Below are 113,025 nucleotides of genomic sequence, written 5' to 3'. Positions count from 1 at the left end.
ACAATATTTTTCAAAAAAAAATGCATTTGGACTGAAAAAATATTTTTGAAATCCAGTTGAATACCCAACCGTAATATAATATAATAAGACATTAAAATTGAAACAGAAGCACTAAAACAACCTTTATAATAGTTAATGCAAAGAAAAAAAATTATTCTCCTCCTAATATACATTTGTGATAAGTACATACTTGGTTAATAGTAGTCTAAGGCCTCTAGCTAGTTATTAGATATAGACATAAGTAGTTATTTAAATTAATTAATTAGTTTTGTATTCAATGATATAAATTATAATAATAAATTGGAGAAACTTTTAGTTTTATATAGACATGTGAATCATCAATTAAACCAACCTTAGCTTATACAAAAACCATTTTTCATTATTTTTGTCTAGAACCATTTAGAAAAAGACACTTAAAACGTCTTTTTTTAAATATTTTTTAATAATTAAAATTTAATAAATATAATTGATTAAATCATATTATTTTTGTTAAAATTAGATCAATTTAATTAATTTGACCAAAAAATCAATGAACTATTCTTTAAACCGATCTAAATTAATATTTTTTATAAAAATAATTACAATATCTTTATTATAAAAAATAACTAAAATACTCTTGTTATATATATATATATATATATATATATATATATATATTAAAAATCCTAAATCCTAATCTTTCTTTTCTCTCTTAGTCGTCATATAGTTAAGATTTATAGAAATCTTTTAATTATTTTCTATATAATAAAGTTATTGTAGTCATTTTTTATAAAAAATTATTAATTTAGATCAGTTTAAGATTTGATTTACTAATTTTTCGACTAAATTAATTTATCTAATTTAATTTTCACAAAAATAATATAATTTATCTATGTATTAAATTTTAATTACTAAAAAACATTTTTAAAAAAAACGTTTTAAGTATAGCTCCCTTTCTTCCATAGAAATACTTAGAAGAATAATATATACTATCAAATAATAATGGGGGTGGCGTCTACGTGTGTGAGAAGATAGGATTGAGCAGATGAGATAAAATAAAACTTGAGCCTTTGAAGAGAAATGAATGAGATCAAGGAAAATAATGTATCACTTTAGTGAAACCCTTTGCACATTCTTATTATTATTATTCTCTCTTAAGTCTTTGTCATAATTAACATTTGTTCATTGTCACATTAATTCATGTGTTCACAAAATTCATATATAAAATAATAATTATTATATTAAAAAAATACCTAGAGATAGAACATGATCTTTCACCAAATTTATGGAATTTTTCTTAGCTTGTAGAATTAGTTTAATGTTTCTTTTTCCTCATAACGCCTAGCTTGTACATGTGTACATAAGGTGTCCTCACATTCACACATACCATTCATTTCTATCTCTTGGCCTATATTTCAAAATTTTAAAGCATATGTATATTAAAAATACTATTTATTCTTTAAATTTTAATTTTTAAAAATTTATTATTATTTAATTAATTTAAATATTTATTTTTATGTATCAATTATTTAAAAAATAAAAAATATTACTTGTTTTTTACTTTTTTTTAAATTAAATAAAAAATAACATTTAAAAAATATCTAATTATATATACTGTATATATATACATGGAAAGAATCTTTTTATGAATAATAAGTTATTTATGTAATAAACGTAGTTTTGATAGTTCTAGAAAGTGGGAAGATTTTTTAGTTCTATTATTAACTAATTATTTTATGTTTTTCTTTTTCTCTTTTTTTTTTTTTTTCATATTATGTGCATCATGATGTGAATTGTGGTTTCCTATTTAAAATATAGAAAATGTTTAGTAACAAAAAAAATCAACAAAAAATAGTCATAATTTGTCTTATTTAGTATTTATTAATTATTGTGACAATTAATTAATATTAAATAAGACAAGTTTTGACTATTTTTTTTTTATCTACCTAACATTACCCGTAAATAAAATCGAGTATAATTTGAATTGTCTGAGTTCTAACCTATTTGGACTATGTTAATTATTTTTTATTATTTCCATAAGAATATTCTTACAACAATGTAAGAATTTGTGCTTTAGATGAGAGTCTGTTAAGAGTAGATAACCAACTTTTCAAAACTATATATATATACATCACCGAATGGAATAATTAATAATATATATAACTCTTGAATAGAATAATCTTCCACCTATTCTTTTTTTTTTTTTTTTCAGTTTTAATTACATTTCTCATTTTTGCGGTTTATACGTCATCATAGTGTAAGAACAGGGATTATGCATTAAAGAAAATTATAATTTTATTCAGTTTAATATTATTGATTGTTTTTTATATTTTTTTTAAAAGGCTTACTCTGGAAAAAAAGTCACAACATACTATTTTGATTTGGAAATATGTGTACGAGTATAGATGATGACAATACTTTCATTCAAGACAAAACCATAAAATTTGGGAAGGGAGATTTTGATAAGATAAAGTTAAATAAATAAACCTTACTCTTTAATTATTTCTACCTAACAAAAACATGCGAATATATGATGATATATGCATGCATTTTTTTTAGTTTGTTTATCAATTAATTAGATTATTATTATACATAAATGTATGCAAGAAGATAGCATAATTAAAATCTTGAAGTTCTGATGAATTAGATTTGTGTGTGTAACATGGAGTTAATTAAACCCTAATTAAATACTAGCTAGGCTCTTATAATTAAAATTTATCAATAATATTATTATTGTAGGGTTTTCATTAGAGTAAAAGGGCAAAAATTAAAAACAGAAAAAGGAAAAGCAAGAACAAAAAATCCTAAACGAAATTTATCCTCTGAAACAAATGAAAGGTAATAACTATAGTTTTAACTAATGAAAGAGTAAACTTTTAAATTGAAAAAACATTTCTATAGGAGTAAATAATCATATGCTATTTTGTACATAAATTTCCAAGTATTGTTTATTACTTTTATTTTTATCTGTGGTTAATTAGGAACATGTAAATAATTTACTTTTATTAATAATGTTTATTTTTAGCTTATTCTCCTTTTTTTTTTAAATTAACAACAATGCTAGGAATCAAGAGGGTATCAACAAAAAATTAGCTAAATACCTCTAGGTGAATTCAAAACATCTACGTGAATGGTGTTTATGCTAGGTATTATGATGTTTCTTTTACTAAGTATCAGAATGTTTCTTTTTTGTACTAAATGGATGTTCTTTTATATATTTTATAAATTTTTTTATATACTAAGAATCGGAATTGTTGGAAGTTCCGTGATCTCCACTCCTATTTTTCCAACGTATCATTCAGAATTTTAATTTAGAATGAGAAGCAATTAATATCAAATATTATAAATTAAAAATAAATAAAATTAATTAAATATAATTATAAATTAGTTAAATTGTTTACTTTTTGACTGATCACTTCTTGATTTCATATATTTTTTTTAAATTAAATACACAATTGAATACAGTAATTTCCATAGTGGACAATGCTATTATTATATAGGCTATAAACTAGAAAGTTTAGTTTGACGGAAAAAATAAATAAAAAATAGTTACAAATATTCACATGATTACAATATAATAGAGACATTATCACCTTGAAAGCCGACTTTGGTTTGAATTTTAGAGGATGCATGAAAAAGTGAGTAAATTCTTGATCCAAGAGAAGCAAAGGTTGCATGATGAAAAAGAAAGAGAAATAATGGGAGAGAGTAAAGAATGAACGGGTGAAGAATGAAGATGGTTCCAAAAATGGAAAGAATAAAAGAAAAAGAAAAGTAAATATGTAAAACCATGCTTTGAGGACAAGAAGCTAATAATCAATTAATTATATATTATAGGTCCCCGCCTTATTTAATGAAATCACACAAAAAACAACTACCCTAGCTTGGAGCCTTGGACGCTCTAACTAGCTATGCTTTTATTTTCTTAGCTTTGATTTCAAATTTAAGGAAGCTCACAAATGTAAGAATGATGGCCAAATTAAATAATGAATGGTTGTGATATTTGAAAGGAAGAGGATAGAAGAAGAAAACATATGAGGTGTATATTGAAAATTTGTTGTTAAATTAGTTATTATATATTTATATATTTATTTTATATAATTTTAATATTTATTTGCATTTTAATATATATTATATATACAAATAACTAATTTAATGATAATTTTTTATTTATTGTAAAAGAAATTAGAAATGATGTATAATTTAGTATATATCACGACTATATATGTCTGTGTAATGTAATATAATAAAAAAAATTGGAGGGCATTAATTTTTAATATTTTATATTATTATTTGATCAGTATAAATATTAAATTATCTTTAATAAATAAATTTTACTAATGTATATGTATAAACTTTAAAAAAATGTGGGTGCAAATAAATTACATTAATTTATGTGTGCACATTTTAATATAAATATATGTACAAATTATATATTTTTATATGTAAAATCTCTATAAAGATAAATATAAATTATTATTAAATACTAAAAAAAAAGGTAATATTTGTTAATGATATAAGATTGCTCGTATAATAAAAGAAACAAATAAAAATAATAAAAGGCATCACTTCATTTAAACTCCGTTTGAAGAAAAGATTGTGATGGGCATGAGTGCATAGTGTGCAAATGCAATTGCTAAAGTAATACACAAAATCTCATCAATCACTTTTATGCTTTATCCTTGTCTGCTTTTTTTCTCTTATGAAAATCCCCACATAATGCATGTGATGAGTTGTGGCCAATGCCAATTTTACACACCCTAACAAAACTACAATTCAATGCAAATATTGATTTGTTTCTTCAACTCATTAACATAAATAGAAGTAACCCATCCTAAACTAAAGTACCTTTTTAGACAAGATTAAATTCTCCTTGTTATAGTTCTTGGATTACACATCATCATCATATGAAAATTAAAAGAAAAAGTGCAGTGGAATCATCCACCTTGGCTAAAGGTAGAAGAGGTAGTGATCTTTGTTTTGATGGACCAATCTTATTGTGATTGCAACAATCCTAGTTATAACATGAACTCTATCTATTGTTCTTGTTTTGTTAGTACACTTTTAAAGGAACAAATATGATTGGTCCTCCACCAATTGGAAGAATAAAAGGGAACAATTTTGTTACAAACCTTTGCATATTGCTTTCTTGTTGGTTGGTGACTGTTATCATTGTATATGTGTGTCCATAAAATTGCTTAATTTTAACAAAGTTTGTTCCCTTCTTGAAATATTATTATTATTATAAAATTTAATTATATTACAATTATTGCATCAACAACCCTATATATGTAAAGTCCCCCACCAATGCAAACTAAGTTCAACATCTGAATAAAGTTTATTCTCAATAATAATGGGGCTAGCTAGAGATATATATGCATGGGACACATGCAATTGCATAAATAATAAGTTGTGACTTCTATTCTCTGACCTATATATTATATCTTTATCTTTATGTTCACATCATATTATTCCCTCCTATGAGTATATTCATCAGCTTAACACAAAATCAAATCATGCATGGGCATTTCAAAAAGTTGATGAACAATTTTAGTTTGACTTCATCACTCAAATAATTGATATAGTTATACAATTATTAATGTGTTTTAGTTTTAAAGATAATCTCTATCAAAGGGATACGTGTAAATTGTATAATAAATTAAAGAAAGTCATTTATACTTATAGTCTCAATTTCTATACAAAATATTAGGAGTTGACTTTAGTTTATATATATTATTTATCAAACTTACCATATGTGCATTCAATTGGAGATTTTTTTTTTTTTAATTTGTCAATAAGTTATATGGCTGAATTTTTATGTTAAAATATTTATAATTTTCTATAGCAAGATTTCCTTTCATAGCTTTACGCTAATTCTATTTATTACACATATTTGAATTATTTTAAAAATAGAAAGTATAGCACAAGGCCACAACCTTTTTTATTTTTTGTTTTTGTACGTTGATTTTATGTACTTATTTCATGAAAAAATGTCTGAAATCACAACATATTAATAAAAATATTATTTCTAGACTTTTTTTTTTTTAATTTGAAGTGTAAAGAAGAAGAAATGAATATATCAAGTCCTAGCTAATAACTTGTCATCCACAAGTAATTAATATTACTAACTTGTTCATTTCTTTTACTAATATGTTTAAGTAAGTGTAAATGGTTCAAATCTTATTTTATATATATAATAATTATTATATATACAAACTAATAAATAAAATTTTAGTTCACGATAAATTAGTCATTATATTGTCGAATTAAAAAATGCATTGGGAAGGAAAAAAATATATGCATGGAAAACTCATAGTTTAAATCTGTTCCAATTGTAATTAATGGCCAAAAGAGTTGCTTCAGCTGAAAAAGAACTTTGAACGCTTTGCATCGGTATTAAGCAACTACTCTTTTTTTTTTTTTTTTTTATTGTTTTATACATAAGCAACCTTTACTTTATAAAGACCTTTTGTCTATCATAAAGACTAGAAGAAAACCCTAAACATTCTTTGAAAGAAAAAGAAAACCAGAGTGATGCATTTAATTAAGGGAAATACTAGTTTACAACATTTTTAGTGAAAAAAATAGGAGTTAACTAGTGTTGTCTACTTGTCTTAAATGTACAGAAAAATATTAGCCACCTAATATTTTTTAAATTAGAGTTGACAATTTTTTAAGTCTTAAGATAAATTAATGGAGACCACTTTAATAAAGACATTAAAAATATCTTTTTTTAAAGATGTTTATGTGTCATTTTATTATTGAACATCTTTATTAAGCCGGTTAATAAATTATTTTTTAATAAACCAGAACAAAATCGGTTTATTATAACAACAATAATAAACCCAATTATTTGCATTATAATTATTAGACCCGATTTAATCCGATCGAATTACACAATCTAAATCGAATATCTTTAAACTTTTTGATAAAAAGACAAATACATCTCTGATTTTTTATTTTGTAGACATTTGAATCCATAAAAATTTTAAAATACAATTAGATCCCAAAAAAAAATGAATTTATTGTTATTATTATAAAAAAAATAGTTTTATTCTAATTTGTTAAAAAATTAAAAAATAACCAGTTTATTAATATGTCCAATAATAATGCGACACGTCTTTAAAAAAGACGTTTTACACGTCTTTATAAAAGCACCCCTAAACTGATATAGTTATTGTTAAAAGGAATAACTAATTCTTTTTTATTGGGAGAACTTCCATTCGAGGTAAAAAATTAGCAATGACATGTTTTTGTATTTGAGGCGAGATTTGAATTTTCATCACTTAGTTAAGGGATTTTTATTTACTGATTTAGTGAGCTTATTATTATTATTATTATTATTATTATTATTATTATTATTATTATTATTCACCGTTGCACAAGATATTTTTTTTTGTGATTGCATTGGGTCAAAGAACAAAAAATGGAATGATGGAGAGAACCTACAACATTTTTTGGTATTGATTCAGAACTTTTTTGTGGTTTTGGTATTGCTACAAATTCAGAATCTATTGTGTTGAGCCCAATCCTTTAATACACTGGGAGTTTGTGGGCTTCAGGAAAGGCCAGCATCTTTTCGAAGGAAATAGTTTTGTTACCCCAAAACTTCTGCCCCGAAAACTGAAGCTCTAAGAAAGGCTATCTTTCGTCCAACAAAAACTGAAGGGGCTGAAATTTGTCTTCGAAATTAAAATTTTATTAGTAAATACGATATTGAGTTTTGGTTCTCAAATATTATTTAAAACTTATATTATATTATTTTTAATAATTTTAAGATACGTATGTTAAGTGTTTACCGATAATTTTGATTTTGCGCTTTTATTTTTTGGGATGCTACGGTAAAGATGTCATTTTCATCTTTTTGTAAAGACGTTTTTTATTTTGTGGTTGTTATTGATTTAAAAGTGTATCACTAAAAGTGTTGCTTAAAGAGAAAGTGTTACCCTTAATTGTTAACTTGGCTCTGATACCAATTTTTCAATTTCGACTTTTCTTTTAATTTCTTTTTCGAAATTTTTATTAACTCTTCATATTTTGCTTTGAATAAGTTTATAATTTGTATAGATTTAATTGGTGGTGCTTTATTTAAAGGATTTTGATAAAAATAATTTGCAAATTCATAATCTAAAGTATTGACAATTTCTACTATTTCTCTTGTATTTGTTATATGATCATTTATTACTAGTCCTTGATGTATATTTAAAATTCTGATTTCATATTTATAGATTTTCAATTCTGTTTTAATTTCTATCATAATTATAATATTCTTTTTTGCATGGATTATTGTATATAAAATCTTTTATCTGTTTGTCTTTTTCTTTAATATAATTTCTCAAATCCTCAAAAACTTCTTTTATTTCTACACTTTCTCTTGTTTCTAAATATCTTTCTAATTTTTCAACTTCATTCTCCATTTTTTCTTTTAACAGCTTTAATTCTTTTAAGTCATAATATGGTTTTTCAGGCATTTATAAATTTTTTAAGTTTAATTCCAACTTGTTTATATTTATTCTTATTTCTATCCTTTTTATTATAAGATCATCAATTTCGATCTGAAGATTATTGAATTCCCTTTTATACTCCTCTATTTTACTTTTTAATTTTTTCGCCCTTTTCCTTTTTATTTTATTTTCTGGTTTTGCAATCTTTTTATACTTCATTATTTATTTTAGAATTTCTGCAAACTCTATCATCGATTCATCACTATTTTCTAGAGATTCTATTAATTTTTCTAGCTCTTCAACTTCTCTTTTCAACTTGTCATAGATTATTTTTAGAGCTTCAAATGCTCTTTGATTTATTTCAGAAAACTGTAAATAATTCAAACGATTTTCTCTTTCAAAGAGCTCTTGTTTCTTGTCTTGATAAGTTACATATATTTCTTCTTTATTTATTATCATAATTTAGTATTTAGGGTTTCATTTAATTTTTCAACCTTTTTTTGTTAATTCTTTTATTTCATAATTTTCTTCTTTAATCTTTAGCTTAGATAAACTTAAAGGGCTATTAATTTTAGATTCTCTTATTTGAAAATTCGATGAAACCAATTTTCCTGATGGTTCTTTTAATAATAGAACTGGATTTTCACTAGCTTTATATGTTGGTATTTCTGTTTTTACAATTTTCTGAAATAATTCATCGACATAAATTCTTTCTCTGTTTTTAAATATTATATTATGATGGCTATTTGTTAAAGCATAATTTATTGCATATGTAATTGAAAATAGTTCATCATCTTGTTCCATTAGATTCTTTCTGTGAAATTTATAAGCCAAACTTATAGATCTTCCAAAATTTTCAGTTGATAAAGGTATAGCGTATCCAAGATGGGCGTTGAATTTAACATTTACGTTTGCCAAGTTTTCATGAACAATTCTAATTATTTGATCTATTGGGTCATCAGTAATTCTTTTGTCACAGATTGCTAAGCTTATTGGTGAATTAATTCCTTTCATATATGTAGATTTGATTAAGACTTGTATCGTACTAATATAAATCCATCCAATTTTAGATCTTTTTTGTTGATCCTTAATTTTCTCAATCTGTTTACTCAATTTTTCATCATTTATCAAAGCTATTTCAAGTTCTCCATTGGCAGATTTTATCTTTATAGGGACTTCAAGTTGAATTTTTCCATAGTATATTATATTTTTTCTATTAAAGACTTCTTTTAAAAGATTTTGTTTATTAAAATTTTCATTTGATTTGAGATTTAATTCTGTTTTTAGAACAGCCTGTTTTTCATTATCTAATAAAGCAGTTAATCTATAATAATCAAATTCTTCTGTTAATTCTAAACTTTCTAAATAATTCATAACAAAAGGACTAGGATGAAGATGTACCTTTCTGGAGAAAAGCTTTCTCTATTTAGTATATTTTACATAAGGTATTTTTATCTCCAGAGGGGAGATTGTAGATACTAACTCCAGATGGGAGTTTAGAACTATTTTTCCCTAAGGGAATTCTTTGTCAGACTACAGAATCGCTTCGGCAGCTTCCTCCTTACTCTCCTAGCATATGAGTACTCTTAACCTCCTGCTTTCTGTTTTCTGGTGCCTTCTACAATTGTCTAAGCAACCTATTTATAATAGTTGGGTCTGATGGACAATTCCCATCCTTACCCTTCTTATGACGTCATTGCTTACGTCATTGTTTGTTATCTTGCACCAGCTACATTATTGGTGCTTTATGACCTAAGCACTTACGTCATTATGCAATAATGTTGAGAGATGCTTCAGATGCACTGTCCTCTTCTTTTATCATGTGGGCTTCAGATGCACTGTCCTCTTCTTTTACCATGTGGGTTGATTCTGTTTTATTATTGCTTTCTTCAGATATTTCTGAGGCACATAGCTGGCACTTGTGGTCTTCTCTATCTTTTATCAAATAGCAGAGATTTCTCTTTATCCCTTCAGGGAGCTTTTCTAAAAGTCCAGATAAATTGTAGAATGCTGATTCAAATTCCACCAAGAGTCTCATCTCTCTTTCTTCAATTTCATTTCTTTTACTAGACACAAGGAGGGTATTTCTACTTTTATAATTAATCCTTGTGTGAGACTCTTTCGTTATTTTTTGAGTTCTTTCAAAGACCCTTGCTAATGTGCTGGCTAGCCTTCCTTTATGACTGTAAATTGTTAAATCTTGAATTTGGTCAATTGGTGGAAAATTTCCTGGGAAGACGGACATGAATATTACTTGGTGTGCTGGAACCAAACATTCTTCTTCTTCATTAAAAATAGGTTTACTGTTTGTAAATTTTAGGGATATATCCCTTGGATTTACATTGTCAATCATATTTTTAAATCTCTTTACTGCATCAACAAATCCTGCAGGAAACTCACTAATAATTTTTAGATCATTAAAAATTAAAATTGTATCAATTAATCCATACTGGAAGAACTGATAAGTGTCAGATGGGAAAACATCTGAAAAGATAACCAGCTTTGTTAGCTGTTCTTTGGCAATAGGATAATATTCTAAAATTGCCCTTTTTTCTTCAGTCCAATTCAGGACTATATTAAGGGTTTCTCTGAGATTTGATCTACAGACCCTTTTCTTTTCCTTGATTTCAGCCCTTGTAGGAATGTTTCTTATTATTCCTGTTCTCTGGGTTTGAATTGGAGCTTTATCTGCTCTTTTTAGGGTTTGCTTTGGATGAAGAGCTTCATATTCCCTGAAGGATTCTTTTGCCTCTTCTAGTGTTAAAAATCCTCCTTTATAAATTATCCTTGATTGATGTGTGAATGGTGCTACTTTTTCCCAGGCATCATATACTCCTTTCATGAGGCCATTATAAATTACATAATATTTTTTATCCTGGGTGGATTTTTTAATAATTTCAGCAATTGTTATATTTTCTGAAATTTTTTCTTCACCTGATTTGTGCACCATGCTTAGCTGGCTGAACTCTGATGGTTTCGCTTGTTGTGTTGATTTCATTGCTTGAATAGCCTTCTTGAGAGATTGGATCTGTGTTCTTATTTGCTGACAATACTTGCATTTTTCGAGCTCTTGCTCATATTTTTGAATTTCTTGATCTAATGCGTTGTAGACGAACTCCATTCTCTTGTTAATGTATCTGCAATAACATTTTTGTCACCCTTAATATATTCAATTTTTATTGGATATTGTAACAAAAATAATTGTCATCTTACCAATCGTCCATGATTATAATCAACTTTTAAATTATATCGTATGATACCTGTTAGGTAACTTGAATCTGTCCTTAATGTAAATTCTCTGGGTAGTAAATCAATTTTCCATTTCTTAAGAGATTTAATTGCTGCTAGAGTTTCCTTTTCATGAGTGGTATATCTCTATTCTGTTGGAGTAAAAGTCCCTGAAATATACCTCCAAAGTAATTTCTTTGGGGAATCTTTAGAATCTAGTGATTCTTTTTCTTGTTCCAAACTTTTTATAGGTTTCTTAGCTTTTAGACATCCTGACCAGGTTATGTCTGAAGCATCTGTTTCCACTATTAAGTAGTCGTTTTCTTCTGGAATATAAAGTTCTGGAAGTTTTTCACATAATTCTTTAACTCTTTGAATTTGCATACTATCTTTTTCTTCCCATTTTCATTCTTTTTTAGTACTTATTTTTGGAAATAAGCTTTTAGTGTATTCTGTTATATTCTTTAAAAATCATTGATCAGAAATATAATTTATACACCCTAAAAATCTTTGTAATTATTTTCTATCTTCTATTTTATTAGGAAATAAATTTACCTTTTCTAAAATATTTGGTTGAAGTTTTAGCTTTCCATGAGTGGATAGAATTAATCCAAGAAACTCTATTTCTTGTTTTGCTATTCTTGCTTTCTTTTTGCTAAGAACTAATCCTTTTTCTTTACATCTTTCTAAAACTATTAATAATTTTTGAAGATGATCTTCTTTATCCTGTTTTGTAAAAATTAGTATATCATCAATGTATACTAAAACAAATTCATTTAATTCTTTTAGATTTTCTTCCATAAATCTTTGATAAATACCTAGGGCTTGTTTTAATCCGAATGGTAATACATTCCATTCATAGAGCAACACACTTGTTGATTCTTTTGTTGGGCAAGTAAAAGCAGTTAATTTCTTTGTTTCTTCGTCTAAACGAAGTTGCCAATATCCTGATTTTGCATCAAGAGATGAAAACCAAGTTGCTTCTTTGATTTTTTCTAAAATAGAATCTTTTCTTGAAAGTTTATGAGCATCACCAATAGTTGCTTCATTCATCTTCTTATAATTAATTACCATTCTTTGTTTTCCCCTTTTAATTTCATTATTGTTTTCGACATAAAAGGCTGGAGCCGCATGAGGACTTTTACTTAATCTTATAATTCCTTTTTTCAAAAGATCTTTACATTCTAATGAGAACTCTTCTTTATCTCTTGCGGAATAAGGAATTTTATTTGGAACATTTATCTCTTTTGTAGGATCTTTTAATTTAATGCTTACTAATTCTTTATTTGTATTTTTAATATCTAAAGGATTTTCAGCACAAATTTCATCCAAAAGTTCTTCTATCTTTATTTCAAGATTATTTTTTTGGAATATTTATCTGAAAGTATAAATTTAAATAACATGTTTCTAATATAGAAAATATTTTAAAATTTAAGAACTTATCTATAGTAGTAGTTGGTATTTTTATACGTTTTGATTTTTGATTTATTGAAGAATCGTGTGGAGCTTTTAAAACTATATATGTTAATTCTTGAATGAATGGATGATATAGCTTTAAAAAGTTATTTCCTATGATAAAATCCATTCCAGAATCTAACATATAAATAGATGGAACAATGAACTTATAATTTTGAATAAAAATTTCAGTCATTTCTGCTTTTTGGTCAATTTTATGTATTGATTTGTCAGCTATTCTAACTCTTAATGGTTTCTTTAATTTTTTCCAATCAAATTTTATATTTGTACTAGCAAAGCATTGTGTTGCTCCAGTATCTATGAAAGCATTTATAAATTTTTCTATTATTTTTATAGTAATAAATGTGGCATTATTACTCAGTCTCTGAGTCTGTTTCTGAGACATATTCAAAAATATAGTCTAAGTTATCATCAGATTCTTCTAATAGTTCCATGAAACAAGACTTAGCAATTTCTATTTGTTTGGTAAGATCTTTTTTATCCCTCTTTTTTGGACATTCATTTGCATAGTGTCCTTCTTCTTAGCAATACCAACACTTACAATTTTCTTTTTTATTTGGGCAATAGTCATTTTTTTGTCTTTTATTTTTATTGTTATTTCTCTTTCTAAAATACCTCTTTTTTCTCCAGTTTGGATAGTATTTTCTTTTTCTAAATTGATATTTTCTTTTTCTTTGAAAATTTTTATTAAGACCATATTTTTGGGGTATCTCTTCATTATCCTGACAGCAAATTCTAATTATATTTGCAAATCTTTTTTGAGTCGCTTCTTGCATACACCGTTCTTTTATTTCCTCTCTTATTGCAGAGGTTGCTCCACCAAAATTATTTTCAATTGTCCCTCTATTTATTTCTCTTATAAATCTTCCCATTATAAATTCATTAGCAGGATATGGAAGTTTTGTTATATACATACTAAGATAATGGTCTTTATCTTCTTCTTTTAATTTATAATAATGTATTCTATATTCACATATATAAGACTCCACATTACATAAATCATATATCTGAATATTAGCTAAATGGTTTTTTGCTTCTTGATATTCTTTATTATAGACTTCTTGTCTATGATCTATAATATTTTTTACAAAAAATTCTTTATATAGAATCATCATTATATGTAATATCTTATCATAAGCTGTTGTTTTTATTGCTAATTCTTCTATTATTTGGTTTTCTATTGATATCATATAATCTCTTATAGTTCCTTTAGTATGAAACCATATGTAATTCCAAATATCTCTTCCAGACAATTCACTAAGTTTTGGATTAGTAAAGGCTTCTAATAAGAAGGAATTCAACCAGTTTTCGAAAATTTCTTTTTCATTCTTTTTACAGTCTAAATCGAGCATTCTTTCTCCTTCCATTTCCTGGATTTTAGGAACGTATTTTGATGGTATTTTTGTATATTTTGAATCTTTATTTATAAACTCTTTTTTAAAAGCATAATTATCAAAACCTGTTTCCATTTAAATTGAGATTGATTATTCTTAGATGTTCCAGCTTTATTTTTTACTTGTATTGGAATTGCTGGTTCTTCGTCACTTGAATAATCTAGGATGTGTTCTTCATTTTCTATATTTTCAGAATTTACTAATTCTTATTCTATTTGAAATCCCTGTTCCATAATATTATTTTCTTGAGCCATTTTTAATTGTTTAAAAAGCATTGTAACTTCTTCTAATTTTTCTTCAATATTCATAATTTCAATGGTGGTTTTACTTTTAAATCTGTTATGTTGATTATATTTTGAAATTTTTCTTCTTTGGGATTCTCTTTTTCCTTATTTCTTTGAAATTTTATGGATACTAATATTTCTTCAAGCATATCTACTATAAAATTTAATTGTGGGTTAAAAGTATGATAAAGACGTGGAAAATCATTTCCATGGTAATATTTTTTAGAAATTCCTTGTGAAAAATAAGTTTTTTCAAGTTTTTGAAGTCCTTCAATAAAACTTATAGTAAAATAAAGATTTTGAGAAAAATAATTTTGTATTGATTTTAAGAATTCGGTGTCATTACGGTTAATATTAGTTAAAATCATTAATTTTTGATCTATTAATTTTGATAATTTAATTATTTCTTCTCTTAAATATTCTAATTTACTTTTTTCCATTAGGTGACGCTTTTCTTTGTGAAAAATTATGGTTTTAAGTAAAAAGTGTGGCTTTAGAATGTATAATTTAAATTTTACCACGTAGGCGTCTTTACCATAAAGTTATTTTTGGCATCTTTATTTAAGTGGTGCCTTTATTTTTTAGCTCCGCTGTCACTGACTGTGTTTAACGCGCAAGGCAAGAGTGGCCGAAGCTCACACCAGATTCTCTTCAATGGAGGCCAGGATCTCATCCTCTCTTGGCCTCCCTTCTCCTAATCCCAATCCCCACCGCCACCCCACTGATTTCCCCTCCATCCTCAATCACTTCGCCGCCACCGCTACAAACCCTCCTTTCGCTTCTACCACCGCCACCGCCACTGCCACATACCCCACCGCTCACAGCCCACAATGGATCCGGCCCACTTCAAAGCCCGCCCCAAAGCCCCAAACTTTGCTCAAAAACCTCACCGTCGTCGAGCGTGCACTAATCGGCGCAGCCGGTGGCGGAATCGCCGGCGCCTTCACCTACGTCTGCCTCCACCCGCTCGACACAATCAAGACCAAGATGCAGACCAAAGGAGCATCCCAACTTTACAAGAATGCCATTGACGCGGTCGTGAAGACCTTCCAGCAAAAGGGTATTCTCGGATTCTACAGTGGCGTATCTGCGGTTATTGTTGGATCCACCGCTTCTTCTGCAGTGTCTTTCGGAACCTGCGAGTTCGGTAAGTCATTTCTATCCAAAATTGAAGGGTTCCCTTCTCCGTTGATTCCACCGAGTGCTGGTGCAATGGGAAATATTATGTCTTCTGCTATAATGGTACCTAAGGAATTGATTACTCAGAGAATGCAAGCTGGTGCAAAGGGAAGATCTTGGCAGGTTTTGGTGAAGATTTTAGAAAAGGATGGGTTTTTAGGGTTATATGCTGGTTACTCAGCTACATTGCTGAGGAATTTACCTGCTGGGGTTTTGAGTTATTCATCATTTGAGTACTTGAAAGCTGCGGTTTTGAACACTACTAAGAAGTCTCACTTGGAACCTGTTCAGAGTGTGCTTTGCGGCGCACTTGCCGGCGCAATTTCGGCTTCGATAACCACTCCTTTGGATGTGGTGAAGACAAGGCTGATGACTCAGGTTCATGGAGATGCTGTGAACAAGGCTGCTGCTGTTGTGTACGGCGGGGTTTCGGCAACGGTGAAGCTGATATTAAAGGAGGAAGGGTGGGTTGGACTTACCCGTGGAATGGGGCTTAGAGTTCTTCATAGTGCTTGCTTTTCGGCATTGGGTTACTTTGCATTTGAAACTGCTAGGCTCACTATACTGCAACAATATCTGAGGCAAAAGGAGTTGAGTGAAGTGCCTGCTTCTCCTAGCTGAGGCTCATGAGTTTATTGCCTCATTACCGGTATTTCAGATTCTCTTTGGTTCTCTCTTGCTTAGTTTTGCTTGTTAAGATATTGGTTACCCCTGTTTTGTTTGATATATGTGCAATTGACATAAGTAGTTGCTTCAGTTAAATACATTAGGAAGTTAGTTATCCTGTGGCTAAATGCTAGCATAGTTAATATGGTGCTTCAAGCATGTTTTTATCATGAACTCATGATACCTCACTAAGCTATATGCAAGAAATTTGTTGTAATACTTTCAATTTGAAATGATCTTGCCAATTTTGAAATTAAGTAAGATGATAAATTTAATAGAATAAAAATAATATTTTGGATAAGAACAAAGAAAAAAAAAAACAGATTTTTTTGAGCAAACTAGGATAAAATAATATAATTTAGTACAATAAATAAAATACACACATTCAAGCCATTTTGAAAAAGTTAAGATTTAAAAGATGTGAGAGACAGAAGTTAAAACCAACTACTACTAACTAGTAGTAAATTTTATTCCTAGATTAAATCAACCACTCATGTAAAGCTGTGACCATCTTTATTTATTTTGATTTCATTTTTGTTATAATTATGGATGAGTTAAACTTTAATTTTATGCAATAGCTATATTTAAATCTATGTGATTAGAAATAATCATATTACGTGTATACAAAAATAGAATTAGGATCCTCTAAAATAAAAAAATTGATAAAGTAGTAAAGTAAAAAATTAATTACTATTAATTTTATAACTTTTATAAAATGTATGTCTTAATTTAAAAGTGATTAATTTCTCACTTTATTATTTTACCAATTTTTTCATTTTAGAGGATTTTTATTCAAAAAAAAAAAGCACTAATCGGTTATAATGTATAAAAATGATGTATTTGATATTTCAAAAAGTTTTATTATACTATTATAAACAAAATTAATTATTTTACTATCACATATTTAATTATTCTAATAATTAATTATTTAGTTAAAAAAATATCTAAATATATTAGACAATTGAAATCTATGTGTTCAATTTTCAAAAATCGAGATGTGGCCAATTAATTTAAATAAAAGAAATCCGTGAGGAAATCGGAAATCCAATATTCTATAACCGAAACCATAGCCTACTGCGTCTGCATTCTATCTCCCAGCCATCTAACAAACAAATAAATCCTTTCTTCTCTGTGTTCAGTTCATATTGTTGATGATGGAGTCGGCGGAAACAGGAGCATGCCTGTGGATGGTGACAGACCAAAAAATCTTTGGCATCCGCATTGAGAAGTTAGAAAAATTGGGGAAGAATGAGGTTAGGGATTGGAAATCCCATCTTGAGCCGGCTCCCTTTGATTTCCAGTTGGAGCTTCCAGAGCCCGGCATGTTGTATCCCTTTATCTTCCACTCGAAACTTTTCTTACTCGATGGTCCAACCGATTCTGGCACCAAGATCTGCCAAATCTCCTATGTCGGCGGCAACAAGTTGGACACATCTGAGGCGGGCGCAATCCCTCCGCTACCGACCGACCTTATCTGTTACATGGCAAACATTCAAGATGACGTTTACTTGGCGGGGTATCGTAAGACACCGGAAGGAATGGAGACGGGGTTATGGGTTTTAAGTTCCCTTTCCGGGGAATGGGATTCCTTGTCTATTCCTCCAACCGTGCTCCCTGATTTTGGTCGTTCTTGCCCTCTCTGTTTCGTGCTGGATGATAAGCTCTTCTTTCATTGCCGGTCCGCACCAAGCATTGACTATGCCTACGACCCCCTAACTCTCAGGTGGGAAAAACCGGAGCGCGCATTTTCTTCTTCTGATCGTCAGTTTCACGAACCCCTTGTGCTGGTGTCGTCCCTTGGGGATGTAGACAATTGCAGGGTGGTGCTGACATGGGACTTGAGGAGGCTTCCCTCCGGAGAACATGTGCAATATGACATACACGCTTTGCTGGTGGATAATAAAGATTATTGCGTTCGCGGCCATCAATTCCTTGATGAGTTGTGTAAGGCGATTCAGCCATCCTACTTTGATACTCTGTCCACAGGAATGAACGCTGTTGACCTTGGCAACAGCAAAGTATGCATTATCATCGGTGGTCTCGCAGAAGGCATTCCATCCCTTTGCATTTTAGTAGTTGAATTAGGGTTGGTGGAAGGGGAGGAGCAAAGGTTCTTATCTGTGCGTGTACTCGTGAATCAAGTCTACGATACGATGCCTTACTTAGAGTTAGAGGACAACCGTCTTGAAGTGCTCAACACCTCCTTTATTTTCTCGCTCAGCAAGGGAATGCCTCGCAAACATCCTTACTCCCAAGGTAATGTTGCTTTTGTCACCATGCTTCTTGTTATTTTGTAAGAGTTACCATTAGATTATATCTATCAACAACATTGTTAGGGATTTGGTGAATAAATTTTCTTTATTTTTTAAAATATTGTTATTCTTAAGACCTGAGAACAAAACCTTAGTAGAACAAAAACTATTATATATTTGCTATTATTATAGAGAAAGGTGGATTAAGAGGCACATTTAGTTTAAACTAATATTTTTACCAGTAATAACATTACGGGAATATAGATTTTTTAAAATTATGGTTCACTTTATTCTGACAGTATAGATTATGCATGGCATGAAAGATTTATAAAATCAAGTTACTTTTATAAAAAAAAGTCATAGATTAACAAAAATCTCTGACTAAGAAGACCAAAGTATATGTAGATAAAAAAATCAAATAATAAGATTTTTAGTTATGATTTTGATATGGAAAAGTTTAATTTTTTTATTAATAATTAATTTTAACATTCATTATCTAAAATTTAAAATAATTTAACTTGTATACTTTTACATTTAATTAGGTGTTAAGTCTATTGCACAAATAAAAATAATTAATTTTTATACTTACTATTTAAAATTAATATTTTTTCTCTCTATGTATATAAAAATATAATTAGATATTAGCATAAAAAAATTATACTAATAGTTATAAAATTAACTCATCTATAATTTCTTTTTAAAACAATTGAATCTTGATTTTAACTTTTAATTATAACATTTCTCTCCAAATTATATGTAATAAATATTTGAAAGAAAAAAGATAAAAATATATATTAAAAATATAAGCGGTAAAAATTTAAAACTAAATAAAAAACTAAAAAAATATGTATATAATAATAATAGTAATATTTTTTATATAAATTATATTATTTTGTTAATTTTGTTTTCTGTAGAACAGAAAGATAGAAAAAATAGAGAATGAGCGAAAAGAGAGAGAAAAATAAAGATGAAGAATGAGAGTGAGAGTTTGTTAATTTTAGAAGAAAAATTTTATTTTAATTGTAAAAAAAATACTGGATGACATATTTTAATTTGTCAAATTATTAATATAAAATATAAATTATATATAGAGTAAAAATGGTAGAGAGAAATAGAAAAATGGAGAGAAGTAGATGAGAGAATTTAGGAAGGGAGTTTATTAATTTTGAAACAAATATTTTTTCTCAATTTTAATAAGAGAGTGTTATGTGACACATTTGATTATTAAATTAGATGATAATAAATAATACATAATATAGGTATATTTCAATTTCAATTTTAATATTTTAATTTTAATGCAATTAAAAAATGTCATGTTGAACATTTTGATTGGAAATTAGTAATTAGTCATTGATATTGATAATGATATATAAAATAGATAGAGTGGTTGAAGGAAAGAGAGAAATAGAGAAAGGAAGAGGGAGGATGAGAGAACTCTTTAATTTTGGAGGGAAATATTTGATTTGAATTGCAATGAGAGAGTGACATGTGGTACATTTTGGTTGTAAAATTAGTAAGGAGAATTCCTTAATTTTAGAGGTGTTCGTTAGTCTGGGTGTCGAACGGGTCGGATGAGCGGAGATGGTGTAAGAGATGAAGGGAATCTGGATCCTGGATTGATGGTGAATGGGTGTATCTCCCGGGCTGGCATCTTGGGATGGATGGTTGGAGCCTCGCGACCTCCCGAGCTGTTGTGGTGTAAAGGGGGAGCCACCTGCAAAAAGGACTCCAACGCCCAAATCAGAATCCGTACAGATGGCAGTAAAAGTGGAGTGTAGTGAAGTACCTCGGGGAGGGGTAGGGCCCTCCCCCTATATACCCTGTACTTAGGGCGGTCCCACAGGAGCAGACCCGCCTTCCAGGAAGTTTCCTTGCCCTCAGCTGTCAGGTGCCCAGCTGGAGGGGTGGAGGGGTCGAGTCGGACTCCTGGCCTGGGTGTGATGTGCCCGTCGGGTCGGCGAACCGGTTCGAGACATTGTGCCAGCTGGGCTGGGCCGGAATAGTGCCCCCAACGCGTCAGTTATGGTCGTGAACGCCGTTGTTGGCGAGTTCGGATCTCTCTTATTGTGTTGTCGCTTGGTCGGACGTTCGTGATCAGGCCGTGCCTTCTACGCGCGCATGGGCTTCGTCGTCTCAGGCGAACGTCATTTGTCGCCTCGTTTCCTGCTCTGAGCATTTAATGCTCTTGATAACTGATTTGAAACCTGGGTGAAATTTCCTTTCTGCCCTTGCCTTTCGCGCTTCTAGGCGTTAGTTATTGTTCAGTTCTCTTTGCTTTAGCGTTTCAGTTTCTCACTTCACTGTCACAAACTTCACATTTCCTTCTGCATTCTCTGAAGCTCTTCATTTGCGTTCGTCCTTGATTTAGCAAAACTTCCTCAAGATTTCGCTGCTCCTTTCAATCATCATCACCATTCTGGTATGTTTCTTCTTTCTTTCCTGTTTTCCCAGTTTTGCCTCATGGCTATGCTGCTTGAAACTCTTTCCCTGTTTGGACTTGCTTGGATTGAGTGTTGGATTTGCATGTTTGAGTTGTGACCGTGTTAGGTAGATGTTAGGGGGTTGCCATTTAGGTTCCTGATTTTTGGTCTTTACTTAGCTTATAGATTTAGCCCTAGCTTGACTGTAGATATGCTCATTGTAGCATTTAGCATTCGTTCCTGTTTTCCTGACATGCCGGCCTTATAGTCTGACCTTGACTAGTGCCCTCACTGTAGGTATGACGCAATTTCCCCTCCCAAGACCCCCTGTTGATAGATATACCTGGGTCACCTCGGATGTGAAGGGTACGCCTTCACAAATAACACTAGAGGAGCTCACGGAGTTCCATCTTCGCGACCAACTGTGTGGGGGTGGTGACGAGGAGGGACCTATGAAGTGTTCGTCCCTGCCGACCACGAACGTATTTGCTAGCTTAACCTTAACCCCCCCGGATTGCCGACTGGATTTGGGTGTATAAAGCGATGTTCACCGTCTTGGGGGTTCGCATCCCCTTCTCTCTTTTTCAGATGGCCCTTTTAAACCGGTGCGACGTGGCTCCGTCGCAGTTGCATCCAAATAGTTGGGCCGTTATCCGTTGCTTCGAAATGGCTTGTTAATATCTCGAGCTGCCGGCCTCCGTCGAGGTATTTTTGTGGCTGTTTGTCTTGACAAACCCTTCAAAGGAGGGTAGGCATAAAAAGGGGTTCATGTCTTTCCGGGCTGCTCAGAGTAGACGGATCTTTGGGACATTTGAAGATTCGTTTCACGGTTTTAAGGATAAGTTTTTCAAGGTCCAGCTTGCCGAGGGTCATCACCCTTTTTGGCTAACTTTGGAGGGGGAGAGACGGATTCCGACCTATTGGAGTTTCGGGGCCGGGTCCAATGCCTTCACTAAAGTGACGTATAAAGGCTTGACCCAATGAGACAATAATGTAGCCGACGTGTTGTTGGCAATATTCAATAAAAATAATATCAACCCCCATCTTTTGATGGGTGATTGGGAGACGGGTAGAGGCTATGTGGGTAAGTTGTCGGTTGCTTCTAGTGTTGCCCCTCTGTCCCCCGCTTTTATATATATATATATGTATCCCGGGCTAACGACTTGTTGTGTGTCGCAGTAAGTATGGCCGCCGAACACACTGGACTTGAAGATTTGATGTCTCAGTTCCTCCCTGGTCATAGTGAGGATAGCTCTGCCACCCAGTCTGCCGAGCAACCGTCCTCCCCCAATGCCGAGGTGCACTCAGCTCCTCCTCCCCCACCACCGAAATCTACCGGCCCAATCGTCACCACTGGTCCGAGCAGCAGTGGAGTGGGGCCTCCTGAGGTCGAGCCGGCTGGAGAGGGTGCCGATGTCGCTATAGTCAACAACCCTCGTAAGCGGAAGCCGACCTCTAGTCCTGAGAGGTCGCTTACCGTAATGGAGAAGAATTTTGACGCCGGGGGCTTCATTGACACTCAGCTTATGCCTGGTACTGACGAATTCTTCCATGACAGGGACCTTGGAGCTCAGGCTCAGTGGATCTACCGATGCATGTTAAGGGCTGCGACTATTGTCAGGAGAGCTGAGCCTATTCTGACTCAAGCTGGGACGTTGGATGGGAAGTATCGCCAATCCGTTCAGGAGGTTGAGAGCTTGAGATCGGAGGTCAAGGTCTTGAGAGAGAAGTTAGCTAACTCGGAGGGAAAGGTGAAGACCTCCGACGAAGCGGTCGCCCGTCTTACCGAGCGGGAGATGACCTTGGAGTCTCAGCTCAACTTCGCTCGTGGCGAGACTTCTGCAGCCCAGGCCAAGGTTACTGCTCTGGAGGCCAAGCTTGAAGAGGTCGAGAAGTCGGCCAAGAGCGCTAAGGATGAAGTCGCCGGGCTGATGGGAGAGGTTGCCGGTTTGAAGAAGAAGAATAAGGACACAGTGAAGAAGGCAAGGGAAGTGATCAATGGGACCGAGGAGGCGATTAAGGCCCAGGTCAAGCTGCTTTCTCCCGACTTTGACATTTCTGCAATTGGGGCTTTCAAAACTATTCGGGATGGTCAGATTGTGGACATCCCGAGAAAATGATGTAATTTTACTTATTCGTTATTTTGAACTATGTAATAGTTTGTGTGGATCTCTTGAACTCTTGTGTAATTTCCTTAACTGATTTATCGTTTTGCTTATTGGTAATTGGTGACTTGAATTATTATTATATTATCCATGCTTAGAATGATGGCGGTGGGAAATGGGTGGGACAGGTAGAGACTCTCAATCAATAGTGGACCTGCAAGCAAAGCAGGACCAGTTATTAGTACGTACATGGTGATGCAGATGCTTTAATTTGCTCCAATTTCGTAATGTTAACGAAGCTATGCCGCGTGGTGGATTCTTAATATACTTATTACACAAAAAATACAACTTTTGGAAATTTTTTTCTGAATTCTTAATTCCCACTCTTGTGGATAAGTTGTGTAGTAAGTAGGCGCATACCATGTGATTGCAGCAGACTATGCTCCTGTGGTGATTTGTTCGATCATTCTTCTTGGAGCGTGTTAAATAAATATTCCAGTAATAATAAGACAGTTAACGTGAATATTTTTCTTGCGAGAACTTGATGCAATGCCGCTCTATAAGAAATTGCGCTTCCACTCGTTTTGTTTTGTTACTTTTGATGGCAAAAGTTGTTACAAAATTTTGCATCCCACATCTAGATTTATTGTTTGTGTTATTTCTAAATCTAGATGAATGGATAATAGTTAACAAAGATCATAGCAAAATTTGACAGAGGATGTTATTTTTGGTGTGCAGATTAAGTGTTATATGAAGCAGTTGTTGTCAATTTTCAAGAAAGTTCATTGCTTTGTCAAAACCTATTGGAACAGGGCCTTCTAACAAGTTGCCACCAAGATCAAGGGTGTGAAGATTGGTTAGTTGTGAAGTTGAAAATCCAGTGGAATATGTTTGATGATGTGAATAGGTTAGCGGAGAGACGAAGATCAACAAGAGAAGATGAAGAATTCACAATGGAAGTAAATGACACGAGAAAAGTTGTATCCATAAGACTGGAATTTGACAAATCAAGCTCTTCAAGGTTGGAGCCAAAGTTAAAATTGGCTTGAAATATTGATGAAGTGAGATTGTTATAGGAAAGGTCAAGGATCACTAGAGAAGGAAAGTAGCACTAATGCATACACACATTTCAGAACGTAATTGAGAAGATGATAGAGAATTTTATGTAATGTTCTCTAAGCTTGCTCTCTTGGGAAACTCTAAGCCCAATATTCATTTATATATTTGAATAAAGTGTATGTATTCTACTTCTTTAATATCACTTTTATTGAGTTAATACTCTTTCGCTTATTGATTTTGAAATTAAGTAAGATGATAAATTTAATAAAAAAAAAATATTTTGGATAAGAACAAAGAACAAAAAAAAAAAAAAACAGATTTTCTTGACTAAATTAGGATAAAATAATATAATTTAGTACAATAAATAAAATACACACATTGGAGCCATTTTGAAAAAATTAAGATTTAAAATATGTGAGAGATAGAAGTTAAAACCAACTACTACTAGCTAGTAGTAAATTTTATTCCTAGATGAAATCAACCACTCATGTAAAGCTGTGACCTCTTTATTTATTTTGATTTCATTTTTGTTATAATTATGGATGAGATAAACTTTAATTTTATGCAATACCTATATATAAATCTATGTGATTAGAAAAAAATCATATTACATTTATAAAAAAATAGAATTAGGATCCTCTAAAGTAAGAAAGTTGATAAAGTGGTAAACTAAAAAGTTAATCACTATTAATTTTATAACTTTTATAAAATATGTATCTTATTGTCTTAATTTAAGAGTGATTAACTTCTCACTTTATTATTTTACCAACTTTTTTACTTGAGAGGATCTTTATCCAAAACAAAATAAGCACTAATTGGTTATAATATATAAAAATTATGTATTTGACATAGGGCTGGAGGTGAGTCAAGCCAGTTCATGAGCCAGCTCGAGCTCGACTTGTTAAGAGCTCGATAAGCTAAGCTCGTGAGTTGGTGAGCCAAGCTTGAGCCTGAAATTAAGCTCATAAATTAAATGAGTGGAGCTTGAGCTTGGATAAGCTCAGCTCATTAACTCGTGAGCTGGCTCGATTATATATATATTATAAGAATCTTAATTATTTAATATTTATATTTATTTTTTACATATAATTTTAATATAGGACATAAATAAAAAATTTATAATTTATTGATAGATAAACAATATATAAAATTGATCTTTTTAAATATTTTTAAAAATATATAAGTTATAATTTATTGATATAAAATTATAGATTATTTATCTATGTTTCTCTTATTTGAGGCAGCTCGTGAGCTCGAGTCAGCTCGTGAGCTTTTGGTGAGCCGAGCTTGAGTTTAAGAAATAAGCTCGATTGTTAATGAGTCGAGTCGAGTCGTGAGCCAAGCTCAATTTTTCTGAGCCGAGCTTGAGCTTGATCTAGCTCGGCTCACCTCCAGCCCTAATTTGACATTTCAAAAAGTTTTATTATACTATAAACAAATTTGATTATTTTACTATCACATATTTGATTATTCTAATAGCTAATTGTTTAGTTAAAAAAATATGTAAATATATTGGACAATTGAAATCTATGTGTTCAATTTTCAAAAATCGAGATGTGGCCAATTAATTTAAATAAAAGAAATCCGTGAGGAAATCGGAAATCCAATATTCTATAACCGAAACCATAGCCTACTGCGTCTGCATTCTATCTCCCAGCCATCTAACAAACAAATAAATCCTTTCTTCTCTGTGTTCAGTTCATATTGTTGATGATGGAGTCGGCGGAAACAGGAGCATGCCTGTGGATGGTGACAGACCAAAAAATCTTTGGCATCCGCATTGAGAAGTTAGAAAAATTGGGGAAGAATGAGGTTCGGGATTGGAAATCCCATCTTGAGCCGGCTCCCTTTGATTTCCATTTGGAGCTTCCAGAGCCCAGCATGTCGTATCCCTTTATCTTCCACTCGAAACTTTTCTTACTCGATGGTCCAACCGATTCTGGCACCAAGATCTACCAAATCTCCTATGTCGGCGGCGACACGTTGGGCATTTCTGAGGCAGCAGTGCCGGGCGCAATCCCTCCGCTACCGACCGGCGACCCCTTTTACATGGCAAACATTCAAGATGACGTTTACTTAGTGGGGTATCGTAAGACACCGGTAGGAATGGAGACGGGGTTATGGGTTCTAAGTTCCCGTTCCCGTTCCGGGAAATGGGATTCCTTGTCTATTCCTCCAACCGTGCTCCCTGATCTTGGTCGTTCTTGCCCTCTCTGTTTCGTGCTGAATGATAAGCTCTTCTTTCATTGCTGGTCCGCACCACCCATTTACTATGCCTACGACCCCCGAACTCTCACGTGGGGAAAACCGGAGCGCGCATTTTCTTCTTCTGATCGTCAGTTTCACGGACCCCTTGTGCTGGTGTCGTCCCTTGGGGATGTAGACAATTGCAGGGTGGTGCTGACATGGGACTTGAGGAGGCTTCCCTGCGAAGATGGTGTGAAATATGACATACACGCTTTGCTGGTGGATAATGAAGATGATTGCGTTCGTGGGCATCAATTCCTTGATGAGTTGTGTAAGGCGATTCAGCCATCCTACTTTGATAGTACGTCCATAGGAATGAACGCTGTTGACCTTGGCAACAGCAAAGTATGCATTATCATGGGTGGTCTCGCAGAAGGCATTCCATCCTTTTCCATTTTAGTAGTTGAATTAGGGTTGGTACAAGAGGACAAGCAGCAAAGGTTCTTATCTGTGCGTGTACTGGTGAATCAAGTCTACGATACGATGCCTTACTTAGAGGACGACCGTCTTGAAGTGCTCTACAACTCCTTTATTTTCTCGCTCAGCAAGGGAATCCATACTCCCAAGGTATAATGTTGCTTATTGTTAGGGATTTGGTGAATAAATTTTCTTTATTTTTTAAAAAATTGTTATTCTTAAGACCTGAGAACAAAACCCTAGTAGAACAAAAGTATTTACTATCTTGACTATTATATATTTGCTATTATTATAGAAAAAGGTGGATTAAGAGGCACATTTAGTTTAAATAATTGCAGTCTTGGGTTTTGTATTGAGCTTGACATATTATGTTACAGATTGCATGTCTCCAAGGAAAGAGTCCAAGCTAGCTAGTGGGACGAATCCAAGCAACCAACAACAGCTTTCCAACAAGAATGACTAACTTCAACTTCTTCATGTATGCTTTATTTTATTATTCTGTGCTTTGCTATGATTACTTCTTTTTCATTGGCGATCAGATTTTGAATATTGATGTGTTTATTCCGCTATTAAATCAAGTTAGACATGTTAGTAGGATTTCAATGTTCATATATTATGTACTTTTTTAGGTTATAATCTTTTTCATTCACAAAATTGAGAAAATATAAGTTTTAGTCCAAGAGAATAGGTGAATCAATAAGAGCATATGAGTCAAGAGGAATAAGTGATGTATCTATTTAACTTGTGGCTTATTCCTCTTTCTCTTTTTTACTCTTTTTTTTTTTTGATATTTTAATATTCATTTATATAGTTGAATAAAGTGTATGTATTCTAGTTCTTTAATATCACTTTTATTGTGTTAATATTCTTTCACTTATTGAACCCAAAAAAAAAAAAAAAAACTCTCTTGAGCAAAGTAGGATAAAATAATATAATTTAGTTCAATAAATAAAATACACACATTCAACCCATTTTGAAAAAGTCACAAAAAAAAAGCCATTTTGAAAAATATTGAGATTTAAAATATGAGAGAGAGAGAAAATGTGTTAAATCAACTACTACTAGCTAGTAGTAAATTTTATTCCTAGATTAAATCAGCCACTGATGTAAAGCCATCTTTATTTATTTTGATTTCATTTTTGTTATAATTATGGATATGAGTTCAACTTTAATTTTATGCAATACCTATATATAAATCTATGTGATTAGAAAAAATCATATTAAGTGTATAAAAAAATAGAATTTAGATCTTCTAAGGTAAGAAAGTTGATAAAATGGTAAAATTAAAGGTTAATCACTATTGATTTTATAATTTCTATAAAATGTGTGTTTTATTATCTTAATTTAAGAGGGATTAATTTCTCATTTTATCATTTTACTAACTTTTTCACTTTAAAAGATATTGATAAATAAAAATAAACACTAATCAGTTATAATGTATAAAAATATGTATTTGATATCTCAAAAAAATTTTATTATACTATTATAAACAAATTTAATTTTTTTACCGTTACATATTTGATTAATCTAATAGCTAATTATTTAATTTTATATATATATATATATATATATATATATATATATATATATATATTTCAATTGATTTAATAACTGAATTTCAGTATATACGTAATATTTTTGGATTAGAAAATATTTTTAAACAATAATTTTTATTATCAATACAACAAAAAATCCTAATAATAATAATATGAGTATTGAATTTTTTCATTTTACGGTATTACTTAATTCTATTTAATAAGTTATTGCATGTACAACAACATAAGGTAAAATTCAAACTCCTATTATTTCATAAAATAAATTAGTGAGCTAACTATTAGACTAATCTAAATTGATATGGATATTGAATATTGATAATGTCATATAACCAATTTGAGTTAATTCAGTAGTCAATTTATTCGTCCTTTTAAACAAATTTTAAGGGTTTGAATTTTATTTTGTACATGTAGTAATTTATTAATTAATAATAAACCTTTAAATAAAGTTCAAATGTAAAAAATTAGTTATAGACATGTCGAGTTAAAAATATAATAGTACAACTAAAAAAATATGATTCTACTATACCGTTATAAAAGATGTCATTTGAAAATTATTACTTTACCCTTAGCTTTTTTTTTTTGGTGTACTACTTTACCCTTAGCTAATTAGCTTTCATCTCTGGGTTATATATTATTTTGAGGAAATACAGGATCCAATTGAACAAAAATGACTTTATTAAAATTTATACAATACAATGATAACCATAAAAAATCCAATGGTTTATTAAATGTACATATTATTTTTGAAAAAATGGACCCTCCACTTGAATAAAAATGACTTTATTATTAGAAATTATACAATACAATGATAACCATAGAAAAAAGCAAATAATCCAATGGTTTAGTAAATGTACATACACGATTAGTCGTTATCTCTTATATATATTAGCGAATAAAGCAAATGAGAGAGTGATACGAGAATAATAATGCGCACATACACGATCCATTAATTTCTCTTTGAAAAATTATTTAGGTTCATATATCGTGTTAAGACTTAAGACTTGGAATTTGAAGTCTTTCTAGCACTTTCACACACTTAAGTATGCATACAAATCACGTTTGACTAATTAAATATATGGTCTATATATATTTGCATAAATAAATAATTTTGAAAATATAAAATATTTGACAATGTGTAGTCATAATAATTAATAAAACTATCATTTGCTAAATACTTTTGAGCTCGAACAGCGATTTCAATTATTACAAGAGAATAAATCAAACCGAGCTAATAAAATATATATTATATTAGTTCCTATATTCAATCTTACATGTAATCATAATTATATCTTATTTTTGGGTATATTAATATAACTATCTATTTAAAAAATACTGGAATAGGTTGAAATCACTACAAGAAAACAGTTCTATTGCCACGCTTTTAAAGCGTGGCAAAAAACTGAAAAAGTGTGGCGATAATTTTTCGCCACGTTTTTTGAGTTACCGCCACGCTTTTTTAGATCTATCACCACGCTTTTTTTTTGCCACGTTTTTTATAAATTGTCACATTTAAAAGCGTGGCCGTAGATGGGAGATATGGCCACGCTTTTAAAGCGTAGCAATAGAGGGAGATACGACCGTGGTAATAGAGAGATACGGCCACGCTTTAAAAGTGTAGCTGTAGGGTTAGATACGGCCACACTTTAAAAACGTGGCAATAGGGTTAGATACGGCCACCCTTTTAAAGCGTGGCAATAACAAGAGATACGGCCATTAAATCACAAAGCTCATTATCATTGCTGTCATGTTGAAAAAGAAATTCTACTGAAATTCACATATCAAATACCCAACACATTCAGAATTGTATCAAAGTTAATATTAATTATTAAGAGCTAAATCCAAAATAAACCGTCTTACACCAGTAATCAAATCATTCCATTAGTAGTATCTTTTTATGATCTATTGTACCATAACCAAAATAATCATTTTAGAGACATCAATTGAAACCTAAAAGGTTGTCAAGAACTATACAATGGCATAGGAAACTTGAACAATACTAAACTAGTAATACAAGGTGTATTCCGAAACGATCAAGGAGTATAAAATCAATCAGCCTAAGTACGTTCACCACGGATGCGGCGAACAAGCTGAATGTATTTAGGCATTATGGTGACCTCTTGGCATGGATGGCACATAAGTTGGTGTCTTCAAACAAACCAACCAAGTAGACTTCAGCCGCTTCGTGGAAAGCATGGACAGCATGGCTCTCACTACAAAAAAATGGATATAAAATGGCATCAACATAATGGCGGTTTTATAAAACCGCCGTTATATTCATAACTTCAGGCGGTTTATGCAGCTGCCATAATTTACTCATAGAAAGCGGTAGTGTTTTGGTGTTTTTGGCGGATTTTGGCGGATTTAAATGCCATTACCTGCTCTGCTTCACTGATATAAAAACACTTTTATTTCACTAATAAACATGGTGCTATTCAATGGAACTTCTATCGCAATGTGAGAACCAAGAAGAAACTGCAGCATGAGATCTGCGATTTCATCCACAACGCTCTCCTCTGGCGGCAATGTCCTTGTTGCTGCCTTGGAAGGAGCGCTCTTCTTTGATTAGGTTTATTGGCTTCGATTTGAGGGTTCGTTGCGTCGTCGCTCATCTCCTCCTCACCACAAGTAACGCCATCATTGTTGTCCTCGGTGGAGCTTCTGCTATCTGGTTTTGTGCATTTTAGTTGATCCTGAATTTTCTTAATTCTAATTTGCTAACCAAATTTTATATAACAAATGTGAAAATTAAGTAAAAAAATTAAACTCTTTCATTTAAAAATAATAACTAAAAAACTTATTATTTAATTTTGTTTAAGACTCTGTTCTTCTTAACCGATGGGGACTTTTGTCCCTTACGACCATTTTATAAAAGTAGTTTAATCTTATAAATTTTTTGTGTCATAATCTATAATATCAAGATCGATATAATTTTAAAAGATTTATATTCCCGTATTAGTATTACGGATAAAAATACTAGTTAAGCCTCTAATATTAAGTTATCTTATAAGACCACTTGCCCGTGTATAATGAAATTCAGATCAGTTACAAAAAAGAAGAACACAAAACACAGCACTATCATATGTTTAAACATGAGAGGACTTATATTCTCACAAATATTAGGGATATCTTTTATGTTGTATTTTTTTATAATTTAATTTTGATATATTGTTAATATAAAACAATTTTACATATATATTTGATTAAATAATGTCATGTTAACAAAAATAATTAATTTTTATATTGATAGCATGAATAATTATTTAAAAAAATACATGTAATTGAACGATTGCATAAAGCTTTTACACCATCAACGTATCGATTTCTTTTTAAAAAAATTCAATGGATTACTAAAATTATGTTGATTTTAGCACTACTTTGTTGGTTTGGGTGTATATCATTGTTTGCTTGTGGCGTGGAATCATCCTCATAGATTTTGGTGGGGATAATGGACTTGCCGAAAAATAAAATTTATTGATTTTAGTTATTATTTAGTTATTAATTCAATTTTTTTAATTTAGTAATTCAAAACATACTTTATCTCACATTTTTAAACATTAATAATTAATTAATAACCAAAAACAATAAATTTTTGATAGCCCTCTAATATTTCTCAATCGAAAATGTTTGATAATCAAAGAAAATCAGGCAAAAACAGTCATAACTTGTCTTATTTAGCATTCATTAATTGTTGCGACAATTAATTAATGCTAAATAAGGCAAGTTTTGACTGTTTATTTTGTCTACCTAACATTACCCTATCTCTTTCATGGTTTGTTAGTGCGTCAATTGAGAGGTTTCACAATTTGAATGTGTATAGTGGAATGAATAGGATGTATTATATTGATGTTTTTGGAAGAACTACTAAGTAGAAATTACTTCTAGAGATATATTTATGGCTTTTAATGTTAAAAGTTTAATATATAATCTTATATCTTAATAAATATTTTAATTTATTATTTTATTTATGTATAATTTGATAATTTTAGAATTTAAAATAACTTCATCAAACACTATTCTTTTTGCTTATATTATAATTGTTAAAAGCAACTTTACATTATTTTATATATCAAACATAACTGAACTAATAATTTTTGAAGTATAAACAATACTAAATCAGCGGTAGTGTTTTGCTTAGCTTGAGCGTTTAGAGTGTTTAATCTACAAAAAAAAAAAAAAAAGGGCTTATAGTTAGGTTTTCTTGATCAAACCTTTCATCAAAATTGTGAAGAAGTCAAATCTTTAATTAACTATAACCTTTTTGTTGATTGAAATTTTTTTGAAGAAAAAAAAATCCTAGAGATACAAGGTATGAGTAATACTAGATAACTAAATTTTTTCGGTTAATATCAATCAATAAATTTTAAAAATTGTTTTATTTATCTTATATTTTAAATTTTAAATCATAAATTTTTAATCTTAAATTCTAAATTATGAATATAAACTCTAAAATTGTCTAACTAAAAGTTAGTTCTTTATATTTTGTTATGAAATAATAATTACAACGCTTAAGAATGTTGTAGAATTTTTACAAAAATTTAATAGCAATAATTATCTAATCACAATTTCCTGCTTACAAGGAATAATTGATGGTACATACATCACGTTGTTCTGATGAAAGCTAAATTCAAAAAAAAATTACTCATAGTTTAGATATTTTACACCATAATCCAAAATAGATATACTTGAAAATCCATTACATAATGAAATTATAGAACACCATAATAGTAAGTATTTAAAGAAAGTGATCTACAACCCATCAACTTCAATTACAAACCAAATATCTCAGTGCAAACACCTATAGTTATAGCAACCAATGATTTGTCCCTCATCTCAGTCTCAGTGTTGAGCATCTCTGCATAAGAATATAATTTATATTTTAGACATTAACTTGGAGCAAAAGAAAACAAAAAATTACAGAGTAAAAGCTATTATTTTCCTGTTATATGTAAGGAAACATTTTTTGATGGATTAGTTTAAAGATAGAAATTACTTTGTACCTTGCAATCTTTGAGTCACTTGTGAAATTTTGCTACATATACTGCCACTGTCACATATATGTAGTCTGCCACTTTGTTCAAGAATCTGAGATAAGCAATTCTCCAAGACCTCCAAAACAACAATGGCCCTAAAAGGCCCCAGAATCCAGTGAAAAATCCAAAGCCTAAGCTCATGTGTAATGCTTCATAAAAGTCTGAATTGTCATCTGCATCATCATGTGTTGTTGGTTCTTCAGGCTTTACTTCTGGCATGTCTCCAGGACAAGTTTTGTTAAGTTGTGTACCACAAAGATTAGGATTTCCTTCAAAGCTAGAAGCATCAAAGGTATCCATGTGTCTTCCAGGTGGGATTCTTCCATAAAGAGAGTTGTTTGACAACTCTAACACGCCTAGACTATCAATCTGGGAAAGACTTGAAGGGATTGTGCCAGATATATGATTTCTTGATAAGTCTAAGGATTCTAGTGAAGTTATGTTCCCTATTTCAGAAGGAATTTCTCCACTCAAATTGTTTCTTGAAAGATTCAAAGAAACTAACCCAACCAAGTACACAATCTCATTTGGGATTTCACCAGTAAAATGATTGCTGGAGAGGTCAATGCTACTAAGACGCAACTCTGGATCCTTAAATCCACATTTAACACCTTTCCACGTTACTGTTATGTTAAATGTATATCTAGAAATATATACACCATAAAGCACATAATAATAAGTATTGTTGTACCTATATATGAGACTTGCGGTTTCAGTTGAGTTGATGCTCTTCTTGGACATTGCAGTGAAATTCTTTAAGCATGTTGGAATTTCATTTGATAAGTTATTTCTTGAAAGATCCAACAGTTGAATTTTCTTCAGGTAACAGAGATGCTTAGAAAGATTTCCAGAGAAACTATTTCCTGACATGCTCAAAACTATCAATTGGTGTAGACTCTCACCGATCCAAGAGGGTATTGGACCTGACAGCAAATTTTCACTGACATCCAACAAAAATAAAGTGGTGCAGTTCTTCAAACTAGAAGGTAGTTTGCCAATGAATCCATTGCTTCGTAAAACCAAAGCTTCCAATTTGACAAGGGAGCCCATGGATGGTGGAATCTTCCCTGTCAAGTTATTATTACTTAGATCAAGAAACAATAGCAAGCTTAAAGATTTCCAACAATCAGGCAATGAACCCTTCAATTGATTGTTTGATAAATCTAGAGTGCCCAATTTGCTACCAATGTTGTTCTCTTGACACAACAGAGATGATACATTTGAAAATTTGTTTCTAGAGAGAATCAACCAAGAAGAATATAGCAAAAACGATGGAATTACACCCTCGAATTGATTTGAACTCAAATCTGTAGATCCTCCGTTTGGGAGCCTTAGTGATAAATTTGGAATAGCACCTGTAAAATTATTGTGAGACATATTCAAATAATACTCAAGAAATTGAACCTTATACCAAAACCATTCCGGCACAGAGCCATGAATCCCCGCATTAGAAATATCCAGATAAGATAAGTAATTTTGAGTGTGTAGCCAACTTGGAAAGTTAGGACCCAACTTGCAAGATGCTAGACTCAAAGATATTAACTGAAAAGGAGGAATCCAGCCAGGGAAAAACTTTATGGATATTGAGTTGTGAGACAAGAACAAGTATTTTAATTTGGAAAAGCCTTTGAGATGTGATTCAGTGATTTCACCCTTCAAAGAATTCCCTTCTAGGGACATAGCTTCCAACTCAGATAACAATCCGATGCTTTTAGGTATCACACCATTGATTCGATTGTAGGACAAGTCTAGCTCCTGAAATATGTGTCTGTTGCACCATGAAGAATTTTGAATGAATCTTGAAAAGTCCCCACTCAAGTTGTTATATGACAAGTATAGTGACTGTAGTGTGCAAATGTTTCCAAAGAAATGGGGAATCTCTCCTTGCAGATTGTTATGAGAGAGATCGAGATATTCAAGAGATTTCATTGCTTTGTCAAAACCTAGTGGAACAGGACCTTCTAACAAGTTGTAACCAAGAGAAAGGGTGTGAAGATTGGCTGTGAAGTTGAAAATCCAGTGGAATATATTTGACGATGTCAACAGGTTAAAGGAGAGATGAAGCCTAACAAGAGAAGATGAAGAATTCACAATGGAAGTAGATGACACCAGAAAACTTATATCCATAAGACTGCAATTTGACAAATCAAGCATTTCAAGGTTGGAGCCTAAGTTGAAATTTCCTTGAAACACTAATGAAGTGAGATTATTATAAGAAAGGTCAAGGCTCACTAGAGAAGGAAAGTTTGGGTAATGAGATTGTGACAAAACAATACTATTTTGTGAAAGATAAAGCTCCCGAAGGTTAGCGCTGAAGTTGGACAACAATTGAAATGTGGATGATGTCAATAAATTGTCAGAGAAATCAAGGATGGTAAGGGAAGTAGTGGAAGAATAATTAGAATGAATATCAAATAAAAATTGAACATCATTATCAGAAAGACTACAATCCGACAACCTCAGCTCTGTTAAGTTTGGAATATGCTTACGAATCATTTGAAGCCACTGGTGAGAGTTGCCAAGACTCATTGACGTGAGGTCAAGAGTATTTAAAAAGGAGAGATTAGACACCCATTCTGCACCTTTACTTTCGAGAACAAAGTCACCGTGGAGCTTGAGAGTTTGCAGCAATGGAAGATCACCACTTTGAAAAGGGATTGCTCCTGAAAGTTCACTATTCCCTTGAAGACAGAGATATTGTAGTTGTCCCAAGTGTTTGAGTTGATATGGGATAACTCCATCAACATAATTGTAGCTCAGATCCATATACTGTAAATATGTAAGCTTGCCTAGTTGAGGAGGGATTTCTCCACCAAAATCATTATCACTGATATCAAGGTATTGCAGTTGAGACAAATTCCCTAGTTGATAAGGAATACTCCCAGCAAAATCAGCATCTGAGATATTGAGATATTTTAACTTGGAAAACAAGCCAATATGTTCTGAGATATAACTGTTAACAAAATCATTGTAACTGAGATCTAAATGTTGAAGATATTGCAAGTCAATCAAGGTGGAGATATTGGCTTGACCAGATAAATGATGTGAATATGATCCACGGAGATGAAGGCGGAGTACATGACCAGTTTGGTTGCGGCATGTAATTCCCTGCCATTTGCAACAATCATCGCCCCTCCATGTTGACAGCATGCCCCAAGGATCATCTATGCTTTGTTTGAAGCGGAGGAGTGCTTGCCTCTCATTCTCTAAGCATGTGACTTCCCCATGGATTAATCCTGCATCATACAACATAATAAGCACCACTAATAATGCATAATCCCATTTCAAAAAGTAATTGCTCATCATTTCTAGTTTCTTCCAAATAAGAATATAGAGAATTTTGTGTAATGTTCTCGATGGGGAACTCCGAGACCCAATATTCATATATATAGTGGGATAAAGTGTATGTATTCAAAATATCTGTTTGCATCTTCTAGTTCTTTAATATCACTTTTAATTACTCCATTTTTTTTATTACTGATCGAGGAATTATTAAGTAAGGTGATATATTTAATAAAAATAAAAATGATATTTTGGGTAAGAAGCAAGAACAAGGAACAAATTCAAAAGAAAAATAATAGATTTTTTAGAGCTAGGATAAAATAATATAATTTAGTAAAATAAATAAAATACATATATTCAAGCCATTTTACAAAAGTAAGATTCAAAATATGTGATCGACAGAAAGTAAATCAAAACTACTACTAGATAGTAGTAAATTTTATTACTAAAATAATTCTTACCCTACTATAAATTGTGCCCGTCTTTGCTTAGTTTTTATTTCATTTTTCTTATAATAATATGACTTAAATTATGCAATATATATATACACCTGATACGTATATATACAAATCTATATGTTTTTGTAAAGAAATTGAGGCATTTAATTTTATGAGTCTTTTCAAATTTTCACTCATTTTTTTCTTCTTCTTCTGTGATTTGAACCCATGAGCATTGATTTTGAGTTTATACTAAAAATCTGTCAATCTTAACTAATATTATGGTGATCGCTAAAGCATCTCCAATGCTAATTTCAATTTTAATTTCATTTTGAATATTTATAAAATTATTTGTCATAAATAGTAATTTAAAATTAAAAATAAAACTTGTCTCTCCAATGTTTAGTTTTAATTTAATTAGAATTTTATGTTTTTTAATTATTTTATTAATATAATTATACGAATAATAAAATTTTATTATTTTTTCATTAAGATGATGCTGTATTAATCAGTTTCATTTCATCGTCAACTCCAATATAAATTTTAATTTTAAATTAATTCACTTATTGAAAATCAAAAGTGATACTCTAAAAATATTTCATTAGAGATGCTTTTATATTATTATACATTAATTATTTTTAGGTAATATTAGAGGATCAACAATTTTAGTGGAAAAAAAATAAAGAACTGGGTAGTGTTGATTCAAATGTAAGACAAAAAAAAAAGAGAGAATACCAATTATCACCTAACCTTTCTCTTATTTTTAAACTATTAACATAAATTTAAAAAATTAGAATTAATAAGCATGTGTGTTTAATCTATCCACTAAATATAAAAAAAAAATTAAATTAGACATTGATATTTAATCAAATATTGTCAAAATATTATATTATTATTACTACTATAAGAAAATTAAACATCAATTGAAAATTACTAGCTACTTGTCTTCATCTTTAGGTAACATCACGGGCTAAGAAAATGTAAGCTTCTTTTGAAGGAGGACTTTAGACTTTATATAATGATGATAAGATGACTTTATAATATGCGTGTGTGATTCATTTATATTTCGATCTTCTATGTTTTTGCTCTAAATTATTTATGTCAATATTTTCTCAAATAATTTTTTCTATAGTACCAATTTTTATGTCGCATTCTCGCTCTTAAATCATTTTCTCTTTTCTACTATTTTGTCTTTCAGTTCCCACATATTCTCTTTTTTATACATATACATGGAACAAAGAAAAAATAATACATATATGATATATCACTTTTTTTTATATAATTTGATAGAAATAATAAATCACCTTAATTAAAATAGAAAGTAGAACCTAGTGCAAAGACTTAAAAAGATTGATTCTTAGTGCTTTCTCACAAAAGAATATCTATCAAACACACAGTGAAGACTCCTTTGTAATATAGTCAATATATAACTAGGTTTCTAAAAAATTATACCAGGAGTCTTAGGGCCAGCAAATTTTGTAATTTATAGTCATTAATTAGTTATTGTTAATATTTTTAATGGTGTGAGATTACATCTAATAATATAAAATTACTCACTATTTTTTGCTGGTTAAGTGTTGACTAAATTTTAATAAAAATACTGATCTTCTAGACTTTTTCAAATTATATTATATAATATATATGGACATTATTCATTCTTATTTCTTATATATGTTTTCTATCCCATTTGTTACGTTAGAAAATTATGTAGATAAGTAATGACAAATTAGAATGTTGAACCCTTAATTTGGTGTGAAGACTTGGAATAATTTTTAATCAATTATGTGTATGTGGTGAAGCTAAATCCCCTTGTCTTTGTAATGTCAATCTCATTAGTCATTTTAGTTAGGCTTTTCTAGATAATTATTATCTATGTAGTATATGGACTTATTAATTTGTTATTATTATTTTTCGTATTTCTAATAATACATTTAATCTGAATTGAAAAGTTGAGTCTTGCATTGTGGAGGACTTGGAATTGTCAATGATTAGTGATTTATTGTGTAACAGTTTAGACTAGTTTATAAATAAGCGTGTGAATCAACTTAATTTTATACAATTAATTTTCAGAATTGAGGTGATATTAATATATATGATTTAAGTTTTGGTAGTTTTTATTTCAAAAATGAATATATAGAAACAATTTATTTATATTATTTTTTGTTTATATTTTTTGCACATCTTATTTTTATGATACAAAATATATTTTTTATTTTTTATTAGTTACTATTAATACCACAAATAAAAATATGAAAATAATATTGTAAAATTCCTACAATACTCTTATTATTTTTTTCCCAAATCTAACCCTAATTTCAAAATTAACTCACACTTTTAACTCTCACCTCACACGCTACACAGATACACACACAGGAGAAGCAGAGAGAGTGAGGATCGGGAAGAAGAAGAGAGGGGAGGAAGGGACGGCGCCGGCGGGCTGGGAGCCGCCGTCGCCGTTGTTGTCGTGGATCAGGAAGAGAGAGGGAGAAGGAGCTTGAAACAAGAAATGGGAGGAGAAAGGAAGAAGCACGAGGTGGTGCTGTCCCGCCGTCGCTCCTAGAGACCGTCCCTACCGCAGCCGGAGCTTCCACTGCCATCGTCGAGGACTCCATCACCGCCACAAAAAGCCACCGCATGTGAAAGAGAAAAACGCGACACAGAACAGAGGGAGGGAATGACATCTTGTCGTGGCCGCGCCTTGTTGCTGCCGCTAGAAAAGGAGCTTCGTCGTCGCCGTCACGGCTGTGGATATGGGGCTTCGAAGAGAGAGAGAGAGGAGCTCGCTGAGGAGAGAGAAAGACAATGGCCAGAGAGAGGAGAGTCTTGCAAGGAGAGGGGAGCTGGTACGCCTCCATCGTTGCTACAGGCTGCGCCACCGCGCCTCTGGTCACCGGGAACCGTGCTGATATCGTCGGAAGCTACTGTTGGAAACTTTGCAAGTTTGTCCTAGCTTAGCTTTGCTTATGCCTGTTCTGTCCTTGCCGGTGGGGGGTCACCGGAGCTGCTGATGCTCCATCCTCTTATTTCCTTTGGTAAGACTAAACTTATTCTGCCTTGTCTTGCCATAAAGCTCTATTATTGACTCTGTCCTATCATGTTTGCTGTCCCTTTTTGTCTTTGCTTAGTTTAAACCACTGTAGGCTATTAGATTCGCGCCATTATTACTGTGGTTGTTCTATGTTATTGATACTAGGGCTATTGTTGAAGTTGCTGCAGTGAGGAATCAAAGTTGTTGCTACTACCTTGGTCCAAATTTCGTGCTCTTTCATTCCATTCTACTTCAACCTTCCTCACCTTTTATCTTGGCACTCTAGTTTGGTTTCTTCGGTCCCTTGGGACCAATTTGTGAGTAGGCTTTACATTTATAATTGTTTGATTGTGCATCTATAATTATTTTGACATATATCTATTATGATCTTTGAATTATACTCACTGTATTTGTCTAGAACGGTTTTAAATTGATTAGAATAATTGATTTATTAAAATTGAATAATTCATTTTGATGAAGTTTATACTTTCGGAACTATACATGAGACCATATATATTTTTGATGAAGTTTTGCATTATTTTAAATTATTTGATCTTACTTGAATATTTGTTTTTGAGACCATATATATTTTTGTTGAAATTTTACATTATTATAAAATATTTGAATTTACTTGAATATCTGTTTTTGAAGCATTGAAATATTTGTTGGTATTCACTTAGTTTAAAGATTGTGAAATATATTTGAAATGTGTTATGATTGAAAAAAGTATGATTGGAAAGGGTTCTGATGAGAAAGTATAATATGATTTGATTTGATTCAATACCTTATATATTTGAAAGATCAAATATTTGTTGTATTTGAAATTATATGTTTTGAATTGGTTTGGGAGGCTCGTATTAGAAAACCGTAGTTAACAGCTGTTATGACGTTAACTTAGATGCATCTAACTCAGACTCCAGCTAGCAGGGGTGTTGCCAGCCTAACGTGTAGGCCACACGTTAGATCTGTTATTCTGTTAGGACACACAAGAGGAAAGGGCTACCCATAGAGGTGGAGCCGCCCAAGTGTGGACTTTTGATTTGATTTCTGTATGAGAATTCTCTTATTGATTCACTTATTTATATAAATTATTATCTTCTAACTAAAATTATGTTTATATGGTCTCATGTGAATTATAGATATACTATTTAGTCACTGGGTTGCAAAATTCACTCCGTTTTTCTAAAAATAATTTTCAGGAATAAATATTTGATTATGTGAGCCTTTCTATTCAAGAGTAATGATCTGCAATGGATATCTATTCGTTGTTGAGTTCTTACACGTCATCTGCTCCATATGTCACAGGCAGGATCTACTCATATTTATTTTATTTTTTGTTTGTTAAAAATATGTAATTTTCTTATTCAACTTATATTTGAGTCAGTTAGGCTTGCTTGGAGATTATTTTTCTGAGCGCTGATCATGACTTATTTTAGGCCGTGATAAATATACTAAAAAATAATGTATATATTATATATCATTTGTATTCTTTGTGAGCCGTGAATATATGATTGAAAAGTTTGTTAGACTAATTTATAAATTAACGTAAATCATATAATTTTGATCAAAACTGAGGTGATGCTAATATGATTTAAATGTGGGTAGCTTTTATTTCAAAAGTAAATATATAAAAATAATTTATTTGTACTATATATTTTTATTTATATTTTTTTGCACATCTTATTTTTATGATATGAAATATAACTTTTTTAATTTTTATTGATTACTTGAATACCAAAAATAAGAATATAAAAATAATATACTAAAAAAATAATGCATACATAATTACTATTCCTCGTGAATATATGATTGAAAATTTTGTTTGGATGATAATATAGCAAATATGTATTTCTTTCTCTTTCTTTGATATTGACCAATACCACTAGTGTTATCCGATCCCTTTGTTAAATTCTATTCGCAATCCTTAGCTTGTTAATGAAGTACAGTGATAGTTTGTAAATGGTGTTGGTGTTGTTATTACTACATTATTGTTACATTAATTCATGATATATACATCACTAGACAATGTGGAATTTTGTAATAATTATTCATTTTTAGTGATCTTTCTACTTTTGTATATATGGAAGTATAATTATATTTATAAGATTGATTTAATGAATGATGTAAATTACTCCATACAAACTGGTCTTCTTGTTCTAGAACCATTGTAATTCATTGATATTGTGTCAATTTTATTAAAAGAGAAAATATTGGAGCCAATGAACTAAAATCCCTGAAGACCATACCATATTGCTAGCATTCATGTAAACCAAACAGTTTTTTGACACAGTTTCTCTTGAATTTAACTTCTTTAAACCATGAAACTAATCCTTTCTTGTGTCTTTTTATGGAATATTTCTAACTATTTACAAAATTAAATTATGTATTTGGTTGATACTTGGTACATGAATTTTGAAAATACTAATCCTAAGGATCAAAATTCGTTAATGGAGATTAAATATTATATTAATTTATTAAAATATTCTAATGACTTTAACTCAGAAATTAGCAATTTCTATTATAAGTTTAATAAAATCAGTTTTTTTTTTTCTGCAATTCTTTATATCAATCACAATTGTCAAATAAAATTATAATTACTAACATAAGTGTCAAAAGTGATCGAATATTATTATTGGTCAGAAAAATGGGTTGGACATTTTAGGTATGATAGAACATTACGAGGGTTAATAGTCAAATTAATTTTTAGAAGATAAGATATTTTTTAAATTTATTTTTTTTGAAAATTTTGTTCAATCAAATTAGTCTTTTAAATATTGCGAATTAATTATATTTATCCTCCAGTCACTCTATTAAGTATTAGCAATTTTTTTCAAAGATTGATGTTGTAAAATATTAATTGATAATATATATAATATCTGATATGTCTAATTAGATCGTGACCAAATATGTTTAGGAAAATTTATTAATAATCCGTGTAATAATAAGTGTAATAACCCGTGTCATGCACGTGATAAGATTGAAATTATAATGTTAAGTTGTTTTGTTAAAATTAAGTTGAATTATAATAATTTGATTAATAAAAAATAACATGTTGTTATGTATTGTTCGTTTTTTCTTAATCTAGTGTATGTTAAGTGTATCAACTCTAAAGAAGTTATTAATCGGTTTTAGTAATCTATTTTTTTCAATAAATCAGACATATATACTCAACTAGTATTTTTACCTGTGATTACATTACGGGAATATAAATCTTTTAAAATTATGTCGGTTTATCCTGATATTATAGATTATAGTACAAAAAAATTTATAAAATTAAACTACTTTTACAAAAAAAATCATAGAAGACAAAAGTCTCCGTCGATTAAGAAGACCAGGATCTCCATAGATAAAAAATCAAACAATAAAATTTTTAGTGATTATTTTTATGTGAAAGAGTTTGATTTATTACTAATAATTAATTTTAATATTCGTTATCTAAAATTTGAAATGATTTAACTTGTATACTTTTGATTAGGTGTTAAGTCGATTGCACAAATAGAAATAATTAATTTTTATATTTGTTATTTAAAAATAATATTTTTTTCTATGTATATAAAAATATAATTAAATATTAGCATGAAAAAAATTGTATTGATAGTTATAAAATTAACTCAAAATTAATTTTTTTAAATAATTGAATCTTGATTTTAACTTTTAATCGTAACATTAGTATTCTCTCTAAATTATATTTAATAAATATTTAAAAGAAGAAAAATAAAAATATAAATTAGAAAGATAAACAGTAAAAATTTAAAACTAAATAAAAAAATAAACAAATATGTATATAATAATAATATTTTTTATTTGAATTATATTATTTTGTTAATTTTATTTTTTGTAGAACAAAAAGATAGAAAAAATAGAGAATGAGAAAAAAGAGAGAGAAAAATAAAGATAAAGACTGAGAAAGGGATTTTATTAATTTTGAAAAAAAATTATTTTAATTATAATAAAAAATATCTGATGACACATTTTGATTTGTCAAATTACTAATATAAAATATAAATTACAAATTATATATAGAATGGCAAGAGTAGAGAGAAATAGAAGAAGGGAGAGAGATAAATGAGAGAATTTAAGAAATGAGTTTATTAATTTTGGAAGGAAATATTTTTTTCTCAATTTGAATAAAAGAATGTCATGTCACCCAAGCGTACCGGTCTACAGGTGCTCTCGCGATAGGAATCCTCGCGACGAGACGTTGGCCCATACCTACAGTGGAGGCACCACCCAGAGTCAATCTATGAGGTCGGGAAATTGAGACTAACACCAGATGCTACAGTTTGCCTATCTACAGTTAAACAAAGTCCAAATCTATAGTCAAGTGAAGGTTAAAAGCCTAAGAACCAAAAAACCTAACATAGTAACCCCCTAATATCTACCTAACATTGACACAATTCAAGCATGCAACCTATCAAACACACAATACAGGCACGAAACAGAACTAAGAAGAAGCAGTATATGCACGAAATAAAATTAAGAAGCAAGAAGGAAAGGGAAAACTTACCGAAAGGATGATCGAAAGGAATTGGAAAATCTCGAGTAGAGTGGACGAAACAAGAGCGATTCGGAGTGAAGAACTTCAGAGTGTGAGAAGAGGAAATGGAGAATATGTGATAATAATAAGGGAAATGGAAACTGAAACGCAAAAGGCAAGAGAAAACTGACTAGTAACGGACGCCTGAGAGCGCGAAAGGCAGGGACAAAACGGACATTTCGTCCAAGGTTCAAATCAACAATTAAGAGCATTTAATGTTTGGTGCGAAGAATGAGGTGACAAAGGGTGTTCCGATCCTTCGAGGCGAACATGCCCACTCGCGCGTAGGGGGCACGCCCTATCACGAGCGGCCGACTAAGCGACGATTCAACCAAAGATGACTGAGAATGCGCCAACAACGACGCTTGCAACTCTAGCTGGCGTGTTGGGGGCACTGTTCCGACCCGGCCCATATGGCGCGTTGCTCCGATCCGGGCGGCCGACCTGGTGAAAAGCGTGAACCCGAACCAAAGGGAACGTCCGGACCTATCCTCTCCTCCAGCAAGGCATGTGACAGTTGGGGAGGGAAATTTCTTGGAAGGCAGGTCTGTCCCTGTGGGACCCGCCCTAGGAGCAGAGTATATAAGGGGAGGGCCCTACCCCTCCCCATGGTATGTCACTATCCCTTCATCTTTACTGCCATCTGTACGGACTCTGTCTTGGACATCGGAGTCTCTTTTGCAGGTACCCCCTCCTCTCTTCACCTCAACTGCTCGGGAGGTCGCACAGCTCTTCCACTCACCCTCCAGAGTCAGACCAGGAGTCCCAATCACGTTCTAGCATCTCGGATCTCAATTTTCCCATCCTCTTTACACGCATTCGATATACCCGACCCGTTCGACAACCGACCAGACGAACATATTGTTTTGTACATCTTATTTTTATGATACGAAATATATTTTTTTTTTATTAATTACTATTAATACCACAAATAAAAATATAAAAATAATGTACTAAAAAATAATGCATATATATTTTTATTCCTCGTGATTTTTAATAATGCATATATATTTCTATCAAACACACAGTGAAGAAGACTCCTTTGTAATATAGTCAATATAGCTAGGTATCTAAAAAATTATATTATATTATATAAAATATATGGACATTATTCATTCTTATTTCTTATATATGTTTTCTACCCCATTTGATACGTTAGAAAATTATGTAGATAAGTAATGACAAATTAGAATGTTGAATTCTTAATTTGGTGTGAAGACTTGGAATAATTGTTAATCAATTATGTGTATGTGGTGAAGCTAAATCCCCTTGTCTTTGTAATGTCAGTCTCATTAGTCATTTTAGTTAGGCTTTTCTAGAAAATTATTATCTATGTAGTATATGGACTTATTAATTTGTTATTATTATTTTTCATATTTCTAATAATACATTTAATCTGAATTGAAAAGTTGAGTCTTGCATTGTGGAGGACTTGGAATTGTCAATGATTAGTGATTTATTGTGTAACAGTTTAGACTAGTTTATAAATAAGCGTGTGAATCAACTTAATTTTATACAATTAATTTTCAGAATTGAGGTGATATTAATATATATGATTTAAGTTTTGGTAGTTTTTATTTCAAAAATGAATATATAGAAACAATTTATTTATATTATTTTTTGTTTATATTTTTTGCACATCTTATTTTTATGATACAAAATATATTTTATATTTTTTATTAATTACTATTAATACCACAAATAAAAATATAAAAATAATATACTAAAAAATAATGTATATACTATATATCATTTGTATTCCTCGTGAGTCGTAAATATATGATTGAAAAGTTTGTTACACTAATTTATAAATTAGCGTATGAATTATATGATTTTGATCAAAACTTTAGGTGATGCTAATATGATTTAAATGTGGGTAGCTTTTATTTCAAAAATAAATATATAAAAATAATTTATTTGTACTATATATTTTTATTTATATTTTTTTGCACATCTTATTTTTATGATATGAAATATAACCTTTTTAATTTTTATTGATTACTTGAATACCAAAAATAAAAATATAAAAATAATATACTAAAAAAATAATGCATACATAATTACTATTCCTCATGAATATATGATTGAAAATTTTGTTTGGATGATAATAGCATCTTCTAGCAAATATGTATTTCTTTCTCTTTCTTTGATATTGACCACTAGTGTTATCCCTTTGTTAAATTCTATTCGCAATCCTTGTTAATGAAGTACAATGATAGTTTGTATATGGTGTTGGTGTTGTTATTACTACATTATTGATACTTTAATTCATGAAATATACATCACTAGACAATGTGGAATTTTGTAATAATTATTCATTTTTAAAGTGATCTTTCTACTTTTGTATATATGGAAGTATAATTATATTTATAAGATTGATTTAATGAATGATGTGAATTACTCCATACAAACTGGTCCTGTTCTAGAACCATTGTAATTCATTGATATTGTGTCAATTTTATTACAATCCCTGAACACCATACCATATTGCTAGCATTCATGTAAACCAAACAGTTTTTTGCCACAGTTTCTCTTGAATTTAACTTCTTTAAACCATGAAACTAATCCTTTCTTGTGTCTTTTTATGGAATATTTCTAACTATTTACAAAATTAAATTATGTATTTGGTTGATACTTGGTACATGAATTTTGAAAATACTAATCCTAAGGATCAAAATTCGTTAATGGAGATTAAATATTATATTAATTTATTAAAATATTCTAATGACTTTAACTCAGAAATTAGCAATTTCTATTATAAGTTTAATAAAACCAGTTTTTTTTTTTCCTGCAATTCTTTATATCAATCACAATTGTCAACTAAAATTATAATTACTAACATAAGTGTAAAAGTGATCGAATATTATTATTGGTCAGAAAAATGGGTTGGACATTTTAGGTATGATGGAACATTATCAGGGTTAATAGTCAAATTAATTTTTAGAAGATAAGATGTTTTTTAAATTTATCTTTTTTGAAAATTTTGTTCAATTAAATTGTTCTTTCAAATATTACGAATTAATCATATTTATCCTCCAGTCACTCTATTAACAATTTTTTTTCAAAAATTGATATTGTAAAACGTTAATTGATAATATATATAATATCTGATATGTCTAATTAGATCATGACCAAATATGTTTATAAAAATTCATTAATTTAGTCATTTTTTTCAATTACAAAAATTCTATTCCCAATATAACATAGTGACTAAATTGATAGATTTTGTAAATATATTTAGTTAACATTCAATTGAACATATTATGTGTCATATATACTATAAGTTAATATTTCACATCATCAATCATTGATGAAAATTATGAGTGGAGTAACTAAAAGACATATATGATTAATTCGTAATTTTCAAATGACCAATTTAATTAAAAAAATATTTTAAAAAAAATTTAAAAAATAACTTATCTTCTAAAAACTAAAATGACTATTAGTCCAATATTATTATTATTATTTGTCAAAAGAATGGACTGAACATTTTGGGTATGAATATGATAGAGCATTAATATATTTTTGGGCTGGATACATTAATTTTCTTTTTTGGACTAAGATACATTAATTTAAAGATGCTTTAGAATCCCTATACTATGTCGAACTCGAAGTGCATTATAAAGGCCCAACACATGCAAACCATAACTCTCATTAACTTTCTTTATACACTTCCACTTGCCCAATGTGGTGACGTGGATATTGTTGGGACTCTGGGTTTAAAAAACAACATATATAGTGAGTTACTGACTTGTTTGTTAGTTAAAAATCCAGTTGAAGTGTCTAATTTAATTTGTATCTATTATATTTTTCTGCTTTAGATATATGCCCAACATGTACTTATTTACTTTGGTTGGTTGGTTTTGTTTTGCACACTTTTGATGTTGCTCTTAATGAATTTCAATTCCATATGTATAGCATAAAATGGTTTAATCTATTTACTTAAAATAATAAAATATTTATTATTTTAATTAATTTCATATTATTATTTCGTATGGATTAAATAAATAAAAGAGTATTATTAATTTATTATACAAAACAAAAATTAAACTGCATTATTTGCTTAGAGAAAATATCTAAGGAAATATTCAACGAGTTGAAATGTTTAAACCTAGGTAAATCTTGAAATGAAATTAAATTTTGTGTTCAATAACTGTAAATCTTTTTTCTAAATATATAAACATTAAATTATATATTAGACTTTGACTAATAATATGTAATTCAAGTATCTAATTTAAAGCTTAACTATGAATGTTGATAATATATCAAAATTAAATTTTAAAAAGATATTCTATATATTCTTATTTCCTATAATTCAACAGAAAATAATTTAAAAAACAAGACAATCAATAAATCAACAAAATAATATTTTAATCAACTTTAAATTTGTTATTTTATTATCTGTAAATATCTTATATAAATTTAAAGATAAATAAGATATTATTTTATCTCTAACTATTATCATTAGAGGAGAGATTTGATCCTGATGGCTGATTGGACAAACTAATATATCTCTTTTTTTTTGTCAAACAATATTTTCTAAAATTAGGAAACTTATAAATAATATGATATATCAAGGAATAAGGAATAATCACTGTTTCTTAATACCTATCTTTTTGGTAGTCGCAGTCGGTGACCGAAAAAGTGTCAAAAACCTTTTGGCTTCCTACTCAAAACAGTGACCCCACTTCAGTCGCAGAAGCTCTTCTTCCAGAATGAATCCCTTCTATTCTGATTTTACTCCTCAATATCCTTATTCTCCTCTAAACAACTATGCATGGAACATTCATCGACAACCCACCGTGAGTGTTTTTTTTTCTTTAATGTTTGTTAAGTAATGTCGAATTTAATTTCTCTTTCTCTACTTATATAATTTTTGCCTGAAGTGAATTTTGGGTCACGGTCGAGTATGAATTAGGTTTCAAGGGATATGAATTTCTCTTTTGATTTGAGATTATTTCTTAATGTATTGTTTCTGTTGTTCTTTCATTAGATTTAGCATTGTACTTTACTTTCTGATTCTGGTACAATTAGTGAATGTTAACAGTTAACGGATTCTTTTTGGTGTGTGAGTTAGTAACCTAGGCATATGTATTCTGAGTTTAGAGATCATGATATAAATTATTAAACATTGATGATTTGTTTATAAAATGGTAATAAAATATAGTAATTTAGATTCGCTGTGGCCCTTCACAACTACATTACTAAACAGTAGAATTATGATAGCAATTGTGTTGTGCATGCTGAGTTTGGTTGATACTTAATGAAAGTTTGAATGCTGTGTTTGAAGTTAGATGCATGTCTGTTGTTATACTGGTTCGTTTTTGTTTGGTTTTTCAAAATAATTTAGGCCTAATTGGTGTTTTGTTGTTGAATCTGACACTTTCCATTGAATATTGCACTAGAATGTTGCCATTGTATCAATGTAGCATCATGTTTGAAATTTTGTTTGCAGACTGAGAGATATCGAAATCAAATTAACTATGGCTGGCAAAATATGCTTCATGGAGGTTTAAATCACAGCCATTTTAATTTCGGTGATCCAACCCCTCCGTATGGTTTGGGTTTTCCAAATGATGGTGCTCCTGCTGCTAACTTCTTACTGCACCAAACTGCTAGACAAATTAATCCTTTTGTGGCCCCAAGCTTCCAAGATGATGATGTCAGAGCTGCTAGCTTCTCACAGCACCAAATTGGGAGACGGATTAATCGCTTTGCAACCTCACCAGCACGGCCAACTAATCGTGTTGCAAGTCCTCGAGCGCGGCCAACTAATCGTGTTGCAAGTCCACGAGCGCGTCCAGCTAATCCCATTGTAGCTCCCCGAGCAAGACCATTCTGTGAAATTTGTGGGGTTTGGTTGAGTAGTTCCAAAAACATAGAAGAACATAATAAAGGAAGGAACCATCAGAATATGTTGAAAGAACATAAGCATACGTTGAAAAGACATGAGAAGTCCGAGGAACTTAGAGGTATAAGAAGACGAGAGAGGGAGCATGTGCCAAATGCCCTTGGGAATATAGTAGATCGGTCTAAGACAGTTCGGAAATCCGAGAGAAGAATTTCTGTTGAAAGGCAGCACAAAGATTACCTGGGAAAATTCATGGCGGAGACTTCTACTGTTACAGCTGAAAATGCTGAAGGGGAATGTAGGGATAAATCTGTAACCAGGGTTTATGACTCCAAGAGGAAAATCGGAGGAGTTAATGAAGGCAATGATGAGAACAAGATTAAGAGGATAAGAAGGACTATCGAAGCATCAAAACATGAAGGGGAATTGAGGGATAACTCTGTTGCAGAGGGCTGTGATTCAAAGCCAAAACCTGAGGGAGAAGTGAGGCACAACTCTGCTGCAGAGGGTCATGATTCCAAGCTGAAGATTGGGGGAACTAGGGGAGTTAATGGCAAGAAAATTAAGCGGAGAAGAAGGGTCATCAAATCATCAAAATCTGACACCAATGCTCCATCAAATTGTGCAAATGCAGAGTCTACCCCTCAAGTACCTACAGGGGCACCACCAGAGCAGCCTATGCCACTGCAGGTACTCTTACCAGTACCAGCAGTGGGATCAAATTCTGAACCACAAATTCAACCTCTTGTACTAGCTAATTCAGAGGCCAATGTAAATGACAAGAGTCCCATTTCTACTGATGAAACAAATGTTCAATTGCCATCATCAATGTCAATGGAGTTCAATGCTCCTGTAAATTCTAGCATTAACAATGAAATTTTAGATGGAAGTTGCAAAGTTGAAGAAAAGATGGGAGTACTTGACATCATTCCTATGTCAATTTATGTGGAGTCTACAGTCCAAGTACCTTCAGCAGTACCACCACAGAAGCCTGCACCATTATTGGAACTCTCACCATTACCTCCGGAGCGATTAAACTCTGAACCACTAATTCAACCTTTTGTACAAGTTGAAGCGGAACAGCAAGCATCCAAAGACAATGTACATAATGAGAATCAAAATCCTACGCATCATGAAACAAATGTTTATCTTCCATCATCAATCTCAATGGAATTTGATGCTCCTGCAGATTCTAGTACCAATACTGAAATTTCAAATGAAAATTTCATAGCCAAAGAAAATATGGAAGTCACCACCAAATTAAACATAGCATCAGTTCAGGTTTGTTTTGTAATATGCAATCCATTTATTAAATATTAAAAATTTGATTTTAGATGTTACCTAAATCTGTGATTAGGTTGCTGGAGTGGAAAAAAATGTGTGGATTTGTCTTCAATCAATTAGTCTATAGATCATGAGATATACATTTTGAAACTGTTCACCTTGTTAAATAAATTTCCTGCAATTTTGTATATTTTATTTGCATATTTCTATTATAGTATTTTATGGAAGAAAATTTGTTTGTTACATTTTCTACTTTATTGAATCATTCAAAGTTATTCCAGGAAAATATTTGTTTTGTATGCGGCGATCGAGGCTTTGAAGAGGCATTGGTTTATTGCTACAAGTGTCAAATATGGGCACGACATAGGTACTTGTTATTTACCTTTTCTGTTTGCTTTGTTTTGATGTAGCTGCAACAAATTTGCATCATGATAATTGAGTGTAATTGCCGCACACTTCTTTATTACTATATTCCTAATGGTCTTAGACTTTTTCAATTTTTCTTTTCAGGTATTGTTTAGACGGACCTGTGATATTCACCGAGCAAGTTATATGGTTTTGTGAGGATTGTAAACCAACGGTAGAAACATGTGATTCTCAAAATTTAGAAGATACAATCCAAACCAGGATGGAAAAAACCAATTTCACAAAGCAAATAGGGGAGAAAAACGAGTTTATGAAAGTGTGTCAACCTGCTCTGAAAACGGTTGAAAACACTCATGTCGCTGATCTTAATCTTGTAGAATTAAAAGATCATGTTGTAGCACAACCTGTTAATGATCCAATTTGGAGGTAAGAAATTTATTTTTCTAATTTTTTCTATAACTAGTGGATTTTCTAGCTTCTATAGTGATGCATTATCTAAAATTGAAATTTCTGGCTAATAGAGGAAGTCTTCACGTCGACAACAAAAGTATCAATTCCATCATCACTTCCATCAATGGACTTTTCGCACATTTGTCCGATCTAGCTTGCTCCCTTGTTAGTGAGGAAACAAGACGTTTTCCAGAGAAGCTTTCCCTGGACTTGTTTCAAAGACGTGCAGTGTGGCCAAGTCGCTTCTTGAAGTATGAGATAGATCAGAACAGCATTGCACTTTATTTATTTCCTGATGAAAGGTGGATTTTCTACACAAACCAACATGTTCTTACTCTGCTTACAACTTGTATTCTTATTACCAAATCTTACAACATGCTTGTACAGATGTGAAAGGGACTATGACATGTTAGTTGATGACATTATTCGCTCTGACCTTGCCATGAGAGCTGTGCTTGAACATGTAGAGCTCCTAGTTTTTCCTTCCACCGTGCTTCCGAGAGAATACCGGAGTGAGTTTTCTACCTTCTAGCTCAACTGTGCAGATCATATACTAGTATTATTTGCAAAACAAAATAAGTTATGTATTAATTTTTAATTAATCATGCAGGATTTAAAGCAAAGTACTACTTGTGGGGAGTCTTCAAAGCAAAGAAAACTTAAATCTAATACAACAAAGTGATGTGGTGTGTATAGAGATCAGGCCTTAAACACTGCAAAACATAGTTCATAGAATAGTTGAGAAAGAGTGCTTCTTCTAACACACTTTAGTTTTTTTGGCTTATAAGTTAATAAGTTATAAGTTATAACCATGATCTAATCATGCATGTGATATAATCTGTACAGTTAGTCTTCAAGCTTATTTAAAAACGTAGCAGGTGTAATATGTATGTTTATTTATTTATTCTGTTTATTTTGATGTTAGAAATCTTGTGAAGTTGGTATTAGTGCTATTAAAATATAAAGTGCATGATTTCGGTGCAATTAAAATAAGGTGACCTTAAAATAATTGTGAAGTGCTAGTTAAAACATATAATTTTTTAATACAGCTAAAATATTAGGGGAGGAAAATGATGCTGCACTCTATCCCCTAGAAGGTGACCAAGGAATATTTTCATATCTTATTAACTATTGTTGTTTTGTTTTAACGAATTATTAAAACTGTTCTTAAGTTTGCTAATTTAATGTTAACAATTTCGCATCTAATATAAAGGACTCGTATATTTTTTGTGGGTTGTTATTATTATTATTTTTATTTTTAGTCAATGGTTAATAACTTCCGAATTGAATATGTCGCATACATATCACTATTAAGAATTGAATTCGAAAATGATGTGTTAGTGACTTAACAAAAAAATAATAATAAACTGCAATTATTATTGATAGAAAATCTCTTTTTTAGTCCAAGTGTTTTGAGTGAAAAAAGAAAGGACTGCACGTAGAATCTATAAGTACTTAAGTAGTGTAGAAAAAAAAAATGGTGACATTGAAAGGGATTTTGTCTCTCATATCTTTTGGAAGCATCAAAGGGGAAGAAACGTGAAAGAATTTGATTGTGTTTTGTTCCAAAATTAATTACTAAATATGAGATATATATTGAAAATAATATATAAATATATGATGATTAATTTTATATATATTATATATAATCATAATTTTAAATTATGAATTATTTATGCACTAAAAATTTAGATGAATGAAAAAAAAGGTATATTATTCGTCATCTAAGATCACTTTAAATTATTTAAACTTTATAAATGTTTGAAATTTGGTTCTTTCGTATTAATCTATTCTTAATATATAAAAGTAGATGAATAAGTTTACCCAAATTACTTTTAAGATATTTTTCTCCTTCTACTAATGCTATGTCAGCAACATCGTTTATTTGGCAAAACTTTAGAATCAACCACTCAATTTTTGACAAATCAACTATTATTTTCAAATCAGCAAAAAATAAAATATACAAAAAAATATATAAGTAATAGAAATATACAAATTAGGCTATAAAATTACCAATGACAATGATTAGAAATTAATAGTGTCCAACCAAATTTGTAACCTACAAGAATCCATATTCCTATATTTATTATATTTTATCGTTATAAACAATACAATAAATTTATAACCCCAATAATTAATTTATTAATTTCTATAAATAACTCATTAAATGTAATAAACATCCATATTACAAATGTCATAATAATCTATTAATCATAATAAATTTTACCTTACAAATATTCAAATTTCATACTATTTGAACTACTTATATAAGTCTCTTATCATTATTTTTTTAAATAACATCAAATTTAGCACAAAAAAAATTTATTTTCATACTACACAACATCTCAAACTTACTCAATGGAGTATCATTCTTTAGACAATATCACCAAACAAACAGACAATTGGTTTATCAAAGTTTGCATGGTTCGTTTATGGGAAACATTAACACCTACAAATGAAGAAGAGTTTCTTTACTTAGAAATGATTATATTAGATGAAAAGGTACAAAACAAATATATTTATTGTATTTTTAAATTGAACATTTTCTAACACTATTTTGAATTTTGAACACTTGAGACATTGTCTGGCAGAGTAGGTCAAAAAAAATATTAACAGGTAATTTCACTTTATACTATTTCAATTATTCTTCTTAAAAATAACTTATTTAAAAAAAATCTACATATTTTTGTTCTTTTTATTGTAGATGTTATTGATAAACTGCATGCACATTAAGAAATTAAGGAAAAAAACCATACAAAATTAAAACAATACAATATAAAATGCATACAATTCAACAATTCATAAAGAACATGTCCTTACAAGAATTTACGACAGAAAGAATAAAGCAACAATTCTAACAATAACCAATAAAGAAAAAGGAGGACGAGCGCCACATAAGAAGACTAAGTCCATCAACCAAAACAAATGCAAAAATTAAACCACCAAATAAAAATGTTACTTTGGGGAATGAATTCTCTCAATTGTTAAAAAAATTGAAAATGTAAAGTGTGATCTCTGACCTTTCATTGTTCTTTCTCTCTCATATTTATTCTTGATCTCACTTATAAAATTAATGGAGAGATTACATTTCATTCTCTCAATTATTAAAAAAATTGAGAAGATCTATTTCCATTACTTTATACAACTCCAACATCCAAATATTTTATATTACAAATTATTTTAAACAAAACACATTTTAAATTTAACTTTAGTTTACACATATTTAATTTAATTCTATAAAATATAATTATTTTAATATTTATTATATACTATTATTAATTTATCGATGAGCGGACCTCATTCTAGTTAAATATTAATCTTACTAAACTTATTAAGATGATTTAATTTCTATCTAATTGTTGTAAAATGTGAAATTGACTTTGAAATTCTTGACATGTTTGTTTCATATATATTAACACAGCATGTAACTTCTTAAGGCTCATCTTATTAGATAAGTGTTAGATGTTCGAATACTTCTTTAAATATCGTGCAACAAAAATAGTATAATAAAGAAAGTGTATATGTATCTCTTAAAACTTGTCAGATGAAACCAATATCTTCTTTATGAGATGGACATACATTCATCATTTAAGCTAAGGCTGTTCGTGCATGCTAGAAGTCTAGAATTGAATACGAAAAATAATTAAATATCATTACAAAATGAAAAAGTATGAGGAGCCAATGAAATATTTGTACAATATGTATAATGGAGGTTTATGAAGTATTAGAGATATAACCATTAATGTTACTTTTTGCCATTAGCTGAAGTTTTTGAGATGAGTAGTATCATAACATTGTACAAATATTCCATTATCTCCCTAGCGGAATCCTTAAAAAATATTTGAAGGTTTCCTATTCATCACGATACTAAAGTATCGTTTTGACGTTTTTGGTAGCCATGATGATATTAGGCCTTACTAGTTACTACTATTATCATTATTAGACACACAAGTAAATTAGGAAAATATTAGAACATCAGTATTTTTAGTAGAAAACTTTTTAAAAATAATTTCATAATGCACTAAGACATCTCTCATGAAGAATGAGAATAGTCAAGATTAAAATATAAATTTATATACAATTATTTTTATATAAATTTAATATTTTAAGATTATTAAATAATTTGATAAATTTAATTAAATTATTATTTAAAATTATTAATTATTAATTTTACATAAAAATAAATATACATAAATTTTTATCCAAGAATAAAAACTTCACCGGTTGCAAGAATAAAAATATCATCTAACATTATATATACAAAGAAAAACATGAATATATCACTTCATTCTAAACAGAATATATATGTATTATATATAAATCACGTGTCTAGCGTGTCAGATATATATATGTATATATCATCAGGGATGGATTCACATAATCACATATGATCGTATAGGAGTAATCGTCTCCATTGAATTTTAGACAAAAAAGTAATAAGTATTAAAGTATATGTATGTGTGTATATATTATCCCCGCTTTCATAATGTGTTTGCCCTCATACAAATTTTATTTTAAGTATGTTTTATGGTATATAAAAATAGAAAAGTTTAGGGTCAGCATTTTTATTGAAATTTAGTCAATATTTAACTATAAATAAAAATTGAGTAATCCTATATTATTAGATATCTTCTCACATTATTAAAAATATTGATAATGACTAATTGATGATTACACATTACAAATTCTGCTAGTCCCCTAACACTATTAATCACATTTATAAAATATATATTAAAATACTTTTTTGTTAAAAATGAGTTGTGACTTTGGTTAATTAATTTTTTATGTGCAAATAATATTTTTTATTTTATTTATGTGTAAAAAAAATGTTATTAAATATCAACACAATAGAAAAGATTATTATGTTATATAAATTTAATCCATTATCTAGTTATATATTTAACTATATATAGGAGGGGGCAAATTTTCTAATAAATGTCTAGTTCTATATAAAAATCAAAACAAGATATACTAATTTTCAATTGATCAATCAATCCTATGAAATATTAAAATAAAAAAATCGAAAAGGTTTAAACAATATTTATGTTATGTGGTATATGCAAGCAAGATGTATTGGGGTCACTTAAAATTTAATAATATTTTATTAACATAATATTATTATGTTAGCAATTTCTGTTGGGCTTTATCCTTTTTTTAGGTTCATTGAGGTTCTTATTGGTTGGAATTTTCCGTTCTCAACCCATGACCAATATGAGCTCGAAGTTTCCTTAGTAACTCGTAGAACTTCTTCGCAATGGCTCCATTTCATCAAGTTGCTCCCTGATCTAAAAAAATATACTTGATTTGTGCCTATTGTCCGTATCTAAAAGATCTTGTTCTTTTGAACATAAAAAAAGGGATAGGTGCAGAGACTCAATGGAAGCTGTTCTAACAAATGGAGTTGACGACCTTTCCTTTCGCGTGAGGAAAGGAATCCTTCTGTACAAATGAAATTCTCGAAAGGCTATACAGAAATATGTATATAGAAATCAACCTCAAGTTCAACGCGGTAAATGCATAAAAAGGAGTCAAATTTTAGGGGACGGTGCTGCTACAATTTGCGGCGAACTTGCTAGATTATGAAAACAAAATAATAATAATTTAATTAACTAATTATTCAAAATAAAGCTTAAATTCTCAAAATATAAATAAGACTAGTAATTAGTATTTAATAGTTTTTCTTAAAATTTAATTGATATAATATATATTTAATCGATACATATTATGTAATGTTTTTAAAATATTAAAATGAAAAAAATACTTTTAAATTAATATAATTTTTAATATGTTAATTAAATTATTAAAAATATAACTAATATACTTTAAATTTTGAATATCTAAATATACATATTATTTTTTTATTATTTTTGAATATTATTTTTATCTCCACTATTAAAATTTTTTGAATCTGTATATACCATGAACCATGAATCTGAAATCATATATATATTAAGGGTCACCATACTTTCCACTTTCCAATCTAATATAAGACAACCACCATACTTTTCAACTTAATATAAGACAACCATTAGCTCCTACACACTAAATCAGAATTATGAAACAATAATTAAGACATAATCCTAATAATAATACTATTGTTTTCGTTTTCTTACTACGATCTTCCACACCGTCATATCCATTAATACATTGTGTGTTACATAATCACCGCTTGTTTGGCCAAGAAAGGAACGTATTATTGTCTTGTTTCTTTTGTGTTTTTCAATAAATCCATGCATCTGTATTTCATTATCAAACAACAGTTTCACACAATAAAGAACTTTTCGTTCTTACGATGAGACAAACACTTCAAGTTTAGTTTCTTAAGTTAATTGTCTCGGGTTGCGTGGTGATCCAACCGCTTTCATTTTTTTTATTTGAATACAAATTAAAATAACAAATAACTAAGAATCTAAGATAATAAAATAGCTTTGTTGTGGTTTTCAGTTTGATAAGCATATGAGTCACTGGTTAGTATGATCTATGATAAAAATTTAGCTGTAGTCAACTTTACGTAAAATTGATAATTAAAAATAATTAAATAATTTAATTAATTTGACTAAATTTTTATTTAATAACTTTTAATTATTAATTTAATTTATATAAAATTGACTATACTGTAACACTGAGTTTTTACTCTGATCTATATATACTTTTTTATCCGAGTAATATTTTCTGCCAATTGATCGCTGACAACCAATAAGATGGAACACTAAATATAAAAAAAGTAGTATTATACTATTATTCAACTATTAGAATAATGTAATGTGAACTAATTTGGATTGGTCGAGTGTGGTCAACTCACTCCTGGAAAACCAAAAAAATAAAGAGTAATTTAATGTTGTCACACATTTATGGCAACTAATACCGATATATATATATATATATATATATATATATATATATATACTATTGTTTTTTCTTTTTGGTTTTATTTCTCATTTTAACTATTAGAAATATGGTGTTAAATTCATAAATAAAATTGTTGGACAAATCAAAAATCTATATATAATTTAGAATAAATAATTAAATTAGTTTTCGATAATTAATTCTTTAAATTAGTTTTTAAATTTTTTAATCAAATTCGTTTTTTAAAGATTTTAAGTTAGTCATTTTAATAATGTTAGAGAACCAAGAGGGTACTAGCAAAAAATCAGGTAAATATCTTTGGGTGAATCTAAAACTTCTATGTAAATGGTGCTTATGCTAGGCATTAGGATGTTTCTTCTACTAAGTATCAGAATATTTTTTTTCATACTAAATAGATGTTCTTTTATATATTTTATAAATTTTTTTATATACTAAGAATCAAGATTGTTGGAAGTTCTGTGATCTCTACTCCTATTTCTCTAACATATCATTCAGAATTTTAATTTGGGGTGAGAAGCAATTAATATCAAATATTATAAATTAAAAATAAATAAAATTAATTAAATATAATTATAAATTAGTTAAGTTGTTTACTTTTTGGCGGATCATCTTTTGGTTCCATATACTTTTTCTAGTCCTTTTAATCTTTTCATCACTTTCATTAAATTGGATTAAATCAATTTCAAATTAAAAAATTTCAATGCTTCAAGTTCTCTCCTCAATTAAGTTTTGATTTGATCTAATTTTATAAATTTATCGGACTAATAGTCAATTAAGACTCTTATGTATGTTATAGTATCACTTAACATGCAACACTAATAAATTTTGGCACTGTTAACAAAGAAAATAACAGAAGAATTAATACGATTAGATTAAAATTTTTTAAAGACAGATTAATTTAAAAAACGAAAAAAATTTTCAAGATATTATTTGTGTACATACACCATTCAGTATTTCATTGGGCCTGGGGTCATTACTTTGGAGTTATTATATTATTACAATTATGTTAGCTATATATAAAAAATTAATAATAAAATCAACTATTCATATAAAATATATGTTAAAATATAAAAAAATATTAAAAATAAATTAACAATATCTATATCTATATACAAATACATAATAATTAATTTAGTTGCTAATTTTTTTACTTCTACAAACATTTTTTTATTCTTATATATTTCTATTCATATGAATATATCTTTATATAAAAATTCTCGCTAAGATATAAACAAAAGTTTAATTAAATAGTGAAACACATCAATCTATTTAATAATTCTTAACTATTATTTTTATACAAAGATATTTGTATACAAGGAGCTATATTACTATTATTAAGTTAGTTTTTTTGTTTACACAACCGAAATATCTACTGTTAAAATCTGTGACTTTTTTTCTTGGGTTAATTTAAATTTCAATGATTGAAAGAACTGGTCCAAAATTTTAAATGTTGATGTTTGGCTGAAATTAAAGCAATGGGAGACATAATTTTATGGTGGAGTACCTATAGTGTATAGATATATAAAAATATTATTTATACACTAAAATTAATCACTATATATCTGAGTATAAATACATATATTATTTAGCTTATTTTTAACGTGTATTTTGTATTTCACCACGTATTTTATATTAGTGGCTAATTTTTGTGAATAATTTTAGTGTACACATAGAATAGTCGATATATATACACTAGGCAAAGATCTGTAATATTTATTATTGAAAAGGTCCTTGCAGAAAACTCAGAGAAGTGATGAAGTTTTCTTCTTCTTGATGAACCAATTATTAGATGCTTAGCTTGTTGCTCATCCTGAAGATAAATCAAACCTTGAGACTTGAGTCACAAAGCTGCTTAATAAATTAAACAGGTAAATAAGTTCTTGTTGCTTCATCATCTATCATTGTCTTTCTTAGCACTTAATTAATTATTTTCTTCACAAACTATATATATAAGTATTATTCTCATCATTGCTTTTCTTAATTATGTCTTTCTCATATCATCACTATATATATATATATAACCTTAATTTTAATAAAAAGAAATCTACTCTCTTTACTCTCCTCCCTTAAAATCAGTTTCTATGAAGCTGGAAGTGGTTCCCACTTCAGAGAATAATGATTCAATCATTCATACTCCCTCCACAGGATTGCAAAAGCTTTTAAACAATTTACTAAATATGGTAGTGCTGATGCTTTTGATGGGAGTAGTTGCTCTCAAATATTTAATTTTCCATTCATCAGGCATATCATATCTTTGTTGTAATAATGTTGGTATCCTTGTCTCCACTTTAATCATTTTTTATTATAAAGTTTGAGGTGTTTTAGCCTCTCAGGAAAAAATAAAATAAAATAAAATAAAATAAAAAGTTGATATGCTAAGTATTTAATAGTTCATAGCAAAAATTTTTAATTGTTTCATTTATTTAATTATTTTTCACTCTAAGATAGTACTTCATAAGAATTTCAGTTAAGATGCTATGTATATCAAGAAGTTATTAAAGTGAATTATGGCCTTACAGATTGAGAGCTTCTCCTCAGTTTCTCAAGAAAATGAGTCAACCAATGAACCAAGTTAACTTTTTGAAATTATGTAAGCAATTAATGAAACTAATGAATAGAAATTTTTTATAATGAGTCATTTAATACTGTATTTATTTCAAAGTTTGTTCATTTATGTTACATCATAGAACCGTTGACTTTATCTGCTTACTGAATGTATGTTTTTGTAACAGAATTTAAGCAGAAAAAGAAAATTTACAAAGAAAATGGATGATTTTTGGAGCCTGATTTGTATGGACTATGATTGTTCCAAGGCCAGAGAAAATCCTTTCTGTAATGATTTCAAGTTCTTGCAAGATCATTCCAAATGCATCAACAATTTGTTGATCATTTGCTTTGATATCTTGCTGCTGATCATGCTGTCATTCACTATGATCAAGAGGACTTCATCAACTCCATTTCATGGCCAAACGCGAGCCGAAAGATACTCAAATTTGCAGCTAGTTTCTGCCACAAGCAATGGAGTTCTTGGCTTGGTGCATTCATGCTTAGGAATTTGGATTTTGGAGGAGATGATAAGAAAAAACCACACTGCATTGCCTCTTAATTGGTGGTTGGTAGAATTCTTTCAAGGAATCACATGGCTTTTAGCATCCTTCACAGTATTAAGTCTTCGGCTTAAACATTATCCGGTAACATCATTGCGCCTTTTCGCTGTTCTTCTACTTTTAGCTTCTGGCATACTATGTGCTTTGTCCTTGTTCTATGCAATTAGCAGCAGAGGACTCTCCCTGAAGATAGCTCTAGATGTTCTATCTTTTCCAGCATCAATCTTAGTACTGTTATGCACATTCAAAGTATGTCATCGCGACGAAAAATGGAAGGAAAAGGATGAAAGCCTTTATGCTCCTTTGAATGGACAGTTGAATGAAACTGATTCTGTTGGTGATATAGTCACACCATTCGCGAAAGCTGGATTCTTCAGCAGGATGACATTTTGGTGGTTGAATCCATTGATGAAAAAAGGTAAAGAGAAAACACTTGAGGATGAGGATATCCCAAAGCTGCGCGAGCCGGATCGAGCAGAAAGTTGCTATTCTGTGTTTATAGAACAACTTAACAAACAGAAACAAAAAGAACCAACACTGCAGCCATCAGTATTTTGGACTATAATGTCCTGCCACTGGAGAGAGATTTGGATTTCAGGATTCTTTGCATTTATTAAGGTAGTTACTCTGTCTTGTGGTCCCCTGCTTTTGAATGCATTTATATTGGTTGCTGAGGGTAATGAAAGTTTCAAATATGAAGGTTATGTGTTGGCCATTTCACTTTTCTTTGCAAAGATCATAGAATCCTTGTCTCAAAGGCAATGGTATTTTCGATGTAGACTCGTTGGTATGAAGGTTAGATCACTTCTCACTGCAGCCATCTATAAGAAACAATTGAAGCTATCCAATGCTGCTAGATTGGAGCATTCTGGTGGTGAGATAATGAATTATGTGACTGTTGATGCATATAGGATTGGAGAATTTCCATTTTGGTTTCATCAGATGTGGACAACAAGCTTCCAAATATGCATTGCTTTGGTGATTCTTGTCCGAGCCATTGGACTCGCGACAATAGCCTCAATGGTAGTAATAATTCTCACTGTACTTTGCAATGCTCCATTGGCAAAGCTACAGCAGAAGTTTCAAAGCAAACTCATGGTGGCACAAGATGAGAGATTGAAGGCTAATTCTGAGGCTCTTGTGAATATGAAAGTTCTGAAGCTATATGCATGGGAGAAACATTTTAAGAAGGCTATTGAAGGCTTAAGGAATGTGGAACTTGAAATGTTATCAGCAGTGCAATCAAGAAAGGCCTACAACATCTTTCTCTTTTGGTCTTCGCCTATTCTGGTGTCCGCGGCTTCCTTTGCTGCATGCTACTTCTTGGAGATTCCTTTGCATGCAAACAATGTTTTCACTTTTGTGGCAACACTGCGCCTTGTGCAAGAGCCAATCACATCCATCCCAGATGTTATTGGAGTGGTTATTCAATCGAAAGTTGCATTCGCTCGAATTGGGAAGTTTCTTGAGGCATCTGAATTGCAGAATGCAAATTGCAGGAAGAGTTGTGTTGATGATAACCTCAGAGGCTCAATTTCAATCAAGTCTGCTGATTTTTCATGGGAAGATAATGTGTCAAAACCAACACTTAGAAACATAAATTTGGAGGTTAGGCATGGACAAAAGGTAGCAATTTGTGGAGAAGTTGGATCAGGAAAATCAACTCTCTTAGCAACAATTCTTGGAGAAGTTCCAAATACAAAGGGAACTGTAAGCTTTCATAAACCTTTCATATTCCTAGAATACACTCTTAAAACCTTGTTATGCTCCAAATTAGTATAAACTATCACATAAATTTAACTCACTATGGTAAGTTTCTTGAATTGCAGATTGAAGTTTATGGGAGTTTTGCATATGTTTCTCAAACAGCATGGATACAGTCAGGTACAATAAGGGAAAATATTTTGTTTGGAGCAGATTTGGATCCACAAAGATATGAAGAGACGCTTTATAGATCTTCACTGATAAAGGATCTTGAGTTGTTTCCCTATGGAGATCTTACCGAAATAGGCGAGAGGGGAGTTAACCTGAGTGGAGGTCAGAAGCAGCGAATTCAGCTCGCTCGTGCGCTTTATCAGAATGCTGATATATATCTCTTGGATGATCCATTCAGTGCTGTTGATGCTCACACAGCCACAAATTTGTTTAAGGTAATGACATCTTAATCTCCTTCAAAGAGTGCACTTAATTATATCTACAATGTTGTTCTCTACTGAGAGATTGCTTCGGAACTTGGCAGGAATATATCATGGAAGGACTTGCAGGGAAGACTGTGTTACTTGTGACTCATCAAGTTGACTTCCTACCAGCTTTTGATTCTGTTATGGTAATTTCTTTCATCTTAATGCACTGCTATCAATATTCATGTTAATATATTTCAATAAGAAACAATGAAATCATGCTTGTTTTTAATGATCTTTAACTCTAACTTTCTTTTCCTTAAAAGTTGATGTTAGATGGGGAAATTCTACAAGCTGCTCCTTATCATCATCTATTGGAATCAAGCCGAGAATTCCAAGAACTCGTCGAGGCTCACAAGAAGACTGCTGGTTCTGACCATCAAGTTGACACTCCTTCTGCCAAGAGAGATTCAACTTCTGGCAGAGAGATTAAGCAAGATTTCTTGGAGAAGAAGTTACAAGCTTCAAACGAAAATAAATTGATTAAGCAAGAAGAAAGAGAGATAGGAGACACAGGCTTGAAGCCTTACATTCAGTATCTGAATCAGATGAAGGGATACATATACTTTGCTGCCACTACTCTTTGTCACATTTTATTTGTAGCTGGCCAAATAATTCAAAACTCATGGATGGCTGCTAATGTGGACAACCCTCATATCAAAACTCTGAAATTGATCTTAGTCTACTTGTTGATCGGAGTTGTTTCGATCGTTTTCATGTTAATCAGAACTTTTCTTATAGCTGCTTTAGGTCTTCTATCATCAAAACATCTATTTTCACAGTTGATGAACTCCCTTTTCCGCGCACCGATGTCTTTTTATGACTCCACACCTTTGGGAAGGATACTTAGCAGGGTAAGCATATAAAACAACATTCTCTATTGGATTTTTTCTTTCATTCAATGAAATGTAATGTGGAAGTTTTAGTACTCTGACTAATATTTTATTGTGTAGGTATCTGCAGATATGAGCATTGTGGATCTTGATATACCATTTTACCTTGCATATACTGTGGGGGGTACTACAAATTTTTATTCTAATCTTGCAGTTTTATCATTTGTGAGTTGGCAAGTCTTGTTTGTTGCCATACCACTGGTTTTTGCTGCGATTCAATTGCAGGTGATGAACAAATTCTTCTTTTTACAGCCTGTTCTTCATGGAATTTAGAAGATTATTTTGATGGAAAGTTAACATGCTAAGTACTTTTGTTGTTTTCATTTTTTAAACAGAAATACTACTTTGCTACTGCAAAAGCATTGATGAGGTTGAATGGCACAACAAAATCATTTGTAGCCAATCATGTAGCTGAAACTAATGCTGGAGCTGTGACAATAAGAGCCTTTAAGGAGGAAGATCGCTTTTTCAAGAAGAATCTTGATCTGATTGATGTCAATGCTAGTCCATTCTTCCATAGTTTCACTTCAAATGAATGGTTGATCCAACGGTTAGAAACAATCAGTGCTGTTGTTCTATCTGCTGCAGCACTTTGCATGGTTGTGCTTCCACCCGAGACTTTCCCTGCCGGTGAGGCTTCAGATATTCATAGTTTGTCATACATAACTTTATTGTTCACAAAATATCTTATTGTAGAAGTTTCTTAATTTAAATGTCCATTGTTGCAGGATTTATTGGCATGGCACTCTCTTATGGCCTTTCACTGAACAATTCCCTAGTATTTTCAATTCAATTTCAATGCACTCTAGCAAATTATATAGTATCTGTAGAGAGGATAAATCAATATATGTATATACCAAGTGAGGCCCCAGAAGTTATAGAAGGAAATCGCCCTCCGGTTAATTGGCCAGTTGCAGGCAAAGTAGAAATTAGTAACTTGCAGGTAACTGAAACTTCATATTAAATTATGAAGCATAATGTTGAGAAAGTTATTGGTTTATTCATTTCAAAACAGATAAGATACAGGGCTAATGGACCACTTGTACTCCATGGAATTACATGCACATTTGAAGGAGGACACAAGATTGGTATTGTTGGCAGGACAGGAAGTGGGAAGTCCACTCTTATTAGTGCTTTATTTCGCCTTGTCGAGCCGGCCGGTGGAAGGATTGTAATGGATGGCATAGACATATCCTCGATCGGCCTTCATGATTTGAGGTCACATTTAGGTGTTATACCTCAGGATCCTACTCTTTTTAATGGAACAGTTAGATATAATTTGGACCCTTTGTCTCAACATTCTGATGAAGAGATATGGGAGGTATAATATAGCAGTCACATTCTGTTTATGTCAAAATTTGGTGTCTTCTGGTGTGAACTAATCCTTAACTTTATGTTAAGGTTCTTGGAAAGTGTCAGTTGCGAGAAGCCGTGCAAGAAAAAGAAAAGGGCTTAGACTCCTCAGGTAGAGTTTCTTATTTCGTGTTGTTACTTAAGCTGCAAGAAATTCTTTCCTAGTTAGTACTAATGACTAGTAACAAAATGTTACACAGTTGTTGAAGATGGATCGAATTGGAGTATGGGACAAAGGCAGTTATTCTGTCTAGGCCGCGCCCTTTTGAGGCGAAGTAGGATATTGGTGCTCGATGAAGCAACCGCATCAATTGATAATGCAACAGATCTTATTTTGCAGAAAACAATTAGAACAGAATTTGCAGATTGTACAGTGATCACAGTAGCACACAGGATACCAACTGTGATGGATTGCACCAAGGTTCTCTCCATAAGTGATGGTAAGTTGAATCATTTTTTTATTATCATTTAGTAGTGTTTGATTCTAACTAATGGAGATGTTTGATTGTATTATCAGGAAAATTGGTAGAGTATGATGAGCCAAAGAAGTTAATGAAGAGAGAAGGGTCATTGTTTGGGAAGCTTGTGAAGGAATACTGGTCTCATTTTCAGTCTGCAGAATCTCATTGATGATAATAAGAATGAACCTTTTACGAAATCAATTTTGTCTCATCATTTGGTAAATGAGTGAGAAATAAACCAATAAAGTTCAAGTCTACGAGGAGGATGGATTTGGATCCTCTAAATTTTGAATTTTACTTTAGAGGGTAAAGTGTGATCTCTCATTCTTGAATAATTTCTCTCTCATATTTTCTCTTGGTTCTACCTATGAAATAAATAGTAAGAGATCGTACTTTACTCTTTAAAGTGAAAATTCAAAATTTAAAGGATCCAAATTCGATCACATATTCTTGAACTATATATTGAAATATTTCGATCTAGATGGCTCATGTTCTTGGTATTTGGCAATGAAGTTATTATTTTATGTTAAATGTACAACTCTTATTTATGAACAACTTTGAAATGTACTTATGAAAAATCTAAACAACCCATTTATAAGCCATAAAGTCTTACAAGCCTCACATGACAATAAACAAGAACCTGTCCATTTTTTTTTTTGGGGCAAGTAGCCAAGTACAGATCTTTTTTTAATGTCTTCATATAACAAAAATGATACTAATAAAAATATATTATTTCAATTCCAATAATCTCACAAGTGATATCATTACACAACACATTTTATGAGACATGCATGATGCATATGAACTATGACTATCTCCAATGGACCATCCAAGTTAAATAGAAATTTAAGCACAGAAGTAATAGTAGTTGTTAATTATCATCAATCCAATAACTAGTAGTAGTAGATGTACACTTTAAATTGCTAACTATTAATTATTAGATATACAATTGAAAAGTACTCATGTTCGTGTTGGATAACTAACCAGCTGCTTTGAAAAATGGAGGGTAAAAGTGCTCTCAACTGAATCACGTGACCTGCACGTGGAGCTGAAAACACCAGATAGCAAATTGCCCCAAAACAGGATAACAAATCTTCTGCTCTGTTCAAACTTGCTGCTCATTTCATTTCTCTATTTCAGCTTTCTCCCCCACCTTAAAAGTTCAACACTTTTCTTTTTCTTTTATCACGATTTTCGAATTAATTTTATTTTTTCTGTCCAGTTCTATCCGAATTCATCACACAATACCCAAATCATCACTGGAAAAAAAAAAAAGGAAAAAACACAAAAATGTCAACCATTACATCCTCAACATTCACAAACTACAATGTTCCTCCGTCTTCAATCTCTTCAAGTTCAACTCAATTTCCAATCTTTCACCTAACCCATTTCCCAAAACACCTTCAATGTCCCAACCCACTTTCCATCTCGTCCAGAAAACCCATCGCCACAACCACCCAAATTTTCTGCAAGTCACCAGAAGCAGAAGAGTTGTCACCAAAAGAAGATGATGAGTGGCTTCAGAAGCTTCCAGAGAAGAACAAGCCTCTCTACTCACATAGCTTGCCTTGCATTGAGGCTTGGCTCAAGAGCCTTGGATTCTACCAGAGCAAGGATGATAGAGCTGTTTGGCTGATTCAAAAAGCTGATTGGCATGCTCATCTCTATTTAGATGTCACTGATCTCTACATAAGGTTGGGTTTTTCTTTTTCTATTGTTCTTATTATTATTTAAAAAATGTGAATTTTTGTGCTTTTGGTTATTGCACTCTTGGTGTTTGAGTTTATGCTTGTGTGTGTTGAATGTGCACAAGGTGCTATCCACTTTGTGTGGTTTAGAATTGGTAGATGGAATGTGGAGGCTGGATACTTTAGTTGGAAAGTTGTGAAGGGTTTGACTTAAATTGAGTTTTTTAAAGCAAAAAAATATATTTTTAATGTTTGTTATGTCTGTTGATTGTTGAATTTTCTGTCCAACTTGCTAGAAGCTAGCAAGCCAATGCAGTGTTATGTTCCCCTGCATTGCTGCAATGGCATCTGTGAGATCAAATTAGGATAGGGTAGATACTAGATACTTAAATTGGTCCTTTGATTCCTTTTAGACATATATGTTACATCAAGTTGGTGAAATCAAAGAATGGTTAAGATTTCACAATGAATCTTTAATCACTTTCTGGTGGCAGTTTGTTCTTTACTATTGTATGTTCTGAGACACAAAATAGAGGGGCTGTTTTTTTGTTCTTATTTTATTTTACCATGTTACTTTTGGATTGAAAATGGGGCATCCTACTGATATGTACTTGTGAATTCAATCTAAAAACTATTATTGAACATGCTTAGTACTTGAAGAAAAATATGTACTAAACAAAATACTTATTTTAGAAGTAAATATCCTGAATGAATTGTTGGTTTTCTATTAAGTTGAAGTTGACATACTTGCTAACTATTCATTGAGTAATCTCATTGCAATTTGTAAAGGCTCGTGATGGATTTTCCCTTGCAACAAAGTAAATGTTTTATTGTTAATAGAGATTGAAGAGTTTATTATATCTGTGTAGGTATTTGAAGAGTGGACCTGGGAATCTGGATAAGGATGTGGAGAGGAGGTTTAGTTATGCTCTGAGCAGAGAAGACATTGAGAATGCTGTACTTGGAGGACCATAATACCCCTTTTACCCTCTCTCTATCTGCCAAATATATAATGGCTTGATTTCTTGTTGGAAATAGTTAGTGCATTAATTAATATGTCAAATGTTTAGGTTTCATGTTAGAATCCCTTCTATTGAAAGGGTTCAGAAAAGTGTCTTATAATAGGATGACGTTTTGATAAATATTTGAAATGAGAGAATCTGTATGGTGACTTTTTCTATCACTCTCAGTGTTCGGGGTGTGATTTAGATCAATTTTGTGTCAAAAAATTATTCAATTCAAACATTAATTTTATTTGCGATGTAGTATGGATTGAAAAGCTTTTTAGATAATCTGATCCAATTTTAAGCGGTTTATATTGGATTTGATTAGATTTGCGATTTTGAAAATTAAAAAATACATACAAATTCTAACATCAAATCTTAAATAACTAAAAATAACATAACGAAAAATATCTTGAAAAATCAATAATAATATAATAATAGAAATAAAACTATAAATTAGTTAAAATAAATAAATAAATTTTATTTTAAATATATAAAATATTCACTAAATAATAATAATACATTAATAAAATAAAATATATAATAAGTAAAATTTTAAATACAATAATAAAATAATATTATTATACACATTGTATGTTTTAAATTTAATTGGATTGGTTTTAAAAAATAAATTTAAAATTCGATCTGATCCATGTAGTTTGCCAAAAATAAAATTCAAAATTGAATCTAAATTAATGCGATTTTAAAAATGGCCAATTTTAATAATAATAATAATAATAATAATAATAATAATAATATCAAATTCGAACAAATTAAATTAAAAACCTTTCTCTACCCCATCATAAATATAGAAGAGTGACAATCATCGAAGTCATCATATAGTTACATGAAAAATAAATACTACTTTTTTTAAAAGCTCCCCATAAACCCCAGAAGACACCAACTTTAGAAAGATATCACACATGCATGCAAAGTGACTTATTATTCTCTCATTTTCTTGAAGCTTTTGCAAACGGTGAAAAGTCATATACAGATATTTTGACATGAAGTTGACAACTAAAAATTATTAGATCATTTTATAAATTTAATTAAATTATAATCTAAAAATTTTTAATTATCAATTTCAAGTAAAAATAATAGTAAGTTTTCACCTTTGCAAATATAATGTAGAAGCTTCAAACATCAGCCCTAAGTGAAGCAGATTTAGGCACATAACGACGGTTCAAAATGGAAAACAGGCCTTCATATATTCCATCTCCAATTGCTTTCACTAACTTCAACGCAGATCTCATCATCAAGCTACCCTTAATCTTCTCACTGAAGTTGGTTTGAACATCATAGTATCTGCTCCAAAGCATAACCCCTCCATAGTTTGAACCTTTTCTTATGTACGGAAGAATCTCATCCGCCACAACCTCAGCAGCTACGAACCCACTTCCGGCGGCACGAGGCGCCGCCGGAAGCCCCAAAAGGACAGTGTTATTCGGCAAAACCGACGATGTCCACGTGTCCCAATACTCGAAAAGTTTCTTAGGGTTTCCATTTGAGTATTGGCATGGAGGGTTGTTATAGAATTGAACCCAAATATAATCAAATAATCCAGTTTTGATTGCTTTATCGAGGTAGTGATCTGGGTACGGACATTGCGGCGCCGCAGATAGGTAAATTCTTTTCTCCTTTGTGGAGAATGCATTGATGGCTTTGACTAAGTCATCGTAGAAAAGATTTGACCCTTCTTCGATGTCAAAGTCAATGCCATCTAATGCCACGCTTCCCAGTGGTCCGTGTTGGCCACTGAGGAAGCTTTCAAAAAGATAGAGCGCAACTTCCCTCGCGTCTTGCGGCGAGGAGAGAGAGTAGTGTCCGATGCCGCCGCCGAGGGAGAGGAACACCTTGATGTTTTGGCTCTGGCAGTAGTGGATTTGTGGGGCTAGTTTGGTGCAGGGGCTCCAATCGCCGCAGTGGCCGGCGAAGTTCCATTTCGGAGTTCGGCCACTGCCAAAGACGGTAAGAAATGCGAGGATTACGATTTTGTAGTTGTTTGTGGCGCATGCTTGTTGTAAGGTGCCTTCTTTGCCGTTTTGGCCCCAGTAGATGGCGATACCGGGGCCGGAGCTGCTGCTGGTGGTGGTGGAAGAGAGCATGGAGAGAGCAATGAAGAGGAGGGACAGTGGTGGTGGTTTTGAAGCCATGCATGGAGCTTTAATTTGTTGTGTGTTGAGTTGGATTAAGGTCCAAATATATGTTTCAATTAGAACTAAATGCATGTTAAAAATAAATTTATAAATTTATTAAACTAATAATTTAATAATAAATAAAAAACTTTAAATAAATATATGAGATATAAATAAAAATTATAATAGTGGAAAGAGATAACTTTTTCATTTATTTGTTTATTAATGGTTTCAATTCTACCTCTTTAATTTGGTGAAGGGGTTTGAAATTCATCCAATATATAATTGTTTTCGGACATGAGAAGAAATCGTTAGAATTTGAAGAGTAATTTAGTAAACAATATATATCTTTTACAATCAGTTAGAAATAGGCTCATTTTTTTTGATATGAGAAGCATGTGTGTTGTGCGTTGTCGTGGAGAATGTAGATACTAGATATGGATGTGAGACAGCTTTTTCTCAAAATAAGGGATGAAGAAATCGGATCATCTAATTTCTTTATAAAAAAGTTAAGCCTACTAATCGAACAATTCGATTAGTGCGCAAGAGAAAATTTAAATTTTGGTGAAGGTAATCGGATTTCTGATTTGTGTTTAAAAAATTAAAATAATTTGGGATATACAAATCGGATGGTCCAATTTTCACTCCAAACACTACAATTGCGTAAAGTACCTATACATTCCATAACTACGTCTTACACTATGTCCCCTTTCACATCTAAATTAAAAAGTGTTAGAAATACAATAAAATCAGTAACCAAAATAAAATATATATATTAAAATATAAAATATATATTTATATTACCCAGTCATACAAGTTGCCTCCTATATCACCACTATACATTGATTGATTCCTAGTTCTTAACTAAGTCATCCATAGCTTAATCAACCATGGCAACCAAAGACCAACCTCAAACAATGTCTCTCAGCTTTTTAAACTCCATTTAAAGGTTTGTCGTCGACCAATAGGTTACTGTATACACAATGTAGGATTTAAACTTACGACACTTGCTTAAACAGACCAATGAACTAATCATTAGGTTTGTCGTCGACCAATAGGTTACTGTATATACAAGGTAGGATTTAAACTTACGATACTTGCTTAAACAGACTAATAAACTAATCACTAGGCCAACCAACTTGGTTAGTTTATCAGTGTTCTTATTTGGTCATGTACAATACAAATGTTAAATCCATTTACAAAGCTGCACTTGGAATAGTCCTCCAATTTGATTTTTTTTTAAACTCTTCTTGAACAGCGGCAATATCTTCTTCTTTCATATAATTGAATAATGTAAAACTTCGTAAGAAAAACTAGTTCAAATGGTTAATTTCATGTAATAGTTTAGTTATATTTTGCTTTGTTTTCATTTACTTTACTGTTCTTTAAAAACACTGACATCTTTAACTTTGAGAAATTGGAGTTATCCTTGTTTCTTTTTTTGAGTATGTGCAATATAGATAAAAATGACTTGTATATAGTTTATTTTAGTAAAATAAGGTTATACAAATTTTTTATACTATTTTCATGATTCAATAATAAGTTAAATTCAGTTTGATTTTGTGTATTTCATGAAGGATCAGTCTCAAATAAAAGATAAATAACAGGAAGCAAATTGGTATTTACTCTTTTTTTTTTTTAATTCTCATCATTCAAGCTTGAAAGTTGAAACCTCTAATTATGAATCTAATATAAATATAAACCCTACCCCTTCTTCCGTGTCACTGAATTTGTGGACTTACTAAATGATTCAAAAGTGATTAACTCTTATAAAAATATAAACAAATTAAGATGATGACATATAAAGTACTAATGTATATTCAAAGGCCTTGATGGCCTATGCCTTATTTCAAAATTTTCACCCAAATTTCAAGAACATATACAGAAGTTTGTTCATGATAAACTGAAAAACATAAAATGAATAAACAAATTATAAAAGAAAAAGTAAAGACTGGCATCAATGTGCAAAGTGTTAAATAAGATGATATGGTAGTGTATAGTTCCTAAAGACTGAAACTGAAACTGAAATCAGTTACCACTCTCTATTATTGTGATCTTATGATCTTACACTTTTCGAACTTGGATATTGTGTGTGGTTTGGGACCTCCATATAGGTTGCCTACCACTTTGTACAAGTGCTACTTCTTCTCCTTCTTTCACCATTCCTTGATTCTGCACACATAAATCATCATATAGGCTAAATTAGGAGCAGCAAGACTTAATAATAATCCCTTTAAAAGGATTAAAAATAGAGTTTAATTTTCATGCAATGACAGTGTAAAACTCGTGCAATCACAACTGTTCTCTTGGATGACCATTCACACAGTCAATGTAAAAAAAGATAGTTATTTCTGCTAATGTGGCGTTATGTGATTGGATGCACACGTAAAACGGTTTTACATTGACAGTGCATCAAAATTAAATTCTTAAAAAATATGTCGCTAAATGTAATGAAATCTGCATAAGGTTCATGGTTTATCGCATACATGAAGAGAAGTGCTAGTTTATCATGTTAAGAAGGGATTCATGAAGGTTTCAAAATCATTTCATGCCACTAGTTATCATCTTATATTACATGTTATAGTAAAAGTGCTTTAATTTAAACCCTTTACCTTCAACAAATCCAAGGCTCTTCGGAAGGTCGCTTCAGAATCATCGCAAAATCCCATGTATATAGGGCAGACTCCTTGATACAGTGCCAATCTCTGTTGTACTCGTTTACTGCACAACAAGCAAAATTCAAAATTAGGTAGATAATAAATCTGTTACAGAATAATATCACATATATGCAAAATTATTCTTATTTTGCAAATAAAAATACTACGTGTGCTTAAAAAATCTGTCACTATGTGTTTGTGTATGAATACATGTATTGTTTAATTCATTTTCAACGTGTATTTTGTATTCCAACATGTATTCTATACAAGTGGCTGATTTTTTGTGTACACGTAACATAGTTGCTTTCAAATACGTCAACAAAACTAAGGAAAGAAATCAACTGCCATGACATTTAATACAGCTCAAGACAATTGCTAGAGGACCATGAAATTCGTAACACCTCACAAGGCCATCACATAATCAGTTTCATAAGATACTATGCAGGAAAACTGTTAATTTTTGAACAAAAAAGATCCACAGATGTTATAAAAGAGAACTTACTCATCAGTAAAGGCGAATATGGTCCCAGAAGGTCGATAGTGGCTCAATAGGATGCCCATGAAACCCGTTCTCGTAAAAACGACGGTTGCGGTGCCCAGGGTGTTAGACATCATGGTTGCATGGTATGCAAACATCTCACTCATGTGGTTCTACATGGATCCAAAGAAGGGGCAAAGAAAAAAAAAAAAGAAAAAAGAAAAACATAATACACATATCAATGCCAAGAATCAACTGGGAGGGCAATGAATGCATAAAGTAGTCAAGGATACAAAATATATCAACTTCAAACCTTGAACACTTGACCGATATTAGGCGGCATTTGACCCCCTGGTATAGTAGCCTCTGTACGTAATGCAACTGTGTGCATTACTTTCACAGCTTTTAGCGGATACCTGTGTTATAAGAAAAACAAATATATAAATATAAAGTACATCATTTTCTAAGAATCAGCCTATTCCTCTGCTTCCATATAAAATTGGAACATTACTGGTAAAGCTCACTTTATCTTCAAGGCCTCTTATATGCCGCTACAAAAATTCGGCGGCTCAAGATTAGTACTACTCAAGCATGCAATATTCAAAACTATTTACTTACTTTCCGTGGGCAGTTTCTCCAGACAGCATTATTGCATCAGAACCTTCTCGAACAGCAATTGCTATGTCCGATACTTCCGCTCTGGTTGGTGTTGGGTGAACAATCATGCTTTCCAGCATATTTGTGGCCACAATAACAGCTTTTCCCATGCTACGGCACAAGTTGATTATCTCTTCCTACATTTACAAGCATTATGGAATTTAAGATGAGCTTAACTTGATTTCCAGTAAATGATGCCAATTGCTCACATTATCTTTATGTAACAGTTTGTTTACCTGCAAAAGTGGAACCTCTTCAATAGGAAGCTCAGCACCAAGATCTCCTCTGGCAACCATAGCCTGAAAAGGAAGGAATCAGGTAAATGTAAACACACAGAAGTACTCCACAAAACACATTCAAAAAAAGTGGAGAAGAATATGCATTTACAATATATGCTAAATCAACCACAGAACCTAGCAGCAAGTGTTAAGAGTAATTCAAGGATTAGGTTAAGCACCCCGTCAGACGCAGTGATAATGGAATGCAAGTTTGGTATAGAGTCTGCACTTTCAATTTTTACGATGACATGTATATCAGTTCCAGAGTCTGCAGTATTGAATGGAAACTTTATCATTCTTATGATTCAAATATGCACCAAACAACTCGATATGATATATATCTTATAAATGTTTTACTTTTCAAATAATTCTTCAGTTCATGCACAACTTCAGCACTCTTAACAAAGGAGACAGCATAGAAATCAACTTGGTTATCCACTCCGAATTTGATATCATCCCAATCCTTCTCTGCAGTAAATAAATGAGAAGATTATTTCCATTGAAATCACTATATTCTCAATCATCACCATGTACCCAAATACAAAAAGACACTAATTGGAAAATCATCAAGAATATGATTACTCATCTAAAGTCTCACCAGTGATGGAAGGAAGTGTTGCACTTTTTCCTCTAACATTTAAATGCCTTCTTGACTTGAGCTCTCCTCCGTCAACAACTTCACATTTAACGGAATCTTCTGTCTTAGATTTTACCATCAACGACATCATACCACCTGGGTCATCATTACATATTTAGTCAAAAATTCATCAAAGCCATCGTATAATTAACCTATAAAGGGGTCACGAAAATAAACCACCTCAACATAATATTTACATGCTTTAGGATAAGTAATTTCTGTCAAATAGTAGACCCCATACCATCAACAAGAAGCATGTCCCCAGGTTCCACATCATTGACGAAATCATCATAGTTCACACTAACACACTCTGCAGTTCCAACACCTCTTTGGATAGTAAAAGTGAATTCCTGTCCAGTTGATAGCATGATTGGTTGTGGCAGATCCCCACTCCTCACCTCAGGACCCTGAAAATAAAGAAAAAAGATATTAACATATGACACTGCACATAATTCAATACAGAAAAGGAATGTTAAAAACATAGGCTAACGATAGTAACACTATTTGCACAAAAATTTTAATACATTAATCATAATAAGAAGAAATGCTTTCATGAAGTATAACATACCTTAGTATCAAGCATAATTGCAATTACATTGTCCTTTGCTTGTGCATTATATTCTTTAACCAAGTCAATAACTTTCTGATGTGAAGCATGGTCTCCATGAGACATATTGAGGCGAGCGACATTCATGCCGGCCTCAGCCAGCTTCCAGATCATTTCCTTGGTATTGGTGGAAGGACCAATAGTACAAACTATCTTCGTCTTGCGCCTAAACGTGGGCTTCGACCACATTCCATTCGAAGCATCAAGAAGTTGCGGCACACCACGCAATTGCTCCTCAATCTAATCACCAAAACACACCATGTTAAAGTTTTCAGATAGTTCTAAAGATGCACCAACAAAGATTTAACAATATTGTGCACATCTCTTCTGAGATTTAGTTTACACATGATGTAAACACAGCTGAGAGCCAGCTAGCAAATCTCATAATTTCAAATACACTCAGCATGCAAACTACTCAATGCTCAAATCTCAATTAAAAAAACGAGATTCATTTTTCCACAAACATAACTCTATTGTTAAGGGTCACAACCATTTCCATTTTCCATAATTTTCAACATATGGGGTCCTATTCAAAATCTCAAATTCCAATATTTTCCCATCACTTTTTAGCAACAAAAAGAAACTCTAATAAAAGGGTAGCAAGAGAGAGAGAAGAAAAGAAGGAACCTTTGGATCATCTTCAGCGGAGACAGGGATAACTTCAACAGATGCAGATTTCCTCGCATTGATCCTGCAGCTTCTGAATGCATCTTGGGGGCACTTGTTGATCCCATTTGATGAGAAAACCTTGGAGGAAAAAGTTGGAGGCTTTAAGAGATTACGCGCCCTTTCATTTGCAGATCCTGAAGTGGGGCACAAAAGGGTGCTCTGAATGGATCGTGTTGTTGCCACAATCTGAGCCATTGAGAGAGAGAGAGAGAGAGAGAGAGAGAGAGAGAGAGAGAGAGAGAGAGAATGCGTTGATGTTATGAATAGAAGAAGAAGAAGAAGAGTGAGAAGTTTAAGAAGGTGGTGAGCAGATGTTGGAAAAATCAAAGCCAAATTTGACGGAGAATCTCAGAAGAAAGAGGTAGTTGGAGCTTTGGGTTTTGAGAGAGACCTCGTTCGTATCGAACACAAACGAATGGAAGTGTCAAAGTGTCCCTTCAACGTTGCTGCCGTTGCTTGTATGTTTGCCTAACATGTCTCAGCTTTAAAGCGATGTCGTTTTCGTGCATGCATTTCTTTTTTTTTTTTTAACTAACGTTTCGACGATACTATGGGCCACAATTTGGGCCTATGAGTTTAGTTGAAGTCAGAAAAGTGATAGCCCAATAATGAGATGCTTCTATTTTTATTGAAAGCATCAGGACTCTTCTTTTGGTCAGGAGAGCATCAGGGCTTTATTTCCTTTTAAAGATTCATGGGCCTATAGATGATGCCATTGGGAGGTTTTTCCAGTGGCCCAAATGGTTGTCCAAACAAACAAATTTGTGGCCCAAACTTTTCCATTTGTATGATTTAACAATTCACTATATTGCAAGTACCAAAAAATATATTCACTATTTTTCCTTGACAAAAAAAAAAAAAAAACAATTCACTATATTGACCCAAAAAAATTTCACTATCAATTTGATAATTCTATTTTTAACTTTTTGTGGACAGAATAAAATTATGTTACACTATCATTGTATATATATATATATGATGACAATATCTAACAATCAAAGTTGTAAAATATTCTTTATGATATCTACCAAAAAAATCTCTATAAAAAACTGTATTCAGTAAGAAGCTTCCAATTGGCAAATATTTTAGTAGATTTTGGTGATTTAAAGCTTGCATATATTTCATGGGATATATAATTTTTTATGTGTGCAGTGGGACATATTTTTAAGTGTCGGCTGAGCAAAATAATTTTTTTATATATTTTTTTTATTTTTTATTTTTGATATAACAGCATGATCGAACTAATTAACAATGTTCAAACTACTGTCAAAGCATTCATCATCAATATAATTAAGCACATAATAATGGGTAATGTTAAATAGACAAAAAAAAATCAGAACTTGTCTTATTTAGCATTAATTAATGGTCGCAACAATTAATGAATGCTAAATAAGGTAAGTTATGACTGTTTTTTGCTGATTTTCTTTGGTTACCAAACATTTCCGTAAATAATATACTCACAATTATTCTTTGAGAATAGTACATGGTATATATATGCCTTTCATGTTTTTCATAGTTGTATAACTTTTTGGCTCATACATATAGAGGAATTGAAGATGTTATATACATATGCATTTGATGATGAAGATATATGTATAAATAATTTGCATAATTATTATGATGAAAAGATCACGTCATATTGATATATAACTTTCAAATGGTGATTGGTGTTGTTCTTTCTATTTAGTCCTGAAATGCTAGTTGCCTAGTTCTTCCTACTACACCAATAAGCAGGGGTTGTTTTCTTGATTTGTTCCACCATGGATATATATGGGATGAGATTCTTTTCCATGAACTTTTCTTCTTCTATCACTAAAAAAGTATTCTTAGCTTTTATGGTATGTGATATACTACTAGTAGTATGCTTACTAGTTAGTTTGGCAGTGTTTTTGTCTCAACACTTTTAACATTTATTTTAAGTGATATTGTAAAATTTGATTTTTTATTATACACATGTTAAATGAGACTAAAAAAATATAATTTAAATTTATTGAGTGATTCATTCATCATGTTTAACTTTTGAATTACGTCCAAACGTTTAGGCTGCGTTTGTTTCCGAGAACAGGACAGGACAAGACACTGAGAACAGGATAGAACAAGACACTGATGAAGAGACACAAAATTTTGTGTTCTTATATTCTATTTGGTGATAAATTAGAACAAATTATGAAAATTCAATTTATTCTCATTTTTTTTCATTCAAAAAATTTGAGATGAAAAATATAATAATAAAAAATATAATTATGAAAAATTAACAAAAATAATGAAAGAAAAAATAAAAAATAAGTTGTGTCTCTCGATAGTGTCTCCATGTCATTCTTGTCAGGATGGACACAAAATACACTAATTCAGTGTCTCTGAATACATTGTCTTTGTCCATGTCTTCTCCGCCAAACACAATTTTGTGTCTCTGTGTTCCTGTCTCAGTGTCCTGTCTCTGTAAACAAACGCAGCCCTAGTTATATATGTAGTCATTTATTGGTCAACAATAAGTATTTAAATAGAATGATTAATCATTAGTCTGTCACATTAAATATTAATATTACAAGTGTAAGTAGTGTATAAAGTTAATCTCACATGAAAAAAAATATGAAAGAGTAAGTAATTTATAAAATGAGAAACTTATTAATTTATTATATTAAAATTTCGAGTTAGATATAGTGTTTTTTTCATTTGGTCTTTTTTCAAAAGTTTTGATGGCTCATATGTGCTGTGTGAGTTAGAAAAAATATGAAAAATTAATATTATATAATAAAAATTATACTTGATTCTTTTTCAAACGTTTTGGTGGCTCATATGTGGTGGATGAGTTAGAAAAAATGTGAGAAATTAATATTATATAGTAAAAATTATACTTAAAAATATTGAGAAAATAAATTGAGAGAATCAATATGCTTTTTCTTAAAGTTGTTGTACAGGCTAGCTAGGAACCATGTTGCCAATAATGTTGTTGCATATATAGTTGCCAGAATGCTTGGTTTTTACATTTCTAGTATCTAGATACTATGAAATAATTAACAATAATAGTCTAGCTATTCCTATCTATTGCATCAACTCTAATAATGTCTTGTGTCAATTGAGTTTCCTTGAATGAGTTTCAAATTTCATATGTATATGTAAAACTACCAAACGACATTTCATTCACCAAAAATATAAAAGATTTAAAATTCATGAGACTAATTCTTAATTATATCCACTGATAGAGTGATATAACAAAGAAATTACAAAAAATATATATATACATTAGTTGTTGCTAGTTTAGCTTTGTGGATGACATAAAATTAAAGAAGTATTTGACAACCACCATATATAGGGTAATACTACTCAATTTATAAAACAAACAAAATTTTTGTTTCACAAATATTTTTCTTTCGAAAATTTTTATGATGTCTAACTTATTGGTATCTAAATTGTCTAAAAATTAAGAGAGACTATAGTAAATTTTAACTTTTATTTTTATATCAAATAGTTAAAAAATCACGCACTATAAAAAATACCTTTTTTTTATTAAAATATCGTATAGATAAGAGTTAAGAGTAACAGTTTATTAATAGCTCATAAAAATATCTAAAAATGCGTTTGGTTTGGTTTGTTTATACTTTTTATTTTTAATATTTTATGAATAAAAATAATAATTTTTTTTTTACAAAATTATAAAAACAAAAAATAATAGAACAATAAAAACATAAATTAACCGTACCTTAATATTTTATCAAAAATATATATTCTAACATTTATTATTTGTTACCCAACTTCGATAGAAATGAAAATCCAACATATACTACACGCCAAATGTAGACAAAATTACAAGATAAATATAGTTCAGGAGTTCTATGGTCTGAAATCTGAAATATGAAAAACCTGAAAAGTGAACAATTAATTGAAGACATATATGTAACAACAATTTAAACTGCACAGAATATTATAGGACTCTGACATATATTATAATCCTCACTTTCATGACCCTGCAATGAAAACTTTTTTGTACAATACAAACAGCTCTATGATGAGCTAGCTGGCATTCATTCTCTACTCTCAGTGACAAGTTTATCTAATTATCTAAAACTGTATATGATGGATTTTATTCATGAAAATTTCTTCAAAATATTTGTTACAATTTTTTTAAAATTGTTAGTTCATAAATTAAAATAAATCTGTGAATCTTCCAATATATTTAAAATTTGGAAACTTCTCACTATTAAAACTTTGATTTAGTTTTGATACATTGACATTGTAAAAAGATTTACATAATCATAAAATCAAATTTATATATTTAGATAACTTTTTAAATGAAATTTTATAATTAATTACTTTAAACGACGCTTTTTAATTTGTATATGAAAGTCTAGCTGGTATTGTACTCGGTTATGGGAAGGAGGGGGGCTTCACATTGGTGTGGTGTCAAGGTGGAATGGAAATCGGACCGTGCGATTTTATAACCTATTTCATAAAAAAATTACACACTACTAAAAACACGGAGGGTCCGATTACCACCTTCCGAAAATTCAAAATTTCACCAGTTCCAAATCGGACTCTCCGATTTGTGGAGCCAAATTTGAAATTCAATGAACTCGCACGGTCCGAGTTTTAGGATCTGACACTAACAAAAAATCTACCCCACAGATTGATTTGGTACCCCATGACTTCATATCTGGAGAAGACACGCACACGCCTTCCATATAAAAAAAATTGAGCCTTTAAACGATATATAATATACAATTAATTATTTAAATAAAATATGTCAGTACATAAAAATTAAATTCTTAAATTTTTTTTTTTGGATAAAATTTATTTATCATTATTAGCTGTTGGTAATTTTTTTTTATTTTTTATTTTTTGCCATAGTTAAGGTTGAATTGTACTTACATGAATGGTGTAAGGTTGCTATCAGAATTAGACCACATTAATGAGTGTTGGATTTAGCAGCCAATACTTATTGTCTTAAATGGGACATAGAAGAGGGGACCAATTGGTTTCAAGTCACTCTGCTATCCTGGCTTGAAGGCTTTTGTCCTCAAAACCTTTGTTCATGTCTACTTCTTTATCCGACATCCCTAGGGACCCTTGTCTCCTTTCTTTTTAAATTAATAAAATAATAAAAATTCTTGAGTTGTTTTTCAAAACTAAATAGTTCATCTTCAGCCTGAAAATGACATATATAGTTTACTTAATTTTCTTCACTAACATTTTAAACTATAGATTGCTAAGAGATTTCTATATGCATCACCACAAAAGGCTTGTGGTGGATGGAAAAGCCTGAGATTATTTCCTTCCCATGAAAACCTCTTGATATTTTTTTTTCCTCTTTTTCTCTAATATTTCATATTTATGTTGACCTTAATTCTAGAGTAATTGTAATTATTAAGTAATTTATCCATTTCTGTCTGTTTCTATGAAAAAAACAATGAAAATTCAGATGCAGTTAATTTCATGTAAAGTTGATAGTTGAAAGTTGTTAGATAACAATTTAGTCAAAACCTGTCAAACTATTTAACTCTCAAATTAATTTCACATCAAGTTAACTGTACCTAAATTTTTAGAGAAGATATTCATTGTATTTATGACTTATGATATTTGGTCTTTGAGCATTTTGTAATTGGTTTCCAATTCATACTTGTATAGTTGTATGTTTGTATTTGGGTAAATAAATATAAATTTACATATTAATTTGATTAAAAAATACTAATAACTTAGAGATAGTTACCCACTAGATGCATAACTACTAATTCAATATGTGAGTACTTAATTACTAAAAAGTATGTAAATATTCATACAATTGCTTGAATAGTTTGTATTTTTAATTTTACAAATAAGCCTCTAATTTTTTTAATTTAAAGACATATAAATTTTTGACTAATTGAAAATATAAAATTATTCTTGATCTTTTAAAAATACGAAATATTTAAGTTCTTTCGTTTAAAATATATAAAAACAAATTAGTTTATGAAGAGACTTATATGTATTATATTTTAAAAAATAAAAAATATTTTATATTTTTAGTTAATCAATTTATTTATCTTCGAAATAAAAAATCAAGGACATATTTATTGTTTTTTTTAAAGACATTCAATGTAGAAGATAATTTCTAGATATGTTTAAGTATGTTGTGTCTTGTATAAGACTCTATTAGGAAAAATAATAATTTAAAATATAAATAAAAAATGCATGACTCTACATACCTATGGAATACCAACACCACTTTTTATGTTTCTTGAAACAATAATATTGTCTAGAGTATCTCATGCATATAATAATGATCCAATAAAATATACAAATCAAAATCATTTGGGTTACATGCAAATAATAATAGTAATAATAAATGTGGTATAATGGGATATTTAATTTTATCCTTTGTGTTCAACTTGTGGTGCAGCAGTTAGAATGTGATCATCAAAGTGATGAAATCACCCTTCCTATTAAATGGTCATATCAATCCAAATCCAAATATTAAACAAAACCCAACACAACAAGAAGACAACAACCAAACATAGAATCATAAGAAAAAAAAAATTAACTCAAACTAAAATTTAGAAAAATAAATAATCCACCACATAGAGATATTGTTTTGGAAACAATGGTTTATATATAACAACAAAGTTTTTGAGGATTTGAACTAATTATTTTGTTGACTATTCAGCTCATGAGATTACAAAGATTCCCCTTGCTTACTTTTGATCTAGCTAGTGAACAAAGGCTTATTAAAAGCAACATTCCAAATTAAAGCAGAGGACTAATTTTGTTTAATTTTTTTTCTTTTAGATTCTTAATGTACCTACCTAAACATGAATTGCATGCATGAACCTCCTCTTGCCTTTTTTCACTAGTTAATAATAAGGGTAAAGTATATTTTTTGTCCCTGAAATTTGACAAAAATTTTAAAAATACCTTTAAGTTTTATTTTGTTTCAATTTTGTCTCAAAAATTTTTGATTTGCATCAAATATACCCATAACGGCTAATTTTTAAAAAAATTTAAGATCAATTCAACAACAATTTTATAAGAACAACCTTCAACATAAGCAAATTAAATATAATTTTCATGCATTGTTATTAGATTGGTCTTAAATTTTTTGAAAATTTAGCCGTTTAGGGTATGTTTGATGCAAATTGAAAATTTCTCGGACAAAATTGAAACAAAATAAAACTTAGGGGTATTTTTAAAATTTTTGCCAAACTTCAAGCACAAAAAGTATACTTTACCCTAATAATAATTATAAAAATTTAATTTTCATATATTATTAATAAAAAAAATTACGTAAAAAACCTAATTATATTACCATATCAATAAAAGTAACAAAATTTTAAGTTCGAACTTAAAAATCATCTAAAATTTTTTATTCTCAGTGCATCAAAATTATACTCTAGTTATAGTTATAATGTGATATCATAAACTATTTCAAGTTCTAGAACCCAACCAACTCCTCCTTTTAGTAAAAAAATAAAAAAAATTTAAAGCAGCAAATGATTAAAAAGAAAAAGGTGAGGTTAACTAGTGATGCAACAAGACATTATGGACCTATAGTGAGGGCTCACATTTTTCTGTTTCTTTTCTTCTTTTTCTGAATTCCAATTATTAAATTTCATTGTCTCTTGCCAGACAGCCACATACCCAATTGTTGGAGAGAGATTACATAACATAACATATCATATCTCAAAGCTATATATATACATATAAGTTTATAACATATATATATATGTTCACATCTTCAAACATATGCTACATAAGAGAATTAAGCTTGAGATTTTTCAATTAATTTGAGTTATTAGAATTTAGAAGAAGCTATGGAAAGTTCACATTCACATTCTTCACAACCTCTTTCTATTGAAAGCTTCTCTTATAGTTGGTTAGTGAACCTTAAACCTTCACTAGAGAGCTTAGATAGTTCATTGAGAACTTCTCTTGATGCTTATTATTCTGATGAAGCTTCTTCATTCATTGAGATGGATCCAAGAATGCCACCTTCAAAGAGATTCTTCCCAAAGAACAGCAACAGCAACTGCTCTCAAGATTTCAAGTTTGATTTCCCAACTTCTTCACAATCACAAAGTGATGCAGATCAATTGTTTTCCAATGGCTACCTCATGCCTCTCTTTGTTCAATCATTGAAGATGGAAGAATATGATGATCATGGGGTCCTAGATTCCAATCTTCCAAGCCTAAATTCCTCTTCGAATGCGTCGAATGGCACGGCTGCGCCTTCTTCTTCGGCTCATTCGAGATGTCCTTCATTGAAAAGGTGCAGAACATTATCAAGGAGGATAATTCAAAAGTATCTGAATTTCTTAAGGCCCTTGTGTAGAAAACTGAGGGGTCAGAATCACAGCAAGACTAGTTCGAATTCGAGCACTGAGAAAGTTGTTAAGAGGAGTCAATCAGTGAAGAATAGGGGATACTATTCTGAAGCATCTCCTAGAATCAGTGTTGCTTATTCTGCAGATGATTGGAGAAAGTCTTGTGATTCTGAGAGCTCAATTTATGAAGCAGTTCTTCATTGCAAGAGATCAATTGGTATGTTAATTCATCAATTCAGAACAAGCTTTTTGTTTTCCCTTGAATTTGATAGCATTATGTTCATTTCTAACTTTGAAACTTGTTTTTTTTATTGCAGAAAGAAGAAGCTAATGATGCTGCAAGTTGGAAGAATTTGAAGATAGAAAATCAAATAGGAAAAGGAAAAAGAATTTAGGTGAAGAAATTATTCAAGGCCAGAATTCAGCAGCCACTCATTTTCTCTGTTTCTATCTTCCTCTGCTTGGAGAAGGATAATGGAATTTCATAAAAAAAATAAATATGTGGTTGGTGAGGCATAATTTTCAAGAAAAAAAGAAAAGAAAAGAGAAAGAGTACAATTTTGTTTGTTTATCTTGTTAATATGGGGGAGAAAATTAAAACACTTTTTACTTCAGTTGAGAAATTTTCTTCAACTGATGTTGGAATTAGAAAATTGTGTGCTAAATGCCAAAATGAATCAGTATGTATATATATTATAATGCTGATAATTTCATTAATATTATCCTTTGCCTATAGCTACTTTGTTCTTCTTCTTTTTTTTCCCTTCTTAAAAGTGTTGATTGATTGATTCAAGTGATTGAAGACAGTTTTGATGAGCAAGTTTGAAATTTTAGAAAGCTTTTTGCAAATTTTAAGGTAATGATGAATGAACAACACTAAAGGAGACATATATAGAATGATAACAAATTAAATATGCAGAACACTAGCTAGATTATTGTCTCTGGATTTATGTAACATAAACCATAATTAAGTACTCTAATGATGTACAAATGAGTGAGAATTTAGTGCATTGTTAACTTCCAATTGTTATTTAGAAGAGTGTTAGTTAGTTTATACAGGACTAGTTAAATTAAGGGTAAAGTATATTTTTTGTTTCTGAAGTTTGACAAACGTTTCAAAAATACCCCTAAGTTTTATTTTGTTTCAATTTTGTCCCAAAAATTTTCGATTTTTATCAAATATACTTTCGACAGCTAAATTTTCAAAAAATTTAAGATCAATTTAACAATAATGCATGAAAATTATGCTTGATTTGCTTGTGTTGAGTGTTGTTCTTATGAAATTGTTGTTGAATTTGTCTTAAATTTTTTAAAAAATTAGGCGTCAGGGGTATATTTGATGCAAATCGAAAACTTTTGAGACAAAATTGAAACAAAATAAAATTTAGGAGTAATTTTAAAATTTTTATTCAATTTCAGGGATAAAAAATATACTCTACCCTTAAATTAAAATGCAACATAAACATAGATAATCAGTTATCAAATTAATTATTATATATTTATAAATATATATTATTTAATATATATTAATACGAATAATTAATTTAATAGCTTAATTTTTTATTTACATAAAACATTGTCGTATATATATGTTTTTGTTTGTGATAATAATTACAAAGTTTAGTATTTGTGACACTATGTTACCCTTTATTGAACAAATTGGGCATTGTAACTAGCCAAGTCACATGCCAAAAGTTGAACCATTTTTTCACTGACAAGTATGAAGGATATTATTAAATGAATGAAAAAGTATATGTAGTTCTGTGACTTCTGTCTATCATTGTATCATATGTTGCTATACTATGATTTGACATGCCGAGAATGTTTTTGTTCCATGATAATTAAATTCATTTTAATGCTAACATTAATAATTAGAAATATCTGTTGAATATTTCAATTAATAACTTGATTGTCATTATCATTTATTTAATAAACCTTAGCTTCTAATTTGAAGGTCATTAAGAACCATATATATCTTCATCGATAATATTAAAGAGACAAAAAAAATCAAAATTTATTTTTAGTTAATTTGTTTTTATTATTAAATATTTCACATCCTTATTATGGTGATGATGACTATAAAGTATGAATTCTTCAATTATTATGTGATTAAACAAATTAAAGGTAATTATGCCTGAATTTAGCTTGATTAAAGAAATCAATGATGCATGTGAGTGATCCCTTATTTGGATATTATCCAATTAAGGAATAAGGAGTCTCATCAATCTTTGTCTGCCAGTTACACTCCCTTTTAAATTGTTCTCTCTAGAAGGGAAAGTAGATAGCTACTACTAGCAATGAAAATTAAACCTTAGACATTTAATTTTATAGAAAAAAATTCAAATGAACTAGATGTATCTATATTTTAATAAGTTTAATTATTAATCTCAATTATAAAAAATATATAAAATATATATTAATTAAAATTAATTATTAAAATTACTGAAATACTAGGCTGCATTTATTTATAGAGACAAGACATTGGGAGAGGGACACAGAGACACAAAATTGTGTTTAACAGAAGAAACATGAACAGAGACAATGTGTCCAAAAATACTGAATTAGTGTATTTTGTGTCTATTCTGACAAAAATGACACAGAGACACTAACAAGAGACACAACTTATTTTTTATTTTTTTTTTATTATTCTTGTTAATTTTTCCTAATTATATTTTTTAGTATTATATTTTTCATCTCAAATTTTTTGAATGAAAAAAATAAAAATAAATTGGATTTTCATAATTTGTTCTAGTTTATCACCAAATAGAATACAAAAACACAAAATTTTATGTCTTTATCTATCAATGTTTTATCCTATCTCAGTGTCTTATTTTATTCTGTTCTCAGAAACAAACACACCCTAGTGTTGTTGATACATTTAAAAGCTTTTTAATTATATATATATATATACACACACTACATTTTGACACATGAGATTTAATTTGCCCTAATTAAACTCTAGTAAGAAAAAGAAAAAGGTGAAAGGAAAAGATGTGTACTCATGTTTCGAGGTAGAATTAATGAAGTTGAAATTCCATTGAGGGCCACGTTAAATGATGTATTGTTAGGACTTAGACCTCACTGTGAGTGTGAATGATATGATTCTTGATATGTAAGGACCATACGGTAGACCCCACCTCATGCATTTATCATCACTTATAGAGAATCAACAAAATTATCCAAACATCAGAGTTTCTTTCGTGCGTAACTCATACCAATATGTTTGAAAATTTTATCAAAATATTTTAAAAAAAAATTTAAAATGTGGCGAGTTCGAGTGTCTCTATCTTTTTGGTTAAAAAAAATTAAATTTATTATTTTTAGTTAGTATTTTTAGTTATTAATTTAATTTTTTATTCTAATATACAATCTAATTATATATTTTTAGTCCACACAATTTTATAAATATTATTGACTAATTGCAGTTCAAAAATAATAAATTCTATTGACTATATCTATAATTCTTCTAAAATTTAATAAAAAAAAATAAATTTTCAGAGTCTAAATTGAAATTTTAACTTTTAAATTGCTATGAAACTACTAATTTCAAAAATTGACGCTAATAATAGAAAGATACAACATAAATGAATGATCAAACTCTAAATTTTTCTGATATAAAATTTTGATACTATGTTATAATATCACTTTTTTTAAAAGCTTAAATTGATAAGAAGAGACAACATAAATCATTATATCTTTACAAAATAAATTTTCTAAAAAAGAATATTTAAAAAATAATTTTATGATAAAAAATTGACTAATAATATTATTTAATTATTCAAACATAAAATATGAAGATAAAACAAAAAATATTACTTCTTTATGTCTGTCCTCATTCTATCTGATTTTTAACATACGCAATAAACAAGTTTTATTATAAAATAAATATATTATATTTATTTATTTTCATAATTTCTTTAAAAAAAAAAACTTGCAATATACATGGATCATGGATGTTGAATTTTGAAATCCATTAGTACAAATTTTTCGCCCAAATCATATGGGTTTGTTGGAAGGACCACACAGGAATTTAGCATTATTAGTTATAACAGTTATATATACTGCCTAATGTTATAATAAGATGTATGTGAAGAAGCATTATAATAACAAGAATGAAGAATTATTAGTAATGACAGATTGACATCCATAATAATGGAGTATGGTACTATTATGGTAGTTAGTTGATTAGTTCATCCCCAAACACAACCAACTTCAACACATAATCATCATTTCAGCATGTCAGCTTCAAAACTCAAAATTTGTCTCCATAAAAAGCAGATATTTAGGTAGATGCTACATCCTTGATATACCATGCTGAATTATATCTTCAAAGATACTTGTTCCTTAGTCAAAAAGTTTATAATATACTAGCTAGTATATATATTTTTGAATGAATGTTTTTTATGTATTCGTTAATTGGAGCTGTTAAAATATAATTAGGATCAATTAGGATCAATTAGCATTATTTAGCATATCTGAATATTTATTATAGGATATTACGTCTTTATTATTTCGATTCTCTTAGTACTTATAAATACCGTTTTATATTATATCATTCTACACAACTTGATTACACTCAATAATACATAAATCCTTCTTTCAGTTTAGTTTCTTATTTCTAACAGGAGCAATGAATTTTCATAGGTTAGTGACGGATATTATTATTAGTGATGAAATTTTTTATTATTTATCACTCAAATTTAAAAAATTTCAGTTCATCCCCATTTATTATGTCATTGTTTCGGATACATTTCTCATTAATTATTGATAGAAAATTTTTGTTACAAAATTTCGTCGCTAATACGAAAGATTTTATTATATTTTAAATATTGCAATTTTTGCAATGTGTACTATGATTATTTTTAATAATCCTAATACGATCCATTGAATCAACACCATATTACAATTTTAAGATGGTGAAAACTTAGGTGTAGTCAATTTTACGTAAAATTTATAATTAAGAGTTGTAAGATGAAAATATAGTCAAATCAGTCCAATCATTTAATCACTCGCTCTAAGCTATCAACTTCACGTAAAATTGACTGCACCTGAGTTTTCATCTTTTAAAAATAGTAATAACGACGCTTATCATATAAAACCAATAGCGTGGCATATGTTACTTTAGTAATCTACAAGCTTATGGCATAATTATTGAAAAGTATAAGTTCTAAGTACCCCAATATTTTGGTTTAACGTGAGTTTAAAGATAGAGTAATTAAGTAGTGATTGTAATAATGGGGGTAAAAATTAAAGACATGATAAAAACAATAAAAAATGGTCCCCTCAAAGGGAATGGGGTCCAATATATATATATGTGTGTATATATGGAATCTTAATGTTAGCCATTGAAAGTGGTTTGAAGAGTTATATAGTTATATATGCATGCTAGTTTGGCTAAGTAGCTAGAAGCTGATCACATGGAAACATGAGTAAGAAGGGGACATAGAAAAGATGTGCTAAGAGAAATGCCAATTCCCTTTGTAAATCTCTCCTTACTTTTTGTTTTCCTCTTTGGATTTTATATGCTTTTGCGGTTAGGAAAGCACAACAATGTATGTCACCACCACTTCTTCCCCTTTTATTTTTTAGGCCTTTTAATTTATTAATTATTGTCACACATATAATAATTAATGTTTTTCTCTTGTTGCTATACAACATCATCATCAGCTTATTAGCTAGGGTTTTGGGGGGACCATAAACCTTACACATGATCATGCTTCTTCTTGATATGTATTCATCATTTTTCCACCATGGCTTTTAGCAAAGATTTATATAGTCCATAGCTGCATCTTTCATGCAATATATAGAACCATAGATTCCCCGGCCCCCACTTAATTATTCAAAAAAAAAAAAAAGTAAAAATCACATATATGTGCTAGCTGTAACAAAAAATAGTAAGATGTTTTTTTCAAAAAAAAAAATTGGTATATATGGGAATAAATAATTAAACCCTCAGAACCTTTCTAGTAGTTATTATATTAATTATCCTTTTTTTTAATTATTTTTAAGTATGGTTTTCATTTTGAAAATAAATACAGTGTAACTCTTCTAATATATTTAAATACGGTCTTGCAAACAAAAAAAAATAAAAAAGAAGCTACCAAATATTTTACATGTTCAAAAAATTATAAATTACACATCTAAAATTCAAAAATTACATATCTAAAATTCATGTTTCCCATATACCGATTTGAATATAATTTTGGTTTAATTACTCTATTGGTCCCTATAATTTCGCAAAATTTTCAATTAGGTCCCTATACGGCTATACTTTTTCTTCTTTTAGTTGGGTCTCTACACTATTTTTTTTCAATTAACTCCCTTTTGCCAGTAATTGACTTAATTTTATAGGGACCTAATTAAAAAAAATTGATGTAAGGATCCAAATAAAAGGAAAAAAAAGCGTAGGGACCCAATTAAAAAAAATTTGGTACAAAGACTCAGTTAAAAGGAAAAAAAAAGTACAAAAACCTAATTAAAAATTTTACGAAACTATAAGGACCAATAATAGAGTAATTAAACCTATAATTTTCTATCTAAAAGTAAAAATGTTTGCCTTAATTTTATTTATTTTTTATACAGGAAAAACAGTATCTTAATTTGATTGGACAACACAATGCAACTAGAAACTGACCTAGAAATAAGGACAACATGCATCAGTTATCCTTATTATGTCCTACATTTAAGGTTGAAGGGATGTTTGCAAACACTAATTAATAATACTATTCATCCAAATAATTATTATAAATAAACAAAAATAACAAAACCTCTCATTCAATTCACTTTCACCATAATATATACATAGATCTCTCTGGCCTAGATTGGTTGGTACCTAAAAAGTTTGGGACACCCCACAAAGGCATAGATAACTAAAAGATAGCAAATGATATTGTCCTAAAAAGATGGGGATCTAGGGTTTCAAATTTTGAAAACAAGCATAGCGGGACAAAATCAAGATTAGTAAAAGTAAACGGCCAAGGTGCTGAAATAGCTCTCAATGTTCCTAATTTCACCAACATTAGGGTGAACAATATGCTTAATAGGATGCATAAGATAAGGATCCTTCTACTGTTAGGGCTTAATGATTACTCAGTAAAATTAGTAATAATTGTCTCAAACCCCATACCTTTGAAACATCAATCTAAACGGCAAAACTTCTATTGCTTGATGCTGACATATCATAACATTTTTAATATAATTAATTCGTGCAATATATATAAAGATATAAGAAAATTTTCTTTCGGGTAATGTTAGGAAGAGAAAAAAAAAAAAAACAGCCATAACTTGCCTTATTTAGCATTTATTAATTGTCGCAATAATTAATGAATATTAAATAAAGTAAGTTATAGCTGTTTTTGACTGATTTTCTTTGGTTACCAAACATTTCCGTTTTCAATATATATAAAGATATAAAAAAATTTTAAATATTATTTCTCAAACACCAGTATTTTAATAGTTTTAATTGTTGATTTTAATCAATATATTATATATATTTTTATAATTAAGATTAGGGTTAAAAATTAAAACTACTAGAACATTAATATTTTAGGAAGACTTGAGATTTTTCCAAAAATATATTTTTTGATATAATATTAAGAATAATGTTTAACCTTATCTTAGATTATATGCTGATATGATTGTCGACAATTCGTATATCTTTTAGACTATTAAGTTATTTTAATAAAAAATAAATACGTTAAAAATTTCAACTTACCATTCAAAGGAAACTAGCAAATTATAGTATATATATACAAAATTTTCATGTTATTCTCTACACTAATATAACTTTTTTTCATTCACCAGAAAAATTAATTTTTATTGCTCCCTACTTGAGATACACATGCAGATATTCATCATCATCAGTAGCATATGAACATATAATAAATTAACCTAAAAGTTAATTGGTGAATAGGGAGTTGTTGCTGAGGGGACCATGCAAAACTATGTGGAGTTGTTCCACACCACATATATATTGAATATTTATATTAATACTATACATTCAATTAAGTGGTTAATAAACAATAAATTGAAAAAAGAATAATTTGAAAATTATAATAATCTATTATAAAAATTAATTAATAAATATGATTGTGATACGAGAAGATCTATCATTATTATTGCTGTAACAAGTGGACAATAGTAGAAGATTAAGCTAAGAGAATATATATTTCGATTTGAGAGAAAAAGTGTGAGAGCAATCTTGAGGTTTTCAGAGTCTTTTTGACTTCATATGTAACATATATACTCATGAGTTGAAAAGTATATAACATTGAATAATATATGTTCCAAGCTGAAACCCTAAAATTAAATATCTGACACTTGGAAACTTGGAGTAGGTTTTCTGTTTTTCTGCTTTTTAAAGATTAACCAAATAAAGCTTTTTAATTAACTAATGCTCTAATAAAGATTTGTTAAGGATTAACAAAATTCATATATATATATATATATATATATATATATATATATATATATATATATATATATATATATATATATATAAACTAACTTTTATGAGCTATTAATATAAAAGAGTTTTAAACAAAAAACAATCAATCGTATGTTATCATCTTAAAAAAATTAATTTTTAAATTTATTATTTAAACATATAAAATTGTAATATATGTGTATTATTTTTTTTCCAAAAATTTAATTTTGTATTCTAACCTATCTCTTCAAACACAATTTTTTTTTTGAATTTTTTGTATAGGTTTTTTCTTATTTTAAATTTATTTTATACTATTTTTTTCTTTTAAAATCTAACAAAGATTGAATTCTAAATTCTTAAATTATAGAAGTTCTAATACTATATTATAGTTTTATTTCACCTAAAATTTAAGCTTATAGAAAATAAAAATGTTATTTATATACTAAAATTAGCTACTAAAATCAGTCACTAATATATTTATGCATGTGATTTAATTTATTTTCAATGTGTATTTATATTTATTTTAATCTATATTTTTTATACTGATAATTGATTTTAGTAGCTGATTTAATATATTCGTAACATAATATAGTATTAAAAAATAAAGGCATATATATACGTGTGAGCGTGTACTAGAAATATTTTTCTATAAAGAATTATTTTTATTAATAAATGTTCTTATAACAAGTTAAGAAATAAAAGCTGTAAAATTGATGATAGCCTTTCATTATCAGAATATTATTACTCGTGACTTAACTTTAGTTTACCCCTAGTTTAATTACTACAGACACGTACCAAGCTAAGGGTAGGTTAACATTTACGAATCCAACAAGTTTTTTTATGAAAACAATATGTAGGGAAATTAATTGATCATAATGTATACTATTGATGATTACGTTCCTAGCTATCTATCTAGCTACCTAGTAGATTCAAGTTAGCTTCTTAGAAACGAATGTATTGTAGCTATATATATCAAGGGGACCAAAACATGGCTACAAATGCCTGTTGTCGGAATCAAATGCAGGCAACCTAAAGAATATATCATATCATATAAGATAGGAAATATTTCAGGTGCACCGGGAGTATCGATGCTCCAATTATTTTAACCGTTGATCTAAATTATAAAAAATATATATAATATATATTAAATAAAATTAATGGTTAAAACAACTGGTGCACCGGTACTCCCCGGTGCACTTGAAATGTTTCCTATAAGATATAACTAATGTATGTTTGTAGTATCACACTTCAATTAAAACGCAACAATTCATTAAATGCATATACACAAGGGTCAGCAACATATGATAATTATTAAGGTCCTCCTTTGAATTTTTTGGATATGTATCATTTTTATATTCATTTATTATAGCTAGATAGAGAATTTATGCAAAGGAACAAAAAGTTCATAGCCGTCGTCCTCAGTTTAGAGTTATCTCCTTTCATCATGCACTTTTTTGCTTTTCTTATATTTGCATCGGTTTAGAATAATATATAAACATGTCACCACTTTGCTAAACATACCACACCACTTTTCTCCTTGATTATAGAATATTTTTTTTTTTTCTTGTATACACACTATATATTGAGTTAGACTTGTAAGCATGCATTTTAGTAGTGTGTAAAATTTGTTTACAACTGATATAATACTTTAAGTTATTGACGATAGTATTTAATTTAAAAAAAAAAAAACATTTATGTGTATCTTAAGTGCATTTAAGTTGAATGTGTACATTATTCGAAACTAGCAGTCGGGCCGCTCGCGATGCGTAATAAATGGCGAAACAGTGATTAATCCCAATATATATATGTGTGTGAGAAGAAAACATGATCAAGGCAAAAAAATTATAACATTAAAAAAACATACATTCTTGTTTCTGAAATAAAAATGTTAGAAGTGTCTCTTAGATAAGATGATAACAAGAGTATTTACGGTGTTAATATTTAACTATTTGTGTGTAATTATTATAATATATTTTAATTAAATTTAAAGGGTTAAGTAATTTTTTCATTCCTAAAAACTGAGATGAAAATCAAAATCGTTTCTGATCTTTTTTATTATTAAAATCATCCACAATGTTATAAAATCGTCATTTTTCTATTTCAATTATATTTTTTTAACTAAATTATCTTTAAGTATTAATAAAAATAATATTAAACAAAAAGCCCCACCCCATCCTACTCTCCAGCATCTCTTCTTGGCTCTGACTCTTTCCCAAGCTACTGCACAAAAACACCATATTGTCATTGCTAATCCATAAACTTCTGACTCCAGGTGCATAGGATTGGTAGATTTGTCCAAAACAATTCCATAAAAGGTTTAAATTTAAAAACTAATCAATAAGTCATTCCATCAAATATCAAAATTGCTTATCTAAAATTTAAAACCTATATTATTTATTATTACAATTAATCAATTATCCAAAGAAAGTCAAAAGCATTATCTGTAATAGATACTGAAAAATCAAGAATGAAAATTGAATAGTGGGATCTCCAGAACAGCGAAACAGGGAAGGGAATACAGGTGTCACAGCGAAAAAATCGAACAACCACTGGAGAGGCAACGGCAACGGCAACGGCAACAAAATCAACGAGAAAAAGGCGAGAAGACGAACAGAAGGTGAAAACAAATCTAGGCGATTAGGGATGGCAATACCACCCGAACACGCGGGTACCCACTCCGCCCCTACTCGTTCGGAGCGAGTAATTACCCACTCCGGAGCGAATTTTTAGCGGAACGGGATCAAGTTTAGGTAATACTCGCCTCTACCCAACCCGCTATATATATAATATATATAATTTTAATATATAATATGTATAATATATGTAAAATAATTAGTAAATAATTAATAATATTATATTATATTTAAATTTATACTTTAATTCATGTTATGTTGTGATGATGGTTATATAAATTTTGAAATTTAATTTTATTTGTTGAATTTTAATAATTATAGGGGCGGAACGGGTTAAGGTTCAACAGTTTACTACCCGCGGGTAGAAGCGGGGCGGATTCTATGCGAGTTGTTGTACGGCAGGGTGGGATCGGGTAGAGCAAAAACCCGCCTCTACCCGCCCCGTTGCCACCCCTATAGGCGATGCGATGGAATGGTTGGGCCGATCTTGATGTGTTGGCTGTTGTGGGAGGATAACGTGCTTTTGGTGGAAAACAGAAAGCCAGAGCACAGAAACTCAAAATTAATTGAAGAACAAAAACTCAAAAAGATTGAAGAACAAAATTCCTCAGTAGTCAGTACTCACTGCGGGAGAGCACAGAAGGCCAGAGCCAGATGACGACGCTTTGGTGACGGTGACGACAACAAGCCGACGACCACGACAACGCCAAGCCGACGACCAGATGACGCCAACGCTTTGGTGACGGTGACAATGACGCTTCGACCCGCGACGATGAGGCTCTGACCCGCGACGGTGAGACTCCGACCTGCGACAGCTTCGTTTGACGGTGGAGTTTGTACTTCGTAGGAAGAAGGTTGAAGAGATTAGGGTTGGGAGGTGACCAGAGAGTCTGTGTTGAAGAGGAAAGTGGCTCAGCATTTAGACTTCAGCCTTTTTTTTAAATATTATTTCTATTAATAGTTAAGGAGAATTTGGTCAAAAAAAATATAATTGAAGTAGAAAATATATGTAGTGATTGAAAATTGAGGGCCTTCTAGAATTATCTTTCATAGTCTGTAATCTACTGGTTGGACAAAAATCTTCATTCTTTCCTTCCAATATGTGTAGTTCTTTCCATTGAAGAGATGGTGTCTGTTGCTTGACTGTCCTTCCGTCAAAGTATAAGCCACCAGGTTTGAGCCACTGTTTTCTGCCATCAGGACCTTTTCTTCAAGCTGCAAAGTTTGATCTCTTTGAGACCAAGCTCTGATACCAATTGATGGTAATTAGTGGCTAAGAGAAGGGGGGTTGAATCTTAGCCCCTTTTTGCTGAGTAATACTTGCTGTCTTTTTAACTTAGCTTCAGGAGATTTTTCTGCGTTTTGTCTCATAACCAGACACGAGACCTTTTCTTTTTGTCTCGTACCCAGTCAGGAGATATTTTTTCAATTTTGTCTCCTTAGTAATAGAAACTGAAATGGAGTAGAAGAGAAAGAGAGAATCACACCAAGAAGTTTCCTGGTTCAGCTGTTAAATGCAATACAGCCTACGTCCAGTCTCCATCACAATAATGATGGAATTTCACTATAATCAAACAGATTACAGACACCAATTCTCCCTAGGAACTACCCTTCCTATCGGGGACAAGTCCATAATCTATCCCCAATCCTGAACTTGACTTGGTCACCTACCAAACTTTCAACTACTAAGTGCTAACCCAACTTGCAAGGGGATTCCCATAGAATCATGATACACAGCACATAGATGTACAAAGGACCTCTAGGACATCCATAGATTTTTCTTTAATTTTGTACACTCTGCCTTTTTTTGCTCACTGACTTTTTCTTACAAACCTCACACTGTTTGCCTTTTTCACCATGAGACTCAAGACAGACAAAACTAAAGAAAATACAAAATGAAACACATTGAAGGAGAAGAACTTCTGTTAGCTTGGGTAGCTATGAGAACTATGTGCTTACTCTCCTTGTCTCAAGCCTTGGCTGTTCACCCTTATTATAGAAGGGGAAGCCTCCAAGGTTGAAACGGTTCAACCGAGCCAATTTTTTCTTCTTCAATCATCAAACCCGATTTCGGACAGAGAGAGGAGAGAAGGAACCGAATGCAAAAACCAACATACAATTACCTCTTCCTCATCCCATTACTTCAAACTTCATCAATCTGAGCCTTCCATCTTGACTTGGTCCCCAAGAAGGATTTCTGACCCTTGATGAACACTTGATCATTGACAGCCGTTTCTGCTCCACTTCTGCTTTCTCCTCCACGCAGCTACAGTAGCTACCTTCTGTGATGGGTGAACAAAAAGTAGAGACAAGCCATGCCTCAAGGATCTTCTTCTCTGACCGAATTGGATTTTTTTTCATTTCTAGGTATGGAGATCTTGAGACTTCCTCACCACATCTTACCATTAGTGGCAAAGATCTCAACCACCCCATACTGTAGATCTTCTTTCTGCAAGGGCCATCATCACCTTGGCCGCTTGCTTCTTCCTAGCTTCACTGCTACAGTACTTCACTTCTAATAACTTACTTCTTCTTCTTTTCTGTGACATGACCGAAACTAGAGAGAGAAGAGAGAAAAGCTTTCAATGGACTTAAAGAAAGAAATTAAAATGAGTTCAGTTTCCTTTTTCCAAAACCCCTTTGAATGGGAGTGTGTGTCCGTGGAAAGCATGCAACCTTTACTTTCTCTCTTTTTTAATTTCGAATTAACCTTTTGTTAGTCTTTCAAAAAAAAGTTTTGGGTTTCATATTGGTTTTCCTGGCCCAATTAACACAAGAATAATTCAACCACAAAATTTAGATCATTTTTGTACTAAAGGCCGAATATTTTGCCAATATTTTTGGGCTCCCAATTTCTTTATGCCCAATAACCAAAATTTGCAAACAACATAAAAATTATTAATTAAATAATTTTAAAGCAAAATCAATTTAATAATTTCTAATTACTATTTTAATAATATTTATCATAATGTATTAAAGTTTTCCAAACTCATCAACTCCAACATTTTATCTCCAAAATAACCAATTCAACGGAACTTTGCCTCACATCTCAATTTTCCCATCTTTAACACATTTAAATAAGCTAAATGGGATGGTTCCCGAAGGAATTCAATTTCCGTCACAGTTGGAGACATTGATCATGAACTCAAACTCTTTGGAAGGGGTGATCACAGGCTCTCTGTTTCATAATTTGTCTAAGTTGAAGGTCTTGGGCTTATCTGGCAACTCATTTGTTTTGGAAATTAATCGTAACTGGGTTCCACCTTTTCAGTTGCAAGCGATAATATTGCAGCATTGCAAGTTGGGTCCCTATTTTCCAAGATGGTTGAAGACACAGAAGACATTAATGCGGCTTGATATATAGTCACACATTGGATAAATAGCGATACAAAGTTGTAGAGAAATCATGTTGTACCATTATCCTATTATAATGGATATAAATATCTTTTGGGGCAATTTACCCAAATAAATAAAGTAGATGAAATTTTTACTCAAATACACAAAATAGAAATATGTTACGTGCATGTACAATTTTTTATTTCTATGTAATCCGTGGGAAGCAACCACGGTTTCTAATTTCTACATAAACCGTTGCTGCCTAGGACAGATTATGATTGTTTTGTGTTGTGTGTAAATCGTGGCAAGTAGCCACGGATTACGAAGGGAAGAAGGAAACCATAAACCGTGGCAGGCTCCAACGGTTTATGAAGATAGCTAAATGGTGATAAAACGTTGTGGGAGGAAGAGGGAGAGGGATTGATATACTGATCAGTAGTCAGTACTATCTATTAAAAGAGTTTCAGAATTTGAGTGAAAAAAAAAAAAAAAGACAGAATCTCAATCATATGATGAGTGAGTGGGCTCCTATTAAATTTTGTTTGCTTAATATAGTGTGAAAGAACATAATTCTAATTGAAGTTTATTTGCATTAGCAGTTAGCACCATTAGCATGCTATATGCATGAGTTGAACTACACTTTCTTTACATACATAGAATAGAAGCCTTGAGGAATGGAATTTTTTTTTATAAAGTTTAAATACCAATGGCGTATTTATTGTCAATGGGAACATGATTTGATTTTGGATTGAGATGAGTATTCTGCTTAATATAAATTCGTGTATAAAATAAAAATAGTAACTAAATAATGAATTTTTAAAGGATTCTTGATTTAAAACTTTATTACTTGAATATGAAATATATTGTATATCAACTTTATATTTACAGACGTTTAAATTCATATATTTTCTTCTCTAGTGATTTTTCAGAAGCATTTTAATTCGTAAAATATTAAGATAAAAGAGACTTTTGAAGACTAAGAAATCCTTTAAATGTGATCCTTTATTTAGTTTTTTATTATAATAATTTAAAAAAAAAATTGAAATAAACACACTTAAATAGATTTAGTGTCTTTTTAAAATTAAATACATATTCAAAATACAAACTAAATAAAACTGAAATTTAAAATTTAAAATTTCTGTTTTAGTTCTAGCATTTTTAATTATTAAAAGATTATCATTTAAATATACATCCAAAAATTATATTCAGTAAAATTAAAGATTTTAATTTTAAAATCCAAAAAATAAATCTTAAGAGTTTTAATTATTAACCCACACATCTAAAACCCTACAAGAGATCATATTTTAAACTAATATGTTAGATATATTTTTATTGAATAAGATCTAAAAAACTTAGCTTAATTATTCATTTTAATCATTTTAAAACCATTAATAAAAAAATAAGAAATATTAGATACGTTTTTATTGAATAAGATATAAAAAAATGGTTCCGCTACGTTACCAACAGCATATCTGCCAACTTCTTGCCAACTCTTATTTATAATTGTGTTTCATGGAAGTGTGTTCGTAGATGTGTCTAATAAAAATGTCTTTTTTATAACTGTGTTTAATAGAAGTGTCTTTATAAATATATTTTCTGGATGTGTCTCTTTATATATGTATTTAAAATATATTAATTATTAGACACATCCACGAACACACTTCTATGAAACACAATTATAAATAAGAGTTGGCAGATACGCTGTTGGTAACGTAGACTTTTCCATAAAAAAATTAATTTTTTTTTCATTCAAATTCTGAAACTCTTCTAATGGATAGTACTGACTACTGATAAACCGTGGGAGCCTGCCACGGTTTATGGCTTCCTTCTTCCCTTCGTAATCCGTGACTACTTGACACGGTTTACACACAACATAAAACAATCATAATCCGTTCTAGACAGCCACGGTTTATGTAAAAATTAGAAACCGTGATTACTTCCCACGGATTACATAAAAATGGAAAATTGCACATACACGTAACATGTTTCTATTTTGTGTATTTGAGTAAAGATTCCATCTACTTTATTTATTTGGGTAAATTGTCCTATCTTTTGTATTTGAGGTGCAGTGGGTAATGCTAATGCATGATTCATGAAATTGGACAAAGAAGCTGCCGTTATTGTTTTGGTTAGTTGATCGATCCAGTGGAAGCACAACTTCTTGCAACATGTATAGAAACAGTGAAACACACATTAAGTTATACTATTTATAAAAAAAATAATTACCTACTAAATTAGTCATTTATATATAATATTTTAAAATATAAAATATATGTTAAAAATAAATAAAATAAAATATATATTTATACATAAATTCATAATGGTTAAATTTAATGGCTGAGTATATAATATGCACATCCTATTTTTTATTTAAATCATATATGTTGATGTTGACTTTGCATAAAAAAAAATGCGCTCATGTTTATTATTTGTGTATTCATATATATATCAAATCAATGTCGTAAGTAGATGTGCTAGTTTATACGAAACATAGTGCCATACATGAGGCTAACTAGTTTTCTATAGATTAAAAAAATACGATAGATATTTTAATAAAAATTTTATTAATGTCTTGAGGTAATTTTTTTATTATTGAACAATGAATTACAAAATTAAATTTTAATATGTTATAAAAATATTATTTTTATTTAAAATATGAATAAATAAATAAATTATACTTTTAAATAAGCATGTTTATGAAAAAAATGGTTATTCTTTTGTGCTCTAATTTCTACTAATGCATCAAGTGGACCAAGTATGAAGTTTATAAATAAACTAAATTTAGAACCCCACAATATGCGAAAAACAAATGTTATACAAAAATTTTATAAATCTTTTAGACAACCAAAATAATAATAAAAAAATTTTGAATTCAAGCTATAAAAAATATAACACATAGATTATTTCATTTATAATATAAAATACATAAAAATAGATTAATATTTTAATAAATAAAATTAATTAATGACAAATAAATATGACCTTTTTTTAGAAAATAAAATAATAATGGTATTCAATTTATTATTAATTAGGGGATGATGCTAATTAATGTTATTAGATGAAGAAGGATAATAACAAAAAAAAAATTAAAATTCTATAAAAGTTACAATTTGGCATAAGAACTTATGTGGCAATATAAAATAAGTAGAAGAGATGTTATTTTCTAATTACAAAAAAATATAAATATTAACTTTTATATAGATAAATAAAATAGAAGAGAGTTCAAATATCTTAAGTTACAAATTAGATATAGAATTCATCCATAAAAATTTTGATCTCATTTTTTTACTTGTAGAGCAAATAGAAGTAATAGGAATCGGTAAAATTATTCAAATAATAACGACACTTTCTTTACAAGGATACGCTATCAACATCATATTGTGGAAAATGGTGTCATTGAATAATTCAAAGTGGGGGTGAAACATTGTAGAAAGATAATTTGATGACTTTGAATCGTGCATGTAGAACGCCATGGATACTAGTAGATGAGAACTTTGACTTAAATGAGTGCCACACCAATATCGTGGAAAATAGTGTCATTCAATTCAAAGTTGCATGCAGCTTGGAGTATAGAATGGATCGTCCTCATTGTTCAAGCACCCAATTGAAGATACTCTATAAAGATTGTGGTCCTCCTCGTAGCTTCATTCCGTGGAAAATGGTGCAAGAAATTTAGAAGTTGCAACGTCAGAAATACTCTGGAAATTTAGTGAGACATGATAGTGATAGTAATTCATAGCAACGAATGGAGGTGCTCTACTATATATTGGATCCATATATGGTGCTATAACAGGCACATTCTTGAGTTCATACTTCACTTGTGATGAGCGTAGTCATGATGAGGATGAATAATCTGATTCTGATTGAAGCTGTTTTACTTCTTCTTGTTTGTGCTACTGCAGCAGGAGGAGCGGTGAAGTGCGCAGAGCGGGAGAGGCAAGCACTGCTGGATTTCAAGGCCGCCATGGTTGATGACTACGGCATTCTCTCTTCGTGGAAGGGTCGTGATTGCTGCCATTGGAACGGTGTTCGCTGCAGCAACCTCACTGCCCATGTTATCAGTCTCGACCTTCACGGTGACTTCATCGTAAATGAATATTCCTACATAGAACGATTTTTGAGAGGTAAGATTCCCCGCTCGTTAGTGGAATTGCAGCACCTCAGGTACTTGAACCTCAATTCCAATCGTTTTGAAGATTACCATATCCCTGAATTCTTTGGTAACCTCACCAGCTTGAGGTATCTTGATTTGTCATCTTGTGGCTTTGGTGGAAGAATTCCAACTCAATTTGGATCTCTTCCTCATTTAACATACTTGAATCTTTTTGACAATCGTTTAGAGGGTTCAATCCCTTATCAACTTGGAAATCTGTCCAAGTTGGAGTATCTTAATCTCGATCTAAATGATTTCCAAGGAACAATACCATCTCAACTTGGGAACCTTTCAAGCTTGCACGAGCTTTACCTTGCCGGTTCAGGTGATTCTCTCAAAATGAATGATGATGGACAATGGTTATCCACTCTTACCTCTTTAACCCATCTTGACTTGAGGTCTATATTGAATCTCAACAATTCCTATAACTGGATACAAGCCATCAGTAATATCTCCACACTAACAGAACTCAGCCTAATCAATTGTGCACTTTCAGATCATTTTATCTCTTCACAAACACCAATACTTTCCAAGTTCAAATTTCCTAATTCTCTTTCAATCTTGGATCTTTCTTATAACACCTTCACTCCTTCCCTGTTATTCCAATGGTTGTCCAATGTCACTTCCAACCTGGTTGAACTTGCCATTGATTCCAGCCTCTTAGAGGGTTCCACACCTGCCACATCAAATCATTTTGACATCACAATGCAATCACTTGAGCGGCTTCAAATATCTCATGATCAAATCACGGCCAGGGATTTCAAATCCTTTGCGAATATATGCACCTTATCTTCTTTGGAGGTGTTTGGTAGCGATTTGACTGAAGATTTGGAATCAATTCTTCATAATCTCTCTGCTGGCTGTGTCACTCACTCACTACAAGAGTTGTATTTGGAAAATAACCAGATGACTGGCTCAATACCTGAGGACCTTTCAATATTCCCATTTTTAAAAGAGTTGTCCCTTGATTTTAATCAGTTAAGAGGGAAAATACCTGACAATATCAGGTTGCCATCTCAGTTAAAGGCTTTGTCCATCATTTCGAACTCTATACAAGGTGGAATTCCAAAGTCATTTGGAAACATATGTAGTCTCGCATCATTAGACTTGTCCCACAACACTTTGACGGGAGAGCTTCCAGTTGCAATCCACCACTTGTCTGGATGCACAAGATACTCACTCCAATATTTGAATCTCCAATATAACCAATTCAACGGAACTTTGCCTGACATCTCAATTTTCCCATCTTTAACAGATTTATATTTGTCTCAAAATAAGCTAAATGGGAAGGTTCCTGAAGGAATTCAATTTCTGTCACAGTTGGAGACATTGATCATGAACTCAAACTCTTTGGAAGGGGTGATCACAGACTCTCTGTTTCATAATTTGTCTAAGTTGAAGGTCTTGGACTTAACTGGCAACTCATTCGTTTTGAAAATTAATCCTGATTGGATTCCACCTTTTCAGTTGCAAGTGATAATGTTGCAACATTGCATGGTGGGTCCGTATCTTCCAAAATGGTTGCAGACACAGAAAAACTTGATGCAACTTGATATTTCCAATGCTGGAATTTCGGATATCACTCCAGAGTGGTTTTGGGCTCTATCAACAAGGCTAAATAGGATGAACATTTCTTACAACAATCTCACTGGAATAATTCCAGATTTTCCATTGAGGCTTACGGAATATCCTTCTATAAATCTAGCTGCAAATCAATTTGAAGGCTCAATCCCGGCATTTTTACGAAGAGCTGTGTCCCTGGATCTGTCCAACAATAAATTTTCAGATGTTACTTCATTTGTATGTGCCAATGATACAGCTGAAGGATTAGGCCAATTAGATATTTCAAAGAATTATTTATCTGGTCAAATCCCTGATTGTTGGGAGAATTTTAAATCATTAGCATATATAGATGTGAGTAACAATAATTTTTCTGGACAAGTCCCCACTTCAATGGGATCAGTTGTTGAGCTTCGTGTATTGATATTGAGAAACAATAGCTTGACGGGGGAGCTTCCTTCCTCGATGAAGCATTGCAAAAATTTAGTGATGCTGGATGCAGGAGAGAACAAATTATCAGGAATCATTCCTTCTTGGATTGGAAGCAGCTTACAACAACTGCAAATGTTAAGCTTGCGGAAAAATCACTTTTTTGGAAGTATACCATCATCTCTTTGTTTTCTAAATGGCATTCGCTTCTTGGATCTCTCGGTTAATCATCTGTGGGGCCCAATTCCCAAATGTTTCATTAACTTCACTGCAATGACCACCCAAGAAAGGTTCTTACCAGATTATCATTCTTATATTGTCAACCACACTCTTGGAATATATGTGTATAATTATGATATAATTGCTTTGTTGATGTGGAAGGGTGTAGAACACATATTTGAGAATGATAAGCTGCTTCTAAAAGGTATTGATCTCTCAAGTAATCACTTGTCAGGAGACATTCCATCAGAGCTTGAGAATTTGGTGGAGCTAGTTTCATTGAATTTATCAAGAAATAACTTGACAGGAAAAATTCCTTCAGGAATTGGAAGGTTGTTATCATTGGAGTCTCTTGATTTGTCAAGAAACCATTTAGTTGGCTCCATTCCTTCTAGTCTTGCACAAATTGATTTTCTCTCTGTGTTGGATCTATCACATAATAATTTGTCTGGACAAATTCCAACTGGCACACAGTTGCAGAGTTTCAATGCCTCAAGCTACGAAGAAAATCAAAATCTCTGTGGGCTTCCTCTTGAAAAAATGTGTCCTAAGGACGGGCCACATCAAGAATCTTTGATCAAAACCCAAGATGAAAATGATGGTTTTATTCAGGCATTCTTTGCAAGCATGGGATTGGGATTCTTTGTTGGATTTTGGGGGATCTTTGGCACTATCCTCTTCAATCGCTCATGGAGACATGCTTACTTCCGGTTCTTGAACAACATAACAGAAAAAGTTATGTCAAGGTGGCAACGGTGGTAATATATGCAACAACTACTAGCTTGATTGGTAATACTTATTTGTTTATTTATTTATTTTAAGTTGATCTTATTTCAATTTTCGTTGATATGAAATATTGTTCGATTTATGGACTTTGAATGATGTTAATGATTTCTTATCTTTTCACTGATAGCGGATCAGCGACCATGTGCTGGCATCATTCTAGTCAGGTAGCAAATAAAGCAGCAGTACTTTCAAGGGATTAACAAAAAGTAGTCGTTCATGAAGTGAGTGTGTGAAACTTTAAAAGTAAATAAAATGAGTTGTGTATTTGTAACTAAGTACTAGTGAGTGTTACTTATTGATATATCAGTTTGTATTTGTGAATTGTAACTACCGGTTACCAATCAGTATTATGATGTATTTGGTTTAGACAAGAGAATATGATGTCTATTTTATATCTTTCATGGGATAATAGTCACCAAATCATTTTTGCATGGCAATGAATTTTCTTGAGAAGTTTGACTAGCAGTTCAATATGGCTTAACTGAATTGAGCTAAGTAGGAAGATGGGAAGATGTTAAGCAATCATTGTTTCAGATGCATCACAGTCATGCATGTGACATAGTTGTCTTGGATTTTGGTGCATTTGGTTGCATAACATTTATCTTACATTCGCTCTTTGCATATACCTAAGCCACAAGAACTCTGTTTTTCCCCTGTTTTAGATGCCTACTTCTTCTGCTTCCTTGCATTCATCATTGCTTCCCAGCTGCAATTCTTTTCTTCAATTCGCAGTTGTTGCATCCAAAACACGCGGTGTTATATATTGAACACATTTGAGGCCTTATTAGAACCAAGAAACCTCAAAGCAAATTCCGAAGGTTCATGCGTACTCATTGGTCCAACACCACCAGTTTTCTACGTGGGACCTTTACTTGCAACAAAAACAAAATCACAAACATACACGTGTTGTGCATGATGATGAATCACGAGTGCAACCTAGTAAAAGTGTTGTCTTTCGTTGTTTTGGAAACATGGGTATGTATGTTATCAAAAGAACAGTTACATGAAATGGCCTATCAGTTGGAGAGAAGTGGCCAAAGCCATTTTGGGATACGACTGAGTCGGATGAGAAGCAAACCAAAAAGCTGCAGTTTTGGGTGAAGATGGTTTTTCTCTCATTTTGCATTCACCAACAATCTCAATCATTTAATTCAGAAAAAGTAAGAGACGTATATTTTGTTATGGATTTTAAAAAAAATATTATATATTTGGATAAAGTATATTTTTTTGGTTAAAAAATTTAAAAATATTTTTAAATTTTATTTTATTTTAATTTTATTTTTAAATTTTTTTATTTGCATCAAATATATCTTTACCAGCAAAATTTCCAAAAAATTTAGATTTAATCCAGTAATAATACATGACAATTATGTCCAGTTTACTTGTGTTGAATTTGAAAGTTATTCTTATGAAATTATTGCTGCATTGATCTTAATTTTTTTTTTGAAAAACAAGCTATCAGAGTATCAACGATATATTTGATGTAATTCGAAAATTTCTAGAACAAAATTGAAACAAAATAAAATTTAAAAATATTTTTAAAAATTATCTTCATGTAATTAATTTTCTTTTTATTTGTTTGTCGAACAAGTCGAATATGTAATAATTTGCATGTAATGGACAGAAATATCTTTTATATATATTTTTGAGGTGGGTGATGCATGATTCATGAAATTGGACAAAGAAGCCGCCGGATATTATTTTTGTTAGCCGCAGTAATTAAGATTCTAATATCAATTATCAATTGATCATTCCATCCAACCGCAGCAAACTCGCTTGCAACATGTATGTAAATACACTAAATTATGTTGACTACTTTGCATAAGAAAACATGCACTTATGTTTATTTGTGTATCCATATCAATGTCGTAAATCCATGTGCTAGTTTATAATAAACATAGTTGAGGCTAGCTAGTTTTCTTTAAATTAAAAAAAGTATTATCAAATATATATATTAGTCTTCAAAACGAAGTGATATGTTTATTTAAATGTGTATTTTAAAAAAAAAACGTGATTGGACATTTTTAAATAGTTGTCGTCATTCAGCACCAGCATCATGATAAAAATGGAAGATATTTTGTGTCCTCTATTCTTATTATTTTAGGTGCGATCAGGATGATGCATGATTGTTAATTCATTAATTCTTAATTCGTTGATTATTATTATTATTAGACATTATTGATGAAATAGGACAACGATCCGACGGATACCATCTTGGATAGTTGTATTTATTAAGTATAATCTAAGATCAGATTTGATCGATCCAACATCACAAATTGATTGATACATACATATTGAGTATATGACAACATTATTAATATGCTAGCTACCACTACGGAAGTACACTGCTTAAGTCGCTGTTCAAATCAATAATAACGTGATATGCTATTATTTAATATGCCAAACATGTCATATGCTATAACTATATACATCATCAGGTTTCTTAAAGTTAGATCTTTATATTTTTTTTATTAAATTAAATCTGGCGCATATAAAGCATACCCTATAATACAAAAGAAAATTGATAAACTACGTTGGATCGGAGATCGGACCACAGGTCCACAGCATTAATTAGGTACTATGAAATGAGTATTTGATTTAAGGTTGTTAATAATAAAAAAATTTAAATAATTTATTTTAATAAATATATTAAAAATTTTATATTTTTTATAAAAAAATTTAATTAATAATTTTATTATTTGTTTTATGTGTTAAGAATATATATTAGCTAAATCTTTGATTTAAATTTGAATTAAACAAAAGAAAAAAAAACGTGATTGAATGTTAATTCGTCAATTATAGTCAGCAGCTGCATGATGATAAAAAGGAAAGTTATATTGAACAAAACAAATTTCAATTTTGTAATCTGCACCACATTCATTAACTTTAAACGTGTGGCTGTTACATTGGGTAGCATGGTAGGTATTGTTTCTGTGGTGCCAATTGACCATCTTAGCCTTAGACACTCTCAAGAGCCAAAACTTTAATAATGAAATTATCATATCATACCAATTCTTCTATAATAACAATACAGTGGCTTCACTTGCATACTTGCATTTGAAAGGAAAATTGGGATTTAAAAAATTGAAATTAAAAGATAACGATTGAAAAAATGAAATTAAATTAAATTTTTATATTATATTTAATATAAAATATATTAAATTAAATTATATTTTAATATTATATTTAATTTAAAATAATAAAAATTAAAAAATAAATTTAAAATTTAAAAATTAAATAAAAATATTTTTTATAAAAAATATTAAAATTTTAATTTTTATTTATAAAATTTTATTTTTTATATTCTATTTTTTAAAAATACTGAAAAAAGTAAAATTTTAATTTTCTAATCACCAAACACAATACTGAATTATAATTCTTTAGTTTCCGTCTCTAACTAAACACTACTTTAGTATTAAAAACCAAAAAAGACAAGTTTCACAAATTTATGAATTTAATCTCATCCACAATTTTGTCAGAGAGATTATTCATAACACCTTAAGTAAGTGTTTGGTCAAAATTACATTTGAAATATAAATAGTTGGAGGCTCATCAAGTTTTGCTGCTGTTTCTACATTTGATGGTTACCGTTCAAGGTAATTAAGCTTCTTCTCCATTCTCTATTTTTTTAAAAAAATAAAAAATAAATTAAAATAAAATAAAATAAAATTCAGCTGCATAGTTGCTTTAGTTGACGTGTTATATGTATCTTTATTTCAATTTTGAGTGCTCTTTTTTTGTGATTTAATTATGAGCATATTGATTTAATCCAATTATCATATGGATTTGATGTTTGATCTGCACACTACTGCACTGCATGTGACTCTTTCACTTTACAATTCACAGTGACAAGTGTTGGATATACATGCTATTTGCACTTGCTCTGGAATGTATATACTTACCCGGCTACAAATTAGAGATCCAAAATTATTATTTAAAGTAACACCTTCAAGATTTTTTATAAATTAAATTCAATCTAAATAATAAAATTTAGAATAATATTAATTATAATAAATTTTTGTTATATTTAATTAATTTAATTAAAAAAATTTAATATATAATATTATTTTATTATTTATAATTATTTTTAATTTTTATTGTCATAGCAGTTGAAAACTACCATTAGGCATTTTTCTATAATTAATTTCAAAAGTAATAAATAAATCAATACGACTATATATTTAGTAAATTTATTCATTAAAAAGTGTTTTGTGACACTAATTTTAAAAAAATTAAAACAAACATATCTAAATAAATTTAATGTCTTTTAATTTAAAACATAAATTTAAAAAACAGTTTAAATAAAACTAAAATTCAACAATTTAATTTTAAACTTTTTAAATCCTAATACATCCTAAAACATCTTTTAAATATCTCAAAATACAGGTTTCATTCCATTAAATATCCCCTCCACCAAAAATCTAGATTCGCAGCCCTCACACTCCTTCTCCGTTGCGACGCTCCTTCCTGCCCTGCGCTCCTCACCTGCCCCGCGCTCTTCCCTCGCTACACTCCTTCCTCGAGCCGTGTTCTTCTGTCGCCCCGCGTTCT

The 113,025-nt window shown here is 30.5% G+C and overlaps 10 protein-coding genes and 1 pseudogene across 20 annotated transcripts; 8 read left to right on the top strand and 3 right to left on the bottom strand.

Annotated features, from left to right (window-relative positions):
* Positions 1-15,397: 15,397 nt before the first annotated feature.
* LOC107644911 (protein MITOFERRINLIKE 1, chloroplastic) lies at positions 15,398-24,703 on the top strand. 5 transcript variants are annotated; one of them, XM_088488162.1, is made up of 3 exons: positions 15,398-15,952; positions 16,082-16,633; positions 17,790-18,482. In XM_088488162.1, the coding sequence occupies exons 1-2, from the start codon at positions 15,460-15,462 to the stop codon at positions 16,603-16,605; spliced, it is 1,017 nt and encodes a 338-aa protein (XP_088344288.1). In that variant the 5' UTR covers positions 15,398-15,459; the 3' UTR covers positions 16,606-16,633; positions 17,790-18,482. The 5 variants fall into 5 exon arrangements, with proteins under 5 accessions (XP_088344288.1, XP_088344286.1, XP_088344287.1 ...); XM_088488161.1 differs by lacking the exon at positions 15,398-15,952 and adding an exon at positions 24,166-24,703 and having other exon boundaries at positions 16,493-16,633; positions 17,790-18,906; XM_088488159.1 differs by lacking the exon at positions 15,398-15,952 and adding an exon at positions 22,881-23,569 and having other exon boundaries at positions 16,493-16,633; positions 17,790-18,906.
* Positions 24,704-26,088: 1,385 nt separating this feature from the next.
* Positions 26,089-27,560, top strand: LOC110262690 (uncharacterized). Its single transcript, XM_021103275.2, has 2 exons — positions 26,089-27,300; positions 27,528-27,560. Exons 1-2 carry the CDS (start codon positions 26,197-26,199, stop codon positions 27,558-27,560), a joined length of 1,137 nt encoding a protein of 378 aa, XP_020958934.1. The 5' UTR covers positions 26,089-26,196.
* Positions 27,561-33,309: 5,749 nt separating this feature from the next.
* Positions 33,310-37,137, bottom strand: LOC107644910 (receptor-like protein EIX2). 2 transcript variants are annotated; one of them, XM_016348864.3, is made up of 2 exons: positions 33,704-37,137; positions 33,310-33,558 (listed from the first exon to the last, which is right to left on the bottom strand). In XM_016348864.3, exon 1 carries the CDS (start codon positions 37,118-37,120, stop codon positions 33,719-33,721), a length of 3,402 nt encoding a protein of 1,133 aa, XP_016204350.2. In that variant the 5' UTR covers positions 37,121-37,137; the 3' UTR covers positions 33,310-33,558; positions 33,704-33,718. The 2 variants fall into 2 exon arrangements, with proteins under 2 accessions (XP_016204350.2, XP_016204351.2); XM_016348865.3 differs by lacking the exon at positions 33,310-33,558 and having other exon boundaries at positions 34,088-34,327; positions 34,428-37,137.
* Positions 37,138-37,948: 811 nt separating this feature from the next.
* Positions 37,949-40,725, top strand: LOC148566402 (uncharacterized; annotated as a pseudogene).
* An 8,879-nt stretch (positions 40,726-49,604) lies between these two features.
* Positions 49,605-53,899, top strand: LOC107644909 (uncharacterized). Its single transcript, XM_016348863.3, has 7 exons — positions 49,605-49,822; positions 50,476-52,152; positions 52,437-52,522; positions 52,666-52,947; positions 53,043-53,273; positions 53,359-53,483; positions 53,582-53,899. Exons 1-7 carry the CDS (start codon positions 49,736-49,738, stop codon positions 53,632-53,634), a joined length of 2,541 nt encoding a protein of 846 aa, XP_016204349.1. The 5' UTR covers positions 49,605-49,735; the 3' UTR covers positions 53,635-53,899.
* Positions 53,900-61,553: 7,654 nt separating this feature from the next.
* Positions 61,554-68,396, top strand: LOC107611198 (ABC transporter C family member 10). Of its 4 annotated transcripts, XR_015883303.1 has the most exons (14): positions 61,554-61,706; positions 62,358-62,428; positions 62,571-64,655; positions 64,775-65,095; positions 65,185-65,271; positions 65,392-65,979; positions 66,079-66,243; positions 66,354-66,648; positions 66,747-66,961; positions 67,034-67,339; positions 67,420-67,483; positions 67,572-67,811; positions 67,889-68,097; positions 68,277-68,396. XR_015883303.1 is itself a non-coding variant. In XM_088486600.1 (13 exons), exons 3-13 carry the CDS (start codon positions 62,604-62,606, stop codon positions 67,999-68,001), a joined length of 4,446 nt encoding a protein of 1,481 aa, XP_088342726.1. In that variant the 5' UTR covers positions 61,588-61,706; positions 62,358-62,428; positions 62,571-62,603; the 3' UTR covers positions 68,002-68,396. The 4 variants fall into 4 exon arrangements, 2 of the variants coding, with proteins under 2 accessions (XP_088342725.1, XP_088342726.1); XR_015883302.1 differs by lacking the exon at positions 62,358-62,428; XM_088486600.1 differs by having other exon boundaries at positions 61,588-61,706; positions 67,889-68,396.
* Positions 68,397-68,974: 578 nt separating this feature from the next.
* On the top strand, positions 68,975-70,703 carry LOC107642235 (tRNA dimethylallyltransferase). The gene is made up of 2 exons (XM_016345529.3): positions 68,975-69,526; positions 70,390-70,703. The coding sequence occupies exons 1-2, from the start codon at positions 69,123-69,125 to the stop codon at positions 70,493-70,495; spliced, it is 510 nt and encodes a 169-aa protein (XP_016201015.1). The 5' UTR covers positions 68,975-69,122; the 3' UTR covers positions 70,496-70,703.
* A 957-nt stretch (positions 70,704-71,660) lies between these two features.
* LOC107642234 (acidic endochitinase-like) lies at positions 71,661-72,752 on the bottom strand. The gene has a single exon (XM_016345528.3). It carries the CDS (start codon positions 72,750-72,752, stop codon positions 71,661-71,663), a length of 1,092 nt encoding a protein of 363 aa, XP_016201014.2.
* A 1,724-nt stretch (positions 72,753-74,476) lies between these two features.
* Positions 74,477-79,102, bottom strand: LOC107644906 (plastidial pyruvate kinase 2). Of its 2 annotated transcripts, none has more exons than XR_015883301.1 (12): positions 78,601-79,102; positions 77,935-78,213; positions 77,608-77,773; positions 77,328-77,462; positions 77,087-77,197; positions 76,909-76,997; positions 76,688-76,750; positions 76,413-76,588; positions 76,108-76,210; positions 75,484-75,967; positions 75,272-75,421; positions 74,477-74,831 (listed from the first exon to the last, which is right to left on the bottom strand). XR_015883301.1 is itself a non-coding variant. In XM_088486597.1 (12 exons), the coding sequence occupies exons 1-12, from the start codon at positions 78,835-78,837 to the stop codon at positions 74,724-74,726; spliced, it is 1,725 nt and encodes a 574-aa protein (XP_088342723.1). In that variant the 5' UTR covers positions 78,838-79,102; the 3' UTR covers positions 74,477-74,723. The 2 variants fall into 2 exon arrangements, 1 of the variants encoding a protein (XP_088342723.1); XM_088486597.1 differs by having other exon boundaries at positions 75,272-75,380; positions 75,819-75,967.
* A 7,057-nt stretch (positions 79,103-86,159) lies between these two features.
* MAKR6 (membrane-associated kinase regulator) lies at positions 86,160-87,666 on the top strand. Its single transcript, XM_016345526.3, has 2 exons — positions 86,160-87,150; positions 87,251-87,666. The coding sequence occupies exons 1-2, from the start codon at positions 86,424-86,426 to the stop codon at positions 87,262-87,264; spliced, it is 741 nt and encodes a 246-aa protein (XP_016201012.1). The 5' UTR covers positions 86,160-86,423; the 3' UTR covers positions 87,265-87,666.
* Positions 87,667-105,150: 17,484 nt separating this feature from the next.
* On the top strand, positions 105,151-108,911 carry LOC107642232 (receptor-like protein EIX2). Of its 2 annotated transcripts, none has more exons than XM_016345525.3 (2): positions 105,151-108,477; positions 108,602-108,911. In XM_016345525.3, the coding sequence occupies exon 1, from the start codon at positions 105,151-105,153 to the stop codon at positions 108,448-108,450; it is 3,300 nt and encodes a 1,099-aa protein (XP_016201011.2). In that variant the 3' UTR covers positions 108,451-108,477; positions 108,602-108,911. The 2 variants fall into 2 exon arrangements, with proteins under 2 accessions (XP_016201011.2, XP_088342302.1); XM_088486176.1 differs by lacking the exon at positions 108,602-108,911 and having other exon boundaries at positions 105,151-106,835; positions 106,946-107,173.
* Positions 108,912-113,025: the final 4,114 nt, after the last annotated feature.

This window comes from Arachis ipaensis, chromosome B5 (genome assembly GCF_059453495.1).
Source record: "Arachis ipaensis isolate K30076 ecotype BB chromosome B5, ASM5945349v1, whole genome shotgun sequence".
Classification (NCBI taxonomy): Eukaryota; Viridiplantae; Streptophyta; class Magnoliopsida; order Fabales; family Fabaceae; genus Arachis; species Arachis ipaensis.
The sequence above is the reverse complement of the archived record's forward strand: the minus strand, read 5'-3'. Positions and strand labels throughout refer to the sequence as shown.

What these genes read in the sequence shown, in the direction of transcription:
- LOC107644911 (XM_088488158.1), top strand. Translation starts at nt 17,802, where the DNA reads ATGATGGAGTCGGCGGAAACAGGAGCATGCCTGTGGATGGTGACAGAC. An exon ending in CAAACATCCTTACTCCCAAG is followed by an intron (nt 18,907 to 22,501) that starts GTAATGTTGCTT and finishes TGTGTGTCGCAG; the next exon opens with TAAGTATGGCCGCCGAACAC.
- LOC110262690 (XM_021103275.2), top strand. Translation starts at nt 26,197, where the DNA reads ATGATGGAGTCGGCGGAAACAGGAGCATGCCTGTGGATGGTGACAGAC. An exon ending in AGGGAATCCATACTCCCAAG is followed by an intron (nt 27,301 to 27,527) that starts GTATAATGTTGC and finishes ATTATGTTACAG; the next exon opens with ATTGCATGTCTCCAAGGAAA.
- LOC107644910 (XM_016348864.3), bottom strand. Translation starts at nt 37,120, where the DNA reads ATGAATATTGGGTCTCGGAGTTCCCCATCGAGAACATTACACAAAATT.
- LOC107644909 (XM_016348863.3), top strand. Translation starts at nt 49,736, where the DNA reads ATGAATCCCTTCTATTCTGATTTTACTCCTCAATATCCTTATTCTCCT. An exon ending in ACATTCATCGACAACCCACC is followed by an intron (nt 49,823 to 50,475) that starts GTGAGTGTTTTT and finishes TTTTGTTTGCAG; the next exon opens with ACTGAGAGATATCGAAATCA. An exon ending in CAAATATGGGCACGACATAG is followed by an intron (nt 52,523 to 52,665) that starts GTACTTGTTATT and finishes TTTTCTTTTCAG; the next exon opens with GTATTGTTTAGACGGACCTG.
- LOC107611198 (XM_088486599.1), top strand. Translation starts at nt 62,604, where the DNA reads ATGGATGATTTTTGGAGCCTGATTTGTATGGACTATGATTGTTCCAAG. An exon ending in CAGCTTTTGATTCTGTTATG is followed by an intron (nt 65,272 to 65,391) that starts GTAATTTCTTTC and finishes TTTCCTTAAAAG; the next exon opens with TTGATGTTAGATGGGGAAAT. An exon ending in GGTTCTCTCCATAAGTGATG is followed by an intron (nt 67,812 to 67,888) that starts GTAAGTTGAATC and finishes TTGTATTATCAG; the next exon opens with GAAAATTGGTAGAGTATGAT.
- LOC107642235 (XM_016345529.3), top strand. Translation starts at nt 69,123, where the DNA reads ATGTCAACCATTACATCCTCAACATTCACAAACTACAATGTTCCTCCG. An exon ending in GTCACTGATCTCTACATAAG is followed by an intron (nt 69,527 to 70,389) that starts GTTGGGTTTTTC and finishes ATATCTGTGTAG; the next exon opens with GTATTTGAAGAGTGGACCTG.
- LOC107642234 (XM_016345528.3), bottom strand. Translation starts at nt 72,752, where the DNA reads ATGCATTTAGTTCTAATTGAAACATATATTTGGACCTTAATCCAACTC.
- LOC107644906 (XM_088486597.1), bottom strand. Translation starts at nt 78,837, where the DNA reads ATGGCTCAGATTGTGGCAACAACACGATCCATTCAGAGCACCCTTTTG. An exon ending in CAATTATGCTTGATACTAAG is followed by an intron (nt 77,774 to 77,934) that starts GTATGTTATACT and finishes CTTTATTTTCAG; the next exon opens with GGTCCTGAGGTGAGGAGTGG. An exon ending in ATATTCGCCTTTACTGATGA is followed by an intron (nt 75,381 to 75,818) that starts GTAAGTTCTCTT and finishes CTTGTTGTGCAG; the next exon opens with TAAACGAGTACAACAGAGAT.
- MAKR6 (XM_016345526.3), top strand. Translation starts at nt 86,424, where the DNA reads ATGGAAAGTTCACATTCACATTCTTCACAACCTCTTTCTATTGAAAGC.
- LOC107642232 (XM_016345525.3), top strand. Translation starts at nt 105,151, where the DNA reads ATGAGCGTAGTCATGATGAGGATGAATAATCTGATTCTGATTGAAGCT.